The sequence below is a fragment of the Panthera pardus genome, unplaced genomic scaffold (genome assembly GCF_024362965.1).
Source record: "Panthera pardus isolate Hobbes unplaced genomic scaffold, ASM2436296v1 HiC_scaffold_6, whole genome shotgun sequence".
NCBI lineage: Eukaryota > Metazoa > Chordata > Mammalia > Carnivora > Felidae > Panthera > Panthera pardus.
Window position 1 is genome coordinate 122098418 of NW_026526991.1, and position 144179 is coordinate 122242596.

The 144179-nt window shown below is 40.4% G+C and overlaps 1 non-coding gene across 1 annotated transcript; it reads right to left on the reverse strand.

Annotated features, from left to right (window-relative positions):
- Positions 1 to 4289: 4289 nt before the first annotated feature.
- Positions 4290 to 4394, reverse strand: LOC128775163 (U6 spliceosomal RNA). Its single transcript, XR_008419812.1, has one exon. It is a non-coding gene; the product is annotated as a U6 spliceosomal RNA (small nuclear RNA).
- Positions 4395 to 144179: the final 139785 nt, after the last annotated feature.

Here is a 144179-nt window from a genome sequence, read left to right on the forward strand (position 1 = left end):
AGCCCTGCATGGGGCTCTCTGCTCTCAGCAGAGACTGCTTTGCATCCTCTGTTCTCCTCTCTGTGTGCCCTTCCCCCGCTCTCTCTCTTTCTTTCTCAGAAATAAACATTTAAAAAAAAGAAGAAGAAGGAAAAGCTGGATAGGATGCCCGTGAAGGGGAATGTCAAGGGGCTAGTGGGAGTTTGCAACTTTAAACAGGACGGTCAGTGTAGGCCTAATTGGGGGGACGGTTGAGCAAAACTTGAAAAAAGTGAAGGACTTCACTGATTTCTGGGGGTGGCTTCCAGCAGAGGGAATAGCCAGGGTGAAAACTCTAACACAGGAGCATGCCTGGATGCCTGGTGTGTTGGAGGAACACCACGCAGGTCAGTGTGGCTGGAGCAGAGTGAAGGCGTAGGTCGCGCATAGGAAATAAGACCAGAGAGGCACAATGGGAGTTCAGGTCATACGGCCGGTCATCATGATGGCTTAGACTTTTTGTTTTGTTTTGTTTTCTTCTAATTTTGAGAGTGGATTTGAACAAAAATCTATTCCGATCAGACAGCACAAACCCAGAAGTGGTTAGGAGGGCTCCCAACTTAGACTTTTTCTTTGAAAAGGATGATGAGCCATTTGAGAACATTGAGGACATAAATGATGTATTCCGACCTACGTTTTAAATACGTTCCTCTAGCTGCTCTGCTGACAGGAGACATTAGGGGAATGATGTCAGCTAGGGAGCACTGCAGTAGTCTAGGTGGCTTGGGCCACAGTGGTAGGTGGGGGGGATATGCCCAGAACCTGCTCATCCCTCAGCATTTCAGCTTGCTGGTGTACCTGGGTAGGGCAGCCTTTCCGTGGGTAGGATAAAGCCCTCGGGCCAAAGAACACAGATTGCGGTGCATGGAATGCAGGGGTAGAGGTAGGGCCTGAGGAATCTGCACAAGGCATAAAAGCAGCCTCAGCTACAGTGAGTACTCTGACATTGAGTGTGTTCTGGGAGAATGGCATGGCGGACGGACGAGGCAGTCTGGAATGACTGCTGGGCAACACTGAGGGCTACAGGAAGCTCATGGACATGAAGCTAAGGCCTGATGATGTGGTTACGGGCTGTGCCGCCATCAAGTTCACCTGTATGGGTGTGGCATGGAGTGGGTGGAGAATGATGGCATATGCAAGGGGAGGGGGGAAGTAGGACAAGTGACTGGGGAGCTTCACCTGAGTAAAATGAGGACAGGTTGCTGCAGGCAGATGAGGGAGAATGGAAGGTGACAGGACCAATGGGTAGGAAAGCCCTCAGAAGCTGCAGCACTGGCAGAGTTAAGGCAGCAAAAGGGGTGGACTGGGGAGACAGTGAGTGTTGGTCAGGGTGGGATGCATGAAACTGAGATTAGGAAGGAGGGGTGATTCCTGATGAAGTTCTAGGTTATGGCCATGAAAATGAGAAGCTGAGGCAAGGTGGAGGATTAGATCACTGGCAGAGAGGAGTTTCTGGAACTGAGAAGCCTGGTGTCAGAAGGATCCTGTTGGAGAGCACTGCAATTTCCAAGAATGAAGATATTCTGGTGTTGGGGAGAGTGGCAACAAGTCAGATGCTAAAATCACCAAGAAGCAAAAGGAAATATCCTGGGGTTCGCTGTAGAGTAGAGGGTGATATAATTTGTAGACTTGAGACTCAGAGCTAGCATATCTGTTGGCTTAATTTCTTACCATTCTTCTCCATCCAAACTACCACTACTAAAAAAAAAAATGAACATCTTTTGAGAGTTTACTATGTTACCACTACTGGGCAAAGTACTTTACATGAATGAACTCAATTTTCATAACAATCCCAGGCAACGTGGATTATGGTCATCTTGGTCTCACCCTAAAGGAAAGCGAAGGAAGAAGAAGTTAGGTAACGTCCCAGTGTCACACAATTGGTAAGTAGGCAAGTGAGGGTACAAATCCAGGCAGGGGTTCCACTGATACTTCTACTCTAGTCACTACACTCCAGTGTTTTTCTCAACCAAGACTAGGACCTTGGCAAGCAGTGCCCTCAGAGCAAGTCTTCGGCTGGATAATATGTGCCTAGTCAAAGTTTATGTCCTCTGGGGCGGTGCTGCTCAGAGCAGAGTCCAAGGATCAGCATCACTAGGAGTTCATTAGAAATGCAAATTCTCACACTCCACACCAGACCCCAAGAATTAGAATCTCAGGGATGGGACTCAGGAATCTGCTTTAACAAAGCCCTCCAGGTGATTTGTATGCGTTCTAAAATTTGAGAAGCCTTGAGAGAACCCTCTTGAGCCCCATATCTTGAGTATGGATATGAAATATAATATTAAATTCAAAGAATTGTAACATGACTTCCTTTGTCATTTTAACACTATCTTATGATCTAAACTGATCCAAATGTTTTTTTACAAATAAAACCTTTCACCCTTGTGTGCAGTAGAGTTTTTCATCCACCTTGTGCTATTGATGAGGACTGAACATAGGAAAGAAGATAATGTGTGAGGCAGGTGATGGGCTCAATCTTAGACCTGTTAAGTGGGAGACACATTCAGAGCTCCAGAGTTATTACTTAGGAATCAGTTGGCTAGAGGGGGCCCCAAGCTGGGAGTATAGTTGTCTCTGGGGAGACAGACTTGGGAACCATCAGCCCACGCTTGTTGAGGTTGTGATTGTAGATACGATCATCTATGGAGAAACTGGAGAGCAAGAAGAGAAAAAAGGTGAAAGACAACCAAGTAAGGAACATCAATATTTGAGAGGTGGGCCAAGAGGAAGGAGACTGTGAACATCAGAGACAAATGATATCAGATATAGGAGAAGGAGAAGAGAATGCTGTTCTAGAATGCGAGAGTTTAGTGAAAAAGGGTTGAATCACAGTATCGAGAATCACAGAAAGATCAAGTGGGATGAGAGCCGAAAATAGCAATTCAAAGGTCACTGTTGGTAAGTCTGACAGAAAATGAGGGTAGAAAAGCTCGTAAGAAGCTGAGAAGTTAGTGGGAGATAAGGCTCTACATCTCCAGCAGTACCTCAGGGACTTTGGTGTTGAAGGGATGAAGGTGGGCAGAGTGTTAGTTTGAGAAGGAGTAGGATGAAGGGAAAGATATGTTTTAATAAAAAAAAAAAAAGCTGTAAAATGCTTGTAGGTTGAACAGAAGACAGAGGAAAGGGATAATTAAAGGCGTAAGGAACAGAAGACTTATCCGATTAGGTGAAATTTTCTGAGACCTATGACATTTATAGCATCTTCTTTGGTGCTAGACCCGTAAGAAATGTTTGACAGGTATGTTTACTGAATGAATGCAATAATTATTGGGGTGCAGTACCTCCCAGAGTGAAGAGGGACAGCCCTCCATCGAGAAAGTTTCAAGTTCCCTCCAAGATCTACTCGCATCTCCCGCCATTCCCCACCGCTTCCCTCTTACCACCTCAGGCCAGGAACTCCTCCCCATTTCCAAAACCTGTCACACCCTCACTGTCGCTTTGCACAATGACTCAATGGTTTTGCACCGGGTTTACCTGGGTCTGAAGTACCCTTTCACCTACTCCACCTTCAAGAGTCCTCTCTAATATCAGCTTCACCATGAGGCCTCTTTTCTGTAAGCCAGAATTCATCGCTGCCTCCTGAGGGCCATTATAGCCTTGTGTTCTTAGGTCTTGTGGACGCTTCACAAATTCTCTGCCATCACGTTGTGTACCTGTCTGAATTTCCCTGCCTAGCCTGGAAACAGGCTTTGGACCTGTCTATAACCAGCTCCTCGGGCAGTGCTTAGCACACAGTGGGCATCAAAGACCGACGACTGAATGCGTGAGCGAGAGAATGTCGAATATTAGTTTTCCAAAACTATATGTGTTTTTCGATGAAGCGCAGTAAAAAACCAGCGCATTGGTTCATGTCAGGAAGTAAAGAGGCACTTTTGAAGACATTGAAACATCAAAGCCTAGAGCAATCAGAATTATGGTCACTCTGTTAAAGTTATAACGGGTTTTGATCGGCCCTGTTTAACATGAGGGCATTGACAGAGCAAAACCACAGTCCTATAGCTCTCAGAAACAGAAATGTGTGGCTTGGGTAATACACAGATAGAACAACTGGCATTTTTATCAATGTACTTACTCACCAAAAGACCCTTCAAGGGTGCTGGGCCCCTCCTCAGTTCTAGAGAATGACATTAGTCAGTCATGGTAAGTTCCACTATTCTTTCCGGTGGTTGGTTCATGAAAAGTCAGGCCACAGAGTTCTGGCCAATGAGGCGTGAGAGAAGCGTCTTGGGAGCCTCATGGAAAAAATTTTCTCATTCTTTTTCTCTGTTTTTCATAGAGAATGCTTCACAAATTTGGATGCCATCCTCCCTCAGGGTCCATGCTAATCTTCTCCGCATCGTTCCGGTTTTAGCATATGCATTGCGGAAGCAAGCACTAGTTTTTCTCACTCTTAACAAGGGTCCATGAAAGGGGCTTCTTTCTAATATTCTTAGATATGTGTCAAGCTGTGATGCCTGGAGCTATGATAGCCCTATTGTGACCAGGAGGTGACAAGCCTGAGGAGAATAGCCAACGTAGTGAAAATGGCAGAAGAGAAAGGTAGAAAGATCAGGATCCCTGGTGCCAATGTTAAGCCACTGAATTAAGTCACCCTACAAGGGCCCTATCTCTAGACTTCTTTTTTTTTTTTTGCTGCTTTTTTAATTTTTTATTTTATTTTTTTTTAAGTTTATTTATTTTTCACAGAGACAGAGTGCAAGCACGAGCTGGGGAGGTGCAGAGAGAGAGAGGGAGACACAGAATCGGAAGCAGGCTCCGAGCTGTCAGCACAGAGCCTGATGCGGGGCTCGAACTCACGAACCGTGAGATCATGACCTGGACCGAAGTCGGACGCTTAACCGACTGAGCCACCCAGGCGCCCCTACTCCTTTTTTTATATAAGACAACAGATGAAGTTCCTATCCTTATGTGTTTTATCCTCAACAACCTGCAGCTGAATGCATCCTGAGAGAAACAGCTGATGACCAGATTAAAAGACGAGCTTTTCTAGCATAACAGGTTACCCTGACCTCATACTTTACTGTGAGGCCACTGTTAAAATATGTTGTACATCTGCTACCGACTTTTAAAAATGAAAATGCCCAGACAAATAAGCAATCATAGCAAGTGCAGACTTCTTTATACAAGATAGGTTTATTTTTTTTAAATGAGCTCACTTGAATATTTGATTCCGTTTCTATTACCTCTCCAAAATGCCCACCAGCGTTTACAGCTTCCAGATTCCAGACTCCACCTACTCCCGTGACTGATGAAAGAGGATTTCTTAGCACTCTTGCTTTGTGCAGAACATGAGCTGAAGACATTTCCACGTCAACTTTCCTCTTGAAATATGTTCCAGGAAGAATGTGGCAAGTTTCTTGGGTTATTCTCATTTGCATAGACTTCAGACCAACTTCAGAAGAGTGCATTTAATAATCCAAACTTACTTATGACTGCAAGAATAACGGCAATGAGAATAATGACTCGGATTTTAGTGACCATGTACTGAAATCTTATAACGTGCGGGGGATTCCAGGACGGTAGTATAATGTAATGATTGAGAACAAGGGCTTTGGTCTCAAGCAGATGTGGTTTGTGGCCTTGAAAGGTATTTGGGCATTTTCTGGGCAAAATAGGAGTACATGTTCCTATTTTCATTCCAAGAGTCAACGTCAGAGTCCTCAGGAAGGCGAGCACCCGGGGGGCTCCTTTCCTTTCGCTTTGAGTTTCTACATGGAGGAACGTCTATCAGCGGAAAGCTTCTTGCCCCACACCCTATTTCTCTCTAGGTGAGTGATTTGCCTGAACTTGAGATAAAAAGTAGGTCATGGTTGACTCAGCCTCTTCCATCCTTCTTTTGGTTGGCGATCTGCCCCCCAAATTTAATGGGGCCCGTGGCAGACCGGCAGGACCTGTCACGGTGGATCAGCCTGTATGATTCAGCCTAGATTTTGTTAGTAATCAAGCTGACATCTTTATCTCCGCATATCTGACTTCTGGGTGGCTCTTGAAAGACGATCTGAACTCCTAGAAGCAGGGAGCTGCTATACCAGAGGCTCTGTGAAACACCATTTTGCCCTGCTGCTTTGTCCCACACTGCATGGCGGACGGAGGGGCATAAATCTTAACCGTGTACAAAATCCCTTGTTCCAGTCTCGTTCAGCCAAAAGCTCTCATACGTACTGACACCTAGAAGCCCTGCTTTTCTGTTCACTAGGCGAGCTCAGAAAAAGGAATGGCCACCGTCTCTGGCAACCTCTTCAAATGCCTACCAGGTAGGGAGCTTCTCACGCCTGTTCGAAATGCAGTGACATTGACCTGTGGAAGCCAGGCTGAGTTCTCCAAAGTCCTCATGGCACCAAGTGCAGCTGGTTCTGCCAGGTTTCCTAAAACAGGCGTAGGGTTGTTCCATGGAACCCTCCACAAGTGGCGACATCAGAGCACTGACCTCCGTAACTGTAACAGCAGGGACATTCCCAAGTGGGCAAAAAGGGGAAAATACATAAAAGGACGATTAATGAACGCATATGAAACATGCTAGTCATATCCGCAAACACTAGGGGCAGACATTTATCTGCTCTGCAGGTTAAGAACTAGAATCGGGGCAAGTTAGGTTATTGTTAATGTGAGCCCAGTTTGATTCATGGGGTGGTGAGGAGAGAGGAAAAATGGATCGTAGTAAAAATTGTCATGCTGAAGTTTTGGTGTCCTAATTCTGTGTATGCATTCGATTTGGGAACCTTATTATGAGTTTTTGTGCTTAGATTTGAACAACATGTTGATTTTCTTCCTATTACTGTAGTGTACTTCAAATGATAGCCCTAGAGCATCAGGGACTGTGCCTCTGGCCTGCGGCTGAGTCTTGTAGAAGGAATTGTTTGGATCCTGGGCCTTGAGGATGGTTCTGACCCAGTTCCTGGGGCTCAGGCCGCCATGCTTTTTGTACGGGAAGCCAGGTCTCCCAAGCATGCCTGTCATCACAGCCACCAAGACGGGTGCCATTATACCTGCCATCATGCGCCACCATCAGCAGGAGGGAGGGCGGTTATGAGCGAAGGTCCAAGAGACTTCCAACCTGGAGGAGGGAGACAAGCTTGAACCAGCATATCCAGCAACACGGTAGGTGTATGGGGGTACAAGCAGGAGGTCAGGTACGGTAAAGACGTGTCTCAGAAAAAAGAATGGGTCTATGGTCCCGGAATAACTGATACATGTACATCCGTTCACGTGTATGTATTTGGATGATAAATTGTAGGGCAACCCTAGTCTGGGAAAGGGTGATTTATTCCCCCTGAAACCTGGAAAAAAAACCCATCAGTGGCATCTTAGGGGTGAAGCTTATTAGTGTACAAGTAACTATTTGTGAGTTACCTGCAGTCTGGGCCTGTGGCTTGCCTTCTGCACCAGACATTGATGTGTGTGTGTGTGTGCGTGTGTGTGTGTGAGTGTGTGTGAGAGAGATGGAGAGACAGCATGAAAATTTAATGAATATGCAAATTGAATAAGGCCATCAATTAGCTCAATTGCTAAAATAACTAAAACTGTTACATAACTAAAGTAATTTTCTTTTTAAAAAAAAACATTCTGAATGGCAATAGGCTTTGTCAGGAGGTTTCAGGTACACTAACAGGAAAAAAAAAAAAGTGATTTTCCAAATAACCTTGAAAGACAATTGGTCTTTAAAAAAAGCCCTTGGGTCCTCAGTGTCCTCATTCACTACAGGATAATGACATGGGGATTCATTTGTTGAAAACCTCCAAGAAGCTTCTGGGAAAAAGATGCACTGTAAGCGCAAAGTCGTGGTGCTCTGACCCCAATACGGAAGGAACCCTGAGGGAGGAAGGAAGTGCAAGACTTATTTGTAGATTGCAGGTGGGTTGGGAGATGAGGCTTACAAGAGCAGAAAGCGGCCATGTTGGTAGCTTTCTGTGAGCTGATCTCTAATAATGAAAAACCCACACATTTGAGGGTTTTAAGTTCGTCATCGTGACAATGAGTTGATTCAGGCTCAGAGACAAGGAGATTGGTAACAAGGACGCTGTCCCCTTACCTGAAGCATCTACTGAGAGACTCTGACCTTCTTGCATAGGACAGGCCTTGGGCCCACGTGTGCAGGTGGACCGTTCATTTTGTGTGGTTTTAGCAGCGCCCGAAGACCGCTAAGTCTTTCAAGGAGTTCTTTCATGAGAGAAGAATTTCACACTATACAGGAGCAGGCGATTGAACCGAAACACAATTAGCTAGTCGATGAGCCAGCATTCTAATTCAGAGGATCGCAAATGATTGTAAAATGGGCACACCCAATTTTAAAGTGAATAGGTTTTAATTAGTTCAAAGCAGGAGAATGCAAAGGTACTGAAAAAAATCTAAGAAAGAGGAGCTTGACAAAAGGAAGTAGAAGTTTTACTTTACAATTTTGCTTAGAACTAGCTCTGTTTGTCGTTTTTCCAAAGTATTGCCTCCAACTATTCCGGAAAAGATAATGTGGCAAATGAAGACAGTCGTTCGTAACACTGTGTTTTATTGAGCGAAAGTGTTTTTAACTAAAGTATTAATGGCTTACTAAAGCATTGTGTCTTAAACTTTAAGGGGGGAGCTGGGTAGAAGTGCCTTGCGTGAACTGCTATAGATGATGTTTCTTTATTTGCTCTAAGGGGCTTCGGCTGCACTCAGCTTATATTACTACCAACTCACAAGGATACTGACAATTTCTTTTTCTTTTTTCTTAAAGTTTATTTATTTATTTTAAGAGAGACTGTGCATGAGTAGGGGAGGGGCAGAGAGAGAGGGAGAGAGAGAGAATCCCAGGCAGGCTCCATGCTGTCAGCACAGAGCCTAACTTGGGGCTCCGTCCCACGAATTGTGAGATCGTGACCTGAGCTGAAATCAAGAGTCAGTTGCTCAACCAACTGAACCACCCAGGCGCTCCTCTATTTCTTTGGAGTGTATAACTCTTTTTGACAAAGAGAGATATGTGACTCTGAATTCTGTATGAAAGAGCAGCATAGATTTAGGGAAATAATAGAAAATTTAAAAAATTAAAATCCAAATTTTGTTGAAAAGATGTCTAGCTTTATTAAGATGTGCGTTTTCTTTTTTAGAAAGAAACTATAACTAATAAAATATAAATGGATTTTTCTCAAGGGAAGGAGTTGCAAATTCTAAAAATCTTATTTCTGCAGTTAATTTCTTACCTCAAATTATTATTACACACTTGGCCATGGAGGCTTTGCATTCCCATCAATGAGGATTTACTTTCCTTTGAGAATAGCTGACACACTTCACTGCCCCAGTAACCTTCCCACGACATTCTCCTACACAAAATATTGTAGATAAAAAGAGCTTCAACTGAATGAAGCCCATCTGTAGCTCATTCACAACTAAAAATGGGGAGATTAACATGTTCCTTATTCATGAAACAAGGGAAAAGGCAAAACCAGAAACTTGTGTGTTCACTATAAGGTCCCTTTTCTTATTTTCAATTCCATTTCTTTAAAAAAATTTTTTTTTTTTTAGCATTTATTCATTTTTGAGAGACAGAGAGAAACAGAACATGAGTGGGGGAGGAGCAGAGAGAGAGGGAGACACAGAATCCAAAGCAGGCTTCCAGGCTCAGAGCCGTCAGCACAGAGCCCGACGCGGGGCTCGAACTCAAGAGCTGTGAGATCGTGACCTGAGCCAAAGTCAGACGCTCAACCGACTGAGCCACCCAGGTGCCCCCTCAATTCCATTTGTATAGGTAGAACACGTATAATTTCCTTACATATAGCTTTTAAAACAATCCACTATAAATATAAGTTAGCATATTTTTCTCTGTTTGTACTGGTAAGCCTGGAGAAAGACAGTAAAGATGACTTCTAGCTTTTGTATCTGAACAGAGTTTGCAAGACAATATAGGGAATACGCTTGACGTGCACCCAGAAATTTTTTCCCTGGCTTGCTAGCCCAGGCGGGGATGCCCACAGTTGGGGCAGAGCCTGGCTCACTGCTCACCAAACTCATTTCTTTTTCTTGGGAAAATAGGAATGTGCACAAGCCAATAAATGGTGGTTGCAACCCCCATGGGGTTATTTAAACTACTTGTAATTAAATAAAATTTAAAAATCAATTCTTTAGTTGTACTAGCCAGATTTCCAGTGCTCCAGAGCCACGCATGGCGGGTGTCCACCATTTTGAACGGTGCGGAAGCAGAATATTTGTATCATTGCGGAAACTACTGGGCAATACTGAACTAGATCCCATTTCAGTCTCCTTTCTAGTTATTGAGCTCTAGTCAATGAAATGTGAGAAGTGATGTGTACCTGACCTTCAAAACTCCTAATCGATTTATGCACTGTCTTTCCCCTCTATGGCAAATTCGGTGTCATGTATAGCAAACAGAAGAGCCACAATTATTAAGAGCCTTATTGAGTGACAAAGGTCAATAAGCCCTCACAGATGACCTTGGCTCAGTGTTCAGCAAACATTAGATTAAGGGAATGGTCTTTCACCTCTTATTTCAGATGGCCTCTAAGCAGGTGTCATGTTGAGAGAAACACGGGGTTGGGGGGACAAAGAAAAACAATCAGGAATATTACCTCCAGGAAGAAATTTGCGAATGTTTCTACTCAAAAATAGATGAAAAAGTCTAGTACATTTTTAGAAAACTGTATTGTCAAGAAATGAGCAGTCTGAGCTAAAAACTGAGTTTCACACACCCTTGAAATTTCCGACTTGCACCCGCAGAAAGTTATGTGTCCCCTGTTGGGGTCTTGTCCCAAATCCTAATTTCAGCTGTGACACTGGTGGATAAAGGACCAGGGGGACCCTCCCAGAGGGCAGGCCAGAGCCACAGGAAGCATCAGATGAGTGAGTTCCTTTCCGAAAATAAGAACAAGAGTCTAATCAAGAAACTTCCCCCACTGCGACCACAGGGCCATCTCACACTGCCTGGCTGACAGGATTCCATCTTTGCGACAGGCCAGCCACTGCTGTGCATCTCTCACGTTTTCCCTTTACAAACGGGACTGCCCTTCGCTGGTGTCCTAGCCTAGAGGCACTATTGAATGTTGAATGTTGCACGCGTGCTGGGGAGGAGGGGGATGCAGAGGCAGATAGTTTGCTTTCTAGGTCATAGGTCACCAGATAACAGAGAGTCACTTCCAGAGCCGATTGAAAGGACAAAGAGTTGCCTGGAAATCCTGGACTTTAAGCTGGACTGAGTAATTGCATGGGATTTGTATAGTCTCCCTGCAAAATTCCGGCTTCCTTTAGTCCGATGTCCTCATTTTTATCAGTGGGGAAAATAGAGCACGTGGAGGATGGATGTAAGACCACACGTCAGACTCAAAAACAGAGTCGAGGTTGCTAAATGAAGAGTCCAGTACCCTTTCTGCAATTCTCTGTGTGGCCTTGTTCTAACCTCACCAGCAAAAGTGTCCGGTGTATCTGTATGGTATTGGCACTAAAGAAAGTAACTTACAGACCGATGTGGTATTTTCCAAAAGCATTCATTCAAAAAAATAAAACATCTCCACCTTAAGAGAAATTAATTACAAGTTGATATTTTAAGCATACGGAGAATATTTCATGTCAGTACAAATTACAATCCTTGATCATTTTAAAACCACATGGAAGTGATTTAAGGAAGGTTTAATATCTGATTCTATAGTGTCAGGACCAATTCCTCCATTGGTCCTCTTCCAAGAAATACTTCCTATCATTTAGCTAAATCATCTTAATATTTGTGTTCTATATTTTTTCCCTTCTCTGACAACTTTCTTTGTACACAGTTAGGGTCTGTAGTTAGAGATACTGTTGGTAAACTCATCGGACTCTACTGCTCTTCTGTTCTGAGATACAGAAGATAAGAAATGACTCTATCAATTGACATTTTAGACAAAGATTCATAGAGTGAGAAGTCAGTTAGGAGTCATTTAGTCCATTCCACTCACTCTACAGATAAAGAAATTAGACAGTCACCAATAGAGCCTGCTACATAACCAGGGATCAATAAATGTTTGCTGAAAAATATGAATAAAGCTGCTTTTCACTCCACATCACCTAACCTATTAATAAAAATGTCGCAGGAATGGGACTCCCAAACTGACACTCTTCCTGATGTCATGTCCATCCATGTGATGTATTTGATCCATTAACTATAACAACTATTTTAACATATTTTTACTAGAGAAAGCTAGTCCGTTACTGCTGCTCGCCATGTCTCATTTTGAATAATCCCTCTCACAATATTGTTCTGGCCCCTAGAATGTATAATTGCAATTCTCTTCTTTCACCGGAGTCTCCTCTGTCTGTTTTGTTGTACTTAGGGGCCAATGGCAGTGTGGCTTCCTCAAGTGGAAAATCAGAATTGGATTTGTTACTCTCCTTCACCAAGTTCTGCATATTCTGTCATTCTTTCATTTTTGTCAGTGTTTTCATCTCTCCTTACCCACCATGGATAACCTGAACCCAGGCCAGAAAAGTCAGGCCCTGTGGACCGTGAGAACTTGCCCTGAGAAATAGGTTCTTGTTTATTTACTGGTGGATGGATTCTTCTTGGTATATAGCTCCTAGTTTATATTAGTAACTCGTGTCACGATAATACTCTATGATAATTTTTGTATGTTATCCCTTGAAATGCATTGTCCTAATTAATAATGCATTCTGAAGTTTCTCCCTGTGGAAAAAGATGAATCTTCCTTGTGTTTGGTCATTTCTCATGTGCATTTCTAACTAGCTCCTACTTCATATTGCCTTTCTTTATTAGGACTTGTATTATTCTCTCTCATCCAAATTAAATTCAGTTTATTTTATTCTCTGTGTTCTAGATCATCAGAGCCATATAAATCATGGAATTCTAAAGCACTTACAGAGTTTAGAATATTAACTGCTCTACTACCAGGGATTCCTTTTATGATTTCCCTATCTCCTGGGGGTTCCAGATTTTGAAAGATTTTTGTCTAAAAACAATCCATTTGTTTTAGCAATCTTTAAACTCTTTTCCATCTTTTACTACCAATGACATATATATCGCTGCTCAGAACTTCTCATCAGCACAAGACAACCAGTGTTCCTGCACCAAGGTGATAAAATTCTTGCCAATGGGGGGGGGGGGTGGGGAGAGGAAACCAACCAAACAATAAAACTTAGTGTTTCCATAACCCCCCACAGTGTTATCTTGAGTGAGTGCAGGTTTTCCATTAGGCTGTTTGAAATGTTGAAAATAGCTCACAGGATACTTCTTTAGATAACCCTTCAAAATCAGGAAACCGTAGGCTGCGATTTACAGGCTTCATCCAATCCTTTCGTTTCTCGAGTAAGCAAACGGAGACCAAAGTCGAACTTCCAGTAAGGGATGGGCCATATCCCAGTTTTCTTTTGATTCAAAATTCCTGTGGTTTCCGGTATGGTACCCTTCCTATCTTCGAGGAGGTATTGAATAAGGCCCCACCATATTTGTATGCCTGCCATCAAGTCCCTGAAAGTCAATATTGATGTATGGAAATTCTGCAAACCCTAGGGTACCAGATATCAGGGTAACTGTGGCTTACAAGGGTACCAAGTCAGAATACTCTTAGGTAGGCAGTCTCAAAGCACCAGATGACTTTTAGACTCTTTAGAAATATCCTGAAAAAGAATGATTAAGTCGAACTCTGTTAACTTACACTGATTTGAACATTTTCTGCATCTGACCCAGTTCCATCTAATACAACACAATATTCTGAAATGGGATATCATCGGCCTCAGAGGGCCTTTGCCTTGGGCGTCTATCCACTTGTTTGAATAAATACTTATAAAGGGGTCCGTCGCCATCTTGACATACTCATTTAATCCTCTGGACAACCTCATGAGGCAAGTACAATTATTATTTCTACTTTCATATGGGGAAACCGAGTCCTAGAGTAGTTAAGAGCATTGCTGGAAATCACGCAACTGCCTAGTGGCAGAGTTTGTAACGAGCCCAGGCAGTCTGGCCAGATTTCATACTCTCTAGCAGCATACCACAGTGCCTGGCTTCTGGCCGACTAAGTACTCCGTGGTTAGGGGCCGAGGCAAAAATGGGAGACCTCAGCACTGGCTTCGTCTTTGAGTTTAGGCCTTGAGGATTACAGAGGTCACGCCTGGGCAATGACACTGGTACTTGCTGCTTGGGGCCAATGCAATGTAAATGTTATTAGGAGGGCAATTCTGGGATCCTCTACAAGGATCTGAAACCATTGGGGGCACATCGGTACGGTGCATATTTGATAATTATTGTGTTGTTTTACTGATATCAGGGATCTTGATGGGTTTGGGGAGTTGTTCATACATTAGCCGTGGGCAAAGAGCTCGGCTCCCCACCCTTTCTCCTCCAGCAAGGTGTAATTACTATCCACTCATCTTAATTCTTGCCTGTCAATCACTATACATGGGAGGAAGTTTTAAAGTGTTGATCCATCATTTTTCCTATTCATCATGACAAATTGTGAAGAACATATGGCACTATTTTGCCTCCTTTGACAATAAATAACGGAAAAGTAACATTAGCATCCAAATCACTCCAGCACCAGAGTATGCAATCATCAAACTACAAAACACAGAATTCATCTTCCATGATGCAGCAGGACTGCTACGCTTTTGGTAAAATTATCCGTGATTAAAAAGAGGAGAGTTCAAACTGGAATAACCTGCCAAGGGTGGAAGTGTTGACCTCACTTTGGACTTTACTATTTGCAGAGAATTTTTATTTGCATTTGCTTTCCCCGGGCGCCTGCACGGTAGAGGGAAGCCAAATGTATTACTGATGCTTCGGCAGGGAAAGGAATGTATTCCTCTAAGGGTGTTCCTTTAAGTCAGAGTTTGTTACCTCCCTCTCCAGCAGCCTCCGGGGGCTGTAGATACATTTGCTCAGACACCATTCCAGCTGCCCAATCTTTAATAACACAACTGGTGGACAATTATTTCACTTACCCCCCCCCCACCCCCCACTACTGTGTGACATTGATTCCTGTGGCTTTCGGGCTCAAATGCACCAAATTGGAGGAGATTACGGCAGGGTGTAATGTGGTCACAAGGAAGTACATTGTTCGTTCTGTAAAGTGTATGGGGGATGATGGCTTCCTTTTGTTGGGATGTCTGTTTAGCTGCAGAACTAGTCAGGGTAAAGGAGAGGCTAGTTACCTTGGGCCTGTGTTTCAAGGAAGAAGAAGAAGAAGGAATAATTGAAAAACATTATGTGCAAATGTTCTCTTCTTTCTCTGCTGGTAGGTCTTTCAGGATCTGTTTGTAAATATCAGTCACCTTCTGAAATATTATATAAGTGATTTCTTACAGCTGTCTGTTAATTTATTTAAATACCAAAGGCAGTGCACTTTAAATTTAATAACAGTTGGGGGGCCCATAAGCAAAACATTCTCCATTTTTCTTCTGTTTAAGACCATCATAATTCCATCCGGAGTTCAGTCAATTTAGAGGATAAATTATACCCCTGTAAATTCCAGAAGGGCTCAACGAACCCGTTTGGTCATTATCATCCTGCAACATCTACCAAGCAGCACACGTTTCCCCACTGGGAAAAATGTCCCAACGATATGAAATGAGCGACTAGTAACTACCTGAGTAAGATTCTTCACTTTAGCAGTTTGAAGATTTTTGTATAATTAATGAATAATAATTATTATAATCAAGTTTTGTTTCTTTGAATAATAGCTTACCAAATTAATTAGTAAAAATTTACTCCAGCCTGCAAGCTGTAGAAAATTGTGTACAAATTATGCAAGTCTCTGAACATTTTCATCCATTTTATCATATACACAATTACTTAAAATTGCCTTAATCTTTGTTCTTTATTATCTTGGGAGTTATTTAACTCCCAAAGCTATTTCCCTGGTTAGAAAATGCAAGTCCTGCTCATTAAAAGGCAAAATAATTGTATTTTTCTTTGATAGTATAATTTCGTTTTGATGAATGAACACTTCAGTCATTATCTGGGCCAAGGTTAGTGCGAGAAAAAATACCACAGGAAATTATTCTTTCTGGAACCCTGCTTACCAAGACTCACCGGCAGCTTCCTCTGCTGTGTCTAATGTGTCACTTTGAATTTTAATGGCAAGTAGGAAATGGAGAGAAAAAAGGAAAATTGCCAGATTCTGTAACGATGATAACAACAGTGGGGTCTGGACTTCTAGTTCTCGTGGCTTAACTAGGGGAATGACTTTATAATCCACTTTGCCAAATCATGGGCTGGAAAAAAATTTAGATGGTTGTGGATATCGCTGTGCGGTCAAGAAACAACGGGGAGAATGATTTCAAATTCCGTGTGTATCAAAATCACTAAGGGAGTGGTTTGAGTTGGGATATTTTGGGTTCATTTTAAAAGACCCATCCCATAATAACTTGAGCCATAAGGAACACTGTGGTGTCTCACAGTCTGCAAGGCACAGTGGGCCTTCAGCATCTGGAATGGGAAGATCTCTGGGCATTTCTCTGGTCCTCTGCAATCTATTTCCTCTCTCCGTTTACATGCATTCTCTACTTCTTAGATCCCACGACCCCCTTACCCTCATTCTGCAGAGTTTCCTAGATCATCCCCAATTTTTTCCATGAGTACGTGGTGGGGTTCTGCTGATCTGGACGAAGAACTGTTCTTAAGGATCCGATGCTAGGGTCACTCAGAAAATTTGCGTTGGGAAAAACAAAGGAAGCACACCATCCGATTTGATGAGGGCTAATTTACTGATTCAGAGCTCTCTGGTACAAAGCATGGTGATGTACACAGAGGAAAGCACTGTTTGCTGTTTGTGTTAGGCTAAGAGCCACAATCTTCTGATAGGAGATGAGTACACAAAGTTGTGATTCACTAATCTTGGCAGTGCAATTACCATGTTTTTTTTTTTGTCATGCTGCTTCGTTGAGCGTAAGGAAGAATTTAAGAGAAGTGCTCTGGTCGAAGAGCATTTCCTCTGGCAATAGGCGTAAAAGTCAAAGTTACCCTTGGCCATTGGTATTGCTCCCGATTTTTATAGCAACAGATGTTCAAAGTAGGCATACTAGGTGTCTATAAATCATGAAGCAGAGAAGTGCATTTTGTTAGCATAATTTAAACAGGTCCTACCGTCATTTTTACCGTTGTGCAAAATTTAGTAATCGGTAGGGTGACCATGCATCTAAACTTCTCTGGGACAGTTCCAGTTTATGCTTATTGTCCTGTTATAATAATTAGTAGCTCCTCAACCAGCTGGAATGATGAATTGCACGACTGTGGGAGTTACCAGAGGAAGCTCCAACTGTAACTCACCAGCACACTTGTCCTAACTTTTAATTACAGTCCATTCATCTCTCCTAGACTGTGCCTCTCACACATGAGAATCTGTAGAGACTTTAATTAGACAAGTCCTTTTCCAATAAAAGAAATTAAAAATGACTCTAATTAATTGAAGGAAGGGACGTATTTCTCTGGCATAAATAATCTTTACCATTGGCGTCCCGAAAATAGAAAATCGCTGGTCTCGACCAGACTTGAAAAAGGGGTCTCCAACTTGGTTTTTAACCCTGCAGACATTCCTTAATAGGTGGACCCCCAGAACTGTTGAGGTCAATTGTATTCTTCTGGCTAATAATGTTAAGGTACACATCAAGAAACAAGGAAAGAAAGACCGTATGATGTATTATCAGCGGGCAGGGAGTAAACTCTCTCTCTTTAGAGTTCAAAGTAAAGGGTGAAGAGCCATTTTCAGCAATCTTTTGAACCATTTGTCTGGGAGGGATGATATAAGAAGGTTCTTTGAAGTTTGCTTTCAACCTTATAATTGTATGTCACATACTTTCAATGTGGATCAATGTTGAAAAACTTTCTCTGACAGTGACTGATGGTTTTTTCCTCAGAGATCTCCTCGACAGAAAATATGGAACATTCCTCGGAACTCCTTGTGCTTTAGCAAAAGATCTCCAAAAGGTCTTCCTTGGTGTCATCAGAAATCTCTGTGTCTTAACAGAAGACCATGGGGGAGGGGAAGGGGGAAAAAAAGTTACAGAGAAGGAAGGAGGCAAACCATAAGAGACTCTTAAAAACTGAGAATACATTGAGGGTTGATGGGGGGGGGGGTGGGAGGGAGGGGAAAGGGGGTGATGGGCATTGAGGAGGGCACCTGTTGGGATGAGCACTGGGTGTTGTATGGAAACCAGTTTCACGATAAATTTCATATATATATATATATATATATATGTATTTCATATATATATACACATTTCATATATATATACATTTCATATATATGTATACACACACATATATATAAATAAATTTCATATATATATTCACAATAGATTTAATATATATATTTCATATATATATGTTTCATATATATATGTATATGAAATCTGTGTCTCTAGGTCAATTTTATGATTTACACCTGAAGGTAAAGACCAAAAATGTTTCATTGCTTTTCTGTTTGAAATCTTTTATACTTGGATGTCAATTATTATTTATTCCTTAGCCTTTTCTTTTCAAGGCTGAGCTCTAAAAACCCCTTTATTTTCTCCCATGGTTTTTCTTGGTAAGACCAGATGTCCCTTGGACCCTGTTTTCTCTTGAGGAGTCACTGCTTAAGCTGGGCACAATATTAGAATTAGTAATTAAAAATGTTTCCCAAGTCTTTAGTTCATGGAAGGCCCTCAATGCCTACAATTCATTCTTGAACGAATGAATGTTAAGACTTTATAAGTGTTTGTCTTAAGGTAAGCATTATATGATTATGTACAGTAATTTATGTCTTAGTAAAATGTTGAATTCCTTTTTCCATGACTACAGTGCTGGCTGACAGTTAGCTCATGGTTAAATTAGGCCACATACAGCTTTTCCCACTTGTTCTTCCTTCCTGAACTTAAAGTTTGCCAGTTTCAAGAAAAACATAAACTTATTCTGACATCATCCCTGTAATGGGCAAATTATGCTTCCGTGCACAAAATGTAATTAACCTATGTTGTGAGTTTAATAGACTCCATTTATACCATAGCTCTCCCTTATTCAGTCTACAAATGACTCAAAGGAGAAGCAAATGTCTGCTGAGTGAATAAATGGATGAAAGAAATATCTAACAACATTTGGAGTTGCTCCATGGAGAGAAATTATACATGGGATGCGGAACTAAATAAAAATGCCTTTCTACAGATTCCACATCGTTCTGGAGGAAGAGTGGCCATACCCGGTAGACTTTTCACTTCGGAAGGGTAGAAAGGAGGTGTAGGGGAAGGGAAGCTGAATGGCAGCTACAATTGTTTTCATGTTGCTGTCCACATAAGTCTCCGACTACTCAGAGTGCCTCCATTACCTAAGGATTACCGTCCTCATTTTATTTTATTTATTTATTTAATGTTTATTTATTTTTGAGAGAGAGAGAGCATGCAAGCAGGGGAGGGGCAGAGAGAGAGGGGGGGAAAGAGGCATCTAAAGCGGGGTCCACCCTGACAGCAGTGAGCCCGATGCAGGACTCAAACTCATGAATGGTGAGATCGTGACCTGAGCCGAAGTCGGACACTTACCTGGCTGAGCCATCCAGGCACCCTGTTCTCATTTTATAGGTGAGCAAACAGAGGATTCGGAAGTGAATTAGACCCCCAAGCAGGTAAGGCTCTATATGAAGCTTAAGTTCTCTAACCACGCCCGGCTCAGAGAGCCCACAGTTGTCATAAAAGCAGAAGCACTTTGCTTCGTGACTTAGGTTTGAACTATGGACAAAAGCCCCTGGGACCAATAATGCACTGACAGAACAAAAACTTAAAGGGCATGATTAAGGAAGGAAGGGCAGGAATCAAGGCAGAAATGGTTTTTTGACAGACATTTCTCAATTTTCCACGCTAATGGAAGCCAGTCGTGGTGCATGAAATCCAAACAATACATTATCATGGTGCATAAATAATATGGGTTTAATTTAGGACTCTTTGATATCATAATCGAATATAGATTTTTTCCTAGGAGAACAGGAAGTGTCAATACCCTAAATAAGATGATGAAGGCAGCTTATAAATAAGTAACTCAGAAAAAGCTTCCCAGACAATTCCACCTGCCAGAGTCTTTTCTCTGGGTCCCATATGTAAGGAGAAGAACACGTCAGTCTGAACTGGACGAGTAACCTGACTCTAAAGTCATATATTTTCATTTGTATTTGTCAGTTGTGTCTTCTGTGGCTTGGGATATAGATGGAAAAGTTTTAGATGATTTCCTGCTGAGCAGCAAAAAGTGTGGGGCAGTAAAACTACACGACAAAAACGAATTTGTTGGACAAACAGATGATGATCGTTATGGCAGCAGAAACTTGGAAAAGAAGCTCTGAGTGCGTCAGCTACTCATTCACCAAATACAGTGTGCTCTGAGTTGAGAAAAACAGTGCAAGGCGAAAATCCTTTTGGACCTCTGATCATTGTCCTCCAAAAACTTAAATAAAAATTAGACAGCCGTTTGGATCAGCCTGTAAATGAGTGCTAAAGAGAGGAAGAGCTGAACACGAAAGAGGATGGAGCCAGAAGCGAACTCTCAGGCAGATGGAACCTCTCCAGACATTCACCGCTGGGGAGGGACGCTTGAGGCACACCTCACTCATTTGCAAAGAGCAGAACTGCTTATTAGAGGCCAGGGATCCACTCGAGCCTGTAGGCTTGTTTTCTTTGGCTCATCCAGCTTTGAAACATTTTTAATGTAGCTAGAAATATTTGAAACTTGGGAAATTTTACATCACATTTCCGGAGTTTTGGCTTCTCTTGAAAATCTGTAAGACCTGGTCACTCTGGCTCTTCATTTCCTCATGGGCTGGAGCTGTGGCATCCGACCTTGTCATCCTGGCACGGAAACAAGGGAGAAGCAGGCAGAATGACAGGCAGAAAGGCAATTAGCCAGGGGCCTTCAGATAAATCTAAGACAGAGGGTTCCCAGGGAGAAAACTTTGAAGAGACAAGTTGGGACCAAACTGAGGGCATGTTGAAGGTCGGGATAAGCAATTTGGACTTCGTCTGATAGCTTCCTAATGCCACACTCTCAAAGAACATTTTTATTTTGTGACTTGCACGGAGGTGTCCTGGGGTTAAACCAAATAATGCCGGACTTTCAATTTGTTAAAAATCGAATTAACGAGTAGAGATCTCCGCCCCCTCCCCCGAAAAATCTTTCTGCAGTTTTTCCATCCAAAATATTTTCTTTAAGTATTTCGTGCCCTCTGCTACGTCAACCTATGAAAAGAGAGCAAAGGATTATTTACCCCGAATGTTGAACTAGCTCATTGGGTTTAGTGTCATGGCTTTTTCTTTCTTGAGAACCTGTCCTCACAGTTTCCATGTTGCATTACATGGTCACATAGTCTGCTGCAAATGTTACTCAAGTTTGAATGATTAGTTCATGTTTTTTGGTAAAGAGCGTGCTGTTTCCCCGAGGAGAAGGGGGAGGAGTTAAGATTCTGAGCCCCTGCTGGATGCCAGGTGTTGTGCTAAATACGTCACCTGTAATATCTCATTGTACCCTTTCAATAAACGCTGCAGATTTGCGAAGCCAAAGGCTCAGAGAGTACATGTGTCCTTGCGAAGTGGAGAGGCGGAATTTAACCCCACATCTATCTGGGGCCAGAGTCCTTATTGTCTTCGTTCATGACTTTCCTGGAGCAGCATGACTCCCAGGTACTGTTCCACTTTAATAAGTTTGAGAATCATGACTGCAGGCAATTGGGAGCCATTGACTATTTTGTTCTTTTTTATTATAGTTTTTAATAAGCCAGTGTCCTGTATTTTAAAAGGGTGGATTTGGTATTGCAGTGGAGGATTTTAACAGAGGAGAGCAGCTGAAGCAAGGATACTGACACTGGAGGATAAATGGTGTCCAAAGGCAATGCAATGCTTTTGAGCCCTCTCTCCCTATCTGGGGCGCGTATTTGCCTAGAAATGAATAAATACAGAAGCAAAACTTGGGAACAGTTTTATATATTCCATGCACGACAAATATAAAGTTAGTAACTCAGTATGAAATTGGAATAAAAACATTCTCTGGCATCTTTTGGCACCCCCATCAGTTGATGCCTAGGGGATCTGTCCACTTCTCTCAATACCGTCTTTCGTTCACCTCTGAGCAGACAGGCCAATTAGGAGATGATTATAATGTATTAGAACCATAGGATAATGATCTGACTTAGGAAGGACTCTAGCAGTGATTTAACAATATAAGTAAAAGGATGGGAGGGTGCTAAACTGAATAATGACCCCTCAAATATGTCCAAGTTCTAATCTTTGGACCCTGTGAAGGTTACCTTATGTGACAAAAGGGGCATTACAGATGCGATTAAGTTAAGGGTCTTGAGATGAAAAAGAGTATCCTGGATCATCCAGGTAGATCCAGTGTAATCACAATGGTCCTTATATGAGGAAGATGTGAGGAGTCACAGGAGAAGGTAATATGACAATGGAGACAGAGATTGGAATATGGAGGAAGGAACCACAAACCGAGGAATACAGATTGCCCCAAGAAGCAAAAAGAGAAGAAAACGGATTCTCCCTTCAGAGCCTCCAGAAGGAAGTCATCCCTCTGGCACCTTCACTTTAGCCCAGGGAGACTGATGGCAGGTTTCTGAACTGTCAGAATTGTCAAAGGATAAATTTGTGTTGCTTTAGGCCACTAAATTAATGGTGATTTGTTATAGCAGCAACAGGAAACTAATACAGGGAGTGATATTTTTCAATGAAGATAAATGAGGAGGAAGAAAAAGATTTGTGAATGATCATCTTTGAGTGGTGAAGAGATGGTCAAGGATGATTTCAACATTTCAATATGTCGGCTCTGAGGAACATGCCCTACTAGCCAGCAATTGCACTCCAGGATAGGGGTGCAGCCACAGAGGGATGTGTACATGGAGGGGGTGTGCAAAATTCCTGGTATTGTCCTTCATCTTAAGCTGTGTGGCAGTTACATGAATATTGGCCATATATATGCAGGGGGCACCTACGTGGCTCAGTCAGTTAAGCATCTGACTCAGTACTAGCTCATGTATCTTGCGGTTGTGAGATCAAGGCCTGCTTGAGGTTCTCTCCCTCTCCCTCTGCTCCTCTCCTGCTCTCATGCACTCTCTCTCTCTCTCTCTCTCTCTCTGACCTCTCACTTTCAAAATAAATACATAAACAGTTTTTAAAAATCAAGTTTGGATGATGGAGAGAATGATGTTGCCAATAAGAGAAACGTAGAACTTTCTCTGGGGGAAAATTGGGAGATAGCCATCTAACAGCTTGAAGCACATGTTATTCATCAAATATGGAATACTTAGTAATCTCATTTATAGTGGAGATTTGATCATCCCTAGGAGTTTTGTGTGGAGGACAGTTAGAGATAATGGTTTTATGTACTTACTATGTGCCAAACACTAGGCTACATACCTGCCCAGCATTTTTTCATCTTACAATCTAGAGAAGTATATTGACAGAGGACCCAACAAAGCCACTAGAAGGCAGGGCACAGAAGCAGCCAACTTGGGTTCAAAGCTCTCTCTTCCACAAGCTAGGTAAGGCTGGGACCTCAGACAGGGTACCTAATGTCTCTGGATCCCTGTTTCTTCATCTAAGAAATGGGAATAGAAATAGTCTGACTATTATAGTAACTACTAGTTACTATAATACTAGTTAGTATAACAACTCTATAGAGTTGTTACAAGTAATTAATTAATTAACTCATTCAAAGCGCTTTGAATCCCGCACATTGTACAAATCGATTCATGATAATTACTATTATTAATAGTTGGAAAACCTGAGACTTAGATAATTAACTGAACCGAGGTGATACAGCTAAGAAAGAGTCAGTAGAACAGGCAGGTTGTGTGAACTGAGGAAGGTTGTGTGAACTCAGGCAGGTTGTGTGAACTCAGGCAGGTTGTGTGAACACCAGTGGATAGAACTAATTCGATTCAATAAGCAGTAAATTCTGTGTGAACGAATCAGTCAAATCAGGATTTTTTTAAACCCCTCTTGGGCTAAAATTATTCTTCTGGTTTGTTGACGTTAAAAATCTTTTTCTTTTTCTAAATGGTTGGGTTTGATCAATTAGAGAGAATCGTATCTTCTTGATTCTTTCAGAAGACTAGAATGATCCATAATTTGCTAAAAAATACAGCTGGGGCACTTCATTATTGCTAAATTACTTTCATTGCATTCCTCAACTGTTGAGGGAGGGATTGAGGGATCCTTAAATGCTTTTCTAAGGGACAAGAAAAAAGCTATGAGTTTATGCTATTTTGGCCTCTTCTTTACGACCCAGTTACAGTTACAAATAATATTGGGACCAAATGTTATTATTATTAAAAACAATATGTACTCCTGGGTTTCATCTGCTTTTTCCATACAGCATGAGGTACCAGCCAACGCCAAAATTAGCAGACCACATAGTATGTGCAAAAATTTTTTTTCAATCTTATTAATTTTCTAATAATTAAGACTGACATTAAAGGCTTAGTTAATAGTATAGTTTAAAATTTCAGATCGCTATGGGAATTTTAATTGAACCAGATTATGTTTCAGTAAAACTAGCTTTTCTATTTGGAAAAAAGTGACTCGAGTCCCAACTCACCGAGCCACTTTCCAGTTTGTAAAAATTTTCACTTATTTGAAGTAGATTCATATTGGAGGAATCCAGATACCATTTTAAACTCTCTTCAAATAACACAAATTAAATTATGTTTTTTCTTTAACAGATCAAAACAGCTTTTTGTCTTTCCCTTCCTATCACTCCTAACACCCACACACAAATATGCATATCAAACAAAGTGGTTAACTAGCTGTTGCCTGTTGTAGACTTGAGAAATAATATAGAGCCTGTAAGTTGAAATGAAAAATCATAGCTCTAAAGGTACTTTTTCCCACTGCGTCTTCAATCAACCGTAATTTGACAACTTTTTCTTGTTATGGTAGCTTCCAAGGCAATATAGTATCAGGTTTTTTTCATTCTTTAAAGCTCTCCAGATGATTTTTACCAAGTTGAGTTTGTGATTGGCAGCTTATAGAACACCCAAGGATTTACCACTGGAATGAGTCAAGCCCTCACCTTCTTGCCTCTGGTACCATAATGTGAAATTGATTCCGTAGCCTCTGCCCGTATCCTTATACACCTAATTTCCACTGGGTCGGATGTTGTTTCAACCTCAGGAACCAGCTGCCCTGAAGAAGGGGGAAACCAAAATAATAGCTCTTGATTTGGAGTTCGGAGGATTTTTGGATTCCTTTATATGTGAGAAACATTAGGGTAGTCTTGTGCTATTAAGAGAATCATCAGACATCATTGAGAACTAAAACAGTTCAGCAGGAGGGTGGAGGGCAGAGGGAGGACGAATGTGCTTTTATTCAGGAGTTTCATTTTGCTGCCAGTGTGTGGAACTTTCTAAGGATGCTTTATTTGCTCCCGCTTACACCACTGTCTCTCATCGGGGAGGGTATTGTACATACTCTTCATTAAGAGAAGTGACAGTGAAGAGTTTTTTATTGCTAAGGGAATGCTTCTTAAATGTAAGCGCTGAGTTTTCAATCGCTGATTATTGAAAGCAATGATAAGTTGAAGACTTTAATGTTTTTATTTAGCACTGTAGTAATGGAACCAGTGTTGTGGAAAGTGTCGCCAATAACCTCCCTCTTTCTCTTGAGCACCCCCCCACACCCAAAAAAAAGTCCCAAAGAACTTTGCTAACAAGCGTAAAACACACTGACATTTCAGATGAAGGGAGACATATTACTAATATGGCTTATTTGTGCTGAGCCCAATAGTTGCTAATAAAGTCAGTAATATGACTATCTAAAGAGATGTCCTATGTGAAATCTTTATTTCCATTTCTTTCCCATAATCCATCTGTCTCCCCATTTCACCTTTTTTATACCTGCCTGTGTTGAGGCCGGTGGCATTTCTCCATAGCATCTACATATCTGTGCAGGCATTTGCTCTGGACTATCTTTTGATGGCTGTTTGTATGGCAAGCAGTCCGAGAAGTTAGAGATAATGTCTTGCTCTGGGTCAGAGGGCAGATTTGTTTCAGGACTAGTGTAATTAAATCATGCCTCCCTCTGTAGCAAAGGTTGAGTAGGTTTGCTCATACATTCTATTTATGAGATTGGGGGTTTCCTAATCTTAGGGCTTCTCAGATGCGCTGTATGCACAGCATATACTTGAGGCTATCTCATTGTTTCTCCAAAACTTGGGGGACAAGGAGAACCAATGTCAACATGAAGCTCACGCTGCCTGTATGCTGAGAATGATAATGACCTTCATCTTTGACCTGGGCATCCCATATCTCCTGCTGGCATCTGTGAAACTATGGAAGCCCAACTTGTTAGCTTGAAAACAGGGTAAAATTACAGATCCTTCTCTAGTTTATTCTCTTTGTTCTCATTATATGTTATTCCTCCTTCCCTGATTTTGGAATGGAGGTCCCTAACGCTTTTCTCTGACCCAAGGTACGAGGACAATCTCTCGCTTGTGTTAATTCATCAATGGGGGGAATCCTTTTACAAAGTATACATATATCAAATCATCACATTTACACTTTGAGTTATTTGTCAATATCTCAATAAAGCTGGGGGAAAAAAGGACTGAAGACACTGGTAGGGCACTTAGAATGGAGGGCGACACCTGCAGGACAGTGGTGGTATCAGTGGAGAGCCTTGTACCTGTAGGACCAGATGAAACCGGCTGAAAAATCTCTCAAAAAGCCAGGGCAGTGGAGGAACCCACCCACCCTCCCCCGTTACAGTATATTATGGTGATTGTCTCTTATACACAAACTGTTGAAATGCTGTAACGCAATAACGAGAATTTAGTTTAAAAAAATTTCTTGGTCATAGAAGCAAAACCAATAATATTTGTTACTCACTTTGGAGGTTTGGGGACAGGGAAGGAGCTCTCACTCTCGAACCATGCGGCTATTGCATGTTATTCCTTTATCATTGGCATCACCTAGCAACTTGTTAGAAATGCGTAATCTGGGCCCCAGCCTATAGTTACTGAAGCCCACTCTGTTTTAACCGCATGCTTTCCCAGGTGATTCACATGAAAATCAAAGTCTGAAGGAGGAGTTCTGGAGGAGTTGGTCTGCCCATAGTTTGGCTAATCCAATATCCATTCCTAGTCCTCTTATGCCTTGCCCCTGGTGAAACCGAGGCTTAGTAAATGAGAATGTACGAAACTCTGAACTGAAGGATCCAGAAAATTATAAAATGGCAAGCAATCAGGGCCCCAGACCCAAGGAACAAAACATACCCTTCCCAGAGAACAGGCCAGAAGCAGCAGAAAAACTGCCCGATGGTAAATTTGTGACTCTGTGGGGTCTGTGACTCAGCTGTACCTTTGAGACTCAACTAAGCTAGAAGCTCAACTAAAAGTTCAAGCCCAGTTTGGACTCGGAGGCATTTTTTTTGGTTTTGGTTTTTAAAACCCCATACAAGCTCCTTTCTCCAAAACCCCATTCCACAGGGCTTAATGCATCTCAGCTAGATCATGTCTTTTTCTGCCTTGCCTTGCAGGAAACTCTGCTTAAACTTTACCATGTCTGAAAGTCTTTATTTTTCCTCCATCACCTGCTTATGCTCTAAAGACTGGAATAGGTCAAACGCCCACTTATCCAGCCTCTTTTGAGTCTTTGGGATGGCCACATTACACAGTTATGACCCAGAAGACACAAGTACACTCTGCTGGTGCTGCCTCTTCACAGCCATGTTTCTTCTGGACTAGAATGCAAGCTTCCTGGCCGGAGCATGAGCAGCCATCTTGTGACCAAGAAGCGATACTCGTGAAATAAATGTGAAGAGATCTGCAGAAGCATTTCAAAAAATAACCTACCTATGGTCTTTTTTGTTAGAGGAAGAGAAATTCCCATCTTTTAAACCAAGTCACCAGTAACTCTACTTGTCATGGCTAAATGCAATTCTAATTGATAGAGCCAGCATAACAAGTAGCTAGGAGCACAGGTCCTAGAGTGAAAGAATAATGACATTTCAACTCCTGATTTCAGCACTCAGCAACTGTATGATTCAGCCTCAACTTCCTCACCAATAAAGTTGAAATAATAGTAGTATTTGTCTCACAGGGTTGTGGTGCGTTTAAATAAGGCAAGATATATAAATCTCTTACTATTGACTGGCATAGAGAAAATGCCCCCAAATATTATCAGTACTGTAATTATTACACTTGATAATAATAACACTTGTGATATGCCTACCATTTGCTAGGTGCCATTGTAAACAGCTGAGAACACTAATCCAAGTCCTAATGGGTATGTGTTTATCCATTTTACTTTATTAAAAAATATTTGAGTACGGTTGACACACAACGTTCCATTAATTTTCCGTGTACAACATAGTGATTCAACCGTGCTATGTGCTATGCTCTGCTAACTAACCACAAGTGTAGCTATCATCGGTCGCCATACAATGCTACTACAATACCATTGACTGTATTCCCTGTGCCGTGCCTTTCATTCCCATGACTTATTTATTCTATCATCGGAAGCCCGTGTCTCCCACTACCCTTTACCCATTTGGTCCCTTCCCCATTCCCCTCCTCTCTGGGAACCATCAGTTTGTCCTCTGTACTTATAGGTCTGATTTTGTTTTCTGTTTTTCATTTGTTTCATTTTTTGGATTCCGCACATGAATGAAATCATACGGTATTTGTCTTTCTCCGTGTGACTTACCTCTAGATCCATCCGTGTTGTCACAAATGGCATGATTTCGTCCTTGGCTGTGGCTGCATAATATTTTGTGTATATTACATCTGTCTTATGTGTTTGTCTGTCAATGGACACTTAGGTAGCTTCCGTATCTTGGCTACTGTAATTAATGCTGTAATAAACATAGGTGTGTATCTTTCCAAATTAGTGTTTTAATTTTCATTGGGTAAATACCCAGTAGTGCGGTGACTAGATCGTATGTCATTTCTGTTTTTAATTTTTGAGGAACCTCCATACTGTTTTCCACAGCGGCTGAACCAATTGACATCCTGCCACAAGGGTTCCTTTCTCTCTCCACCCTCTCCGACTCTTGTGCTTCTTGTGTTCTCTACTTTAGCCATTCTGACAGGTGTGAGGTGGTATCTCATTGTGGTTTTGACTTGTATCTCCCTGTCGACGAGTGATGCTGAGCATCTTTTCATGTGTCTGTCGGCCGTGCGGATGTCTTTGTGTTTATCCATTTTAAACGAGTGAATTCGGACATTTCTGTTCTGGGTGTGCTAGGTTATGCACAGGTCAGTGTTCTGCCTCAGGACTTCATTTAGTCAGGGACTGAGTCTTCACGTATAACCAACGTGACCTGCACTTTCAGAAGGTCGCTGTACAAGGGCTCTCATTTGGTGAACTGGAAATTTTCCAGAAATGTAAAGCTGCTGTGTGTGATCAGTTTGGGCCCAGGATCAGGTCGGTTGCACAGAGGGTGGCCACGGACGATTGGTCTGCAGTGGGAAAAATAAAATCCTAAAGTATTTCTGAAACTTCAGTCGAACACGGAAGTTATTCCAGATGAAATCCTTTATTTTCTAATTTCCTCTTTCTCTGTGAGGGGGATGAAGGGCTAGCTGGTCACTGTCCTTTGTCTGTGACTCATATTTATGGGCCTTTAATAATCACTGTGGTTTTTCCCTGGGGTGATTTCAAAGTCTCCTGTTTTTTCTCTGCCTGAGAGCTCATCATGGAGCATTCGGTCTTCCGGAAGCCTGGGATTCTTTTCTCTAGGCTCTTCCCAGGCTTCACACATTCTCATCCTTCAAGGCTTAGCTTCAAGTTTACACCAAATTCCCCAGAGAAGCCATCTTGGCTTCTTCTCTGACAGACCCCCAGTCATTTAGGACCCCACAGGCTCTGCGCCCACAACTGCCGAGAGAGAGGGTCAAGCTCACCTAAGTGCTCACGCTGTGTCTGTTACGATCAAAGACTTGGGTGGCAGAACACAGGTCCCAGGCTGGCACCCCGTCAGCAAGGGAATCTCAGAGAATCCATTCATTCCTACTTTAGAGAGCAGAATTCATAATGCGTGCTAGTCTGTCAGAGAAGGGGCACCTCAAAATGTTTAGGAACTATGCACGCGATAATTATCCTCTCTAGATGGGTACAAAAAGGAGGGTGACCATTTCCAACAGAGCAATTAGCACGTGTAAAGTTTCAAATGACACAGTGTCTGAGGGATCGTGTAGCGAGCTCCCTGACTGAGCCCGTGTTGATGAAGGCAAAGTCATGAGGATAAATCTAGGCCGGATGACAAAAAATCTTGAATGATAATATTAACTGGATGCATGACTTCACACTTCACTTCTGAAATTTTAGGAGACCTTGCTAATAGAAGCAGGAAAAAAGAGTAATGGAAAACCTCTAAGACGCCTTCTCCATGCATGAGAGTTGACGTCATTCTGTGTGGGGGGCAGACAGACTTCCTTTAGCACGGAGAGACACGTCCGCTACCCTGGGATAGTGAGTTTGAGTTTCGTCCTGTAGGTGATAGTCGATCTCTGAAAGGAGTTGACCGGAGAAATGGCACCATTCACGACATGCTCCCTAAGATGAAACCCGGGAGACCGAGGACGCGTAAAAGTGCTTTAGGAGTTCCTCTGGCATATCTGTGTTTATGAAAAGCGTGTCGCAGTACAAGTTCTGGCAATCCTCTCCTGGTCAGTCCATCAGTTCACAGTGTTAATGATAAAGGAGTCGTTTCATTTATGCCAGAATGAAAGTCCTATGATTAAATCAGTGTAAAGAAACCTCGTCATGGTAGGGATCAAATGAGCGTGGAGTCTGACCCAAGAGCCAGGCTTCGTGTTTTTGGAAATGCGGCACCAAAGGACAGTCAGTGAAAGTTAAGAGTTAGTTTGTTCCTCTGGTCTAAACTTTCCCTGTTTAGTGTTTCGGGTCATGTTCTGTGAGGACTGATGGCGTTTTCTCCAAACTGTGTCAACATTCAGAGTTACCCTCCTGTTTGTTTGTCTCTGCCCTCACCATGGAGGAATGGAAAAGGCAGGGAACGGAGCAACAGAACTGAGTGATGAGATGCCAGGTCTGGTCCCCAATCCTGGCTCGACCTTCAACAATCTGTTTAATCCCTGTGGGCCTCGGTTTCCTCAGTGAAATCATCAACAAAACAACAATAGAAGCATCCTCACGAATCTGTGCCTGTGTCGGGCCCTGCCTAAGCACGTGTAAGGCACTGAGCTCAGGGCCAAACGCACAGAGGCACTCAACAGTGTTCCCATTATTTTGTTATGGGGCAAAGAGCAAAAGGAAAGCTCCACCCTAATTCCACCTTTCTGTTTTTTCACCTCAACTCTTGTCCGTAAAAATATTATTTCGGATTATGGCTGTCGACTGCCGTATCGTCTCAACTGCCAGGAAAGACATGGATTTTATTAATGTCTCTTATTTTTATATTTCCTCTTTTTGAAACTGTTTTACAAACCACATACTGTACCTCACTCAAAGGAGGTGAGACTCTAATAAGACAGGAGAGTACACCAACTCTTAACCATTACTCTTGTTGGACTTGCATGTAGTATCTCTCGGAGCCCAGGAAGCCAGGGTTTCTGGATGCGAAAGGGAAGGAAACTGTATTTCCTCTTCCATTCTATCTTAGGTTTGTATAGGAAGGGCAAAGATCCCTGGCCACAAAATACCTTTCTGCCTGTCTACCCAACTTTATTGGCCTTCTCATGGTACAACGGTAAAATTCTAGGCTGCGGCTCGTGGAGAGGATGTTAAAATGCAAGGACGATCTTCTCTACGTGGAATACTCTATGGTGAATTCTAAAAACTCTGGACGATTTGTAGACTGAGATGGAAAATTCACAGTTAATGCAACAGGAAGTAAACTCCCAAAGGTACAAATGTAACTGTCGCTCCTAATTTATTGAAATGCTGTAAAGGATGTTGAGTATCACCCACTGCCTTTAAAACAAAGCATCAAGAACCAAACCTCATGAAGATGTAGTTGTTGAGCAGTTGGCTAAGTTCCCTCACTAGCTAAGTGGGTGCTTTCTTTAAATGTGTGCTTCAGAAATTTTATATACTTACTGACGTCTGAGATCATATGTAAATGATCTGTACTGTAAATGCCAAGAAGGTGATATAATGATGGTCATTCTGAGAGAAGAAGACAAAGGGTTAAATGTAACAGAAGAAAAGTAGCCAAACCAGCTTGGACAAACAAAAAGAGGATATGGATATTAACTAATATATTTTCTCAACGATGTCTAATTAAAAATGTCCTCAATTTTGTAGTGAGAAGGAATTGAGCGTGACGGACAAAGCAGCTCTCTTTCTCTCTGTAAATATACTTGCCCACACCTACTCTACATATAGAGTGTGTGTTTATGTGTGTGTATGCATGAACGTATATGAATATATTTACATATCCATGCTTAAATTGGCTGCTACCCCAAAGATATGTTGTTCTTACTTTACAGAATATGTTTAAGTGGTCTCATTTTATTATCCCTATAAAGACAAAAGTCAAGGGACTCCATTAGGTATTGCTAGTATTATTCAAGTCTAGTCCCCAGTTGATAATTAGAGCAAAAATCCTTGTTACTAGATGCTCTGAGCAGGTAAACAACACCTCTTTATGAACCTATTCTTGTTTGAAACTCTCGAAATCTACTTCCCTACGAGCGCATGCTGTCTTTCTGTGTACAATCATGTCTATCCATACTGGAGAGAAGCCATGGGATTATGAGGTAGGTTATATCCAATTTATGTTTGCCTGTTCATGACACCTTTCACGGGAATATGTTGGGTATAATTCATGAGTTGAGCAATGATTGTTGATGGCTAGCCAAGAAGTTCCAATTTGAAATGATAAGAGACACTAGTTCTTTTACATAAAACACGCATAAGATACTGAAAGTTTTGAGCAGTAACAGTTTTCAGTCATTGCCAACATTATCACATTCACAATAGCAGCCAGATCATAATTGCTTTTAGTCTCCAATGAGACTAGCCTTTCTAGAGAAAAGACTGCCATGTTGAATTTTGATCTGGGAGACAGAGAGAAAGGCACACCAGGTCATGGAAAACCACGAGTGGGTGGAATGGAGACATTTTCATAGAGACTGCATTACCTGTAAGACTAGGACCTCAGTAGAAGGTTTTGCATCGTGATGATTGTGAAGCATTTGGCATCAAAACCATTGAGTTAGGCTCCTGGGCTCTTGAGTGCCTCCATTTTCATCCAGAGTCACCTGGCATTTCAATTTTCTGCCCTGGTGGTTGTGAAGGAGTTGGTGGAAGCTTCCTGTATCAGGGAAGAAGGGAACCAGGCTTTTTTTTTTTAAAAAAATTGCTCATTTGTGATCATACTTTATGCCTAGTTAGAACAGGGAAGAGACAACCAATCCTGGTTAACACAGATTAACACACACAAGAAAGCAGGCTTTAGTCATTGCCAAAACTATCAGAGTAAGACTGCTGACTACATCAAAATGACTTTTTGTGGAATATGGTCCAGAAAAATAGTCTAGGAAAGCAACTATAGGAATCCTACGCAATAACCAACACTTTCCCCAGTCCCAGCCTTAGAGATTTAGAACCTACAGGAGCAGGGGTACCCGGGTGGCTCAGTTGGTTAATTGTTCGACTTGGTTCCAGCTCAGGTCATGATCTCTTGGTTCATGGGTTGGAGTCCTACATTGGACTCTTCACTGATGGCATGGAGCCAGCCTGGGATTCTCTCTCTCTGTCTGTCTCTCTCTCTGTCCCTCCTCTTCTCTCTCTCTCTCTCAAAACAACTTTAAAATTTTTTTTTTAACGTTTATTTATTTTTGAGACAGAGAGAGACAGAGCATGAATGGGGGAGGGTCAGAGAGAGGGAGACACAGAATCTGAAACAGGCTCCGGGCTCTGAGCTGTCAGCACAGGGGCCCGATGCGGGGCTCGAACTCACGGACCGCGAGATCGTGACCTGAGCCGAAGTCGGCGCTCAACCCACTGAGCCACCCAGGCGCCCCACAAAACAACTTTTAAAAACAAAAAGCCCTACAGAAGGGGTGCCTGGGTGGCTCAGTTGGTTAAACGTCTGACTGTTGGTTTCGGCTCAGGTCATGATCTCATGATTCATGAGTTCAAGCCCTGCAACAGGCTCTGTGCTGACAGTGCAGGGCCTGCTTGGGATTCTCTGTCTTCCTTTCTTTCTGCCCCGCCCCTGCTCATGCTCTCTATGTCTCAAAAATAAACAAATAAACATTTAAACAAAACAAAACCCTACAGAAGCATATTAAGAATCTGAGATACCCTCTGGTAATAAAACCTGTTTAACTTTGTTGAAATAAACATTTCCAACAATTGTCTGACAACAAAATCCTTTCTATGTAATGCCTATTAACATCCTTCATGCTAGTTTTCTGGGATCTGTATTTTGGGAAAGGTTGTTCTGGTCAAAACAACTAACAGCAACAAAATTAGAAAGAAAGCTTGCAAAACTGGACAAACCAAAAGCCTTACTGTATATTTCCCTTAGATTTTGAGACACTCCATATTTTATGAAGTTGTATATTCTGCAAAATTCTTTAATTTTGCTGTAATAATGATTTTTTAGATCGCATTTCCAAAGGGATAAAATTTGCCCAATTTGAAAGTCTTCTGTTTTTTATTGTTATTTTTTTGTGTGTGGGGGGAGGGCTTTAAGTTTGAAATAGATTGAGAATATTAGAATTATAGGAAGATATTTAAAAGTTATATTTATTGGACTCTCAATTGAGTTGTGGAACAAGTTGGCTATGTATGCAACTTTCTTAGAAGGAGTTAGTGCCTTTTTCCATTTGATTCTTCTTTTTGTAAAAATTGTTTACTAAATATTGAACACATATAAATACATATTTCTAAAATATGTGAAAAACTCCAAGATTAAGAAGGAAACAAATATCTCGTATGTTTCTCCTCCAACTTAAGAGAGAACAATGGGAATCTCCTAGAAGCCCCCACGTGCTCTCCCCCAATGCTTCTTCCATCCCATCTCCCACACTGCCAAAGGCAGCATTGACCTGAACTTTGGACCTACCATTCCTTTCTCTTCTTCATAGTTTTCTGGTACATGCATCCATCAATCCAAGGACATTTTGGATTTTCCAAAAGAAACAGAAACATCTGTTCTAAATTAACCATCGTTTTTTTAAATTCACTATCCAAAAGCAAAGCTGATGGATTTTGTAAGCATCTTATAGAAGCCTCATGAAAAATTTATTATTAATCTACATCTAAATGAAACCTGATTAGAGAAACTAACATGAAACTATTGAGAATTAAAACCAAAAGAATATTATAATCAAAAGAGAGAAGATAAAGAAGCTCCAAAAAAAGAAAAATGAAATAGACATCTACATATATATACATATATATGTGTGTGTATATATACATGAGTGTGTATATATGTATATGTATGTATGTGTGTGTGTATATATATATATATATATATATATATATATGTATATGCCAAATATAAAATTTATATTGAAAATGTGACAAGATTCATAATTTTTTCTTCTTGCACATCACTGAGACTGTGTGGAGACTTTTGGAAAAAAAGAAGCCCAACTATGGAACAATTATGAAGATTTTTGCATAAGTGTCCTTAAGTTATTAAGTCAGCTAAATGAAGCACAAATAATGAAATAAAACATAGGCAATTAATGCTCTAAAAGAAGTGTGATCTGTTATAAATGAGGAGCAAGAAAGCATTAAAATCATTTTAATAAGAAAGCATGCTTCTTAGAAATGAAATTTAGAAAGCCGTTCTCTTTGAAAATAATTTAAAGTGTTTGCCTAAAATTGAAACCACCCTCACTCTGGTCTGCAAAAATCTCTAAGAGAACAGAAATACCCTTCTTAACTTGAAATTTCATTCTCGACAAGAGAAACTTGTGATTATTATGGAAATGAAATGCTGTACATTTTTCTAAAAGTGAATATATATTTATACCATATTCACTTCCCTTTGAAAATGTTGCTGTTTTTTTGACAACATGAAATTTTAAGTATTCAAATGTAATAATCTGAATGCAGTTGGAAGTTTCATTATGCAGCTGGCAAATGCTAGGCATTTATACTAGTTATGGGAGGGAGCAGTGCAATCATTTTATGAGCCCCTTGTCAATTATGTGTTTGTATAAGCAGCTGATCAGAAGGCATAGACCTGTATTTGGGATAGTTAATACAGGGCAGTGACTCAGGAATCATCGACTTATCTCATAGTTTACATCAATTGATATTCTATTTTGATATTAATATCCTTATTCAATGTTTGATCTATCACAGCACAGTTGGTATAATTTCAGTCATTGGGTTAGCATTTGCCCATTAATTTCTTTTTTCAATGTTTATTTATTTATTTTGAGAACAAGAGACTGAGTTTGCATGTGAGTAGGGGAGGGGCAGAGAGGGAGGAGAGAGCCCAGCAGGGAACTCCATCCCACAAACCTTGAGACCATGACCTGGGCTGAAATCAAGAGTCAGACACTTGCCCAATTGAGCCACCTGGCGCCCCTGCCCATTAATTTGAGATCAAAAAGGTTTTGTTTATTTTTCTATGTGTCATTAGAATATGCTGCTGGGTCTAAGGAGAACAAGATTGGGAGTTCTAAGCAGATTTAGGAGTAACTGCTCAGATCAAACGATCCCCTTTTGAGCCCAAGGGTTTTGCTCGTTTCTCTTTAGCAGAACAACCATGAAACCATGGCCCCTGGCCAGGACTCTTTCAGCTCCCTGTTGCTCGTGCCATTAGTTCCCTCTCCACGCCAGTCCATCTTCCTTTTTATTTCCAGAGTCACAAACCTCCAGACGAGTCAGATCATGTCGTATCTTTTCTTAAAAATTTCCCGATTCCCTGTTGCATGGAGGAAAAGGCCAAGACTCTTCCCAGTCTGAAACCAACACCACCACCCCAGCATCTCCACCCACACCACAGCACCCCTGAACCCCCTAGCTAGATGGGACATCTCACCTTCCCTGGCTGGGCCATGCACTTTGAGGCTCCATGCCATATGCCTTTTGTGACATATGTCCTCTGAGTTGTGGCCCCAGAATTCACCCAGAATTTCAGAATGCCAACTTCTTTGGAACATAGGTCTTTTTTTTTTTTTTAATTTACATCCAAGTTAGTTAGCATTATAGTGCATTAATGATTTCAAGAGTAGATTCCAGTGATTTATCCCCTATCTGTAACACCCAGTGCTCATCCCAACAAGTGTCTTCCTTAATGCCTCTTACCCTTTAGCCATCCCCCCACCCACAACCCCTCCAGAAACCCTCATTTTGTCCTCTATATTTAAGAATCTCTTATGTTTTGTCCCCCTCCCTCCCCCCCCTCCCCCTCCCCCCTCCCTGTTTTTATATTATTTTTGCTTCCCTTCCCTTATGTTCATCTGTGTTGTATCTTCAATTCCACATATGAGTGAAGTCATACGATATTTGTCTTTCTCTGACTAATTTCACTTAGCATAATACCCTCTAGTTCCATCCATGTAGTTGCAAATGGCAAGATTTCATTCTTTTTGATTGCCGAGTAATACTCCATTGTGTGTGCGTGTGTGTGTGTGTGTGTGTGTGTGTGTGTGTATATATACCACATCTTTATCCATTCATCCCTTGATGGACATTTGGGTTCTTTCCATACTTTGGTCATTGTTGATAGTGCTGCTATAAACATGGGGGTGCATGTGTCCCTTCTAAACAGCACACCTGTATCCCTTGGATAAATGCCTAGTAGTGCAATTGCTGGGTCGTAGGTCATTTTCAACTTTTTGAGGAACCTCCATACTGTTTTCCAGAGGCGCTCCACCAGTTTGCATTCCCACCAGCGGTGCGAAAGAGATCCTCTTTCTCCGCATCCTCGCCAACGTCTGTTGTTGCCCGAGTTATCAATTTTAGCCATCCTGACTCATGTGAGGTGGTCATTGTGGTTTCAATTTGTATTTCCCTGATGATGAGTGGTGTTGAGCATTTTTTCTCGTGTCTGTCAGCCACCTCGATGTTCTCTTTGGAAAAGTGTCTATTCATGTCTTTTGCCCATTTTGTCACTGGATTATTTGCTTTTTAGGTGTTGACTTTGATAAGTTCTTTGTAGATTTTGGATACTAACCCTTTAACTGTTATGTCATTTGCATGTATCTTCTCCCATTCCATTGGTTGCCTCTTAGTTTTGCTGACTGTTTCCTTCACTGTGCAGAAGCTTTTCATCTTGAGGTCCCAGTAGTTCATTTTTGCTTTTGTTTCCCTTGCCTCTGGACACATGTTGAGTAAGAAGTTGCTGTGAGTGAGGTCAAAGAGGTTTTTGCCTGCGGGACGTGAGTCTTTAAAGATGTAATTAAACTAAGGATCTTGAGGTCTTCTTACATTAAGATCAGCCCTAAATGCGTGGTGGGTATTCTATAAGAGACAGAAAGCACACAGATACACAGAAGCAGGAGGCAGGTGAAGACGGAGACAGAGATGGGAGCAATGCGTGTACAAACCAAGGAATGCCGAAGACTGCCCGTAGTCATCAGAAGCCAAGAGAGAGACAATGAATGCATTCTCTCTCAGAGCCTCCAGAAAGAACCAACCCGGTAAACATGTTGATTTTAGATTTCTGGTCTCTAGAGCTGTGGAAAAAATGAATCACCATTGGTTTTTTTTTTTAATATAGAATTTTATTTATTTATTTTTGAGAGAGAAAGAGAGAATGTGAGCAGAGAGAGGGGGACAGAGGATCCAAAGAGGGCGCTGCGTGGAGCTCGAACCCACGAACCGGGAAGATCATGACCTGAGCTGAAGGCAGACGCTCAACCGACGGAGCCACCTAGGCTCCCCTGAATCCCCATTGTTTTAAGCCACCACGTTTGCAGTAATGGGTTATGTATGGCAGCCCTAGAAGATCAATAAGTCCTCCCTCTGCTTGGGATGCCAGCTCTTTTTACCATGAGGCAAATGTCTTCCTCAGAATCCCGCTCAACTCTCTGAATTCATGTCCAGAGGAGTGAGGGGTAATGGTTAAAAGCTATGAGTTTCGGAACTCAAATCTTACTTCTGTCACTTATTGATTAAAAATGCTCTGGTCTTCGGCTTTCTGTGTGCAAAACGGGGGATAGACTTTTTAGTAAATATTCTGAAACACATAAAGCACTTGAAATTTCAGTTCTTGGCATGCAAAACTCCTTCAAAAGTGGTCAACTCTTATTTTTAATGTGCAAAGGTCCCTAATTTCTTCGGGAAAATATTTATCACCACCTCTAATGGGAAGAATAATACAACAGTAAGATACCTAATAAGTGAGCTAGTGCATATGAAAGGCTTAGATCTTGTGTGCGGTAAGCGGGCAGTAAAAGTTTGCTACTATTACATACAACCTTCTTTGAATTCTTCTGAATGCAATCGTTCCCTCCTCTGGACTCATTGTAATGGCTCTGTCCCCACTGGAATGAGCACTTTGCACCCATAGGATCTAGCACAGAACATGAAGTTTAGTATCTGGGCAATCAATGTTGAATCGACGAGTGCATGAACGCAGGTCATGGGTTTGCATGAATAAGTTGGTACTGCTCCCTCGTACCAGACTCCGCTTCTATTAACACGAAGCCCATTATTTTGATGTGCCATGATTCTTGCTGTGCTGACAGATGTCTGTGTGACGGGCAAACACCGGCTTGGCTGTGGTCACTTTTCACATTTGGATTGATTCCTTCTCTCACATCTTTGATTCCACTTATAGTGACAAGCTCAGAGACTCCTGTTATACACAGACATGTATAGTTTCTAGCCTTTCATCACATGAATCGATGATACAAGAAGGTTAGTATGCTTCCTTGATAAAAGCAGTTTTCTGGCCTGAATCCGTCCAAAGGCCAGTTTAGGGACGGCACCCCCAGCCACCTGCCGAGTCTCAACTCTTGTACAGGGGAAGATGCTTTTCTAGAGCCAGGGGCAGTCGGTCAGTGGTTTTTCTCAGTTCACACAGCGTTCAACTGACACTTATTGAGCACCTACTGTATTTTCTAGTCTTCTACAGGCTATCCCTGAGGTTAGCTAAGGGAGAGTAGGAAAAGAAAGCGCTGGGGAACTCGTACAAATTGTCTGCTACTCATGTGCCAGAAATGCGTGAGATGCTTTTAAAAGAACACAGTTGAAAAGGACTTTTGCATTTGAACTGTCAGATGGGGTTCTTCAGCTGTAAGTATCAGAAGCTTAAGTTCCTTATCTTAAACTTAACAAAGCAACAGGAAAGAAAGAGGAAAGAAACGTATTGGAAAAATAAAGGAAAATCTGAACAACCAATTCGATTTAGAAAAGAATAGGAACCAGGGCAGTTCCACGGGATTTTTGTAGTATTTATTTATTCATTCATACAATAAATATGCTTTTTATTAACTATGTGCTAAGCAAAAAGTTTCCTCAATAAATAAGACAGAAACTATCTGCCCTCTCCCACATGACAGAGAGAGAGGAAGAGAACAAGTAAACCAATAAACATACAAAGAAACTTCACATGGTGAAAACGGGAATGAATAAAAATAAAGAAAGGGGACAAGGCAGGGGCAGAGAGCTGTTTTAGATGAACCTCAGGGAGGTTCTCTCTGAGTGGGTGATGTAAGCAAACCCTAGGACAAGATGGGCGAGGACACCATCGAGGGTCTTGGGGAAGAACATTCTGGTTAGAAATACGGACAATAGCAAAGGCTTTGAATTTGAGGAGCCTCAGAAGTCAGTGTGGCTGGACTAGAGTGGGAACAGGTGGTTAGACCAGCTAGGTTAAAACTGTATGGCATTTGGCTCTGCTGAACATCCCCGGGAGGGCAACGCGAATTGACCTACCCGGGGCCATGTGTCCACACTGCGGCCAGAAGGGAGGAGGGCATTTGGAAGCACAGTCCTGACGACACCGCGTGCAAGGGAGCAGGCCAGCCTCTAGTAGAAGGCGTCAGTGCTATTATGAGAAAAAGACGAGTAGCCACAACACCAGCCTCCTTGGGAAAGTCAAATGTCTTCTGTTTTCTCTTCTCCAATTTAATACTGTAAATGTTCAGCGAGCACTTCTTTGTCCAAAGATTTGGGTCTGTGTTGGGGGAGTTTCAAAGGTAAAGGCCCAGGTCCTGGATGTTCAGGGAATCGTGAGGAGTCTCATAAGGCTGCAGAACCTTTTACGGGCGTGCAAAGAATATAGTGGGAGACAATGTTTGTCAAGGAGACTGGCCCTACTCCATGGAGGCTCTTTTAGACGTTTTCAAGTTGGGAGGCGTTGAATGTTCCATACACAGTGTCTTGCTTAATTAAGTACACCATTAAAATACCCGTCCATTTTATTTTAAAACAATGAGGATAGCTCGGGGTGCCTGGGTGGTTCAGTTGGTTAAGCGTCCGACTTCAGCTCAGGTCGTGATCTCACGGCTCGTGAGTTTGAGCCCCATGTCGCGCTCTGTGCTGACAGCTCAGGGCCTGGAGCCTGCTTCTGATTCTGTCTCTCCCTCTTTCTCTCTGCCCGACCCCCACTTGGGCTCTGTCTCTCAAGAATAAATAAATATAAAAATTTAAAAAAAATAAAATAAATAAAACAATGATGCAGAGATGCTTGCAATGCTAGGCTATAACATATAATGCTCAGCCAATACTCCCTAGAAACACATTAGAAAAAAACACATATAAAAATTCAGTAAAATTTCATAAAATGCCAGCATTGTGTCATTTCCTGGGGATGAAGAGAAGTCGAATTGCAGGAAGACCCAAACTGGTGAAAATTAACCAATAATCAAGAAGCATTTGTGTTGTACTAAATGTCTGTAGTAATGATATTGAATGCTGCAAATAATTTAATAAGACACTGGTTCAAACTTCTCTCCTCCTTGCAGACGTTTGGGGACCCTCCTTCAGCAGCATTTTTACCAGATCCCTGAACATTATAGCTGTATGTTTTCAAGATATTAAACTTGTCTATGCATCTTTTTCTTCGGGGCTCCTATAGAGAAGACTTATTACTTCAGCCCAAATTGCGAATATTTACTTAGAGCTTTCATAGCAACCACTGTCTTATCTGTTGAGGCCGGGTTCCCAGGAGAATTTCTCCAAAGCAAAGCGAAAATCAAGAAATTCAGTAGCAACTTTGTTGACAATGTAAGACCAGTACAGAGACTGGAAAGGAGGATGGTGTAGGTACTTTAGAATTCGATTCCAACAGGGTAAATGTGTTTAATTATAAGTTAGAAGACCCAGGGGATCGCACATTACAAGTTTACAGGAAGTAACTTTGTTAGGAGTACTAATATATGTCCAATGGAATGAAGAGACTGCATCCCTGGGTGGCTCTCTGACTCTTGATTTCTGCTCAGGTCACGATCTCACGGTCGTGGAATCAAGCCCCATATCAGGCTCTCCACTGAGTATGGAGCCTGCTTAAGATTTTCTCTCTCTCTTTCTCTCTCTCTCTCTCCCTCTGCCCCTCTCCCCAGCTCATGCTCTCTCTCTCTCTTTAGAATTAAAAAAAAATACAAAAAATAAAAAAGAAACAGAGAGACGATGATAAAGACAAGTGCTTTATCCTGAATAAATAAAAGCAGATGTGCATTCGTGAAAATATTCCAACATATACATTCCTCTTAAAAATTATTTCACCAGCTAACAAACATTATTTCATCAAATAGCAAACATTGTATGCTTGTCTTTAAATGTTCGTCATAAACGTTCTATTTTGACAACGCTTACTGCATCAAACTCAAGAGTACGCTATTAAGGTCCACCAAATTCAGTTAGCAATCAGCCCAAAGTGTGATTCGTGTTCAGTGAATTGATCTAATGCCAAGCGTCTTTTTTCAGACATGATCTTCAAAATTCCACGTTGGACTTTGGCATGTATCTTTTTTTCAATGCAGGTTCGTTAAGGAAGCTTCATTATTCTTCCATTTCACCAACTTTTTCTCCATCTGAGTCTGGTCTACGGATGAGCTCGGTTAGGCATTCTTCATTTCTGTTACAGTTTTTTTCAACGTCTAGCATTTCCTCCTGATTCTTCCTTAGAACTTGCATCTCTTTACTTAACCTCGCCGATCTTTTCTTGCCTTTTCCCCACGTTTGCCATCGGGGTCCTTAGCGTATTCATCACAGTTGCAGATTCTGATCTGATAATTCCAACCTCTGCCATATCGGAGTCGAGTTCTTTGCTTGTTCTGTCTTTTCAAACTGTGTTTTTTCTTTTAATGCACAGGTTTTTTGCTGCAAGCTGGACGTTTGTACTGAGGTATTTGGTCTGAGGTTTTGCATTTATTTGACGAGGCGTTAGCCTCTCCGTGTACTGCGTGCAGAAGCTGCGGGTGTCATAGGCTCACATTTCCTCTGCCTGCCGGGTTTTTGTCCCCCCTGTTTTCTTTAGGTTTCCCTAGAGACTTCCAAAGTAAAGGCTGAGCCACGTGGATATTTCTATTGTTCCCCTCCTTGTGCTGCTTCCAGTGGGAGTTTCTGCTCCTGGGTTTCTGCTTCCTTAAATTGAGATTCCCTGTATCTGTCTGCCTGTGTCTCCAACATTGGGAGCTGTGGTTTACCCTGTGACTTCGGTTCTCTAAGATCTAAGAAGAGGGCTTGATTTTCAGTTTGTTGAGCTTTTTTTCCTGTTGTGAGGACAGGACCTACAACTACATGCTGGACAGGAAACTAGAAGTCTGGGAAACCTCCCTTTGGACTTGGGAGAGCCTCGGAAAAAATGGAAAAGTAACTACCTAACCAGCAGCTCACCTGTCTGGGCCAGTCCTAAATCTTATCTGCTGAGAGATGGCATATTGATATGCCTTGAGTGCCTTATAAATCAATCTGCTTCTATCTATTTTTTGAATACAAACATTTCAGAACCCAGGATGGTATGATTTTCTGAACGCGTTCTATGCGAAAGTAACAGGAGTTACTTGCCTCAGCCTTGCCTCGGGGGGTTTACAGATAGTGCGTTGCTGTGAAAGCAGAGTGGCTGGCTGTTCCCTTCCGATCACCTTACCCTGTAATGTTAAGGTAGTGAAAATTCTTGGAAAATGACCATTTGTAATTTACCAGCCTAATCTGTGCCCGGTTTGTTTGCTATGGCATGCTTGCTTTATGTGCAATATGTCATTTACTTTCCCTCACTCTAGAAGGTGAATTCTTCATTTGCAGATGAGAGTAAGGCTCAGAGAGGTGAATTGGCTTTCCCAAGGTTCCATTGTCAGTCAGTGACTACCCCAGGGCTCAAAGTCACATCAGTCTCCAGAGACCTTACTCTTAACCAGGAAGCTATAATTCTCCCTCTCAAAGGAAGCATTCGGGGGACAGATGCTTTTAACATTTACTCATAAATTCTACATGTATTCAACAAATGTTTATTAACCATCTGTCTGTGCCAACATGTATTCTAGGCACTAGACATCCTTATCCTATAGAATCACATTCTAAACAGAGGAGGGGCAGACAATGAAACAAATAATGTAGTAAGTTTTGTAGTAGATTAAAAGATGATTTGTATGGTGGGGAAAAATTAAGCAAGGAAGGGGAGGAGGGATGGAAAATTAAAAAAATAAAAGTTTATTTATTTATTTTGAGAGAGATAGAGCAAGCGGGGGAGGGGCAGAAAGAGAGGGAGCGAAAGAATCCCAAGCAGGCTCTCCACTGCCATCACAGAGCCTGACACGGGACTGGATCTCACGCACTGTGAGATCATGACCCGAGCAGAAACCCGGAGTTGGCTGCTTAACCGACTGAGCCACCCAGGCGCCCCTAAAATGGCCTTTTGGATCAATTTTCCCCCCGAACTATCATTGTTTCTCTCCTGCATCCCCTCTCATACCCTTCAGGTGTCAGCTTCATAGTAAGAGTCAGAGCTCATATTTATGGAACAGTCCTTACACCTCAAGCACTGCTCTGAGACCATCGTGTAAGCGTATCGAATCACTTAATACTCAAGAACACCCTGAGAGGTATACACCGTCCCGATCATCTCTAGTTTATGGATGAGCAGCTGGACACCTAAAGATCATGGGCTTGCCCTGGCCCTCCAGGCATCAGGAGAGAGCAAGATCCTGGATAGCAGGAAGGCAGAGTGCGTTTGGGACTGCCAGGTCCTGGGTCAGGATCTGCTTGCGTGGATTGCTTCCACAAACCTCCTTGGTTTCTCGATCGGGTTCTGAAGCAGCGGTCTAATAGAAATATTATGTAAGCCACATATGTAACCTTACATTTTCTAGGAGCCGAATTAAAAAAAAAAAAAACTAACAGGTGAAATTAACGTTAAGAATATAGTTAACGTAACACATCCATGATGTCATCATGTAATCAGTATAAAAACTATCAATGACATGTTTACATTCTTTGTACTCAGTGTTTGAAAGCTCGTGTGTAATTTACACTAACAGCCGATCTTAGGCTGGACTCCCCCCATTTCAAGTGCTCACTAGCCACCATACTGTGGCTACCCCATTGGACAACACAGATCTAAAGAGTGTGCAGCTCAATTATCATCACTCTTGGGACACTTCATCAGTAACAGTTTTAAGTTGGAAAAAACAAATTTTGCCGTCCATTACAAAAATAAAATAAAATAAAAAAGGGGGTGCAACAAAGGGGACAAGAACCTGTATCAGCAACAAAATGCCATGTTTATGTTTCAGATATTTACACAGGAAGAACAAAAACGGACCCACACACGGAATTTGCTACATGCGGACCGTGTTCTAAGCACCTTGTTTGTCAGAAGTCATGAAGATTCATGACGATCCCGTGAGCAAGCTACTCTTACCATCCTCGTGTCGATGATAAGTAAACTGAACAATCAAGAAGTCGTAGAAATCATCCCCGGTCACGCAGCCGGGGACTCCAACGCAGATTCAGATGCAGACTTTTTGGCTGCAGGGTCTACTTTTCAGTCGCTTTGCTGTTCTCCTTATGTGATGATAGTTGGGCTGCAAAATTTTAACTGTGTCGTTTTTAGGTTACCAGCAGAATGTATGTACAACTGGCTGGAGTGAAGAAAGAGAAATTCATCCATTTGAAGCTGAAATCGCCAATTGTGTTTCTCTATCTGGATTTCTTTTACTCTCCCATCGATCCGTGCATTTAAATCAGGGGATAGAATTTTGGAGCGGCAGGGCGCACTGGTGAACCCCAGGGTGAAGTCTGGCGTCTATTTCAGCCACACCAACAAGAAGCCAAAATGCCCTTTGTGGGTAATTAGTGCCCTACCCTCTTTGTGTGTTCTCAATAAGTCCGGTTATCCCAGAGCTCGAACTACTTCCCGGAGATAATTAGGGGCTGCTGAAAGCAGCCGTAACCCTGCCAGGCCACAGGGGCATTGTAAATACTGCTTCTCAAAGAGACTCATCAGCTAGCAGCAACTCACAACACCTCAAGCCTAATCCCCAGAAGGGTGGAACACGGATTGCTTGGATTATTACATTCTCATTTGGAGGGTTTGAATCTCTTTGTACAGAGACCGATGTCATTTCCATGTTCCATAAAGGCAACTTTGGGGACATGAAGAGTTAATGCCACACATCTGGAAATGCCTGATTAAAAGATGAGTGCGTACTTTACGGCTTGGGAGAGAGTATTCATCGAGACTTTTGATTCATGACTGTTTTTATTAATTTTACAGCCAACTTTCTATCTTTCTCAGATTGTCAAGTCCAATTTGGGGCTTTGTTGGGGCTAAATAGCTATTGCTCATAAAATCTCCATTAAGTGCTGCACGTTGCTCATCTATTATTTCTAATCCTACAATAACTGTGTTGCAACAATCATAGCAGCAAACGCATTGGTGAAGGTTAAGAATGAATGCACCAGGCATGATTCTGAGCACCTTACATTTATTAACCCATTGGCGACTCCAAAAACCTATGAGGTAGGTACTGTCGTAATCCTCTTTCTACAGACTAGGGAAAGTCAAGAACAGAGACGGTAAGTGACGTCCCAATGTCACCCAGCTGGCAAGCAGTCAGCCCCATTTCAAATCCGGGTGTCTTTTCAGGGATTTGCACTCTTCACGATTACCTTACAAGGCTTTTATCTGAATTATAATGGTTACTATTCCTGTATAGTAGAACACAAGGCTGAGGTGCAGGGTGTTGAGGTAACTTGCCACAGGTCATCTAGCTAGCGAGTTCGGCGATAGAATTTGAAGCCATTTCTAATTTGTTCCCAAGATCCCATCATTTCTGCTAAACCACAACAGAAGGAACAATTTTTTTTTCATTGGGGGAAGAGCTTGGAATATACTGATCCCAGCAATATTTGGCTTGGGAATTTTGGGGTTTTTTTTTCCAATTAAGGAAAATTTATATTGTTCAAAAGTCGTTTTATTAAAGATGGTGACTTCCAGGGGCACCTGGGTGGCTCAGTCGGTTAAGCGTCCAACTCTTGATTTCAGCTCAGGTCGTGATCTCAGGGTCGTGGAATCGAACCCTGCATTAGGCTCCGCACTGAGTGTGGATCCTGCTTGAGATTCTCTCTCTCTGTCTCTCTCTCTCTCTGTCTGTCTCTCTGTCTCTCTGTCTCTCTCTCTCTGTCTCTCCCTCTCTCTCTCTTTCTCTCCCCTTCTGTCCCTCCCCTGCTTGCAAGCACACTCTCACTCTCTCTCTTTCCAAAGTTAATAGTAATAATAATAATAAAAGATGGTGACTTCCAGATTGTTGGGGTTTCTCTTACTTATTTGGTGAGTGTGTGTGTGTATGGGGGGAGGAAACTTGATATGAAGAAAATCCTCTGTTTAACACAGTTATTACACTTCCTAAATCATGGACTAATGTCCGAGAAAATAAATGTTTTACTTTATCACGATCTTTCCTCATTTTCCACTTACTCGGCAAATGTAATATCACGGAAAAACTTCTGTGCCTTCTGAAATTGTCTAGGACAAAAGTGCTTCTCAAACAAGTTCAGTGTTAATATATGAATGTAAAGAATAGAGGAAAAATAGAATGAAAAATCTTGGTGACCAGAATGTTCCTAAAACTCTATTTCCCAGACACCGTATTATAAATTTGTTCAAATCATATGTGGTACGCTAAAAGAAAACAAAAACAAAAACAAAAAACAAATAAACAAGCAAAATCTATATGCTTGATATCTTCCCAGAAATTTCTGGACTATTATTACCTAACATAAATTGAATATTCTTTTTCTCTTTCTAGGACTATCTTGATTTTGAGAAATAAAAAATACAGAGAAACCCAAAGAATAATTAATGAATGCTCATATAACCACTGCTCAGAATGACAAATATTAACATTTTACATATGTTTAAAGACTTTTTATATTATTTTTAATATGCCAGTTAAGCTCAAACTATCATTTGTCCCCAGAGACAATCCCACACAATTGGAAAAACCAAATCATGAATTTATATAAATGTATATACCTGTTGTACTTGTATGTATTTTACATTCACACAAATGATTTCATACTTTACATGTCATTCTTTACCTTTTTTTCATTTAACGTGGCTTTTGAGATCTATCCATCTTAATGTATGAGATCAGTTTCATTCTATTTAATATCCGTTCAGGATTCCATTGTTATCAATATACCACCTTTTATTTATTCCTTCTAGAGATGGTTATTGAGTTTGTTTCTAATATTTTATTTTATTGTATTTTCTTAATATGAAATTTATTGTCAAACTGGTTTCCATACAACACCCAGTGTTCATCCCAACAGGTGCCCTCCTCAATGCCCATCACCCCCTTTCCCCTCTCTCCCACCCCCCATCAACCCTCAGTGTATTCTCAGTTTTTAAAGGTCTCTTATGGTTTGCCTCCCTCCCTAACTTTTTTTTTCTCCTTCCCCTCCTTCATGGCCTTCTGTTAAGTTTCTCAGGATTCACATAAGAGTGAAAACATATGGTATTTGTCTTTCTCTGTATGACTTATTTCACTTAGCATTGACACTCTCCAGTATTTTTAAGTAATCTCTACACCTAAAGTGAGGCTCGAACTCATGACCCCAAGTTCAAGAGTTGCATGTGCTACCAGCTGAGCCAGCCAGACACCCCATGTTTATTTTTAATAGCTCATCATTACTAATCATGTGACTAGGTGTCTCTTTGTAAGTATCTGTATTAGTTGGCTGAGGCTACCAAAACAAAATACGATAGGTAGATGGCATAAATAACAGAAATTTACTTTCTCCCAGTTCTAGAGACTGGAAATCCAAGATCAAAGTGTCAGCAGGTTTCATTTCTTCTGAAGTCTCTCTCCTTGAGGATGGCTGCCTTCTCTGTGTCCTCATGTGGCCTCTTCTCTGTTCACGTGCATCCCTCGTGTCTCCTTTTTCTTAGAAGGATACCAGTGATATTGGATTGGTGCCTATTCATATGACATCATTTAACCTTAATTGTCTCTTTAAAGATCCTGTCTTGGGGCGCCTGGGTGGCTCAGTCGGTTGGGCATCCGACTTCAGCTCAGGTCACGATCTCACGGTCCGTGAGTTTGAGCCCCGCGTCAGGCTCTGGGCTGATGGCTCAGAGCCTGGAGCCTGCTTCTGATTCTGCGTCTCCCTCTCTCTCTGCCCCTCCCCCGTTCATGCTCTGTCTCTCTCTGTCTCAAAAATAAATAAACGTTAAAAAAAAAAAAAAAAGATCCTGTCTCTAAATACAGTCACATTGTGAGGTGTACCGGGGTTCAGATTTTAACATAGGAAATTTGGGGGTGAGCAGGGGGACCCAATTCAGTACCAGTAACAATACCATTGGAGGCAGTCTAGACTAGAGGTTCAGAGCAAGGACTGGAGTAAGCCTGCCTGGGTGGGATTCTGACTTCCCCCATGGGACTGTAGCCACTCATCTACAATAAAACCCATCTGTCATTTGTGTTGTTGTGGTTGATAAAAAGATCTACATGTAAAGCACTACAACTGTGCCTCACTCAGCATTAGTTAGTGTTAGGTCTACTTGCGTGTATTAAGAAGAGTTTATCTAGAAATGTGCCTGGTCATGGAATTTTCAAGGCACAGGAAACACGTATTCCATTTTTCTAGATACTGCTAAATTGCTCTCTGTGGTGAGTTCAATCAATGAACACTTCCATCAGCCAAGTAAGTACAAGAGTTCCTTTTTCCTCATTTCCTGGCCAACAATTGATTTTTCTGTACATAAACATTTCTTTCCATTTGACATTTGAAGAAAAGTATGTCATTTAGTACATTCTTTGGTATACATTTATTTCAGGTGGTCTCTAGACCATAGGGAAAAAGTATATAGGTGGTTCTATATGCTTCTCACAGCCATTCCCTTAGTATAGTCAAGAGCAAAGAAATGCACACTACAAATGAGAGCTCTCTTTGGCTATTGGATGAAAACAGAGCGTCAGTCAGGTGTCTCTCTTATCCTTCTCTGATCTTGGGTTCTCTTCCTGTGCCTTTAGGGAGTTTTATTTCTCCTTCAGGATGAAAAGAGTATCTTTCAACCAGACAGTCTCCAAAGTCTGTGAGAGCTAAGTACTTCTGTATCAGTTATGATTTTCTCTTGTCTGAAGCATTGACTGTCAAAACCGGGTGAAGTATTGAATTGTTGAATCGCCATATTGTATGCTTGATATTAATATAACACTGTATGTTAACTATACTGTAATTAAAAACTTTTAAAATTTCATTTTGAGCAAGAATTATTTGATGAGCATGTTAATAATGCTGATTCCTGGACTGTACCATCAGAGATTCTAATCTGACCCTACTGTGGAAATAAGAATCTGAATTTTTTTTTTTTTTAAATTTTTTTTCAACGTTTTTTATTTATTTTTGGGACAGAGAGAGACAGAGCATGAACGGGGGAGGGGCAGAGAGAGAGGGAGACACAGAATCGGAAACAGGCTCCAGGCTCCGAGCCATCAGCCCAGAGCCTGACGCGGGGCTCGAACTCACGGACCGCGAGATCGTGACCCGGCTGAAGTCGGACGCTTAACCGACTGCGCCACCCAGGCGCCCCAAGAATCTGAATTTTTAACAAGCACCTCTTTTGATCTGTTTCAGGTAAGATGTGGCCAACATTTTGAGGAACACAGCTTTAAAAATAACTATTATATGGATATGTTCCAAAGTATTACGCTATATTTAAACCCTTAGTTGTATCTTAATCTAAATATATAAGCAGACTGGGGCGCCTGGGTGGCTCAGTCGTTGAGTGTCTGACTTCGGCTCAGGTCATGATCTCACAGTTTGTGGCTTCGAGCCCCGCATCGGGCTCCGTGCTGACCGCTTGCTCGGAGCCTGGAGCCTGCTTCGGATTCTGTGTCTCCTTCTCTCTCTGCCCCTTCCCCGCTCACGCTTCGTCTCACTCTGTTTCTCAAAAATAAATCAATGTAAATATACAAGCAGACTGCATCATATATTGTCCTGGGCTTTGGAAATGTGTCTTCCTGAAACTTATGTTTAATGGCTGAGCTATTGACTAGAAAAATTCTAAGTTGCTTTCCAGTTCTGATGTTCTGTCTTTCAATTCTATTATGTGACTGTCACATTTATTACAGGGCTTTCTGTATGTACCATTGGTGTTCAGATCATTTAACAATAATAGTTGAATTTCTCTCAGAAACGTGAAACTCAAGGAAATAAGTCTACCAACTGAAAGTTAAGTATTTAATTTAAGCTTATAATTTAACGTAATGGATGAGATCATTTCATTGTAAATATCCTCTAGGAAAAGGTAGAAAATCTCCCAGGTAAAAAACTGGATGCATGAGATCCAAATGCAACTGATGTTTAAATTAATCAATATGATAGAAAGTTATAGCTATCAGTGTAATAACATATCTGGAGGCAATCACATGGGGACAGAAGATATTAGAAAACATACTAGATATCAAGAAAGTGAGTCGAAAGAACCGATATGCCTCTAGTCCTTGTCTGAGGGGAGATCGCCCCCAAATTTCAACTCTAATATAACCCTATAGCAAAGATGATGCATTAATCAAAAACAACAACAGTATGCTATGTTAACGCTAGTTTTGTTTTGTTTAAGCACCATTTCTAGTAATAGATTTGACAAGAAAAGAGATTATAGCTGGTGCTTGGGCATTTGTTCACCATCACATACAGTTAGCAGAACTGTAAATTGACAATCTTTCCAAGAAGCAAGTGGGCCATATTAGCAAAAGCCTCAAAAATGTACATCCTAAGGGATTTATTAATTTTGAACTTAAGAATGTATGTAAGGAAATAACTAACCTATGCAAATATATTCTTTTCCATAAGGATTTTACTGTAGTGTTTCTGTCACGTATACATACATAACAAAGGGGATAAACTGTATGCATTTTAGTATATGCCCCAAATAAAATCCTATTTATTCTTAAATAAGTATGAGAACTATAAATGTTATTTTCACATAGTAAGCTCAAGATAATATATTTCCAAGTAAACCCATCACTTCATAGAAGGGCGACATAGTATGACACATTTTTGTTTAAAAATACATATCCTCATCCATAGAAAAAGAGTTACTGCAATATGCATATATATTAAAAAATTCCATATGGTTATGTTTGCATAGTCAGATGATTGGTATGGGGTTTCTTTTTAAATCTTTTCAGTTATCTCTATTTTTTAATTTTCCATGGTGAATACATTTTTTTAAAATAATATGATAAAGTAAAAGTATTAGTAATTTTTTCAAGTTTATTTATTTATTTTGAGAGAGAGAGAGAGAGAGAGAGAGAGAGAGGGAGAGAGAGAATCCCAAGCATGGAGCTGTCAGCATGGAGCCCTATGCGGGGCTCGAACTCACGAACCATGAGATCATGACCTGAGTCGAAATCAAGAGTCAGATGCTTAACCAACTGAGCCACCCAGGAGCCCCGACATTAGTAATTTTTAACATCAGAATTTTGGTGTCTGCAGTTGGTGTTTGAGTTGAATTTAGGACAGTCATTCTCTCATCAAACATTGAATGCATCCTGTGCCTTGGAATACTTCAGTGAAAAATAGGCAGATCTCTATCCCCGTGAAGTTTACCTCCCAGCATACGTTCCAGCCAGTTCCTCTGAGAAAGAACCCCAGTATACGTTGACCTAGACTGGCATTCAGGGAGCTAGTACTGCCACCTGCCTCCCCAACCCTGTGACCACGCCCACCCCCCAAATCCTGAGACCCCAACGAGGCCCTGAAGCCCAGTCTTGTTTAGGTCACCCCAAACAGTCACTGTGATGGTTGTACCTTCCAATGAGTACGGGCCACTCTAGCTTCCTTTGTGCCCAAATCCAAGCTGCTAGGCTCCCTCCCCAGCTCATGGCTCGTGCCTTGTACTTTTCTGACAGAATCTGCGATATTATGATATAATAAGAAATATATATTTGGTCTTTGTCCTGGGTTTCTGGCATAGAGTTTCTAAAACGCTTGGAATTTCTTTCTTTTTTTTTTTTTTAATGTTTACGTATTTATTTTGAAAGAGAGAGGGAATCCCAAGCAGCCTCCTCTCCCTGTCAGTGTAGAGCCCAAACTCAAGAACCTTGAGATCATAACCTGAGTCAAAATCAAGAGTGGACGCTTCACCCACTGAACCACCCAGGTGCCCCTAAAACCCTTGGAATTTCTGAGCCATAGGGGTAAGAAGAACGTCTTTTGTTATTGATTATAAGCTCCTTTCAACCATACCTGAATTTATGCTAATGAAATGAGTTGTGATGGGTCTCTGGGTAGCTTCTGGATGGGGGGCTGGTTACCAGAAAGATCAAAATATGATTAGAGAGTTGGAACTTTCAGCCCAATCTTTGACTTACAGGGAGGAGAGAGGATTTGGAGATTGAGTAAGTCATCAACGCCAATGATTTCATCAATAACGCTTACATAATGGAACCTCGTAAATGATGGGGTTCAGGGAGCTTCCAGATTGGTGAGCATATCTAGGTGCTGGAAAGGTGGTGCACCCAGAGAGAGCAGGGAAAGTCCACGCCCCTCCCCCATACCTTGCTCTATGCATCTCTTCTATTTGATTGTTCTTGAGTTGTGTTCTTTATAATAAACCAGTAATAGTAAGCAAACTGTTTTCCTGAGTTCTGTGAGCATTCCAGCAAATTCTCAAACCTGAGGAGTGGGTCATGGAAATCCCTGACCTTATAACCAGTCAGTCAGCAGTACAGGAGACCCAGACTTGGGAAACTGGAGGGGCAGCCCTATGGGAGAGGGCCCTTTCACCTGAGGGATCTGATGCTAACACAGGGGGTAGTTAAGACCAGAATTGAATTGAATCGTGGAATACCCACGTGGTGCCTGGAGAGCTGGAGAATCGATTGTCGGTGTGGAAAAACCCCACACATTTGGTGTCAGAAGGCATCTGTTTCTGAGGGTGGAAACAGATCATAGTGGTAGAATTGCAGCCGGGGTCTGAGCCAACCCACGTGTGAGGGCCATGTGACCACACAGATCTGTGCCTATGCGTGGGTAAACAGTGATCCTTCACAACTTCAAAAATTCCATTTTAAGCTTACCCTACAAAACTGACAAGCTTATCAAGATGTTACTGGTTCAATACTGACCTCTCAGACGTGACTACTCTCTCTTTTCCTTTTGTCGCTCTCTTTCTGTCCTGCCCGCCTTCTCTCTCCTCAGTAAGTCTAAGGAGATGTCCCGGTGAAAATTTGCGATTATTTCTAGAATATAATAAAAAGGTTTTTTTTCCCTACTTGCTTCTGTTAGGTGCAAGAAGAAAGAATGAAGACGACTCAACCAGTTAAAACCCATTTTGATGCACTTCCTTGCTTGATTACTAGCTGGGATTGTGTTTTTCATAAAAAAGTTGATATTTTATCCAAAGGCTTAAGGGTGATAGATCTCTAATCTTTCAGTCATTATCCACACCGGTCAGCTTAAATAATCACTGTAGTAGTTCTGCTAACAGATGGCATTGTGTAATTTTCGTGGTGGTGGAAGGAGTAAGGAAATTGGAATAAATCTTGTATCCTAGTAACAGATTACATTCACCAAGCACCACAGAAACTAAAGTAGGTGAAAAAAAAAAAAAATCTCACAGAACGTTGTGCAAACAGCCAACTAAGAAAGCACCTCTTTCTCTGGTATCAAAGGTATATTTTTAGTCAAATATTTATATGCATGAATACTTATAAATATAAATTTTTCCCACAAATAGTAAGACAACTTTATTTTAATAAAAATGTCCATTTTTTTATTGAAATAATAAATTCTGGCCCTTTTCTCCAGCACTAGAAAACATCTGTATTGCTAAAAAGCCATCCATTTATTTAGACATACTCTTATTGGAAAGCTTACATATTTCCCATGGGGACCATGCATACTGCATTAACTGAGTTTTTCACTGTGTCTTGGGGTTCTAGATCATTTTATTCCATTCTTTCTCCATAGTTGCATTTCCCCAAACTTTTGCAAAGGACCTATATCGTTTTATAAGGGGAAAAAAAACAAAACAAAAAAAATATTATTAAGTACAAGAAGTTGTGTATTTTCAATATTCCACATATTTAAAAATCTGGTGAGCCTCCTTGAGTTCAAACTCCACTAATAGCAACTTTATTTTATTTATTTTTTTTAATTTTTTTAACGGTTTTTATTTATTTTTGAGACAGAGAGAGAGCATGAACGGGGGAGGGGCAGAGAGAGAGGGAGACACAGAATCGGAAGCAGGCTCCAGGCTCTGAGCCATCAGCCCAGAGCCCGACGCGGGGCTCGAACTCACCGACCGCGAGATCGTGACCTGAGCTGAAGTCAGGAATGAGTCCGCTGCTTAACCGACTAACCCAGCAGACACACACCCCTTCAGTGCTTCTTTAGCATTTACAAAGCCCCAGTGCTTGAGGAAGCATTTATTTCCACAGCTTTCTCTAGGTTCCCCCCGCCCCCTTTGCTTCTGAGTCCTGAGATTAGTTAATGGAATATTTTAATTAATGGTTGAGGCAATGGAGAATTTGGGGGAGAATTCATCTGTTTACACCTGTAGTCTAAAATGCCCTCATCGGGAATAAGTCTAGAGTTCCACTTCTGTTGTTTTATTCTTCCAGGAAATGTCCTCTGCCCTCACTGTCCCATTATTTTCTAGTTATAAATCTGAAACTTGGTCTTGTCTCCAGCTCTGTCACTGGTAGTTGACATCTTTCACCAGGTTGTCAAAATTACCAGACCCCAGGAATAATAAAGGTACCCAAACAAACTTGGATTTTAAAAATCCTGATTGAAAAATTAAAAAAAAAGAGAAAGATAGAAAAAAGGAAAAGTGGGGCACCGGGGTGGCTCAGTCAGTTGAGCATCTGACTTCAGCTCAGGTCATGATTTTGCGGTTCGTGAGTTCTGTGCTAACAGCTCAGAACCTGGAGCCTGCTTCAGTGGATCCTGTGTTTCCCTCTCCCTCTGCCCCTCCCCCACTCGTGCTCTGTCTCTCAGAAATAGATAAACATTTAAAAATTTAAAAAAAAGAGAGGGAGAGAGATAAAAACCCTGATTGATACTGACTGCTCACCTGAGACCCTTCTACTCTCCTCTCACATATAGGTCCCTATTTCTCCCAGACTAAGGAACATAGCATCTCCTTATTCTGATTTTATGGAAAAAGGAGCCCCAGAATTGATAACGATTAGGGGCAAGTTTTACTGGCCGGCTTCCTTTTAGCTCATGTTAATTTCTATCAGGCTTCTCTAACAATCTGCATTTTCTTACCCAATAATAATAATAAGTGTGTTAAAGTAATTTAACACATAGACTTAAAACAACTCATTCATGGAAATGGAGGAGCTTTCTAAGATTTTGAACTGCCTGGTTTTAATCCCAGAACGTGGGCTAATATGGATGAAAGGTACAGTGAGGTATTATGGGTAGGATTCTCCTAGAAACCTACTGAAGATACTAACGGATCTCAGAGATGTTAGGGTCCCCCTGAGAAGACGCCCGGTTTTCCTCACCAAGCTCTAGAATGTTATCTCAAGGTGTGGCGTGGGCAGGCAAGTTGTATTGTGCGTCATGTGCATATTGAGGAGTTCCAAAGCCATCCTGATTTCCGAGGGTTGACAAAGCTCACAAAGGACTTAAGATGATGGATGGTTCTACTGGGGCAAATTGAATTGCTGAAGGAGGCTTACGATGCTGACGGTGCTCTGAATAGTAAACTCCTACATTTCAGGGGTGGAAGTAGCAATACCCAATGTTTTCTTTAAGGACCTAACATTCTGAATACTTCACGCGTTAAACAACCCTGGAATGTTGATAGTAGCCAGTCTAGCCCCTTGATTTCAAGCGTGAGGATAATGAAGTCAAAGAAGTTGTATAACTTGGCTAAAAGTAGCCCAGGGATTTAGAGACAGAGGCTGAACCATACAACAGATTTCCTCACTTTGACTCCAGTGCTCTATTATGAAAACATGCCATGATTACATTTTGAGTCCCCTGTAACAGGGAGACATTTTGCAGTAAGTCCAGGTAAGTGACATTTTTTAGGCGCTTATTTTATTTGGGAGCTTATAATGGATTATGACATTTCCCAGAGGCAAGATGTACCCACACCTAATAAAAACAGGGGGAAAATAGAATGCACTGAGCTAGGCTGACTGCTCTGGGTTAATGCTTTTGAACATTTTTCTCCGATCACACTCATATCCCTCAGCTGAGCCAGACTAACTCTGCTTCTTTATGTTTCCCAGGCATGTTGGCTTGTTAATCAGACCATCCAAAGATTTTTGGCTGATCTATGTATTGCCTTTTTTTTTTTTAATCTCAGCTATATGGATTTTACAGCATAGCAATTTTTATGTTTGCTCTCATTTATCTCAAAAAACTTCTTGAAAGTCTTCAGACTGTAAACTGTACCTTGTGATAAATGTCTAAGAAAGTAGCACATCCAAGCGTATTTATTTTAGGCACACTGTCGTTGTTCTGCCTAATATATTGCTGAAAAGGAAATAACAGACTGTTTGGGTCTATTAGGGAGCATAGCTCCAAGAGAACACCATGTATGAAAGGTTTTATATATTCATGATATGGGACTTTTGTTATGATTTTAAATCTTACAAAGAGCATCTAGCAATCATGTAACTTTTTCTTTTTTTTTTTTTTTAACATTTATTTATTTTTGAGACAGAGAGAGAGCATGAATGGGGGAGGGTCAGAGTAAGAGGGAGACACAGAATCTGAAACAGGCTCCAGGCTCTGAGCTGTCAGCACAGAGCCTGACGCGGGGCTCGCACCCACGGACCGCGAGATCATGACCTGAGCCGAAGTCGGACGCTTAACCAACTGAGCCACCCAGGCGCCCCTGTAACTTTTTCATTTTTTTGTGCAAAATAGTAAGATAGCTTTTTGGAGAAAATGTCCGGACTGTACTTGTCACACATCTATTTGACAATTGCCTTTTATAATAGGTTTGCTTTTAAGTGAATGACTAATGTGGATTGAAGTCAGTTTCATAATAACATGACCAGGTAGATGACTTCTGGAACTTTTACTTGGTGGGGTTTGGAAGCAATGCTTAGAAAAATGAGGTAGCCACAAAAATTAAAATTATAATTCATACATATAAAAATGATATAAGAGGTATAAGGAGTTCCCCTGACAATATTGTCAAAAGAACCCACCTTCAACTAGTTAATGCAGAGCTAAAAAAAAAAAAGAGTAAATTCATGTGATACTAACATAAAAACAAGAGATAAGATTTAACATTATATAATATAGATACTAGATATCAGTGAGAAAGGAAAGGATTGTAAAACAAATAATACCTGGGCAATTAGTTAACTATTTAGATCTACTTTTTAGGGCATGCACTAAAACCACTAAAACAAACTTCTACATCATGAAAAAGTGAAATATATTAATAACAATCAGTATATAAAAACAAAGCATAATTTTTCATGGATGTCTTATGTCTCAATGGGCACTAGATAGGGACAACTTAAAGTTAAAAAAAAAAATCACAAGGAGGGGCATCTGGGTGGCTCAATCGATTAAACTTGAGACTTTGGCTCATGAGTTTGAACCTTGTGCCGGGCTCTATGCTGATAGCTCGGAGCCTGGAGCCTGCTTCAGATTCTGTGTCTCCCTCACTCTTTGCCCTTGCTGCACTCACGCTCCATCTCTCTCTCTCAAAAATAAATATTAGAAAAATATTTTAAAAGTCACAAGGAAAATAATAAAGATAATTTGATTTTACTATATAAAACATATAAACATTCCATATGATGATAAGAATGAGCTAATAATTACTGAGCACTTACTAAATATTCTGAGTGTATTACATGAATTAACTCTTAATTATCAGACCAACCCAATGAAATAGATACATTGTTATCCCATTTTACAGACCAGTCAACTGAGGCACAGAGAAATTAAACTTCTAGCTCAGAGTAACACGATTAGAACTTATTGAACAGAAGATCTTAATGTATTTAAATCTTAATGTATTCTTTCTTCATGAGTGTGTGATATCTAACTAATGCTTTTTGAGTCTTATTTGGACATTTTGCCCTCCCCTAAGTCAACAAGATATTTCCCCACAAGTCTAAAAGTTTCAAAATTTTATTCTTGTCACTTAAGTTTAAATCCCCTTGGAATTGATTTTTGTGTTTGGGAGGACATAGGATCTTATTTTATTTGGAATATGTGTATTATTTATCTCTCACCATTTATTGAAAAAGTTCTCATTTTCCCACTAATCTGCTCTATCATGAATCAAATTTCTACATGTTTATGGGTCTATTTTTAGGCGGCATGTTCTATTGGTAAATTTGTCTATCTCTGCACTACTCCCACATTGTCTTAATTACTTGAGCCTCAAAATAAGCACTGATACCAAATAAAATACGTTTCCTCTTTGTCATCCTTCTTCTTCTAAAATATGCAGATTCTTCTTTGCTCTTTACTTTGTATCTAAAGAGCAATTTTCAGAGAACAAATATATTTTGGATAGACATTCTTTTCACTCATCAGATTACCAAACATTTTTAAATATGAGATGATCCGATCTAAATGATGGAAAGTGAAATGTTTACTCTCGTATCCAGCTTGAGAGAGTTTTAATTGTAAGTATGGTTTTTTGAATAGCAATTTGATAAAATGTATGAGGAGCTTTAAAGATTATAACTTTAATCCAATAATTAAAATGTTGCATATCTGTGTATCGTAAGAAAGTATTTGAGAAATCTGTCATGGTTTTATATCTAAAGATATTTACTGAAGATTATTAATAATTGAAATTATAAGTAATCTAAATGTCCAACAATAGGAATGTAATTAATGAATTGTGTTGCATCCATTTATGGGATAACACGGAGTCTTTTTGAAGGATTTTTTTTTTTAACGATATTGGAAAACACATGATATAATGTTATGTGCAAGAAAGCATGATACAAAATTGTGTATGCTGTATGATCTTAACCTTTTAAAAATTCATAGGAGAAAGACTAGAAAAAATATACTTAAATGTCACCTGTGATTTTCTTTGGCTAATAAAATTATGGGCAATTATTTTTCTATTTCTTCTATTTTCCTGTATTTCTAAAAGTTACTTTTTGAAAAAGTATCACAGATGACTTTTCGTTCAAGCAAAAGCAAAGGAAAATTTTTTCTCAGTGGCCACTTTTATTTTGATAATATAAAATCCTAAACTGAATGAATGAAAACTTTGTTTCTCTAACAGTTCAGTTAATATCTGGTATCAGCCACTCTGAAAGAGTCATGGCTCAAAGTTGACCATGTCGATGGCAGGTGCCTGGACTTGCCTTTTGATGTGCCTCTGGAATATCTCAGAAGGAAGCTCATTTCTGTGAAGGTACCTTTTTATGCCTCATCAATATTCCACTGCCCCATTTCTTCCAAGATAAAATTCCTCAGGGTAAAAAAGTTCAAGGCTTTGAATGGCACCAGAGTGTCAGAAAGTGTTTCATTTAGAAATCAGACTTGTAGACCTCAGGTGGCAGGAGCTTACATATATGATGAATTTTTAAGCGATGAGGAGAACCCAAGAGAGAGGGTGTGTGCATCTTTGAAGTTTCTATGCCCGTGTCATTATGTGGATAATCAATGACGAATGCTCAGATGTTCATATTTGTTACCTAGTGAAGTGATCACTCCACACTGCCTTGTAATAAAGCCACTCTGTTGAGATGAGTTGGTCATATGGTGAATACTGGTTGGATAAAAATCCCGGAGAAGCTGCTTTAAGCACGACGCAAGCAACACCACTGACATCCGTCAGGCTCACTTCCGGGGACTTCCGGGGACTTCAGAGTGTAAAATGAGGTGTTGCAACGTCCAGCTGGTCATGGGTGAGCATGCTGACAGTGAAGGAAGGTCATAGGGGTTGAAATCCATGAAAAATTCAGTCTCCATGTGGCTGGACGAATGGCATAAAAGCAACAATTGCATTGGTTCTACCTCATTTAAAAAAATTTCCTTATTTAATGAACAAAGGGTGGGCTCACCTTTGTTTATTAGCAATCACGATGTGCTCTCTTAGCTTTATTGCCGCTCATGACAGTAACGCTGGGACTCTGCTGGTTTCCACGGTGTTTGTCATGTCAGGAAGTGGGGGCAAGTAAGGCAGTGGTGACACAGAGTTTCATTACACCTGACACACACCTAACTCCCCACCTCTTACTTTCTGTACTAAACAGTATAGGCATTTTAAAAGCCCAAAGTAAAACCGAAGGCAAAGGGACCTTGCAATACACAACAGGCTTCCTTCCTTTGAAAGAATATATTGAAAATAGTACTTTCAGTGGCAAAAGCGTATAGAGTTGCCAGGTTGTCTTGGTATCACCAGGATCCTTCCTTTGGCGGCGGTGAAGGCTCAAAGCTGGGACAGCTTTTACCTCTTCATGTTGCCCCTCTGGTGTTTTCTTCAGAGGAATGTTTACAACCCAGGTTGGATTGGATTCTCAAGTGTTTTATTGTTTCTGTGAAATGACTTCTGGGCTGTCTTATGAAATTTAGGTCAAATTTATCTACCAAAGGACCATGCAATCGTCCATAAATTGAATGTGTGATGGATGTGTCAGAACCATCTTTCATCTCAGAACTATATAACAAATCACACTCCTATTCTTTCTAGGATACCCATGTGAAAATCCAAGAGGAAAGTCAAAGGGAAAAAAAAATCACAGCGAGAAACAAGAGCATCCCCACAATGCTTCCTGGCATTCCGCGGCAGATAATTTTGCTATTTAGTTATGCCCTGTCTTATTCTGGAAAGAACTGAGGGAGAGGAGTTTTCTGCTCTTCCTTTCCGCTCTGCCACACCCTGTTTCATTTCTCAGTGAAACAGTACTACTGTCTTTCTACCGCAGCCAAAATCAGAGCTTCTGTCCCTATGTGAAAGAATAACTTCTGGACGTCCTCAAGGTCTACTGCAGGGAGCCGTCACACAAAAACGCACAGGGCGGATCTTAAGCACGACCATATAGGAGAGAACAGACATGTCAGATCGTTCATTCTATTTATTGCCCTTGTCTATTGGCACCTCCTCTCCAAGATGATTTCTTCTAGTGGAGGTGATAGACTATTGGCACTTTTCTCATTTCTACAAAAATGGAGAGTGTCAGAATTTCCTCAGTATTTTCTCAATAGGCGGGCAATGAGGATTAATCACTTTAGCAAATCACTGGATTTCAGTGCAGCAGAGAAGATTGCAAGACCTCTGGCATAATTCATTAGCAATTATGAGTGTCAAAGCCCAGCATCCGTGCATAGACTTTAACGATTGTTAATAAATTTGGCAATTCATCATTCTATTTTATTCTTTCTTATGGTTCAGACAAAGAACCCTAAGTTGACACGATAATTGAAGAGCCATGTAAAGTTAAACTAGTGAAGAAAGCATTGTCATCATCACCAGCACCAAAGTTACCGATCATTTTTGGGCACTGACGACAGGCACTGTTTGAAGACATATACATGTATTAATTCAATCCTTGCCACAGCCTTATGGGATGGGTGCTATTATTATCTGAATGTTATAAATGAGGCCTTTGTGGCACAGAGTGACCAAGTCATGAACTCAGGCTTCCACAACTAGACATGGTAGATCCACAGTCTACGCCCGTTCTCTTGAACACTTTACCATATTGCCACCGCAGAACCGAGCACGTCACGGCCACTGGAGGTGATCTCCAAGATCCCAGATTCTAGTCAAGCCTTCATGAGGCATAATCAACATAAAAGAAACTGTGCATATTTGGAGTTCATATTTTGATAAGTTTTGCATATGCATAAACCATCACCGTAACAAGATAGCGAATATATACCCCCCCAAAAGGGTATATGTTCTTGCCAGACTGGAGTCTTTCTCTTCTACGCGTTCCACTGCACTCACCTGTTTTCTGTCACTAGATTCCCCAGAATTTGATTTATTGAGAAAAATTTTTATTTCAGTATAGTTGGCACACAATGTTACATTAATTTTAGGTGTACAATAGAAGGATTCGACAAGTTTATACGTGATACGCCACACATGTAGCTACGTCTGTCCCCTACACACTATTGCAATACCATTGACAATACTCCCTATTCTGGGCCTTTCACCCCCATGACTTATTCATTACATAACTAGAAACTTGTATCTCCCGCCCCCGCTTCCCCCATCTTGCCCATCACCCGGCCACCTCCTCCTCTGGCGACCACCAGTCTCTTGTCTGTATTTATAGACCTGATTCTGCTTTTTGTTTTCTATTGCTGGATTGTATTCCATCGTTTGAATATACTACTGTTTGCTTCCCCACTCATCTGGTGATGGACATGTGGGCTTCGGACAGTTTTTGACTATTCAGATAGTTTTTGACATATTTTTGACACACAGACGCCGTAGTGATTTGTGTGTCAACTTTGTCTGGGCATATGCTTTCATTTCCCTTAAGCAAATACCTGAAAATGGAATCTCTGGATCACTGGGCTGGTTGGTGTATATATAACTTTTTAAGGAATTGCCAGACTGTTTTCCAAAGTAGTTGACTCTGGTTATATCCCTCTTCCCCTCACTTCCCCTGCCAAGCAGTGTCTGAAAATTCCAATTTCTCTATTCCCTCACCAACATTTGATATGGTCAGGTTTCTTAATATTAACTTTTCTAATACGTATGTAGTGGTACCTCATTGTGGTTTTATTTACTTTTCTCTGATGGGTAGTGATGTCGAGCATCTTTACATGTGCTTATTTGTTACCCATATCTTTTCCGAGGTAGTGTCTGTTCAAATATTTTGCTTATATTTTATGAAGTTGATTTCATACTGTTGAGTTTTGAGAGTTGTCTACATATTCTGGAAAGAATTCTTTTATCTGCTAAGCGATTTGAGGATATTTTCCCCAAATCTGTGGTTTGTCTTTTTATTCTTTTTTTTTTTTAATGTTTATTTATTATTGAGAGACAGAGACACAGAGCGTGAGCAGGGGAGGGGCAGAGAGAGGGGGAGACATAGAATCTGAAGCAGACTCCAGGCTCTGAGCTGTCAGCACAGAGCCTGACGCGGGGCTCGAACTCACAAACTGCGAGATCATGACCTGAGCCGAAGTCGGTCGCTTAAGCAACTGAGGCACCCAGGCGCCCTGTGTCTTTTTATTCTCTTTGATGGTCATTTTCAGAGTCTTTTAAAAAGTAGAAGTTTTAAATTCAGATGACATCCAATTTTTTGTTTTCTTTAATGAATCATGTTTTGGGTCTTGTATCCAGGTGATTTTTATCTAACTCATGGTCACAAGAATTTTCTCCTATGTTTTCTTCAGAAGCTGTATAGTTTCAGATTTTATGTTTAGTCTATGATTTATTTAAGCAAATTTTTGTATATGGCTTAAGATATAGATTGAAGTTCATTATTTGGTATTTGAATATCCAATTTTTTCTACCACCATTTTTAAAAATGATGTTGTATTTGCAAATCTGTAAAAAAAAATCAGTTGTCTATGTGTGTGGACCTATTTCTGGATTCCCTATTTTTTCCCATTGATCTATTTGTTTACCTTGACATTAATACTGCAGTTTTGATTATTATAGCTTTATAATAAGTCTTGCAGTCAAGTAGCTTAATCCTCCAACTTTGTTCCTCTTGTTCAAAGTTTTTTTTTCTTTTTGGGGGGTGTGTATGGTAGTCCAGGCCCTTTGAATTCCACATATGTTTTAGAATCATCTGAAAATTTCTACAAACATTTTTACAAAAAAGTAAAATTCTTACTGGGATTTTGATTGGATTGCTTTTATTCTATACATCAATTTCAGAGAATTGTATCTTACAATAGTGAGCCTTCTAATCAATGAACATTCTATATCACTATTTTTTTTTTCATTTTTCAGAGACAGAGAGAGACAAAGTGTGAGTGGGGGAGGGGCAAAGAGAGAGGGAGACACAGAATCTGAAGCAGGCTTCAGGCTCTGAGCTGTCAGCACAGAGCCTGACACGGGGCTCGAACTCATGAAATGTGAGATCATGACCTGAGCTAGAATTGGAGGCTCAACCAACTGAGCCACCCAGGCATCCCTAAGTCTAAGATATTCTTATATTACACACTTTTCTGGAAGAAATTGTGTAGAATTAATAAGATTTCTTCCCTAGATTTTTAAAAAAAAATTTTTTTTAACGTTTATTCATTTTTGAGACAGAGACAGAGCATGAATGGGGGAAGGTCAGAGAGAGAGAGAGGGAGACACAGAATCTGAAACAGGCTCCAGGCTCTGAGCAGTCAGCACAGAGCCCGACGCAGGGCTCGAACTCACGGACCGCGAATCATGACCTGAGCCGAAGTCAGATGCCCAACCGACTGAGCCACCCAGGTGCCCCTCTTCCCTAAATTTTGATAGAATTCACTAGTGAAGCCATCTGACCCTAGAGCGTTCTTTGGACAAAGGTTTAACACATCCTTGCTGTCTATTTCTTCTATCAATTATTGAGAAATGAATATTGATATCCCTGACTATAATCATGGGTAATCCCTGACTATAACCATTACATTTTGCTTTATGTATTTAGAGATTCTATTACTAGATACATAAACATTTAGAATAGTTACATCTTCTTAGTTATTTGACCCCTTTATCATTATGCAATGACTGTCTTTAACTTTGGTAATCTTGTTTGCTCTAATTCTACTTTGATATTAATATAGTCAGTCCAAATTTCTTTTGAATAATATTACCATGGTTTATCTTTTTCCATTATATTCTTTTAATCTGTGAATTCTTTATATTAAAAGTCCTTTTTTTTTGCATGCAGTATGTATGTGTATTCCAATCTTAGCCTTTTAGTTGGGATGTTTACATCATTATTCTTTAAAGTGATTATTGACATGGTTAGATTTACATCTCCTTTTTTGTTATTTGTTTTTAGCTTGTTCCATTTGTTGTTCATTCCTTTTTTCTTCTCTTTCTTTGTGAATTGAGGCTTTGGGGATTTTTTTTTTGTAATGGCATTTTGTCTCCATTTAGCTTATTAATTACCATTCTTATTTTGTTTTGTTAATTGTTGCTCTAAGGCTATACTATATATGTTTAATTTTTAATTTATCACAGTTCTACTGTTAAGTGATATTTTACAACTTTACCTTTATTATAAGAAACTTACAAGAATATACTTTTATTTCAACCTTTTAAGTCTTTGTGCTATTGTTGACATATATTTTACTTCATATGTAAACACCCACATTTAATAAATACACTATTATTATTTGCTTTAGTCTACTGTATTTAAAAAACTTGAACATTATAAACATATCATATTTTTACCTATGTAGCTAACATTTCTAGTAATTTTTATTTCCATTTATAGATCCATATATGCATCTAGTACCATTTTCTTTTACTTATAGGACTTTCTTTAACTTCTCTTATTGTACTGGTGATAAATTTCTTCAGTTCTTATATGTCTGATAAAGTCTTAATTTCACTTCTGTTTATTAAAGACATTTCACTTGGAATAGTTGACAGTTTTTATCTTTCAGTTCTTTAAAGGTTTTGCTCTGTTTGTTCTCACTTGCTTTATTTCCAATAAGAAATCTATTATCCTTATCTTTGTTTCTCTGTACGTTATATGTGCATTTTCTCTGGCTGCCTTTAAGATTCTGTCTTCATCATTGATTTTGAGCAACTTGATTATGACATACCTTGGCATAGTTTCTTGTTTTTTCATGTTTCTTGTACTTAGGGTTCCTTGACCTCCCTAGATCTACGTGTTTATAGTTTTCATAAAATTTGGAAAATTTTCAGCTATTACTTGCTCAAATGGTTTTTCTAGTGGGTTTTTTTTTTCTCAGAATAACATCCTGAATAGATAATTTTGGTAGTAGCAATACAGTTCAACTCTATACAGTCTAAATTATATACAATCACACACACACACACACACACACACCGTTGAGCCTAAATGTCCATCAATTGATGAAATGGATAAAGAAATTATGGTTTATACACACAATGGAATACTATGTGGCAATGAGAAAGAATGAAATATGGCCTTTTGTAGCAATGTGGATGGAACTGGAGAGTGTTATGCTAAGTGAAATAAGTCATACAGAGAAAGACAGATACCAAATGGTTTCACTTTTATGTGGATCCTGAGAAACTTAACAGAAGTCCATGGGGGAGGGGAAGAAAAAAAACGAGGTTAGAGAGGGAGAGATCCAAAGCATAAGAGACTCTTAAAAACTGAGAACAAACTGAGGGTTGATGGGGGGTGGGAGGGAGGGGAGGGTGGGGGATGGGTATTGAGGAGGGCACCTTTTGGGATGAGCACTGGGTGTTGTATGGAAACCAATTTGACAATAAATTTCATATTTAAAAAAAGATTCTTGTGGCAGTAGGGTTTATAATAGCTAAGAAATTAAGTAGATCTATTTCCAATTCTGGCTTTGTTATTTGCTGACTTGTTCTAGGGCAAAGTCTTCACCATTTCTCAACTTCAACGTCTTTTTCTGTAAAATGATGATTATCATGATACCTATTTCATAGAATTCCTGTGAAAATTAAATACGTAGCTTAATAGCTACTATATAAATTATGGGTGCTGTTATAAATAATATCATTTGAGAAGTCTACCGTCTTTAAAAATATGCTTTTACCCCATTAGGAACCTGGGAAATTTATACAGGCAATGACTAAATAACATTCAACAAATGACTAGGAGTCTTGATGCTAGTGTGGTGAATGATACAAAATAAGCATAAGACATAGTCACACAGAACGAGACCAGGGTAGATATGACTTCTGAAAGAGACCTCAGTTTCTAGCTGTCACCTCACCTCAAGGAGTGGTTGGAGGGCCATTTAAATTTATGCAAATCATTGACTCTCTGTGTTCTGTTAATGCTTTCAAGTTTTTATATTGTGGGATGTTGGATTTTATGACTGATAGAACAGCTAGTTGCCTTTTCTTGGAACCATGCAAACATGTTCCAGTTCAGTGATACAGCAAGCCACCGTTATTAAAAAGAGAAGATTCACAAAAAAATGATACCATGGATTACTTAAAAGCCTCAGGATAAGGAAGTTTATGAGTAAGAGTTAAAATGCATGAGACAAGAAGGCAAGAAGAAACATCATGAGTTAAAAGAAAGTAACAGGAAGTCACAGGTTTTCTTTGAGTTCTTTCTTCTCTAAAGCAAAGAAATTCTACGTGTCAGGATGTATTTTGAGTTAACGATGTCAGGATGTATTTTGAGTTAACGAGTCTCGCTATTAGAACTCTACCACTCTCAGAAATATCCCACACATGGAGTCAGGCAAAGAGGATTATTTTCCTCCTAACATGAATTAAGTTATTTTCTTGAGACATCTTGTTTGAACTCTTGACAGTTATATTCCACAGAACACATTTCCTATTTCAGACAGTCCAGTGGAATTCTCCCAGTGCTATGTCATTTGGGAAATCTCATTCGAATGAGACATTTCTCACATCAGTTTCTACAGCCTGGTTTTGGGCTATTTTCCTGCTGGCCTTTGTGAGGATCCCAGTGATGAGTCTTTGCTTTGGATGCTGCAGGAGAGAAGGAATTTCAAGGGGTCATGGAATCACAGTAAGGCGCTAGTAAGGATTCATTGTCCTAGAGTAAAACAAAACAAAACAAAAAACAAAACAAACAGAAAACCTTAGACATTCAGGATATAGAGAACATTCCAAGACTTGAAAAACTGTATTTGTCCACATAAGAAAAGATTTCAGTAAATATCCTCTTGACTCTTCCCATGATTAGTTGTGGGAAAATGAACACATTTAAAATATAATCATTTTCTTTCTTTAGTCTACTGTTTATGTGGTGTTGTTCCATGAAGAATAATGAGAATGCAGTTTGTGATGCTAATGTAATAATTCTGCCTTTAATTTTTTTATTGTCCCATGTAGGATTCAGGTGGGGTTGGAATAAAATGTTATACAAATGATGTACTCAATCACCTAATATTTGCTTTACAAGATTCTTGCTTAAGTCATATTTCTAGAAAGAAGTCTTCAACAATTTATATCACTGTATCCCTCTTTAAAACAAAGCTATAAAGACTTTTTCTTACTCTATTCATAGTGTAGTGTTGTATCAGGGTAACTAAATATACTTGGACAGTTAAGTTACAAGGCTCAGCCCCACTCCTATCTGGGGTTTTTCAAAATGGTACCACTATATGTCTATGATGCTTTCATTTGGTGTTGGCACATGAAGAATATTAACGAAACGAACTTTAGCAGGCTTCCACAGTGGTCATGACCTCCCCAAATTCCCAAGTATTCCTTTATCCCCTTTGACCTTACTTCTCTACATTACTTTACTAAGACTTTTCTATCTCAAATTATTAAAAGAAACCATCACATGGAAAATATTGGTGAAACAACAATTCCCCTCTATTAGATCTTGTCATCAAAATCTATGAATTAATCATATTTAATGTTTGGTCATTGGCCATGAGCAACGGCATCCTAATGTTGGTCACAACTTATGGAACATTCCTTTATTAATCTGCATTATGTTTTGAAATTCCTCAATGTTTAATTCCTTCTCAGTTTTACATAATGACTTTATATCCATTGGGAAGACACTGCATCTCAGTCAAGTGGATGAAATTGAATAAGGATGTAAATGTCTTAGCATCATAGCATCACATATCCTTGGCATTGACAAATAACTCTATTTTCTTCTCCAGGGAAAGAGAAGTTTTATAGGCTGCTAGTCACAAAATGAAGAGGCGAACATTTGTAAACCAGGATCACAAGCACATCAGTCTTGGATAAGCATCTATGTCTTTTAAATTTCTCATCCTACATTTTCCAGCTACAATTAACAGTGGTTGCTATTAAAGGAACAAGTAGCTTCTGCTTCCGACTTTGCTACTGTTTCTAAGTTTTGAAACTCAGGGGAGTTTCACCCTAAGTCTTGGCTTGCTCTTGTTTAAATTTGAGTTATTTTGAACATGCACAGTAGTCCACGGCCAGAGAGAATATATTTAGTGCATTCCACTATTGTACTTTAATTCAGCAAGCTTTTAGAGCAATTGATTGTACTCAACAAACGTGGTGGCATCTTTGCAATGACAATAATAATAGAAAGAGACAGAAAAAGAAAGAAAGAAAGAAAGAAAGAAAGAAAGAAAGAAAGAAAGAAAGAAAGAAAGAAATGTGTCTGTGTGAGGCCAGTACATTTTAAGCAAAATGTCCCTGATATATCCTCTTTTTAGAATGCTTTTCCCTGCAAGTCTTGGTCTCACTACTGTGACCTTAGCAACAGGCAACTTGAATGCTCCAGACTGTAACTTGACAATGAGCTTCCATAGGCATTGTGATCCTTTTGTGCACTGGATTTCTTTCTCTATTATTTAGTGAATCCACAGGAATGCAGAGAGAAACACGGAGCCTTGCTTCTCGTTGGTGGGTTACAAATGGGGCTGAGTGACCTCTAGTACTTGGTCTTAAAATTTTCACAGCAGGCATTTTGGGAGCACGTATATTGGGGGCTGGGTGGGAGGCAGCAGGTCACATGTGGAGATTTTCAATCCAGAATTGCTGCTAATTAGAGTGGCTTCCAAAAATGGGCATTACTGTGAAAGGTTTTTTTCCAGGGTTGTGTGGGCTTTGTTTGGGATGAAGAGGTGAGAATGGGAGAGTATATAGGGGGGAGAAATATAGGGAGAGAAAAAGGGGAAATGCTTCCAACCTAATCTTTTGCTTCCAACCTGGAAGCAACAGTCAGATGCAACACGTCTCACTAGATAATTCCCAAATGCCATGGTAAGGCTGATGCTTCCCATGTGGAGCATATGGCCTTACAAAAGAATGCAGGCTGCTTAGGAATCAAAACAGGGGCTTATTTCTTATCAACTGTTCTGATTTTCAGTGAATTTCAGCAGTTTGATGGGTCTTGGGTAGCAAAGATCGGACTTCAATTTTAGCACCTTGCAATGATTAGTGGGGGATGTTCAACTGGGAACGGTGTTCTGTTTATTTTTCTATGCACCTTTGAACTGAAAAATGAATGGATTTCTAAAAATTTTAATACATTTATTGTCTTTTGTCAACATGTGTTACAGTAAAACCCAAAACGGTGGTGTAATAAAACAGGCAGGTTAGTGTTTATTATTAAGAATATAAACGTTCTCATCAATGACATCAAAGCCCACAAAGTATTTTCAGATATAGGCCTATGAGTGAGTTACAAGAATATCATAAAACCAATAAAAGATATTGTAACATGCTTTCTAAATCTCTATAGAACTACAAAGAGCACCATCTGGAAAAGAAGATGTTTCCCCAGAAAGTCAGTGTGAGGCTTTCTGTGCAGGAAGTAGAATATAGCAGTTTAAATAGTAAGCTGAGGGTTGATTAACTTGACCTACACACTCGCTTATCCCGGACCCCAGGTAATGTATTTGCATGCACCTGGTTTCCTTTCTCTGACTGCACATAAAGTGCAATATGAACTTGACCCTGTAGCAGTAACTGTGTATATCGGGAACTGGCCAGGTGTCTTTTAAGCAAGAAAAAGGTAGTTTTCCTGGAAAGGTACACATCTTGAACAAGAGACAGTGCCGGGACCGTTTCATCACCTCCTTTTAAGTTACTCCTCCTTACGTGGGTATCGCTCTGAAGTCCAGAAATAGTTAAAAGAGAATGAGGGTATTTTCTTCCCAACTTCCTGCAGCAAATCTCGTGTCTGTGAGCACCTGCAAATAACAAAGTGTGACTATTCCAAAAGTTAGAGGCTGTTTGAAATAGACTGAAATAATTCTATGTCTTTTGTTGAAAATGGTAGCGGAGAAAATGTGTTAGATTTGAATTAATCAGTAGACTTATTTGGCTATTAATTGTATCTATACTCTAGCATAAGCTCAGTGAATTCTTTCTGCTTGAAGGTAATTGTACATTTACAAACATTAGGTGTATGCTATTATAGGAATAAGTTGTTTGGAAGAAATTCTTCCCGTGGTCTTCATGTATTGGATCGAAGAAAAAGATCCGTTCTACACAAATTCTGGGAGGCAAAGTTCCTGGCTCTTGTAAAAACCTAGTAATCAGTTGACCGACTGAATAAATGAATGCATGAATAAAACTGTATCTGCTGAGACTATATGCAATTTAACACTATGCTATTATCTAGATAATTTGGTCAGTGTTGGATGCTGTACGGAGTAATTTGGAGCTAATCTCTTTCATTACGTTAATAATTAGCTGGCATTACCTGGGAAATTACCACAACTTTGTAATTCTCCTGGCCAGCATAGACACCCTTGAAATGAAATGATCTTGATGGTTGCTGCAGTGGCCCCCAAAGCTTGCCATCCCGCATCATTGCCAGTTACGCACACAGTTTATGGTTGTAGGCACTGTATGCATGGCCCACTTTAATGTTTATTGTCTAGACCTGCTGTTGCCGTATTTGGACTGAATGCATTTTCGCTCTGTGGGGCAGCTAGGGGTGGGAGTGGAAAAATTGGTTTCTTGGTTTAGTGAAGCAGGTAACCAGGGAATTTGGGAGAAATGCACATTCCATTCCACACCCAGTCAATACAGATGGAGAAAAACAGAACCTGTTTGTGTTTTCTTTATCACAGTTTCCTATATTATCATTTTATGGAAATAATTACCATCTTGGCCAACAACTTTGCTTGATTACGTCTGAGTCTGTTTTTCATTTTCCTTAAAGTAAGACATTATCGTTACAAGCAGCCAAATCCCTCAGAACTCCTCAAGATGTTATGCCTTTCTCAATCATTTTTAAGGCAGAATCCCAACACCTAAATTTTTAAGTATTTTAAGAATTCATGCATCAAAGATTTTTATTTTCAGAAACAAACGTGTATAGCACCAAAATACCTAGCTTACCATTATTTCTGTTAACATCCCTGAAATAGCAAAAACAGTGTCCCTCAATTATAAGATAAGAAGTGTGGAATCTATAGTTAAAAGGAATAACATTTTTTAACAGATCATTTAAAAAATTTCTTTAAGAAGTTCTTGAACTCAGTATATCCAGAACCCAGTATATTCAGCTACTCAGATTCTAAACATCTCTATAGAGAATATTGGATTGTGGTGATGACTAGACAATTCTAGAAACTTATTAAAATTTTTTGAATTGTACACTTAATCTTTTAAAAAAATTTAATGTCTATTTTTGACAGACGGAGACAGAGCATGCGCGGGAGAGGGGGAGAGAGAGAGGGAGACCCAGAATCCGAAGCAGGCTCCAGTCTCTGAGCTGTCAGCCCAGAGCCCAGCGCGGGGCTCAAACCCACAAACAGTGAGATCATGACCTGAGCCGAAGTTGGACGCTTAACCGAGTAAGCCGCCCAGGTGCCCCCGAATTGTACGCTTAACCTTAATGAATACGTAAATTGTACCTCAGTAAACACGTTAAAAAATATGATAAGGTTATCAATGTCCAAGTGCTACATGTGTGCAAATGTTCTTTGCACATTTAACTGAATTGATAATTAATGCCATTTTGGATTTGAAATGATTCATTCGGTGCAGAGGCTTCCAAGGCAGTATTTCCACCGCTGCAGTGATTAAAACAAAGGTTCAGCTCCACCCTGCCCCGTCCACCCACATTTTGGTATTCTGTAATGATTCATTAACAGAACTTTTAGTAAAAATATCCGTGCTGGCAATGGTTGAGGGCTGTGATCCATTCTGCTTCATTACATTGACATCTGATAATGAGGACCATTGCCTTTGGTAGATAAAAAGAAAATCAGATTTGCTATAGTTTAGCAGCCTTTCCAGAAAAAAGTTTAAAAGAGTGGGTAGGACTGAACAGGTTTTTCTGATCATGTTTCTTGTTTGTTTGTGAATTCCACAAGGAATAAAATCTAAAACATTCCCTGCAGTGTCGGGAAAAAAAAACTGTGTTGTACAGTATGTCAAAGATTTCCATTTATTTATGCTTGTTTTAAAAAAGAAGAAGGAAGCAACTTGACTTGTTCTGAAGGAAAAATAAGTTGAAGTCGGCTTTCAAGGTGAGCATTCCGACATCGCTCTTACCTCAATAAATTATTTCAAAGAAAACTAGGGAGTGAAATAAATATTTTCAAGCTAAAGATTGCATATTCCTCTATACTCGTGCCTTGTGAAAATAAAGACTTTGTACCCAAGATCTTATACACCATACGATTTTATGGTGACAGACCTGGTCCATACCACGATCATGGACTTGCTATGATCATGGACTTGCTGGTGTCCTTTGTACATTGGTAACCTCACCCTATTTCAAAAGTTCTATTGAGGTGCTATTTATATACCATAACATTCATGTATCTCACAGGTATGATTCAGTAATTTTTACTCAATTTATAGGCTTATGCAATCACCACCACAATCTAAGTTAGAATATTTTCATCACCATAAACCCCTTAGCAGCCACTCCCCATTTGCCCCCTTCTCCCCAGCCTCCCTCCCCAGGAGAAACCACGAATCTGCTCTCTGCCTCTGTAACATTCTCCTATTCTGGACATTTCATATAAATGTGTTCATACCATATATGGTCTTCTGTGACTGGCTTTGCTCCTTTGGCACAGTGTTCCATAGTCCCCGTGTTGCAGCAGGTATAGTATTTAATTCCTTTTGATTCTATCGTAAGGACGTGCGATAATATATTTATCCATCCACAAGTTGATGAAAGTTTAGGTTGTTTTCCCCTTTTGGCTGTTATGAGTAATGCTGCTGTGAACATTCATGGACAAGTTTTTGTGTGGACATATGTTTTCATTTCTCTCGGGTGTTCAGCTTGGAGAGCAGTTGCTGGGTCATGTGGTCAAAATCTATGTTTAGCACTTTAATAAACTGCCAAACTGTTCTCCAAAAGTCCAAAAGTGATTGCACCATTTACGGTCCCACCCGCCATATATGAAGTTTCCAGTTCTTCATATCCTGGCCAAGTAAGTCTTCGTCTGTTGAGTTATATCTATGCCAGTAGGTGTGAAGTGACGCTTTATTGTCACTTTAATTTGCATCTCCCTATTCATGACTTTGGCATATTTTAAATATTCTTGTATATATGAATGAATATACATGATGCCCCCGAAACAATCCAGAAGCACTTTTCAAATCAAGAGAAGAGTGAAATATATACCCCACAGCTCTTTGCAAATAAACTAGCCCAGTCCATCAAACTGTAATCAAAATAAGGAGATCTATTTAAATAATAGTATTTTTCCACTATCAGGGAGGCCACATCAGGAGTAAAATGTATATAAGCTGTCACCTAAGTAAAGTCATCTTTAAAATATATTGAGATACATTTCAACTGCTGAAATTTGGTGTAGCAAAGCCATAAACAATTGCAGGGTAATAAACTCCAGGATTAGGTACCATATTTCTTCTTTCCCATTGAGAAGTCACATAAAAAGTTAGAAAATATTAATAAATTTTGCCCTGACTTTCTAGAGGCAAAGCTTATCCCTAATGGATAAATGAAGGAGGAAAGCAATTATGCTGTGTTCTCTCGGGTCCAGAGGGTTCCCACTCTTCATACAGCTGCTACTGTCTCGAATGCTATCAGCTGACCCAGGTGCCAGGACTGGGGGAAGCCTATAAGAACTAGGACTATAGGAATTGGGACAATGACTTTCTAATGTGACTATTGCATAACCTCTAACTATGTGAAGTTCTATACACTTCCACACTGGGGATCCCTGAATGCCCACATTATTTGACTGCTGTTGGCCTCCACCAGACCGATCCATAAGAAATACAGGGACTTGGAAGGCAGCAGGTCAGGGCAGATTATAGATATATTGGGTATACCTTCGCATTTTTTGTACATAAATGTGTGTGTGTGTGTAAGATGTGTATGTGTGTATATGTGTGTATGTGTGTGTTCTATATTAAATTAATAAGCCAATACTAAAGAGTACACTGAACAACTAGCTTTTTAAATTTCACTTATTTTAGCTAACATTTCACATCAAAACATCTTTTTTAAAAATAGTTGCATAGGGGCTCCTGGGGGGTTCAGTCGGTTGAGTGTCTGACTCTTGATTTTGGCTCAGGTCATGATCTCACGGTGAGCTTTAGCCCCACGTCGGGCTCTGAACTCACAGGGCAGAGCCTGCTTGCGACTCTTTCTCCCTCTCTTTCTGCCCCTCCCCGGCGCTCACACTCTCTAAATAAATCAATACATACATAAATAAACAAATGAACAAACTTAAAAAATAACTGTATAAAAAACAAAAAATCAAAAACAAACAAAAAATCAAAAACAAACAAAAAATGATGTATACTATCCATCATTTGAATGTTGTACCTTTTAAAAATTATCCCCCATTGTTGGACATTTAGCACTTGTGTCACACGTACATACACATTATACTTAACAGGACAGAATTTCAGAAGTGGAGAGTCAAAAGGTAAATGAGTTTTTCATTTTATTTATCTATTTTTAAAGTTTTTATTTATTTGTTTTGAAAGAGAGACAGAGCAGAAGAGGGGCAGAGAGAGCGAGGGAGACAGAGAATCCCAAGCAAGCTGTCAGTGCAGAGCCCAACAGGGGGTTTGAACTCACAAACCACGGTATCATGACCTGAGCCAAAATCAAGAGTCAGACACTCAACCGACTGAGCCACCCAGGCACCCCTGAATTTTTCATTTAAAAATATTTTTTTAATGTTTATTTATTTTTGAGAGAGAGAGAAAGCACGAATCGGGGATCCTCTTGGAAGGCAAGACTGTCTTTATATTGGTCTCATGGCTGGGTCTACTGCTCAGCCTCCCTACCATCAGCTTAACTTCCCAGGAGGCAGTGACCCAATGAGATTAAGGTAAGAGCTTCTTTAGCTTCTCCATGGAGAGGAGAAGAACATGACGTGAGCCTTTTCTGTGAGAATGCTCAGCTCACTGACCGCCACGTGTTTACATTGGTGAGCATGTTATTCAGTCAGTTCCCGAGTTTACCATGTCAAAGGTGGCCTTGTCTCGAATATGGGGTTTTCTTCCACGTGCCGTTCTCTGAGAAAAGGTGAGCTCATACAACAAACGGATCTTGCTCTTTTGGGGAGGAACCCTGAGCTCAGCTCCGTGGGTTCAGATACACTAGACTCTTGGATGTGTGTCCCACTGGCTATGTGACCTGGGCAAGTGACTCTAGCTCTCGGAGCCTCTGAATTGTGCTTTATCAAATAGGCATGACCACACCTCCTACTCAGAGCCCTGTGTGTGCTAAAGAGGTAACGTGTACAGAGAACTTGGCCCAGACCATGTGAAACACACAACAAAACCTTCACCATTCTCTGCTCTCTTCTCTTCCTGCCTCTTGCGGAGGGGAGCCCCAGATTCAGAGGACAAAAATCAATGCCACTTAGGTGACTCAAGGGAACTGGCAAGGATTTCTAGATGCTGTTTTAGGAATTATTTGGCAATAATGGTGGTTTGGTTGGTGAAAATAGACGTGGAGTGTGTGTGTATGTAGGTGACAGATTTCAGATAAAAAGACAGAAGATAGATTTTAAAGTGATCTTTGAGAACAGATGGAGAAAAAAAAATTTTTAGTTTGCTTTAGGGAATAGAAGCTTTCAGGTTCCAGAAAACATAAACCCAGAATTGATCCCCTGTGAGAGAAAGTGTAGCAGATATCCAAGGTTTAAAGATGATAAGGAAACATGAATTTCCAGTCTCTGGAAATAGAGCATAAATTAAATTCAGGCCAGGTAAGGGTCAGCCAGCGGAGTTAGACAAGCCCCTCTATTTCACTCTGACCATCACTCTGAAACACCATCCCGATGGCGATCAGTTTGGACTGGGGAGCTCTGGCTGACTAGTCAGGCACTGATGTGCTGTCGTCCCCAGGCTGGGTGTTAGCAGGCCAGGCAGGTCAGAACACACCAGGGGAACGAGTGAGCTAATCTGATGGGCTCAGACATCAGATGTACAGCCAGGAAAGACCAGGATGTCAGGAAATCCAAGAACAAAGAGCAAGGATGCCTGAACCCAAGCAGAGATTTGGAGTTAGAAAAGACAAGGTAGGCGTGGGCTTTAAGTAACAAACCCAGTGCACTGTCAGCAAGAAAGGAGCTTGATAATACACCACAGGCTTCCTCAGGGCCAGAGAAGATCACATTAGTTCAAAAAATGTGTGTTCAAACAGAGTGTACAAACTGGGGGTAGAGAGTATAAACGGAGTAAGAAGAAACCTTCTCTATCTATCTATCTTTCTATCTATCTATCTAAAAATATTGCCCCAAAATCAGAGAGAAAAGAGTAAAGTGATAATGAAAAACATCATGGGATACGTCATAGAATTTTCTGGAAGGATTTGACTCTTGAAATGTGTGTCCTAAGGGGAATGTGAGGGAGAATGGGGGAGGGATGGGTAGAACTCGTTGTTTTGGAGAGGATGAGCCATGCTCACCGGTGCAGGAGGGCACGGGAGGTGTTGTGGGGACAAGTGTTGTGATGTGAGACTGCAGTAACATTCAGAACAGATCCCACAGATCAGGGAGGCCTGGCCTATGGGCGAATATCCAAGGACAGAGGTAGGTACCTAATACGGCACGTGTTCTGATGGGACTTGGGCTCCAACCAAAGCTGAGGCCACTGTCACCTTCTTCTTAGAAGAGCTCAGCCCGAGGGGCGCCTGGCTGGCGCAGTCGGTTAAGCGTCCGACTTCAGCCAGGTCACGATCTCACGGTCCGTGAGTTCGAGCCCCGCGTCAGGCTCTGGGCTGATGGCTCAGAGCCTGGAGCCTGTTTCCGATTCTGTGTCTCCCTCTCTCTCTGTCCCTCCCCCGTTCATGCTCTGTCTCTCTCTGTCCCAAAAATAAATAAACGTTGAAAAAAAAAAAAAAAAAAAAAAGAAGAGCTCAGCCCGAGAGGGTCATTCCTGCCTGCTTACGTCAGCAGTGTCCAACCTTCCAACAACATTTTATTTCCCTGGGTGCTTACTTCAGGATATTTTTGAGGGCCTACACATAAGGGCTTAGATGGATGTGGAGTCCTCTGACACCCCAGAAGCTTTTCTTTTTCTATTTGTCCCCCGGGGCTCTGCCTCTTTGACCAGTGTGAGTTCCCCGGGTGGTTGGAAATTTGCCAAGTATTGGCTGAGAGCTGTTCAGAGCAGTCACACATCAGAGTGTCCTTTCTCTGAGGAGTTTTCTGTCAGAGTAGTTATGTCTGATAATATGCATTGTCGGTGGTACCACAACTATCGCCAAAGACAGCAGCTCTGAAATGCACCGGGACTTTGTTTCCTTATCCATAAGAGGATGACTTGAGCCTGCTGATCAACAGGTAAGTTTCAACTCGAACATTATTCGCTTTGACACAGTTCACACAGAGGCTGGAAAAGTAGCCGTTGGGCATCTCAAAATTGAGCGAGGCCTCACTGCTCGAGACTCAGGGCCAAGATACTTGTCAGTGGCCAGAGACGCTCTAGAAGGAGGTGGGGACTTCTGTTCAGTGGGGGAAGCGAACTGCTTGGCTTTCGAGACCCTCATTTCTTTAGCGTTGATGCTCAATTTCTGAGGCTTTAGGAAAGAATGTCAATTAACAAGAATCTTGAGAAAATTTCAGAAACAGAGATGGGCTATTTCATTAACCCACGCGTCCCTAGAACCCAGGCCAAAGTCTCCGCTGGTTGGACAAATGCATCGTTTGTTGGTACCATTGATGTATACTTCATTTCTTACCCATCAGGATGCCTATATATGCTGAAATCATCCTACATTTGTCCCCTTTTTTGTTGCTGTTAAATCTCCCTAAATAGGAAGCCTTTAAATCATTTAAAACCTATGATTTGTGCTGGCCAAACTACACTGAGTTGTTTCCTTAAAGGTATGGCAACAGACTTCTCAAAGCCTATATATTTGAAAATAAAAGATATAGAATATAGATGAGAGGGTGTACGTGTGTCTGTGTGTGTGAGATAAAATATTACAAAAATCTTCATATACAGAGTGGGTCTTATTATCTGTGTTCCTCAAGTCCTTGCCAACTTGAAGTTACGTAGCAAAACAAAAGTCATCAAAGTGTTATTAACTAATGAGTGAAACAATTATAAAATTGAAATCACTGAAAATTTCCTCCATACCTAACACTTAAGCATCCAACTAGTCAATGCATATAGAGATTGCAAAATCAAACTGGAAATCCTGTTAAAAACCACAGGATTTATGAATCTGATGAAAAGGAAGGTTGGTGAACTGTTTCAACTACATGCCAAATCATTGCCAAGTAAGAATCTGGCATAACTCACCAATTAAATTGAGGAAGAGAAAAAAAAAGACACAAAGATGACTACAAAATCGTTATTTCAAAAGGGAATAATTTGATTACATGTGGATTAGGCAAAACTGGGAAAACTGACGGAGCCTTCAAATATTTTTGTAAACATGACCCTCTCTATAATTATGCCGCAAAAAACAAACACAAAGTGAAGGATCTCATCAAGTAATCATACACATTTTTTCTGAGAAGAAAAAAATCATCACTACTTTTATTTTCTAGAATCTCCTAAGAACAGAATTGTAACAAGGTAGTTACACTTGCCGCATAAATTTAGCAAGAACGATCTATGAAATAAATTAATTTTATAATTTATGTCCTACTTTTTAAGATGAAGACTCAGCCCAAACTGGAGTTTTTAAAAAACTATTTGTTATGAAATTTTGGTTCCCATCCAGGTACCAACTATTGTTATATAAGAAAAACCTCCTATATATGATTCTTGCAGCAAAGTTATAACAAATAAACAATGGCCAAACAGAAAGAGAATGACCACTCAGATAACATACTATTTTGGCTTAGAAACTCTCACATTTTTCTTCCACGCAAATGTGTACGTATAAATGTATAGGCTCCATTCCATTATCAGTGCTATTAATCTTTCTAGGTGATAGAAACTAATTTGTTTCCCTAAATATTTTCCCTATGAAATATTTTTTAGCCCTTCATATTTCGCAATAACTGTATTTGTGCTCATTTTCTGATGTTCTCCAGAGGAAGCAAACGATCCTGGGATTAGAAAATTTACTTATTCCAACATTGGTTATGCCCCCCCATTTATGAGACAGAAAAGCTTGCTTGCTACCTGTCAGACCAATGTTCCTCATTGGTTTTTTATTTGTTGGTTTTTGTTTTTAAGTTTTTATTTATTTACTTTGAGAGAGAGAAAGGGAGAGAGGTGAATTTGGGAGGGGCAGAGAGAGGGAGGGATGGAGAGAGAGAGAGAGAGAGAGAGAGAGAGAATCCCAAGCAGGCTCCACACTGTACGCACGGAGCCTGTTGCTGGGCTCAAACCCACAAACCATGAGATCATGACCTGAGCCAAAATCCAAGTCAGACACTTAACCAACTGAGCCACCCAGGCGCCTTTGTTTGTTTTTTCATTATTGCCCTGGTAAGGCACCTTTTCAGATATTTCTTTTCTCCTAATTTCCCACCAATGACTTTTAATACTTCAGATACATCATACATCTGTTTACACACATAGCCCTTGGGAGGGTGTATTAGTTTTACACTGCTGCTATAACAAATTACCACAGATTTAGCAAATTGAACACATAGAAGTTTTATCATACAGTTCTATAGGAATAGAGGTCTGACTTGGGTCTCACTTTGTTACAGTAACAGGGTTGGTGGGGCCCTGTTCTTCTATGGAAATCTACGGGAGAATCTGTTTTAGCTTTTGGAGGCCACCCCCATTCCTTTGCCTTCCTCCACCTTCCAAGCAAACTTGGCATCTCTCTGTGCTTTTCTTCCATAGCCACATCTTCCCCTTCCACTCTGAAGGACTCTAGTGACTACATTGGACTCACCCAGATAATCCAGGAGTATCTATCTCCCCCTTTTGAGGTCAGCTAATTAGCCACCTCATTTCTACTATAACTTTCATTCCCCTTTGCCATGTCACATAACACAGTCAGAGGTTCTAGGGATTAGGGCATGGGCTTCTTTGATGGGAGGGTGTCCGGGGTGGGGGAAACATTATTCTGCCAACCACAGAAGATCACAAAACATTGCGGTATCTCAAGTTTTCGTGTCCCCCCCCCCCCCCAAAATCACTTTTCACCCACTTGGGGGCAGTGTTACCCCCACTGAGAACACATGCCCTAGGGATCAGCCCTCCCACCATCCTCCCTTCTCTCTCCACCTTTGGGCTTTCAGGCCAGTGTTCAGTATGCCTCCAGACAAGAAATTCCAGGTACACATGTGCATCTAATGCACAGTTTTCAAACTAAAATTAACAACACCCATATTTTTTTCAACATGGAAAAAACTCACCGTTGACCTAATTCATCATTAGGCCACACCCTTCTTAAAAGTCTTGTATTTATCCAGTTAGCCTAATAATAAATATTCCTTTGTGCATCATTAGAAATACTATAAACCAAAATTTAGATTGGGACCAAAAAAAAAAAATGAAACAAAATAGTTTTTCCTAGATCATTTAGTGTTCCTATCTTCTAAATGTACTTTTGTTATATATCCGCTATCTCTGGGACTTTTGAAACGAGGACTCTAGAAATAGCAGTTTAAAATGTATAGTCTTGAGGGAAATGATCAATCATAGTGTTTTCTTTTCTTTGCCTTTCCTTTCTTTCTTCTGTTTTGTTGTTGTTATTGTTGTTGCAGGTATCGCTGTTGAAACAGCAAAAAAGCTGACGTTTTAAGCCTGCAGGCTTTTCCCCCTTGACATCTTTTCCTTTCAAAAGGGGACCTTGACTCAAATCATCAGGTTTCTGTTCTCTGTTACATCAATTAAGGCTACCTGAAAATTCAATTGAACTTAATGTTCTTGAAATGGAAACCTAGGGAAAACTCCTTCTCTTTTTCAAAGGAAACCTCCCTGAAAACTGTCCCGGCTCTCAAAGCTGATTGCACTGGGCTTCAGGATGCAAGAAACAGACTCACTCACCGGTAATGGCATCTGGAGAATAAGACAATCTTAAAGCACATTTGTATCTATTCAGATAGTTACTTGGCAAGTTAGGCACTGATTCTGGGTATTAAAAATAAAATTACTTCTATTAGTCTGAGAGTTCTCTCAGTGATAAAGCTTCTCAGGCATTTAGAAGTCAAAGGGTTTGATGAGTCCACACCCCCACCTCTAAGGGGATATTATGGGAAAGTCATGACTTCTGCAAGTAAGGATCAAATTCTTAATTAAATTGCACAATAGATCATGTGGGTTTTCAATAAATTTGGCTTGCCAACCCCCTTAAGCCCAATCTAGTTCGTATGGAGCCCCACCCAGGTGGTCCTGATGCAGGAGGTACCAGGAAATTCCTTCTTTTACTCTGATTTGGTGCACAGACCACCCTGAAAATCAACAGCCCTTTGCTCATCCCCTAAAGAATAATCTGATTTCTGAGACTAGTAAGTAAACAGACGACCCATTAAACCCTCTTACTGGTTCAAATAGAAACAGTCTCCAGGTCCAAAATATCCAACCACTTCTCTCTACCTCCATCACAAACTCCTACTGCTAGTCAGTCACTGCTCATTGGGACTTTTTCTATAGACTTCCAACTCCAATGCCAGCTGCCACCAGTCTTCCCTTTGTAGTTCTCCATGGCACCCAGAGGCATCCTTTTGAAGTGAGATTATGCCCCTCCCTTTAAATGCTTCTCATCTCACTCAGAGTAAAATCCAAAATTCTCATCCTGCCTGCCACTTGCCTCCTGGTCTGCCCACCAAACTTCTCTCTGACATCACCTCCAATCACTCTTGGCTCCCTCCTGGGATCACAACCACCCAGGTATCCTCTCCTTCTCTCAAACACTCTACGTATGGTCCTTCCTGCCTCTGGGCCTTTGCACTTGCTATTTCTTCTGCCTGGAACTCTGTTCCAGGTCTGTGTACTGCTCATTTCCTCTGCTCTTCCGCAGATATCTGAATGGCTCATTCTTCCACTCTGCTGGGGCCTCTGTTTAACGCCGCCATTTTGGACAAGCTTTGTCTAATTGCAATAGCATGTTTTTTATCCCTCTCTCCCTTTGCTCACTTTTATTTTTCTAACAGGTTCTTCTCACTCTCTAATATACAATTATGTGTTTGGAAGCTTCCTGTCTTCACTCACTATAATGGAAAGTCCATGAGATTAGGGGTTTGCTTTGTTCACTCCTGTATGTCAAGTGCCTGACCCATGCCTAGCACTGCAGTTCAGTATTTGTTCTTTATAGAGCAGACATTTAACGAGTGTCTCCTATGTGAATGACACAAAGATGGCTCTGCCATGAGGGAGTCACCATACAGATAGTGACATCTGAAGGAATGAATGGATAAAGAGGGTGGAAGATGGTGGGAGAATGCTGACTGAGCCAGAAATCAGCCCACCTGGCTTCCAGTCCAGTTATGCTACCTAAGAGCTTTGGAACTTTATGCAATGATTTTACTGTCAACCTCAGTGGAGTCGCCTGTAAAAATGGAATTAATAATCTTCGTCACATCAAATCATTGCAATTATGAAATGAGATCACGCATACAAAAGTGCTTGTCCTGCTGCCTCGCAAACAAAATGTGTCTGCTTAGCCAAAGGGCAAGCCATGAACCAACATGGAAATACCATGGCTTTGCTTACAAGATACCCTTAATGTCCCTCTATTGCGGGGCCATCCTTAAAGTATTCTCATGGGGTGGAGTATGGAATATACTTGGGGCTGAATTACATTTTCTTTGCTCAATTTGTTTTTTTCCCACTGTAGGGGAAGGAAGAGATCCCAAATATTTTATGGACTCTGGATGAATTCTTCATTGGGAGTTCCACTGTAGCATATTTAGAAATGGGCGGTGGGGGGAGGATTCTGTAAAGGAGTAACTGAATCGATCTTAATTTTTATTTTTAAGGCATAGCATTATATTAGTTTCAGATGTACAACGTGATGATTCAGTATTCGTATACACTGCGAAAGGATTAACACAGTAAGTCGAGTTTCCCCATTACTATATAAGGTTACAAAATGTGGAATACAATATTATCTACTATAGTCACCATGCTGTGCATTACCTCCCCTGAGTTGGCCTTTACTGACATAAGGGAAATGATTCAATGATATCAAAAATTTCCATAGCAGGGCTTCAGTTCTCCTTGATGAAGCTTAAACAATACAATGAAAATTTGGTCAGATTTAAGGAAATCTGAATTCTTTCTTACAAATACATTATTCTCCTTTCATTATATACAGATAGAACCTAAGTCACCCTAAAGAATCAAATTTAGCACCAAAATCATAAGAATTTGAGAATTGAGTAATGTATTCGTTCAGACTACTATAACAAAATAGCATAGACAACATGGTGGTTTAGACAACATACGTTTATTTCTCACTTGGATTTCTTTGTTCTGGAAGCTGGAAGTCCAAGACTAGGGTATAGGCATGGTTGGGTTCTTGGTGAGGGCACTCTGCCTGGTGTATAGATGGCAGGCCTCTTGCTGTGTCTTCACATGGTGGAGAAAAAGATCATCTCTCTGTGTTTCTTCTCATTAAGGCACTAATCCCAGTCATGAGGGTTCTGCCTTCATGACTTAATTACCTCCTAAAGGCCCCCACCTCCAAATGCCATTGCACTGGGAATTAGGACCTTGACCTATGAATCCTGGGGGGCCCCAAACATTCCGCCCATAGCAAGTAACTGTCAAGGAATCCTTGCTCTATTCAGAGACTCTGTGACTTCCTGAGTTGGTAGTCGTGATGTGCTAAAGGCATTCAGTGCCTGACCATTTAAAACACACTCAAGTGATGAAGCTTCCTAGAAAACCCTCAAGCTAGCAAGAGGTAGCATCTTCTGGATCTGAACCCACAACTTGGGGCTCTAAATCCAGAGCTTTTATGACTTCTGCAGGTGTTTGGGAGAATCAGACAACTAAGTCAGCTGAGAAATGGTTGAGTCCAAAGCCCACTTATACTTCACATGGTGATCTCTGTTGTTGACCTGAGTCAACATTTCATTCATTCACATAGCATTTCATTCACAGCATCGCCTTGGCTAACGTCCCACCACCGTCACTACCTGCCATAACATGTTATTTCAGTCATGATTATGGGTTAAGTACAAGGCACATTCCACTGCATTCCTGATCTCAACTCGTTCATGTCTTTACTATGAAGTCTTTACTATCACCTCTCTGTTGCCTTTTGTAGCTCAGAATATAAGGGTTTCAAAGTTCATGCCTTCGATGCGAATTTAACAATTAACACCTTGAGGTAATAACTGTTGTAGATTCTCTTTTTGTATTAGGAACTTTGTCTTTTAGAGTATGCAAATTCCAGTAAGTGTCATTCTGAAAGATCTAGCTGTCAGATCATGACTAAAAATGGAGGGTTCATATTAAGTGGACATTTTAATTTTTTCCTGAAAATAATTTGAAAATAGCCTTAGAAAGTCTTTATGTAAACTGAATGAAATGTCTTATTAGAAAAGATGGCATGCACCCATTTATTTTCTGTCTTCATGCACATAACTGATTGATGATTTCTTACCTCTGTGTGTGTGTGTGTGTGTGTGTGTGTGTATGCGTGTGTGTGCGTTGAGATAGCAATTCCTGCTAAGAATGTAATTCTTTCTTTATTATTTTCTGACACTGGCAATCAGATAAGACTTACAGAATCTGTACTATGTAAGTAATATATATTACTTGGTGAAAATTTAATTTCTGATTTTAATACATTCATATGAAAGGGTTTTATACACTTAGGGTTTTGAAGTTACCTTACTTCTTGAAATGTTCTCAGGCTTTTTGCTAGGTTATAGTAACAAATATTAGCTACATTTGCATTTTAAAATGTACCAATTAAACTACTGTGCTACAGGGGCGCCTGGGTGGCGCAGTCGGTTAAGCGTCCGACTTCAGCCAGGTCACGATCTCGCGGTCCGTGAGTTCGAGCCCCGCGTCAGGCTCTGGGCTGATGGCTCGGAGCCTGGAGCCTGTTTCCGATTCTGTGTCTCCCTCTCTCTGACCCTCCCCCGTTCATGCTCTGTCTCTCTCTGTCCCAAAAATAAATAAAAAATAAAAAAATAAAAAAATAAAAAAAATAAATAAACTATTGTGCTACAAATGAATTTTTCTGAATAGAATGATTTAAAATACATCACATCTAATTTTCATATGAGCTGTTAGAAGTATCCAAACTTGTTAATATTAACAAATGGCTAGTTTCTTTTTTTGAAACAAAATAAAACATAACAGGATAAATCAAGAATATCAATTATGTTTAATGCTATCATAAAAATATAAGCTTTGTTTTGAGCTATAATATCTGTTTACAGAAGAAAAACAATACCATGACTGGTTTGTAGAACAAACAGCTCTTATTTATAATTTATTGCCATAATTAATCCTTTTTGTTATATACGCATAAAATAATGAATGGTTCTTTCAACAGCGTGGAAAGAGTGATTATGTAAAATTATTCCAGAAAATTTCAAAGCATAGCTCAGTGTCCTGAGTTTGGAATGGTACATGATTCTAAATAAATTGCATTCATTTTACATTTGTGTCTGTGGTTATAAGGGACGAGAAGGACTCTTAAATTTCTTCCTGCTTTCTCTTTTCTTTCAGACAAGTCTAGTCATTTCAAAATTGTCAGACTGTCACCAAGCATGTATCTAAAACCCTTACGAGTCAGTAATAAGTGCTTATGCGTTATCAGCAGTCTAATCTCAAATGTCTGTGCCTGGTTTTCCCCAGAGTTTTAGCTGAAAGAAATACCAAAAAGCAAGCAAACAAACAAACAAACAAAAACCTTAGACACTTTAGATGGCATCACCAGTCTCGGCGGTGTCTCTTCAGGTCAACATCCGTATCACTACATTCCCATTTCCTTTGAAATGTGTTCTGAATAGTTCTGAGTACACTTTCCCTTTGGGAAATATAAAGTGCATTCACACCGGGAAAGGGGGAAGAAGTCTAGTGAAATGTTCAGGGTTTTGAATCTGTTCCAAGACTGAAGCAACTCATTTTTTATCATTTTTGGGATGCCCTTTATTGCCCTCAAGTCCATTTTAAAACTATACTTTATCTTGGTAATGCCCTGTGGGCAGTTCTTAGAGGAATTAGGGTAATGTGCAATAATACAATTGAGAGAATTGTCCTTTCAGCCCATCATATTCTCTCTCATCTAATTCAATTTTTTTTCAATTAGATGTCAGAGTGGAAAATTCTAGAATTCAAATTAGTTTGGCTGAAGCTGCAATTTTATTGGTTACAAATTGCCTCGAAACGCTAAATAATAATATAATGGAAAGATTTTTTGTGTCAATTTACTGCCACAATTTCACATAGCATTTTGGGGTCCCAGGAATCTTGAAACTAGTTTTTGGAATCATTAGCCTGAATCTTTTAACCCCTTTGCTCCTGCTGTGTTTGGGTTGGTGTTATTCTGGCTTTAGAGGTGGTAGTAAGTGGAGGCTAAAATCTATTATTTAATATTTTTAATTATGATATTCCTCCCATAGAATGATGTGAAATGAAGAAATAGGCAAATAACCTATAAAGAAAAGGCTAAAAAAAGGTATGTAATAAAATAGCCACAATTTTTCACTAGAGCAAGGGAATGATTTTTCCCTATCTTCTATTATTCTGTGCTTTCTAAATTTTCTATGAAAAGAAGAAATATTATAACAGTAAAAAAATTATGTAAAAATCATACTGTGTTACATAAGGGAACATCTTTACTCTTTAAAGATACACACCTATATATCCATAATCTCTGCGTATTCCTCTGAGTAGTATTTAGAAAACAAGAATAAGAATTTCAAACTGGTGAGCCATTTTAGGTTAAAGTAGATGAGAAGATGACAGCTAAATTCAATGTATGGTCCTTTATTAAATCCTTGATTTAAAAATGTTAGGACGTCAACTGGGAAAATTTGGGAAATTGGAATATGGCTGAATATCAGAAGGTAGAATTGTTTCAATGTTAAATTTCTTGAATGGGATTAATTGAGTTATGGTTATGTAGGAAAATATCTTTGTTCTTAGGTGATAAAGGCTGAAGTATTTTGAGGGGAAGTGTCAAGATATCAACTGAGTCTTAAAAAGGGCATGACACGGGCACCTGGGTGGCTCAGTAGGTTGAACATCTGACTTTGGCTCAGGTCATGATCTCACAGTTTGTGAGTTCGAGCCCCGTGTCTGGCTCTGTGCCGACAGCTCGGAGCCTGGAGCCTGCTTTGGATTCTGTGTCTCCCTCTCTCTCTGCCCCTCCCCCACTCATGCTCTATCTCTTTCTGTCTCAAAAAAAAATAGAAATAAAAATAAACATTTAAAAAAAAAGAGCATGACAATTAGGAGAGAGAGAGAAGGAAATCCAATGTGGCAAAATGTTAATAATTGATGAATCTGGGTGAGGGGCATAGGGATGTTCATTGTTTTATTTTTTACAATTTTCCTATAGGTTGAGAACTTCTCAAAATAGAACGTTGGCAGGCGGGGGCAGGAGGGTGGTGAAGATGTGTTTTTAATTTTAAATATCTTTGTTACCAAGAAGAAAAAATAATAGCTTGTTTTGCTTAAATTTGTAAGGTTGCCTTTCTGTTTGAATCAAGATGGATTAATCCATTAATCTATATTAATCCAGGTGGAGGTAGTTCATTACCTCTACTTATTAGCCTTATTACTTTCAATTTCTTCCCCTGACAGAACAGTCAAATAGCGCTATATTAGTTCAAATCACTGGGTTTGAATATTTAGAAAGGGTTGCTCTTTGAGCACTTTCAATTAAACAGAATAGTTTTGGGAGTGCAAGATCTGAGTTTTGCTAATGGACAGGTAATTTCGGATGCTTTAGATTCAAATTACATGCCCCCTACAATGTAGTTTAAATGTATATCTTCTGAAGCAGTGTTTCACTTTTTAAGTGCCTAGAGGAAGATCAAGAAAAGAGAAATGAAAATGGGGGAATATTGTTTTAAAACCCTCCATTTAAGGTAATGTGATTGTGTGAAACTTGAGAAACTTCACAGAAGACCATGGGGGAAGGGAAGGGGAAAAAATCGTTTCAAACAGAGAGGGAGGCAAACTCATAAAAGGCTCTTAAATACAGAGAACAAACTGAAGGTTGGTGGGGGGGGGGGGTGGCGGGAGAGAGGGGAAAATGGGTGATGGGCATTGAGGAGGGCACCTGTTGGGATGAGCACTGGGTGTCGTATGTAAGTGATGAATCACGGGAATCTACCCCCAAAACCAAGAGCGCACTGTATACGCTGTATGTTAAGTAACTTGACAACAAGTCATATTTAAAAAAAATAATGTGCTTGTTTCTTCGTTCAGCTCAAATTTTGGATTCTGATGCAGGGTCCCAGAAATCCCTGAGCTATGCATTACAGCTCCAAGAGTTGGCACACAGCAATTCCAAAGCTCAGTGGGATCCTCTTCTTAGTTATACACTAGTGTGGTTGGGATTTTTCACATTATAAATCACATACCACATGATAAAAGTACTCCATAAAACTGGTAAGCAGGTTTTAAAAAGTGCTGATGGGAAAGGAAGCTTCTGAAACTTTGAAAACCTGTGCAATGCTCAGAACAAGGGAGAGGAAAACGACGTGCAGCCTTCAGTCCCCAGGCTCCCAGAGGGCAGAGGTGGGGGCTCTGCTGAAAGGAAAGTAGCCCTTGTCTCTCTTTGTTCCTACGTAGTTCTCTGAACTCCCAAGTCACTCAACAACTTCCCTGACCGCTGCAGGGGAATCTGGGTGGCTCACCCAAAGTTCTCTTGCTTCTGGTGTCAAAATTTGCCATGCCCCTGGGGAGGCCGAAGTGGTGCCATCTTGGTTTTCATTGTGACATCCCTCCCGATGCTCACAGTTGGGGCTATGGGGGCTCGGATCAGTGACTACTCACGTTAACGTCCCTCACAGGCTGGCTGTGTGGTCACCATTATGTGGCCCTGTTGTCTTTGTCCTTCCTTGGTTGTTCACAGTGATGGACTTCAGCCCCCATGCCCAGTGTCACAAACAGTTTAGTGCATTTCTCAACATGGCGGCCTTACCTCACTAGGTTTTTGGGGTTTTTTTTAATGTTGCTATAGCTTTTATTATCTTATCATATCTTCAGGTGAATCCTTTCCAGATATTATGGCGAGGGCCATAGACACCTGAGTGGGGAGGGGGCGCTCAGCGTGATCTCTCAAAGCACTTCTTCCCTGCCAAGGCTGAATCTGCAGTCTAGAATCTAGGCTCAAATATTTAACTCCCTCTTTCCTCAGAATGAGTCATTTTCCCACCCCTACTTACAAAAATTTTATTCTTGGGGCTCAGTAATTATTTCCTTTATTCTCTTATTTTTCTAAAGAGACTTATCAGGAACTCTATGAGCAAAGAGCTCCAGGAAGTCTAATAGTTGCATTTATGAAATGGATAACCTTTTCAGAACTCTCAAGAGCAGCCTAGCAAAATTGCTACGATAATTGTTCTTTTGAAAGGACAGAACTCTCAGGTATATATAAAATAATGGACTTAACAAGGTGAATGTTTTTAAGAGATAAGAAAATGTCTTTGTTGGGAATGCTGTCTGCAGTGAACCAGAAGTTGAACTTGGTTGCTCAGTTTCTTTTTTGTGACTTTAGGAAAATACATACATTTTTATATTTCCATGAGTTTTTCTTTCTTTTGTCCACCAGTTTGGGGGTTGATATTATGATGATAGTGAAGATTCTGTCATATAGAAGCACGGTTTTCCCTAAGAGGAAAGAATTGGCTATCAGAATGAGAATTACCTTGGAATTGGAATTTTAAAACAATTTTTAATGTTTATTTATTTTTGACAGAGAGAGAGAGACAGAGCATGAGCAGGGAAGGGGCAGAGAGAGAGGGAGACACAGAATCAGAAGCAGGATCCAGGCTCTGAGCTGTCAGCACAGAGCCCAATGCAGGACTCCAACTCACGAACTGTGAGATCATGGTCTGAGCTGAAGTCGGATGTTCAACTGACCGAGCCACTCAGGCGCCCCTTGGAATTGGACTTTGAAAAACGTTGATAACCATTAAAATATAATAAAATTCAACATGAAACTTCAGTGGCAATGTGGCCAGTCTGCTGAATCATGACTGGAAAATTAAGATTTTTATTTCACTGTTTTCTCTTTTCTAATCAGAAAAATCTGTTCTAGGATTTTACTAAAATCTTCAGTTGGAGATCCCCAAACATGCAAAATTGGCTCTGTGTTGTGAATTTAAATCTCCTGGCTCCAAAGCCTATATTTTCCACCACCTTATTTTTATTTCTTTTAGCAGACAAGGAAAATTCCCACTCCACCCCCACCTTGAATGTCTCACATTTTGAATGTACTATGTCCATGAATACAAACAGAATAAAAGAAGGCTAAATGAACTCGCTTTTGTGTTCATGTCCTTTTCCCATTTTTCCTTTGGACTGTTTTTCTTTTTCTTGATATATAAGCATACATGTATTCTATATCTGTGCTGTCCACTCTAGTAGTTGAGTGGCACTTGAAATGTGGCCCGGCCAAATTGGGATGCCTTTAAAATGTAAAATAAAGACAGAATTTTAAAAACAGTATGAAAACAATGTAGACTACTTCATTACTAATTTTTATATGGATGACCTATTGAGCTTCTGATATTTTTGTTACATCGAGGTAAGTAAAATACATCATTACTGTTACTTTTATGGGTTTCTTTTGATCTTTTTGAATGTGACTTTTAGAAAATTTAAACTTTCATATGTGGTTTGCATTATATTTCTATTGGACACTACTGTTCTGGCATTATACCAATCTTTGGAAGCAAATCTGTGTGTGTACACGTGTGTGTGTGTGTGTGTGTGTGTGTGTGGTTGGTGTTTCACTTTTCTATGGTTTCGATGAAAAGAGATGACTGTGGCTACAGAGACTGTAGTGATCCAAGGAGGGAAATCAATGAATTCCAGGAAAATCTTTGGAAAAACTGCCGATGGATCAGATGTGGTCAGCAACACATAGAATTTTCAGGGATGACTTCCCTGGTTTCTCCCTGGATCGTGGTGCCACTTACTGTAATAGGGAGACAAAGGAAAGAATAGGTTTAAAGGGAAAAACCAAGTGTTTGATTTTTGACCTGGTAAGTTGGATGCATTCAAGTGGAGTTATAAATTGGGTGAATGAATCCGGAGTGCTCATATTCTCGATTCCGTGTGAGCGAGGGAATGAGGCTTGTCTCTATTAGCTCTCGAGGTATAAATAACAACCATAAAAATCTCCACTGGAGATAACCATAAGCATTTATTTCCCTTGCATTTGCGAAACGGTTGCGGTTCAGCTGAATTGGGCTGGGCGGGGCTTCTCAAGACTGCGCTCTGGTAGATTTCACGTGCTTGTTGTAAGCTTCAGTCTGAAGATACAGCAACGACAGATGACCCTCTTTGTCTAGTCATCATGAATGCTCACGAAGTAACTACATGCTTGTGTCAAAACATGCATTGCCTCATTAACCTCACGGGGGAATTGGCACATAGTTGCCATTCCGAGCAACTCAGTGGCCAAATCCAGTGTCAGTGGAACTGGGCACTAAACTCTGCTCACTTGAGTATTGATATTAAAAAGTGAAGTGGAGGGGTGCCTGGGAGGCTCAGTGGTTAAGTGTCTGACTTCGGCTCAGGTCACGATCTCACAGTTGGTGAGTTCAAGCCCCGCGTCAGGCTCTGTGCTGACAGCTCCGAGCCCGGAGCCTGCTTCAGATTCTGGGTCTCCTTCTTTCTCTGTCCCCCGCCCCCCTGCTCATGCACTGTCTCTCTTTCTCTCTCTCTCTCTCTCAAAAATAAATAAATGTTAAAAAAAAAAAGTGAAACGGCAAAGGTTGTAGATACATAAGACATCAAGGGATAGGGTGGGGGTGAATAAAGAATTGTGAACAATGATTCAATTTACCACAAGCCTTATCATTGTAATATAAAAACATAAAGGCTCTAAAATGCCTTGTTTAAAAAAGATTATCAAGAGTTAGTAGATATTCCAAATAACTATTGTCATCTGACAGCATATAAAGGTAAGTCTAGATGCGAAGAAGCAGAAGAACGAGATTGAGAATATATTAATAATCAATAGAGAGAGTGCTAACAAAATGATTGACGCTTCTGGGTCTGTGTTTTTCTTACCTCTGTATAATTACCCTGATGGAAGGAACAAAGCAGAACCAGTCTCTGGAATGCTACTCGACAGACAAGAGCAGCTACAGTTTTGCCATCAGGAGGGGATCTTGGTTCGGGTTTCTATTGTGTTACATATTAGCTTTTCTGACATTTTTATAAAGTTCCGTAACTTTCCTGAGTGCTGTATTTCTCATTTGTGAAGTAGAGATAGAAATACCTGGTTTACAGTGTTGTTGTGCAGACTGAAATGAAACAATGTATGTAAATCACCTAAACATGTGCTAATAATGTCTTTCCTTCCTTCATTCCTCCCTCTGGATCCTATAAAACCTCTTTTCCAGGAAGACAGCTATTATATTTATTTATTTACATCTTTCTCCTCACCCCTCCCAAACTATAACCTCCTTGAGGATAAATACCTCACATTTGTAATTGTAATATCGAGCAGAATACCTGACACATAGTAGGCATTTAGCAAAATTCTCTTTAACAAATGGAATGAATTATTCACTTTCATGTTGCGGGAACTTGAAGACAAAAGGGGGCATATTTTGAATTTGCTGAACTTCCCTTCAACTGCATTATGAATTATTTTGCTATGTAATAAAATACCTCATAAAGTACCTGGTACATATTATAAGCTTTGTAATTCTTTGCTTTCTTTCTTTTTTATCTACAGATTTTTAGAAAGAGCAAGAATATGTGACCATGAGCTACGGGGCCATCAGACACAATAATACTATGACATCCTTAATAATTAAGTTTAATAATTTAATTATTTTGCTTTAAAGATAGTTTAAACAACCTGAAACTTCCCTTTTGTAAAGCTAATTCTCTAGAAAAATCCAGCTAGTGCTTCAGAAGTTGGAATGGCCAGAGAAGTTTTATTGCTCTAGTGAATTCTCAGAAAGGTGACTGAAAAATGACTATACCAGATAGTTACATATGAGCTGTTCCAAAAATTTTTTTCTACAGTGAATTTATTCTGAGAAATATTTCTCATTTTTAACCGAAATTGTCACACTAAGTAAACTCATCAATTTATTGATCATTAGATGGCACAGGCACGATGCCTGTTGGGATGTTATATGTTTCTCTTAACGATAAAGACAAATTCTTTTTTTTTTTTAAGGCAAATTCTTACAATAAAGAAAACGAATGGACTTCATCAAAATTGAGGACTTCAGTGCTGCAAACTATACCGTTAGGAATGTGAAAAGGCAACCAACAGAAAGGGAGGAAATATTGGCAATTAATAAATCTAATAAGGAAATTATATCTTAAATGTATAAAAAGTCATAAACTCAATAATTAAAAAGACAAATAACCCAAATAAAACGGGCAAAGGATCCGAAGAGACCTTGCTCCCAGAAGATATAAAAATGGCTAATAAACACATGGAAAGATACTCAACATCCTTAGTCATTAAAACATGCAAATCAAAGCCATGATATGCTAGCAAAACAGATAGACGATAACAAGTATGGCCAAAAATGTGGAGAAATTGAAACTCTCAGATATTGTTGGTGGCCACGTAGGACGGTGCAGGATCTTTAGAAACAGAGTTTAGCAGCTCTTCAAAGTGTCAAACACAGAGTTACCACGTGACTCAACAATTCCACTTTTAGGTATATACCCAAGAGAAATGAAAACATACGACCACACAAAAAGCTGTAAATACATGTAACAGTATTATTCATAATAACCCAAACTGGGAAGAACCCAAATGTCCATCAACTGATGAACAGATAAACAAAATATGGTACATGCATACTATGGAATATTATTCAGCAGTTAAAAGGAATAAAGGATTGGGGCACCTGGGTGGCTCAGTCGGTTAAGCGTCCGACTTCAGCTCAGGTCACGATCTCGCGGTCCGTGAGTTTGAGCCCCGCGTCGGGCTCTGGGCTGATGGCCCAGAGCCTGGAGCCTGCTTCCGATTCTGTGTCTCCCTCTCTCTCTGCCCCTCCCCCGTTCCTGCTCTGTCTCAAAAATAAATAAACATTAAAAAAAAAAAGGAATAAAAGATTGAAACATACTTTGACGTGGATGGACCTTGAAGATATGTTAAATGAAAGGAGCCAGTTGCAAAACAACACATGTATGAATCCATTTGTACGAAATGTCCAGAATAGACAACGTCTATAGAGGCAGAAAACAGATTCGTGGTTTTCTAGAGGAAGAAGACCGAGGAGTGACTGCTGCTATATAGAGAGGGGTTTTTCGTGGGTGATGAAAATGTGCTAAATTTGTGGCAATGGCTGTTCAACTCTAAATATACTACCAAACACTGAACTGTATACTTCAAATGCGTCAGTTGTACGATATGTGAATCGCCTCTCAATAAAGTTGAGGAACTAAGTACAGTGAAAACACATGTAGTGTGGGGTTGAGAAAACCTCAGGTAATTATCTGCGGAAAAGGTCAGGTTGGTCTTGAACTTGTATTCCATTGGTAACATAGCAATATTGCTTCCGCGTGCATTGCTGAGTTCCCATCACGTACCCAGCTCTGCTCTAGTTTTGGGTAGACAGTGGTGAATAAGAGAGAGGAGGTGTATGTGTTTACCCAACTTGCATTCTTATGGTAGCAGGAGGAGTAACAGACGACAAAAATGTCAACACTGATAATAATTTCAGATGGTTGTAAATGATGTGAAAGAAAGGGAACAGGACAGTTGAACACAGTGTGACTAGGGGCTGGAACCGGGCGGAAGGGGGCTGGCCTCTCTGGCACCTGAGCCGAGACACAGGGGCTAAATCATGGGAAGAACGGGGGAAGGGCCCTCCAGACCGAGGAAGTACTGTGAAGGATGTGTGGTGAGGAACATTCCAGCAGCGTGTCTGCAGCAGTGAGCGAGAGGAAGAGACAGGACGGGAGCTGGGGTTGCGTGAGACATCGTAGGAAGTTTGGATTTTATTTTCAAGGCAATGGGAAAACATTGAGGAATGTGAAAGAGAGGAGTAGGATGAGAAACCTGTTAAGCTTTTTTCTAAGTTTATTTATTTTGAGAGAGGGGGAGAGGCAGAGAGAGAGAATCCCAAGCAGACTCCATACTGTCAGCACAGAACCCAATGTGGGGCTCAACCTCCAGAACCGTGAGCTTATGACCTGAGCCTAAACCAAGAGTCAGACGCTTAACGGCCTGAGCTACTCAGGCACGCCAGAAACCTGTTAAGTTTTGTTGGCCAATCTGTACCCAGGGGCCTCTTCTACTTCTGGGTCTGATTTAAATATGAAATTCTGAACTTTGATACTGAGTCTGATACTATAATGGATTCAAACTTTGGAAGGAAACAGAGAGCATAGTTTGCACGTGAGAAAAATGTACTTGTGAACACAGGACAAAGTATAATGACTGAAAGACATGACAACAATATTTTGAAGGTTCTTGCCTTAATCCAGTGGGGACACTGCCCAAAGGGAGCCATGCCAAGGGGAACCCTAGGGTGAAAGACAGAGTGGACAGAGTGGTCCCAGCATCCTACCCACCCCAGGGGAGTCCTGGCCCAGCCGTCCTGCCCACTGAATGCAGCCCCATGAGTGAGACCAGACAAGACCTACAGAAGAACAACCCAATCAACCTACAGAATCATGAAAAATAATGAATTGCTGCTGTTTTAAGCCAGTAAGTTTAGACTTATTTTTTTTAATGTAGTAATAGACAACTGACACATTATCTTTCTAATGGCTTCAATCTCTTTCTCCCCCACCCCTATCTCTGTGTTTTTAGTAATTTGTCCTAATCTCCAGCCTCTTGGGTCTTCCTTTTACTCCTAGAACTTATGATCCATTAGTTCATAAATTCATCAATGGATTTACTGTTTATTTTGCTCAAAGTGACTTTTTCTAACATGTTCCTATACCCGCTCCTTCTTACCATTGATGGTCTCACCCAGTCGTCACCTCCTCAAAGAAGACTTTCTTAAGAACCCTGTCATAAAGCCTCCTCCCTATGCCCAATTCACTTTCTGCGGCAATATCTGGTTTGATTTGCTTCATAACAACACTACCTATAGTAACTTTTTTTTTTTACTTTCATTTTGCCCATATCCCTCCATAGAAACATAAGACTTATGAGAACAAAGACTTTGTGAGGTACAACATTGTATTATCAGTACTCGTATTATTAACTGACTTTTACTTAGTAAATAAATGAATGGTGGCTGCACAAATGGATAAAGAGAATATTTCTTATAATTTTTATGTCCAAGAAATTCTGAATTAAATAGGTGCTCAGTGATCCCCTATATACTAGCTATTACGCTTGCCATTTTACAGGTGATGGACCTGAAGTGCAGTGAGATTAAATATTGTCTATGATAGAAATTGGAAGAGTAAAATGTAAAGCCAGATCTTTCATACATCAAAGACCATTTGATACATTAAGGTGCTCTTATATTTAAAGTAGAATGTCAAAAGATGCAGACAGCTGTGGCCATTCCTAGATTTTAGTGCTTGGATTGTGAAGAATGCATTTTGTTCCAAGGGTCCCTACTTCTCTCAAAATTTTCACTCCAGGGACACCTGGGTGGCTCAGTCGGTTAAGCGTCCACCTTTGGCTCAGGTCATGATCTCATGGTTGGTGGGTTTGAGCCCCATGTCAGGCTCTGTGCTGACAACTCAGAGCCTGAAGCCTACTTTGGATTCTGTGTCTTCCTCTCTCTCTCCCCCCCTCCTCAAAAATAAATACACATTAAATTTTTTTTTTTCACTCCATGTCATTGAGTATCAGCTATTTTCTGGAATCTTGGTAGAGGTTGGTACCTATGAACTGATGTGTATTGATGTATGAAAGATACCACAAACTGGGACACAGACAAATCAGAGTGATATCAAAGGGGATTCTAAAATTTATATGGAAAAAAACAAGGACCTAGGTTAGTTGACACAATTTGGTAAAACAAAAAACAGAGTGTAGGACTTTCACAACCTGTTTAAAAACTCACCATAAAGCTAAAGTATCAAGATAGTGTGATATTGATGTAAGGACAGAAATACAGATCAACGGAACTAACCGGAGACTACAGAAATAAATCTATACAGGTATGGCCAATTGATTTTTAATGAAGATGCCAAAGTAATTCAATGATGAAAGGATAGTGATTTCAACAAATGGTGCTCTCATGACTAGTTTTCCATATGTAAAAAGATGACTCTAGAATTGCCTAGGTAGCTCAGTCAGTTAAGCATCTTACTCTTGATCTCAGCTCAGGTCTTGATCTCAGGGTCTTGAGTTCAGGGTCATGAGTTCAGCACATTGGGCTTTGTGCTGGAGGTGGAAGCTACTTAAAAAAACAAAAACAAGAGGAATATAGACCACACACAAAACCCCAAGTGGATCATAAATTGCAATGAAAAAGATGTCTATTACACGTCTAGAAGAAAACATAACAGAAGATATCTGTGACCTCGAATTGGCAAAAATTTCATAGATCTGACACCAAAGTATGATACATCAAAGAAAAAAAAAATGGTAGCTAGGAATGGAGGTTTATTTAAAAAATCTGTTTCAATAGGCACCCACAGACCAGAAGAAAAATATTTGCAATTACATTCAAAATGTGTAAATTATTCTTACATTCAATAATAAAAAGACCCACTTGCCAATAAGAAAGTCAAAGATAAAAAATAAGTACATGAAAGATTTCTAACATCACTAGTCCTTAGGGAAATGAAATACCATTACACATCCTTACTATAGCTAAAATAAAATCTACTGACTATATCAAGTGTTGACAATGATGTGGAAAGATTATGACTCTCCTACATAGTTACCGGGGAATGTAAAAATGGTACGATCATTTTGGAAAACAGTCTGGCCATATTTTTTAAGTTAAATGAGCACTTACTATATGACTTAGCAATATTCTTAAATGTCTACCTGTGTTAGATTATTAGCGCTGCCATAACAAACTACCACAAACTTTGTGGCTTAAAATAATAAAAATTTATTCTCTTACAATTTTGAAATCCAGAAGTCCAAAATCTAGGTGTTGGTAGGGGAATGCTCCCGCTAAGGGGTCTGGGAAAACTTTCTTCCTTGCTTCTTCCAGCTACTGATGCCTCCTTCTATCTCTGGCTCTGTCTTCACATGGCCTTCTCCTTGTTGTCTGTCTTCTCTTCTTTGTCTTAGAAGGAGAGTTATCAGTTTAAGGCCTACCTTGCTAATCCAAGAGGATCTTACCTCAAGCTCAAGTTAATTATATCTGCAAACGACCTTTTCCCCAATAAGATCATATTCACAGGTTCTGAGTAGACATATCTTTTGGGGGGGGGGTTACCATTCAACCCACTATACTACACAACAGAAATAAAAACATATATCTCCATAAGATTTATATGCACCATTATTTATAATATTCCCAAATGGATAAAACATATGGAGTGAAACCTTGGATTGCAAGTAACTTGTTTTGCAAGTGTAAGAGAAGCAAACATTTCTAAAATTCTTTTTAATGTTTATTTATTTTTGACAGAGAGAGAGAGACAGAGCATGAGCGGGGGAGGGGCAGAGAGAGAGGGAGACACAGAATCGAAAGCAGGCTCCAGGCTCTGAGCTGTCAGCACAGAGCCCGTCGCGGGGCTCGAAGCCACAGACCGCGCGAGATCATGGCCTGGGCCAAAGTCGGACGCTCAACCGACTGAGCCACCCAGGTGCCCCAGAGAAGCAAACATTCCTAATAAATTTTAACTTGATAAACAAGCAATGCCTTGGAATATGAGTAGTACGTGACATTGAGCATCACATGATCACAACTAAGCAAATGCTTTTTCTCTCTCTCCCTTGCTACGGGATTGTGGGTGATCATCTCCCATGCTACAATGCTTGGTCTCAGGCCGCGGTGTTTGGCAGAAACCAGTGACTTTTCAGAACATTGGAAGGTGCCCACAACTGGCACGAGTGTGTTTTTTGTCCCTTCAAACACCTATGTACCGTCCTTTGCTTTTCCATACAAGAGGAAGCTTAGGAATCATTTGCTTGATTCTAGGTCATTGGATAGGTTCCTTGTTAAAGTTGCACAAAAAGAAAAAAATTGAGCCAATAGAGAGCTGTGATTCCATTAGCGATAGTGAAAGTTGTCCTATGTCTCCCTCACACCAGCCATGAAGGTTTTCAAAGGTAGGTGCAGGTTAATTTGTTTATATATATATATATATATATATATATATATATACACACACATATATATATATATGTATGTATACATGTATATGTATGTATATATATGTATGTATATATATGTATGTATGTATGTATATGTATACATGTATGTATGTATATATGTATGTATGTATATATATATGTATGTATGTACATATATGTATGTATATATATACATGTATATATGTGTGTATATATATTTATATTTATTTATACGTTATGTATATATTTATATTTTATATTTATGATTTTGTATTATAATACAGTATTATAATCATTTTTAAATGAATATTTTTGGGTTGTGGAATGAATCATGAGTTTCCATTATTTCTTATGGGGAAATTCACTTAGATATACAAGTGCTTTGGGTTACAAGCATGTTTCTGGAATGAATTATGCCCTCAAAGCAAGGTTTTACTGTATGTTCCTTTGCAGATGAATAAGTAAACAATGGAGTACATCCATAGAGTGAACTCACATTAAGAAAGAATGAACTATGGATACACACAAAGCCATGGATGAAATCTTGAAACATTACATTATGTGGTTCCATACACATGAAATTTCTAGAAAAGCCAAAACTATAGGGACAGAAACATATCCATGGTTTTCCTCGGGCTAGTGGTGAAAGCAGAGATGACTGCAAATGGCACACAGTGCTCACTGGGGTGATGGAAGTGTTGCAAAACTGGACTGTGGTCATAGTCGCACCACTTGTAAATTTACTAAAACTCTTTGAACTATTTACCGATAGTGGGTTAATTTATGACTTGTCCTTATAAAGTTGTTAAAATAAACTGACAAGAGGTTGTGAGCTAACACACCAGTACCCATTCTCTTTCATAGCCATGGCTCCTGGTCCTGGGATCACATAAAACAAGACAGATACTTGACTGAGTCTTGGGACAGTTGATTGCACACATACATATGTCACCCCAGGGCAATTGCTAATGTGCACTCTCGTATGTGGGACCATAATTTTACCACCCACTATTCAATCCCATCAGTGTTTGGGTCTCCTTGCTTCCTGTCTTCGATCCTTATGTTTATACTCACAACCATTACACAAATAATATATACTTATATAATTTTTCTTAACATACGACATACTACAGCCAAATAAAGCCCTTCTTGACTGTAAATCTGGTCCTGCTTTCTTCTCCTGTTCCTTGAAATCACGAGTCTAGTGTGTTAAACTTTATATTTATATATAAATGTAAGTATATTTATATATGAATATTTATATTATTTTATTATATTAAATATAATATAATAAATATACAAATTATATAAAATACAAATACACATTAATATAAATATATATTCATTAAGTATTAAATAATCGATACATAACTAATTGATTAATAATTAATATATTGTCTATAATATGAATATATTTATGTAAATATAAAGTATACCTTTCATGTTTTTTAATTTTTTTTTTTTTTTTTTTTGAGAGACAGAGAGAGACAAAGCATGAGTAGGGGAGGGGCAGAGAAAGAGGGAGACACAGGATCCAGAGCAGGCTCCAGGCTCCAAGCTGTCAGCACAGAGGCAGATGCGGGGCTGGAACTCACAAACCGTGAGATCATGACCTGAGCCGAAGTCAGATGTTCAACCGACTGAGCCGCCTAGGCGCCCCTACCCTTCATGTTTTTACATTCACATTTAGTAAACTATAAACACTTTCTTTTGTGTACGTTTGTGTTTTTAACAAATGGTATCGTAGTTAACTATCCTTTTTTGCGACTTGCTATTTTTTCCCACAAAAGCTCAAGGTTTGGTGCTCTATTCAAGATAGTACATAATTATTTCAAAGTGCAATATATACTGTTGACCACTTTTAAACTGCTGTCTGCTATTCCATCATATGAAACGTTATGTTTTCTTTATTCATCCTCATTACAACCAACACGTAGGTGGTCCTAATATTTTGCTGCTGCAAACAAGGCTGCAGTGGGCAAGATCTCGAGTGTGGCACCGATGTTGTCCAGGAAGCATCCAGATGTGAAATTACTGGATGGCAGCATATGTCTACTTTCAGTTTTTCTCGATCTGGGCACGTTGTTCTCTACAGTACCTGTTAGGTTGGTAGACTAACCTGATTAGATCCAAAGACAAGAGTCCATCCCTTCCTGATCCGTGGTTCACTCTTGTTTCTGACCTGTGCTTCACTCTTCTTTATGCAGTAAATCAGAAATCTCAATTCTTGGGGTATGTGGGTGGCTCAGTCTGCTTAGTGTCCAACTCTTAATTTTGGTTCAGGTCATGATCTCACGGTCCTGGAATCCAGCCCTGCATCGGACTCCCTGCTGAGCGTGAAGTCTGCTTAAGATTCCCTCTGCCCCCACCCCAAAAGAAAAAAGAAATCTCGACTCTTGACAACTTGTGGGTCTGCTACCATTGCATCCAGCTAGTGGAATGGGAACTGAGAGTGCAGGAGGCACACCTGTTTCTGAAAGGTTTTGTCTTCGAAGTAGTACTTTCTGACTTCAGCTGTGAGAACAGTTCTGAGGGCCACCCTCAGCGGCTAGAAAGGCTGGAAATGCAGTCAATGGCTCATTGACCAACGACTTCCATGCTAAACCAGTGTATTCTGGGGGAGGGCAAGGAGTTTGGTCAACAGCTAGCCACATCTCTCACGGTTTTGTGCCAACTCTTAATCCCATCAACGTCCTCACTAACACCGGGTATTGGGAAAATATGTTTGCCAATTCTATAGTAAATCAGTGCATCTCATTGGTGTTTTCCTTGGTATTTCACTGATTTTTACCGAGTCAGGGAAGAAACATATTTTTCCTCAAATACTGGAAGACAAAGAGCGCAGATGAAGATGATATTAAGAACTGAATGTTGGCGTCCCCCTGAAATTCTTATGTCAAAATCTAATCTCCATTGTGATAGTATTTTGAGGTGGGGTCTTTGGGAGGTGACTAGGATGTGAGGGTGGAGCCCTCGTGATGAGATTGTCGCCCTTATAAAAGAGGTTAGAGAGCTAGCTAGCAATCTTGTCACGTGCCGTGAGCGGATAAAGATGTCCACACCAAATGGCATTGATTATTTAGTGAAACTATGACAGAATGTCTGTGTCTTATGGACGCCAGCACATGGTGCCATTTTATTTTTTCTCTGTCATGGTAGAAAGAAAGTTCCTCAGGTGTGTGAAATCCTAGAAGGAAAATGGCTGCCATCACGTACCCTGGAGTTTGCTGCTGTGGCTACTGCCTTTTGAAACACAAAGTATATCTGGTTCCAGAGATGGAGGGCAAATTCGAAACTACAATTGTACTTGAGAGTCAATATGTATCATCCACATTTTCACTTGAAAAATTAATCCATCTTAACACGCAAAAAAGACTTCGTCATAAATAATAATCAAGCAACACTCGGGCCTCTAAAACAGACTTTAGGGGAGCCTGGGTGGTTTAGTCAGTTAAGCGTCTGACTTCAGCTCAGGTCACGATCTCATAGTTGATAGTTTCAAACCCCCGTGTTGGGCTCCGTGCTGACAGCTCAGAGCCTGGAACCTGCTTCAGATACTGTGTCTACCTCTCTCTCTGCCTCCCTTCGCTCGTGCTGTCTCTCAAAAAATAAAGAAAAATGTTTAAAAAAAATTAAAAAGAAATAACAGAGACTTTAATTGCCAAAAACTAATTCTACCCTAAATCATAACAACAAATGCCCAACAAGGCTTCCAAAAACAAAACAGTAACTACGGCACTTCTTGGCATTCAGAGTCAACCCAATTTGCCTCTTGGTGTTGTACTCACTCAAGGGGGCATATTTGACTGCTTAAATACTATGCCACTTGCCAATATCTATAAATAGCTATTTATTATTGAGTCTTCAGATCACTATCCACACTTCTACCTCATTTCCCCTTTTTTACTTCGCAGTGTGCCATGTAGCAGAAAAATAAACGTTTCTTCAAATTTCTCGAAGATGTTAGGAATCATTACAACCTGGAATTGGGATTCTGTTGTTTCACTTTTGCAGCATACAGCACATCAAATATTAATTCATGATAATGATCCTCTGAGAAACTTTAATTAAATTAGATTGGCCCGTCTCCTAGATGGCTAATTACTATAATATCAACTATAGTCGAATACGAACACTGCATATGCCAACATAGACAAAGGAATTTTTGGAATACAGAGCATCTCAGGTTTACTGTTCCTGTTTCTATATTTAAATCATAGTTCTATTCCATGACACTTAAGTTCTATTGACAATTTTTACTTCATGCTTAGTTTCTTGCCCTGCTATTCTTTTAAAGGGTAGACTTTCACTTCTACTTTTCATTTCGTGTGTGTGTGTGTGTGTGTGTGTGTGTGTTTATGTGATTTTTATTTCAGGAATAGGTTTGCTCTCGCTCTTTTTTTGAAAAAAAAAATACACTTTATGTTTCAGTTTTAGGTTTACAGAAAAATTGAGTAGATTGCTGGGAGTTCCCATCATACCTCCTCCCTCCTGCCAGGCTGTCTTCCAAAGTGGCTATACCAGTTTGCATTCCTTCCAGCAATGAACGGGAGTTCCTGTTCTCACCAATATTTGGTTCTGTTACTGTTTTAAATTTTGACCATTCTAATGGGATCTCAGTGTTGCTTTAATTCACAAATCCCTAATGACATATGATGTTGAGCAACGTTTCGTATGCTTATTTGCCAACTGTAGGTCTTCTTTGGTAGAGCTGTCTCTTTAGATCTTTAGCTGATTTTAAATTAGGTTTTTTGTTTTTCTGTTGTTAACTCTCGGAGCTCTTTGCATATTTCAGCTACAAGGTCTTTATTGGATATGAATTTTGCAAATACTTTCTCCAAGTCTGTGGCTTGTCTTCTCATTCTCTTGACAGTGTCTTTCGTGAGGCAGGAGTGTTCAATCCTAATGAAGTTCTACTTATCAGTTGTTTCTTTTATGGATCTTACTTTTGGTATTATATCTAAACACTCATCACTAAACCCAAGATCACCTAGATTTTCTCGTGTGTTTTTTTAGACTTGTATAGTTTTGCATTTTATGTGTATGTCTGTGGTCCATTTTGAGCTAATCTTTATGAAGGGTATAGAGTCTGCCCATAAAGTCTGAAAAGATTCACTCTTTTTGCTTGTGGATTTCTAGTAGCACCATTTGTTGAGGAGACTATCTTTTTTCTCCATCGAATTGCCTTTGCTCCTTTGTCAAAGCCCAGTTGACTATATTTGTGTGACTCTATTTCCGGGCAGTCTATCTGTTCCATTGATCTGTTTGTCTATTCTTTTGTCGATACCTCACTGTCTTGATTACTGTAGCTGTATAGTAAGGCTTGACATTAGGTAGTGTCAGCCCTATAATTTTGTTCTCCTCAAGTATTGTGTTGGCTACTCTAAAGCTGTTGCCTTCTACAAACTGTAGAATCAGTTTATTGCCATCCCCAAAATAACTTGCTAGAATTCTGATTCGGTTTCTTTTTATTTTCTAGTCCTTGCAATTTAAATCTCCTCTTCCATTCACTCCTGTCATGATAAGTAAGTCCCCAACTTTTTTCTCTTTTGTTACTCCATTGGAACAGAAAATTAGCACACATACCCTTTTCTAAGATATTTACAGTTCATTTGGGAGAGGCTTGAGCTTTTCAGAGTTCTACAAATGAATTTGAAAGCTACCCTTACCTTGCTCAAACAGACCATGAGCTCTTTTCAGGCTTACTGTTCACTCTCTATCAATGATTCATTTATTCCAAATAGCTAAGGAATCTGTAAACTTGGCAGGAGTCAAAAGTCGTTGCTTATCAATGTGCCAAAATATTGACAAATTTCCCTTATAATGTTATCTCATCAAACCATTTCTGTTGAAAACTCTCACACACAGAGATAGCTCTTTGCCTATTACCTAAGTCCCCACATGGAACATGGTCATAGGCCTCCATAAACATAACTAAAGGCAGAGGTTTGGAGTCCCCACCCCCCCAGGCATAGTTGAAATTACAGGTCACCTTTTCCAGAGTATCCTGTTTGCCTGTATAATCAGGTGCAAGTAGAACGGTAATCAGGAAAGTATTTTAAATTGGAAATACAAGGCTTATATGGAGCCTGACGTTAGGGGCACGTTCACAACATAGCCTGACGTTAGGGGCACGTTCACAACATAGCATGAAGCGGCATTCTCAAGCCTTGTCAGCTGTGTGTGTGATGGTGAAATCAAATACGTCCTTTAAAAATGAAACTCTTATTAAGTCAGTACCTGTACAACCTCTGTGCATGTGTTTGTGTGTGTGTGCGCGCGTGTGTGTGTGTGCATGTGCGTGTGCGTGTGTGTGTGCATGTGCGTGTGCACGCATGCACTCCCATGGGCATGCAGGCACATGTGAGCAGTGTTTCCTCAGCATCTAGCTCCCGAGGGCAGAAAATGTATATTTCCTGTTCGCATACATGAATGAATGAATGAGTGAGTGAATGAATGAATGAACAGCTCACGTATGAATGATACAACTGCATGAATGATGAGTTCTATTCACTGTTCTATTTTAACGCTAGTCCTCAGGGTCTTGTTGGGAAAATACTGGTTTTTCTCTTGTTATTCTGTGAATCTCCTGAGGGCAAAGACTGTGTTATTTCAACCTGGATGCCCACAGTCTCTAGTACAGTGCCTGGAACACAGCACTCAATGAATCTTTTAAAAATGAATAAATAAGGGTGGCATCAAAGGGAAATTCATTTATCTCCTACTACTTACAACTAGTTAGCACCTAAAAATTGAAAGCCTCAAGCAGAACAGAAATAAAGAAATGTTTCTAGAGAGTCATATGCCTCTGTGTGTGTATGTGTGAATGTGTGGGTGTGTGTGTGTGCACATATCTTGCTTTACCCACCCTCCGTGTGGATAAAATGTTGGGAAAGCCCTCTCTTACATTTTACGTTTTATGAAACTGAAGCGGGAGAAGCAGAGGCAGAGATATTTGGGGTAAAGGGGAAGCCAACGGAGGGAGAAAGGAAACAATGTGAGACAAGAGAATGGAACCAACAAGAAGATACCTTTATTAAGGTATGAATATTGAAATCTTACCTCAGTAAAGTCCTTTTTAGGGTGTTTTGTTTTCAAAACGGACCTGATTCTAAACAAAGCCCAGAGGAGTCAGGAATCATTGCCCAGTTAACCTAAACACACCCAAATCAGGTTAGGCCTGCTTGCCATGGTCAGTGGCTCTGAGGAAGAGAAAGGTGACAGCTGATAATGCCACCTGGTTGAAAAGACAAAACAGTTCTTTCAAGGTGACTACTTAATAGAGTCCTCTGCAAACACTTTCAGTGCTTTGTTTGTTGAATTTCATTATAGAGCTTTGAAAACTCTTGTTAACTTCGGTAAGATCATCATTAGTTAGATAAATCCTTGCCCTGGCAATAGTTATAGCGGTAAGAGTAATCTTAAATTTTCACTAAATGGAATCTTGGCATAACAAAGGAAATCTTTTCCTGCGTTAAACCACCAGCCAAGGCCCAAACAACCAAAAATAAGCTCTGTGAACATTTGGAGAAATACATCTTGAAGTACGGAACACAACATCACCAATCACCTGCTATCTAATAGGACTATCGTTTCAATTTTTACAGTGAGAGACACCTTTTTAAAGAGTCACTGTGTTAAGGCTATTTCCTTCGTACATCATTGCCAAGTGTAATTAGAAGTAAGCCTCCCCTGGGAGATGTAAGCCACGAGTCACTGTAGATATTTACACCCAGGTCATAATCTCTTTGGGATTAATTCCATCATGCTTATTACCATCTTTAATCCTTTCTATTATTGCCCAAATTATAATTTTTCTCTTATCATTCCTCTCCCCATTATACGTTCAGCAGTATCATTATGTTGAGAGAGCAGTTTCTCTAGCCACAGAAAGCATTTATTTTAACTTTAAAAATCTAGTTTTTAAATAGTTTTTAAGTAGAGAATGTTGGGGTATTTTTCCATTATTTCAAAATTTCTCTGCTACTGAATATTATTTGTCACTATCGCTCACTAAATTCATTCACCTAAATTGTTCGGTATGAACAGAACATCATGTGCATGAGCATGAACATCATGCTATTTGCCTTACAAACTAATACGCCAACTCAATAAAATTAAAATAACTGTACCATAAAGTTATACAAATTAATGTTTTTCTCCTTATAGAAGCACTTTATTCTAAGTACAGATAGTTTAATACCTACAGTTACTACATTTGTTTCCAACCTTGAATAGATTCTGTGAAGCCAGTATAACACATATAACGCCATAAATATATATATATATATACACATAAAAGAGTTGTGTTAGTTGTGTTATATGTGTCACACATATAAGTCACACGTATAACACAACTATTTTGGCTTTGTCTATCAATTTCTATCTTTCTGTAGTCTATTCATGAAGTATGGAATTTTGGAATTTTAATATAAAAAATCATATCCATGGAATTTGGGAATCATAGCCCTATCTCATTTGACCATGAGAGAAGATATGAGGTTTCTTTCAATATTTAACCCACTTGAATCTTTGCATGTTATGCCTGGTGATGTTCACCTACATTTCTTTAATTCTCAATGACCTATTTCCTATATATTTCCTGTATATTTTTTACTTAAAATTTATTTGATTCGAATTTCAGTGATGGGGCCCTTGGGTGGCTCAGTCGGTTGAGAGTCCAGTCTTGATTTCGGCTCAGCTCATGAACTCACGGTTGTGGGACTGAGCCCCACGGTGGAACTGGGAAATACCACGGGCTCCTCGCCGAGCATGAAGCCTGTTTAAGATTCTCTCCTTCTGCCCCTCTTCCCTCTCGCACTCTCTTTCTTTCTCAAATTAAAAAGAAATTTAATGAACATGTATCTTGTCTTGAGAAAGCTGTAATTTACTTTAGTGTAGCAACTTGCTTCATTTATTAAACTATTTATATTTTCAATTTACTTTGTTATTACATTCTCTTATATATTATGTTCTGTATCATTATCTTTGCTTCTCAAGGATTTGTCTGGACCCTTTTATGGACTATGGCAATGTCCTTAACCAGCTAGACAGCATTTCACAGACTTTTCCAACTAGAAACTTACCTGTGAATAACTGCGATGCTTCAGATAAATCTTTGCAACAGTAAATATTTCATTTCAAAGTCCGAGTGGCTCAACACTCCACAGAAAAAGTGATGAAACCCTTCAGCTGTAGAAACCCAAGGCAAAATCCCTTGACCTTTTAAAAGTGTAGGCAGTGTCATTCTATTTCATGAGAAGTTTCTGAAAGTAGAAAACAACTTTCACTCTTCATATGGAAGAGTGGTCCTCAGACTGCCAGCATCGGCCTATGTTGGGAGTTTGTCAGAAATGCAGATGCTCAAGGCCAAGGCTAGAGCTACTGAGTTAGAATTTACTTTGTACCAACATCCTCAGGTTGTTTACATGCACGTTACATCTTGAGAAGCACTGGCCTAATCATGAAAATTCAGGCAAATCAAATGATGGACTTTGCGGAGGGTTAGAAACAGGCAGTTAGAAAAAAATTAACGAAAGCTCAAATTTGTTAGTGACACCAGGCCAGTTTACATACATGTCGGAGAAAATGGGGAAGTTTGATCTTAAGAAACATTCCCAAGCGAGGGCAATTTAAGACCCATGTGGGTCTGTCCGATGCCAGGACATGCAGATGAAAAAGGAAAGACTGACAAGTCCTGCGGATGTGCTCAATTCTAGACATCTGGTCTACTTCCGGGACATCCTGGTGACTTGATTTTAAAATAATGTATTTTCATCAAAAATGTTGACGTCCTATTGATGCAGCCTAAACTAGGTCCATAGCTCCCTTCCAGAATTCCCCAGATGACACAACATTTACATATCAACTGCTACATGTGCAGGGGGTGGGGGTGGGCGGGGCTGTTTTCCTGAGTCATTGTACATTTCCTGACGCTTTGGCATTTGACCTCTGAGCAGAGAGTGTCCCCGTGCGATCCAGGTGTTAAGCTACTGAATAGTGGATGTTGCAGTGGTGCTTTCTGATATAGCACTTCACCTGAAGCATATTTTGCATTTTTCACCGTTGCATTATTTCCAGAAGAACTAGTTGAAAGTTGCACCTCGAGAAGAGACACATTGATTTTACTTTTAAATTTTCGTACTGGAGGGAAGAATAAGTCCTGATCCCGGTTACATAATTGGAAGGACCTAGTGCATCTGTTCCGAAGCAGATAAAGAGCAAGAGTTTCTGAATCGAATTAAGTCAACCATTATTTTATCACTAAATTACTGGAGTCATCTGTTTATTCTTCTAGCTCCAGCTGGAACATTTTAGGATTAGAGGTGACTTCCTGATAAAGTAAAGAATTATCTTCATTTTACTGATCTAATTTGTTTGTTGTTCCAATAAAACCCTGGCTTATTTGCCCTGCTTTAGATACAGTTATTGGAACTTTCATGAAACCAGGTGAATCCTGATCCAAATTATGTATGAACTGAGCTCTGTTTCTGTGAAAGACAAAGATCACTACCAATTAACCTATTTTCACTGAGACCACATTTCTTCGACTCAGATTTAGCTTCCATTTTGAACCAAGAACTTAGAAATGGTGAGAGGGACAGTCCATCTCATTTCCCAGGGAAGCAAAGTTATTAAAGGATTATATAAATGTTGGGATTGTAACAATGATACTCTCAAAATAAATCCGAATTGTTAAGACTCATTAATAATTTTCTTGGAGGAGAAAAAGTACTCTTGGAAATATTTTTTTCCTCACAACTTTGAGAGTGTGACGATGTCACATATGTATGTTTTCAGAATTTGTATGGTTTCAGAAACCTCTCCCCACTGTTTCTTTAAGATGCACAGATTTTCTCACGTCTTCTGTGAGCTAATGATTAAGGAGAATGTACTTCAGCAGCTTTGTGCATAGTCACTCAGAATCCTTTGTCAGGCATGGCGCTAGGCTCTTGGAGAGAAAGTAGTGCCCTTTTAGAGTATGCGTTCTGCTTAATTTCTTCTGGGACTGCACTCAGGTCTCCCCTCTAAGAGCTTGCCTACATGTAAGAACATAAGAATCAGAAGAGTGGATGGGACTTACTGTCCACCTCCAGCCCAGCATTCTAAGATATGGACCCCAAGAGACGTGTTTCTGGAAAATGGATGCTCTTGGCTCCAAGAGCAGCCCCTATAAAGGCAAGAAAAACCCTGTGATCGACTAATTGCCCTCTTATATGATGAACTTGTTAATTCCTGAGTTTACTTAAATCATTTCATTTTCCTCTTCCGGTTAGACTCTACGATGCTAGCTCACATTGAAGAGTTTTCACTATGAAGAGTTATATCTCTAATATCAACTGAAAGCTTTCCTCTCTGAAGATGGAAGAGATTTCCTCTTTGCTTTAATATCCCAGGATATGATGAACTAGCTGTTATTCTCCCCTATCTTTGTTTTTTGCAATTTTTAACATCAAAAATAGCCTCACTCAATCTTTACCTTGCCAGTATGGTTCTAAACTTTTTCATTTGTCTTCATTGACAGCTCTGATCATTTTACTTGTCTCCCCTGGACCTTTTTCCAGGTCGATTTTATTTTACCCATTACAAACCAATATATTAAATTTTGTGTTAGTGAGCAGAAAAAAAAGGGGGGGAGATCTTGGCATGTAATAAGTCCCATGGTTAATTTAGGTCAATGATGATTACATTTGGTAAACTTTTAATGTTCGGCTTTTTTTTTTTTTTTTTTGTATTCTGACACATTTAAAAAAATATTTTTACATTTATTTATTTTTGAGAAACAGAGTGAGACAAAGTGTGAGCGGGTGAGGGCCAGAGAGAGAAGGAGACACAGAATCGGAAGCAGGCTCCAGGCTCTGAGCAAGCATTCAGCACAGAGCCTGATGCAGGGCTCGAACTCACGAACTGTGAGATCATGACCTGAGCCGAAGCCGGGCGTTCAACCGACTGAGCCACCCAGGCGCCCCAACTCTGACACATTTTAAATTCCCTTTTAGTTTAACAGTGTTTTTATATTATTTTATAGAACTATTCCTACAATTAGGTATCTTAAACTTCACCTGGTGATAAGTTATAAGTTGTTAACACTGAACATAACATTCACTAACAGTTAAACATTTATTTCTGATCTCCTACTAATTTTGATGTGTTTTTCCGATTTTTCATATGAAAATTTTTACGCGTATTTTCACCAAAATGTTTTAAGAGTTCATACTACAGTATTGTTCATGTTCTAGCCTAAAATATGAATAAAGGGATTTTCTTTTTAAAAAACCATTTCTGATGCTTTTGTTATTTTTTTTAATATTTATTTATCGCGAGAGAGCGCGATCAGGAGAGGGGCAGAGGGAGAGAGAGAGAAAGAGAGACAATCTCACATTGGCTCCGTACTCACTGTGGAGACTGACGTGACGCTCGATGCCATGATGGTGAGATCGTGACCTGAGCTGAAATCAAAAGTCAGATGCTTAACTGACTGACTCACTCAGATGCCTCTTATGATGCTTCTAGCAGTGAGATTTTTATTACTTTCAAAAAGTTGTTTTCCACTGAAATGGACTTTATGAGATGGCAGGATCATGTACATCCCGTAGTTCCATATTTCAAGCATTTAATTACAGGACTAGGTATGACTGCTCCAAAATTATGGTTAGGTCACCAGATCTTTTCTGGCATGTTCGCAAATAGACTTCCTATTATTATTTATACTACTGTCTTTTTTTAAAAAAAAATTATGTGTCTAATATAATAAATCAGGTGTGGGGAAAACATATTTAGTCACTTATCCTGGGTCATATTTGATAAAGTACAACCGACACATTAAAAACCATTTTTTTAGGATGGATTTTTATTCATTACTAGTTCATTAGCTTTGTCAATACTCGGTTGGAATCTATTAGTCATTTTTGTTGTTGTTGTCCATCCACAAAGCGTGGATCCAAGTGTGGTTTCCTTCCTGGAAGAAGTGATTGGCATATGCAAACTTGGGGATTTCCTCATATACGTTCTCTATCGCTTTATGTAAAATATATTTAAAATAGGACTGACCTTAGATCTGATTTTCTAAAGAATTCCATTCTTTACACTCTTTTTTTTCTTATAAAAGTGTTCCCTTTATGCCCTACACAATTTATTTTATTCTTTGGGCTTCTTTTCCCGTGTGGATTTGGGGGAATATATCTTACTTTGTATTTTCCATAGTTCTTAACTAAGCATGTAATAAATATTCATCGAATTAAATGTCAATTTTCTATAACGGTAAAACAGTTTGCTCCTATTTCCAGCGCTATGGTGATTTAATTAAAACATAATAGCCTTGGTGTAAAACTTGCTCCAAGACATTTTCAAAGTTTAAACAAGTCATATTTGCAGTGCCTGTTTTTCCACATAAATATGTATCACCTCAAGAAGTCTATTGGATTAGTCAGGCATGATTTATGTTTAGGGGAACCACATTACCTTTTTCCAAATAGATTATGTTAGGGAAAGGGTTCAGTGATTCTGCCCTTATTTTGTATATATGCAATTCATTCCAACCAATCTTCATTGACCCTGGGAGGCCCATCCTGGGATGCCTGGTTTTAGAGAATTTGCAATTGCAGGGGACTCATTCTGTATGTGCTGCTGATTGCAAAGAGTCTCTGGCCACATGGTCCACCTCCCTCCCCCCTTGAAATGTCGTTCAATTGACTTTTGTCAATCGAACACAATAACCAAAAGGTCCAACGACCCCAAGTGCCTATCACTGGATTAATGGATAAACAAATGTCATATACACATACAATGGAATGTTATTCAGCCATAAAAGGAATGAAGCTCTGACAGATTCTACGATACAGATGAACCTGAAATACGTTATGCTGAATGAAATCATCCGTACAGAAAAGGGCAAATATTGTCTGATTCCAGTTACGTGAGCTATCTAGAACAGGCAAGTTCATAGAATATAGAAAGTGGATGGAGGGTTACCCAGGGTTTGTGAGAGAAGGGAATGGGCAAGTTTTGCTTAATGGCCACAGAGTTTCCGTTCAGGGGTAATGAAATTGTTCGGGGTGAATAGATAGCAGTGATGTTTGCACAACGTTGGGAATGTAATTAATGGCACTGAATAGCACATTTTAAAATAGTAACAATGGCAAATATGTTTATATGTATCTTACCACAACTTAAAGAAATTAATAATTTAATAAAAACCATGACTGCACACTTTAAATGGGTGAATTATATGGCATATGAATTATACCTCAATAAAGCTCTTTTTTTTAAGTCAATGAGAGATTATAGGTGGAAGCATAGGGGCATTTAGTGTCCTTATTATATTTTCCTTAAAAGAAGATGGGATGTAATCATAATAATGATTACAAAATGGCAAGAAAAGTGTCTACCTCACTATGAAATCCACGGAGTCTGGGCTGATTCTGACAAATGTGTGGGAATCGATACATGAATGACATTCGTTAATGTCCAATCATCATTTATGCATCTTAAAACTTCCAAAATAAGTTTTCCATTGGAAAGTTTTGTTAAATGCATTCTGTTTCCCGCTCTATCTTGGCAGAATTGGTCATATTTCCAAAATGCCTTTAGGTGCCTGTGATACATCATTTCTTTTTCTTTCTTTTCTCCCCCTCCCCCCACACCCCACACCCCCCCCCCCATCCAGGAACTTTGCAAAGTGTGAGAATTGCTTTGTAGTCTGAAGGGCCCCGGAGTCCGTGAGCCGCCTGGCTTTGCCAAGATTGCCAGCCTGCCAAATTCTCAGCTGCCAAAAGACTAGCCAGGGCTTCCTTGTATAATGAAAGTACAAAAAAGGCCATGTGCTTGGCGGACTTGCCCAATTCCCTCTGCTTCCTAGAGAAAATAAATCTCGGAAGAACTCCAAGAGACAGCTACCATCTGGTCAGACTCCCGGCTTTCTCAACGTGGCTCCCACCACCCATGGCCAAGTGTCAGGAGGGCTTCCTGTGTTGGATGCAGGAGGCCTGCCACGTTTGGGGCCAATATTCGAAAATCAGATGGGAGCTCAATGAGGGTGGGGGGGGACTTGGCAGACTGGTTTCAACCTGCAGTCGCATCGTTGCTTCTGGCACATTCACAGAAGGGTCAACATTTCAGCGATAAAAATGGACGCATTTTAAGACCTGGCCCAGTAGTTGCTGACTATCCGTTAATTTCTTGAAGAAGCTGCAACACATCCAAGGAAAAACCGACCCGACAACCACAACGCCGTTCATCCCGATTGACTCGAAGGCTACAGCGTTGGAAAACGCTGCGGAACCGTTTTTACAGGGCCGACCCTTTGCAGCTAGTTTGGCCCACTTTCCGCACGCTTAGATCTTCAGGTCTAAATGCCAAAGCTGACTTTTCGTTCATACAGCTCAGTTCACCCTACAAAAGTTCATGTCTTGTAAGAGACCTTTCTTTTATAGTAAATGATCATATGAAACTTGTGCATTTATTGTATCATTACACTGGCCTTGGTCATCTGCTTGGCTTAAATAATAATCATGTTTATTCATTGAATTTGTGCTTTTCACATCCCAAGTCGATGGTAATTCATAAAGTCAAGATATTAAACGGTATTCGTATTTCAGATTTTTTATGATTAGAAGTCACTGATGGGGTGTGCAAAGTTTGAGCCACAAAGAGGATCAGTATCACTTTTAGGGTCTTCATGAGAGAAAGGAATATTTTTTTATTATCGTCTTTTAAGCTTATAAGCAAAGCCTTATAATATTTTTCTTCTCCAATGGAAGGCTCTTCTATAAGTTCTCTCTCTCATATTCCTGCTATTCCTCACATATCTTCAAAATCTGGGAGCCCTCTAAGACACTTTCCTGTCCTCTACCTTCTCTGTCTAGTCAGGCATCAGGTTCTATCGGGCTTGCCCCTGTCCTTCAGAACATACCAACTGGTGCCACTTTGGCGTATTGGTTATTTTGAGCAGAAGGTACTTGAGAAACCACAAGTGCAAGAAGGGCTTTCTGTCCTCCTGTTTTCTACATAAAAGTGGGTCAAGAGATTTCCCACGAGAGATGTACCCTCCCTGCACCAGGAAGAGGAGAACGTTCGTATCACCGGAGACTCAGAGCTGACGCAAAATATACAAACCAACCTGCTAAAACAACCTTTAACTTTAATTAGTTTCCCCATGTATTTCTTAGTCACCGGGACTTGCCCCAGCCCAAGCCCCTTTGTCTTATCAGATACCCAACAATTTATCATTCTTTGTTTAACAAGTATATAAGTTCTCAGCCTTCCCTGCTTCTTTGGATCTTCATTTTCCTTATGAAGATTCATGCGTGCACATAAACACATTAAATAAGGTCTGCATGCTTTTTTCTTGTCATGCTACGTCAGTTTAATTGTCAGGCCCCGTCACAGAACCTAAGAGAGTAAAAGGGAGTTCTTCCTCCCTCATGCCATTAGTGTGACCCTCATTATGTCATGTGAATGACTACAAAAATTTATCCTTTCCCTTTATACTTGTTACTTCTACATATTGTCATGTTGAATGTTCCCAGAGGTTGCTTTTACTACATCTGGTTAAAAAGAGAGAGAGAGAGAGAGAGAGAGAGAGAGAGACAGAGAAAATGCCCCATTGCCACTGGTATCCTATAGAATAAAATGAAAATGTATGGACGTGTTTCCAGAATCAGTTATGCACGAGCCTCTTCGCCTTGGCTCACACCATCTCTCCTGCCAAGGGGACTCCCTCTCCGCTTAGCTAAGTTGCTCCATTTCTCTGGTTGTCACCTTTGTTTACCAAACCTTGCTTGGCCATCCCAAGCCACAGCCCTCGCTCCCTTAAGTCCTTGTAGACTTCACTGGAAATACAGATTTTAAAAATGTATTGCACCTTTGGTTATTCTTTATTTCAGTGTTGTTTGTACTTATATTTATTTGTCCTGCATGCCCCAATAACCAATGAGAGCCCGCAGATGGCTTCTAGAGCTTGGGGTCCTCAGTGCGGAGTGCACAGCCCTGCCTTTATTCACATTTGTCAAAATGTTTATTGGATCTGTGATGCACTGGCTACTTATTGGCTGGGCCTGAGGATGGGGCTGGTGACCAAAGTACCCTCTACCCTTCCAGAGGTTATAGTTTCTTGAGGAACAAAGAAATAGGTCATTGAAATGGCAGAATGTGGATGAAAAGTTTACAGCACCGTGTATGTGTGTATTACCCGGTGACCCAATGTGGGCAGCGTTGCCCGGGAAAGATTTACGGAAAGTGACGTTTAAGCTGAGACCTGAAGGGTGAGCAGTAAGGGCTTAACAACCAATAATAATTCTCTAATAACGAAACCACAGAACCCACTTTACTGTGAAGAGCAGACAAGAGGTCATGGGGGATTTAGAGAGTCAACCGATTGTTATGACAACTTCAGTACAGGTGCTGGACAACTAGGGGAAGAAATGGCATTTTATTTGATTCCTAGTTTCTCTAAAATCTTCCTCAAGAAGACAAAGAACTTCATGTTGGTTTTTTGGGTCTAGATTTGTTTTCTTTTCTTTTCTTTTCTTTTTTAAAGTTTATTTTTTGAGAGAGAGAGAGAGAAAGAGAGAGACAGAGTGCAAGTGGGGGAGGGACAGAGAGAGAGAGAGAGACAGAATGCGAAGCAGGCTCCAGGCTCCGAGCTGTCAGCACAGAGCCCGACGTGGGGCTTGAACTCGTGAACCGTGAGATCATGACCCGAGCTGAAGTCAGACGTGTAACTGACTGAGCCACCCAGGCACCCCTGGTTTAGATTTTTTTTTTAATACATTATTCTCTACCCTGAATGAACAACTTTAATTCAAGCTAGAATTGGAAACAGGACAGGAATCCTGAGTAAAGCAAAGAAATGAAGTTGAGGTAACTGGATGCGGAAGTTAAAGGAGAAGGCCAAGCAAAGACCGGGGGAAGAGAAATCCGAGTCAACAGACAAATGGCAGAAGAATCCCATGGCCAAGCTCTCAGTCAGGGCACTTGGAACCAGGCTGGCCTGCAATGCTAACTAAAACCAATTGATGGTCAAAAGAACAGATGCTTCTTGGAGTTGACTTCTCTCAAAACAAATTCTTTTTAGTGTAACCGTGTCTGTTCCTTAATAGCATCTACTTTCATACCAAAGTGTTTGTGAATTTTGTGTGAATTGACCAACACAAAAGCTCTTTGAGACTTTGCTGTCTCCAAGGATAAAAGGTGCTTTCACTTATGATCTTCCTTTGCGTGCCGCACAGAGGGAGTCTTCTCTTTACAGAGTATATCCTAAAGAGTAATGATTAAGCATGTCCTCAAATAACATCATTGTGCACAAATAAATAACTACTAAAATTGCATGGGGGCTCATGAAGGTATTAGTAAGGGAAAGAAATCTTCAGAATCTTTCCCTATGGCCATGTGAGACGCCCCTGCCCCTTGGAGGTAATGTTGCTTTCCTGGTCTTTACCAAAAGGGCACAGAAAGCAAGGAGAGAGTCTATGGATACTAGTATCTAACAGATGCTAATGCAAGATGAAATGGTGTGATCTCCCCAATAACAAGTTTGCCCCCTGCAAAACGTCTGCAATTAATTAATTAGAGTCGAGAGAAACACAAACTTAGTGACTGCAGTAACTGCTTTGACGATTACAGCTAGAGTTAAAAATGGAAGAGCGCGGGTGAATGTCCACAGATGGATCTAGAAAGTGAGCCATCCAAGGACTCCATGAAAAGCACATCAGGGAATGTTGTCATTGCCTCCTGTTTTGTGAGCTGATTATAAGGCAGCACTTTTCAAAAGGAATCCAAGAATAGGGGAACTCCATCTTGAAATGAGAGAGTAAATGGAACTCTCATGTAAACAGAGATAAAAATAAATATGCTCTGATTGAAGCTGGCGATTAAAGGCAAAAACTGGCTCTCTCCCTGGCCAGTCTCCATGATGATGTCATTGCTCTTAGAGTCTCCCTCTCGGCAAACATGGGCCTTCCTTGGGCGGCTAAACTCAGGTCTGCCTCTATCTTCTGCAAAGCCTGGAGTTACATACCCATGGTCTGTGATGGATAAACTGGGCAAGTACAAAAGGAAACATGTCTCAGAGGGACAAAATTGGACTAGTGGCCTGATCACATCTGTGGATCCAAAGGGGTCAAAACAGGCAGACAACAGGATTGAGTTTGGTTGACAGGGGACAGTGCCAGGTGGAGCTGGGTGTGACGTCAGCTCAAACCAGCAAACAGCGTTTTTGAACCTGGAGTCAACTTGAATTATAATGTATTGAGATGTATCAGGGTATCTGGATTTCCGTGTTCTCTTTTCAGACATCCGAAAATCTTCATTTTGTATTTCAGGTTTTGGTTCGCGTCATAATGTTCCCAGACACAGGGTGCGTATTTAGAGTTTGGTAAAAAGACATTAAAAGGTATCAGAATTCAAAATCAGACATTGCAGCAATATTTAGGCAGCGACTGTTAAGAACTCAATGTGGAAGAAGAGAAGATAAAACTTTCATGTGTTCGGGATTTATTTTTAATGAAGAGCATTTTCTGTCTACTTAAATGAAGTACTGTAAATCAGTGGATCATAAATTATGGATGCTGATATTTGAAACGTGCAAATGTAAACTTAGTCCACGAGAGCGGTTGCTATCCTCTCATTATGCAAAACAAAACATAATCACAGCGGAGCATTTCAGTGTGGAACAAAATCCCTAAGATTCATTTTTTTGTCTCTGTCGTTCCAATCAGTTTGGAAATAGGGTTCCAAGTTGACAATATTTTATTCATTAAAGTTTCCTATCTGCTGTATGTGGCTCAGATGCTCATGACTTCCTCTATGTAAATTAAAATTTTAGGGCAAAAAAGGAGAGGGTAGTCCTTTGCTCTCTGTTTTGGTATTTGTCATAGGTGTGAGTTCAGCTCCGGGTTTGGTATAACTGTGTAGATAGATAGATAGATAGATAGATAGATATAGATATAGATATAATGCCTTATCCCCCAAACCTATGTGTTATTTAGCCACGTGCTGTGTAGCGATCCCATTCCATAGTCCAGAAGTCTGCCTTAGCTTGAAGATGGTGAGAAGAGAATCTCCTGGCTCTGGGATGTTTCGTTCCCCCTCAAGTTCCCCAGTCCTGCCCAACAGAAGGTTGGTGTGGTTTAGGCACTGTTAGGTAATTTTATCTTAATTGGTTTATGACCCCTCACAACCTTGCTGAAGGAACCCAAGCCTTTGGAGAATCCTTGAGGACCTAGCCTGGAAAACATGGCTTGACTGCTATCTAGAGGGCCTTCTGATCTTGGGGATTGGCTCTAGAGTCAACCTACGTGGTATAGACCTGAACCTAACCCTTCAAGACTGACCCAGTACCAAGACTGGCCAAGCCATAGCTTGAGGCAGAGCTGCTCAGCTGAGTTCACCCTGGATCAACAGAACCACAGCCAACCTGCAGACTTATGAGCATGGGAATAAAAGTATGTAGCCTTAAGCCGCTTTGTTTTGTAGTGACTGGTTTCCAGCATTTATTGTGGCAGGGGCTGATCGACATAGACCTTTAACCCATCCTACTCCATTTCTTCCTTTAAAGCAGGGTCTGAAGGAGAAAGTATTCAATCAAAAAGTACTTGGGTTCAAACATGTAGAAAAAAATAGGTGGCGGCTATGTCATTGAAGAGTGCTTCTATCATCCTGATGGTTGTACTTAAAGCTAAAAAGGAATTCGTCACAGGCATCTAAACATGTGGGCTTTGTTGCTCATAACATATAGGATAAAGATTTCCACAGAAAATCCATAGATGAAGTAACTAATGGAATCTACACTTAGACTAAGATACAAATCTAACTCTATGGTGATCTGAGTTGGCATATTTTGTCCCTTTAGAGGGACAGGTTAATCCCATGTCCTGGCAGGATTATTAACATCCTGACTACATTCCGCATGGCTCATTATTCTTCACGTTCAGTTGGTAGAAAATACATAGCTTTCGCTACCACACAAAGACATTTCACCGACGGAAGAAGAAATTGCAGACAACGTGTGATGGACCAAAAGGGGGAAAAGAAAGGCAGCAATCCTAGGTTCATGCCTCATCTCCACTGTTCTCTAGGTCCATGGCCTTGGGTATGGCATTCCTTCTCTCCGCTCATGGATGGGCTAGAAGTGCTCGCTCCTCCATCTACCTCATGGTGCTGGTGTGAGAAGCCGGGGAGGATGCTCTGAAGCTGGGAAGAGCCAGACCTATGTTACTATGTGACACAGATGTTGAGAGGCAACATATCACAACATTGCAAGGCACTGGCCGTGCAATCACACAGACCTGGGTTCGGACTTCAACTCTGCCATTTCCTAGATGTGTGATCTTGAACAAGTGACTGTTCCACCCGGAGCCGCAGGTACCTCTGAAAAAGTTGGGTAGTAACATTTGAGAGTTCTGAGTACTCAGTGAGATAGGGAATGTGAGACGTTTAACTCATGGGTTGGCATAGAGTAAGGGCTCAAAAGTATGGCAGGTGGCTTAATTACCATGCATTGTTTTTTTAACACTTGTTGATGCAGTGGCAGTGGGAACAGGCATTGAATTTCTGCTGTCACACCATCCTCTGAGCCAGGAAGAAAGGCCAGAAATCTGCTGATGTCCTGGGCCTTCCATAGCAGTGTCGCTGAAGACTTGTCCCCTTTTCCCGGGCGTCTGCTATTGATGATGAACTCTGTTTCCCAGACTGGAGTTTCTACCACCTGCCCTTCGGCCATGTTTCCTCCACCAGTTCTAATCTCCAATGGTTCACCTACATGGTAACCTCTGGGCTAGCCTGAGTCTAGGAGGATTGGCCTTGCCTCTCCCCTGACGACCGTACCAGATCCTGCCCTCCGTAATTCATTACCCCACAGTTTGGTGTCTCTACATGTGGCAGCTGGAATGTGCCAGAACATAGCTACGGTTGATTCATATTAAGGAAAACGAATCACTAATTCTGGACCATGTTTTCAGCTTGTGCGGTAAAGAAAAGAAATTATATTATTGATTGTAGCATGAAAACAGAGAAAACTCAGACTCCACCAATATTGGAGATCAGAGGGGCCTAGGTTTTCTTGTTCTCTATCAATAAATAAACATTTCAAGGAGGATCAGAGAATTTAGAAATTCACTTATAAATTTTAGCCACTTCCTAAGCTAACGTGTTCACTTTAGTAAGGAGCCAACATCTTGTTAGATGTGAGGTAACATTCAATTAGAATGTTTAAATTTTAAACATTTTTAAATATTTTAAACATTTTAAAAATATTTAGTTTTATCTCAATTCAACACCACTCACTTGTTTCATTCCCACTGTAGAAAATTTAGGGAAAAAAAGAGAAGTTGAAGAAGAAATAAAAGTCACACATAGTTCTACCTACAAATGGCAACTGTTTATGTCTTGATGCATTTTCTTCTGATCACTTTTGGGGGGCAGTTTTACCTAGATCTTTTCTGGGTGGAACATTTTTATCCTCCTCTTGTGGAAGGCTGGATTTCGGTAAAGAGGATCTGTGCCAATGTCACAAAGCTAGGCCTTTTTCAGAGTCATGCTGGGTATTTAACGTCTTTTGCTTTGGGTTTTTCCAAGCCCAAAATATCTGGGCTGGCTTTCCAAGGCATCGAGAAAGATTGCTTAAACGTGGTGCTGACAAACACTTGTTGCCTTAAAAATTTGTGTCCAAACCTCAACTATTTAGCTAAAAGATCAACAGACAGGTTTCAGCCCATGGAATTGTGTAGTGTTATTCTCGGTCCTGCTGAAAGGGGAATAATAAATTGGAATTGACCATAGCAAAGGCCCCTTGTTTGGATTTGTTTTTCTGAGATTCTTCCGTTTGGGATTTACAAAATCTACACAAGCCCCGAAAAAGCTGCAATTTCCTGTCTAATAAGGCCCAAATGGAAAAATAACAAATACAATGAAAAACAGTAACCTAGTGGACAGACTCATATATATTAATCCCATCACCATGGTTGAGAGATGGAAAATTATTATTGAATAAGACTCTTTCATCAAACCAAATATTTCCTAATGCTCCAAAGTACATATCTGGCATTGCTTCTCCTTTACACATCTGCTTGTCTCTTTGATCTCTGCTTTTAAGCTGCAGGTTGCATGCAGCTGCACAGGTCTAAGAGAATTAGTTCTTTCCATTATATCTTACGATTGACGGGGCAGACCTTAAAAACATTCAGAACTTGGATTTGCATAAACTCTGGGCAGTTCGAAGTCTTTCCCAAAATTCAGATCAATCCCCTGGAAAAACTTGTACAGTTTCCCAGTGCCTTCCTGGAATCTTTTCCATATCATCTCTCGCTGAATATTTGCCTTTTAGCCCGTTTCGCCTTACTTTTCTATGTAATTACCAGCAGGACTTCAAGATCCTCCTTGGAATAGTTCTGAGACAACCAATCTACCGGAGGTGACCCCCGGCCTGACAAGTGTGGCAGGGAAGCTTTGGGCTGGCTTTTCATATTAAACATGGTGGATTGCAGTGGCCTTGCCTCTAGAGCTTTGGGAATTTGAAAACACCCGTATAAAAGCTGTTTTATAGTTCTCTCCCCCCAGCAAGAGGTGAAACCCACCATCCAAGGATGCTGACAAAGCCGTGCATGTCATGTATTCCAATTTCCTTCCACGGCAGGGCAATCATCCGTAGAGAGGGTTCCAGGGCCTCTCAAGAAACAGACTCTAGATGTTCTTGTCTTATATCCAATGCTTTTTTGTGCACTGAAGGAGAGAGGGGAAGCTAGAAAAAAAGGTGAAATGAATCCTGACATCCTGAGTGGGCAGGAACCGGACTGAGGGCCAAGAAGGCATACTAGTGTGGAAGCATATTTTAACCAAATTGCAGTGTTCGCTTCCAATAAATGCCAGTCAGCTTGTACTTGTCCAGGAATACCACCCAGGTGGCATCATTTACAAAACCGACTTTCGCGAACATCGTTTGAGGAGGAAATTTCTCCTTGTCAGCAGCATTCTTACTTGATTTATGCTTAGCGGAAATATATCCTATGTCTGGGTTATGAATTTTCCCTGAAGATTGTCCTTCTCCTTAAAAACGAGGAGGTGAATGGCAAAATGTCAGTTTGCTGTTGGTTTTCGGCTCTTCTTCCTGTTTCTTGCGTGTTGCTCCTGTTAGGAATCTGCTCTGCTCGGTCTGTGAGTGTCATGGCTATCAAGTTCATTGCGTTTTTAATTTTTTCCTCTGGAGATTCACATTATTTAAATATTTCCTTTCTTTTACAAAAACAAATTTCACAGCCTGGCCAAAACCCCGCTGGTAATTTTAACCCAGTAGGAAAGTATGCTGTTTTTTATTTGTTCTAGATGGGCTGGCAGGAAGCCTGATGGGGAAGAGCCCTCGTGGCACTTGACCGCTCTTTCTCACTTGCTCTCTTCTTTGACTTTCATAACACCACACTGGCCTGGCTTTCTTCTTGTCTTTGCGAACACTCTTTGTCTGCCTACATTGTCAGCTGTTCTACCTGAATTGGACTTTTTCAAGCATTCGTGTTGAGATTTCTTCTCCTCTATTCTTCTACTCTCTTTCCAGATCATAGAATGCATTTTCATGGCTCCTAGATTTTTTTCTCCCCAGCTCAGAGCTCTCGTTCGGGGTCCAGAGTCATACCAAATGCCAATGTGAAATACTAAACTTGCGTCTCTCGATTTTGGTATGAACTTCTAACTTCAAACCTGCTGCCCCATCGTGCTTATGTCTGGTAGAGTAATGAGGCCTCCAATTTATTTGACACCACTTCTATCAAGAAGTGGCATATCTACGTGCCCTTCCTTTCAATCGGGGGAAGGTTGAGCAGTGAAGTTTCTAGGTCCAGGCTTTAAGAGACTGGCAGCTCCCTGGGCAATCTCTTGGAGTTCTTGCAAGGTTTCTGGAACATCACTTGCTACCTGGAAGCCTGAGGCTGCCATAACCAGATAGCTAAACATGTAGCATCAGCTTCAGGATCAGGTAGCAGGTGGAAGCTGCAAGTGAGGTAATTGGTGAGGATGTGAAGGATGGTGAGAAAAACGCTGGAGATAAGATAACCTGTATTATGTAGTGATAAAAATATAGCAAAGCTGTCACCTGTAGAATTTTCCATGAAGAACAGAAAATGTATCTCATGGGCTTGCAGATCTGGATAAGGAGATTTTCAGGTAGATTTTCAGATAGAATGTCAAAAGGGTCAACTATTCCTTTGATCTGTATACGACAAACTATGAAAAGAGAGAAATGAGCTTTAAAACAAATCCTGTTACGTTTCAACCTGAGTGTAGAGAGACTGTGGGAGTATAGCCAGGAATTTCTGGGTTCAGAAAGAAACTATTTCCCACCTCCATTTTCATCCAGGAAAAAATTCTCAGGGTAAGAAATGGATTTTGGCCAAGACCAAATCCAAGGCTGTACCAGGAAAAACAAAAACAAAAACAAAAAACAAAAAACACAGTCTCAGGGCAAAGTCTCAAGATTGTGTCTTTAAGATCCTTTGTTAAGATTTTGGAAAGATTTAAGAATATGTCTAGTAGGACTTCTTAGAATCAAAAGGTCTGTGCTTTAGAATCATGGATATTTTACTTTATGGATATCAACACTTTTAGTGTTAAGGGAAATAATTCTATACCTGCCTCACCAGCTACCCAAGATACTGAAGGGTCTGTGTTGGAAAGAAATGTGGGTATGACTTGTGTAATGGAATTGATCGTAAATTGATAAATGCGAAACCTACGATTTTTAAAAAGATTGCATCAATTTCGTTGGAAAGGGACAAACAGTACACAATAAAAAGAGGTATTTGGACCCCCAACCTTTCATAGGAGGGAAGCAGGCTAAGAAAGTACTCAGCCGCCAGTATGGGTTATTTCTTATGGAAGGAAGAGGAAGGAAGACCCAGAAGGTAAAACTAATTGCTCAGAGAGCAGAGCCAATCGCTTTGCAAAGGAATTCCCAGGGAGGGGGGGTTACCCTAATCAAGAAATCATCAATGTGTGCTGGAGTTAATTGTCAAGGTCAAAATTACCAGTTACTGCTATGGGACTGCATTCTGCTTCTTTTTAATGGGACTACTGCTGTTATCCGATGCCTAGTCCACCATTGGGTGTAGGTCTGTTGAGTGGCAGAGGTCTTCAGACTGAGAAGAACCCCACCCAACTAGCTTCATCTACACCTGAACCGATGATGATGAGATCCTGGAATTTGAGTCAGTGCAATAAAGGCACTGGATTTTTGTGGGCCTTGGAAAGGGATGAGTGTTTTTTTTCACATGGCAGGAATGTAAATCATTTACAGCCAAGGGATAGACTCTGATGGTCAGATTCTTTCATTCCATTGCATCTGATTTAGCCTGATAATTAGAATATGGCATGAGTAATCCTGGGCCAAGTTCCAGGTCCAGATCTCAGGAGACTGAAGCTTCCATTTCCTGTTCCTTGGAGTACTAAGTTTTGCAACCTCGCTGCCATTTTGTAAGGACTCCCCGGTCACATGAAAAGACCCACATGTAACGAGATTGAGGTTCTTGACCAACAAAACCTAGCTTGCTTTGGCTAACTGCCAGAACCAACTTGCCAGCCATGTAAGGGAGCCATCTTAGAGGTAGATTACCTGACCCAGCCATTGCACGTGGGGTAGAAATGAGCCTTCAAGCTCAAACTGCAAAACTTGTGAGCAAAATAAGTGACTGTTGTTGTCTTAAGCCGCTAAATGTGGGGGTGTTGTGCTATGGAGCAATAGATTATCAACAACATCACAATAATTGGTGCCACAACCAACCCTGTTACTCAAGACATTGGCTATTTTCTTTGAGTCACTAACAGGCACTCCCTTCTTGGTCTGCACAACTGTGGACAATAAACCAGAAAATGTAAAGGCTGGGTTTTATAGATTTCAGACTCAACCATGTAACAGATGTGTAACATTGGGCACAGCTCTGAACTTCAGTTTCCTCACCTATGAAATGGAGTAAACAATATTGAACTTGCAGAAATGTGGTAGACATTAAATGACTTGATGTATGTCGAATGCTTAAAACACTGACTTGAGTATACTAAGAACCTCATATCCAGGAGCTTAAGCAGAAAGACCCCAATCCACCTGGGTGGCTCAGGCAGGTAAGTGTCCTACTCTTGATTTCAGCTCAGGTCTTGATCTCAGGGCTTTGAGCTTCACGTTGGGGTCCAGATTAGTCTCCATGCTGAGCATGAAGCCTACTTTAAAAAAAAAGAAGAAGAAAAAAAAAAGAAGAAAGAAAAAAAGACCCCAGCCCCATCCCAGGAGGAGACCAATCTGCCCATAAAACCAGCTGCCCTTTCAGTCAGCAAACTTCATCCTTATCTGAGCCCCAGGTCACCTTCCAGCATCCAGTGCTCTTGTGTCCCATGCTGGGCTCAGTTCATGTGGCCCTCTTGTCTCCAACACATTATTGGCTTTCCTGCTTCATTATTAGCCTCTGTACTCCTGCCTTTCCTTTGCTTGGCTGACTATCTGATGTTTGGCCTGTCTCCTGTGCTAACCCCACTGGAGGACTAAATGATTACAGTCCAGTCCTTCCAGAGCTTGCCCAACTTCCTGTGCATGACCCTGAAATATCTAGTGTTGGATCAAAGTAGAAACTCATTCATTGCTCTAAGGGGATTTTTTGGAACTCCATTAAAGGGTTATATGATGGAGGTGTATATTGTAGATTTTCCAAAATGATGGAATATGTCCCTTTATGGTAAGTATCTTGGCCACTTGAAATAGCTCACTAGAGTCTGAGATAGCTCAGTGACAGTCTCCTAACATCATCATGTCCTCTAACAGATTTGAACACTAGCTGAATCCAGGGGACCAACCGTGGATTTGATAAAGTGAAGGAAATTGCTTCTTATCAAAAGACATCTGTATGATATCATATTAATAGACCATGCTGATAGATATAAATGGATCAAGATCATCTTTGGGGGAATAAAAACAACCTTTCCTGAGCCCACATGCTCCTTTTTCAATCTCTCCATTTCTCTGCTCCCCTTTTCCGCCAACTCTGGGACCAAGTTATCTATAACACACTGTGTTCACTGTCTCTCTCCGCATCCTCTCCTGAACCCCCTCTAGTCAGGCTCACATTTCCTAATTTTATCCAAAATGCTCTTGTCAAGGTCTCTAAGGACCTTCTTGTTGCCAAATCCAAAGGCCAGTTCCTGGTCTTCATCATATTTATCTTTCACTCCCTCTTCTCTTGAAAACACCTGTTTCGCTTGGCGTCCTCATGGCCATTCTCCCCTGACTGCCCTCTACTTCGCTGGCCACGAGCCAGCAGTCAGCCTCCTTGTCTGGTTTCGCATCCTTCCCACAGCCTTTAAACATCAGCGTTCCCCAAGACTGCGTTCTGCTCTTCTTTTTCTCTGTTCGTATTCCCTCTCTGGGTCATCTCATCCTGTGTCATGTCTTTACGTGACATCCATGCTGATAATCCCCCAATTTTTATCTCCAGCTCAAAGCTCTTTTCTCAACTCCAGACTGATTTATCCCACTGCTTACCTGATGCCTCTACCTGGATGTCTAATAGACATCAAAAACCTAACAAGCCCAAAATCAAATTCCTGAAACTCCCCTGCTGCACCTTTTAAATGTGGTTTTTGTAATCTTTCCCATCTCAGCAAATGACAACTTCACTATTCCAACTGCTCCGGTAAACAATATTGGAAAAATTCACGATGGCCTTTTTTCCCTCTCTCGTCTCACCTCCAATCTATGAGCTAATTCTATTGGATTTATTTTCAAAATCAATCTGGTATCTCACCACTTCTTACTTCCTGTACTATGACCATGCTATAAGCCACCAACATTTCTTGCCTGGTTAAGTGCAATAGTTTTCCAGCTGGTTTGTCTACGCCTGTCCTTCTTATCATAGTCTAACATTCTTCCATGGCTTTCTCTCCAGTTTCACTTGATTCTGCTCTCTCCTTCACTCTGACCACTCTAATCACACTGGCCTCTTTGTTGTTCCTCAAACAAGCTGAGCTCATTTCTACCCCAGGACCTTTGCACTTACTCTTCTGTTTTCCTGGAATGTTTCTTTTCCAGATTATTAACATGGCTCCCTCCCTCAGTGTATTCAGGTTTCTGCTTAAATATCACCTTATTGATAAAAAGTCCATTCCTTATGCAAGATAAAATAGCTAGCTTCCAACTCTGAGCTCTCATACTCCCTTTCCCTGTCTTATTTCGCTCAATAATTACCTGGCATAATGTGTAATTGTTGTTCATCTGTTTATTGTCTAGAATGAAAGCCCCATGAGAGTAAGGATTTGGACTTTATTTGGTGTTGTATCCCCAGTCCCAAGAACAGTATCTGGCTTCTGGTAGTTGTTCAATATAGAAATGAAGGAAGAAATTAATGAATGAAGATAGACTCAGGGACCATTGGGGAAATTCATTTGGTCCAGAGCTGTCAGGAGCCATTTTGAGATGGTTGAGATGGGAAGAGAAGAGAGTTTTCCTTGTTTTAAGAGAGCATCCTTGGAGATCGGACAGAAAACAGAATTCATCATAAGAAATTGTATGTGAAACCGACCAACGAACAAACAAATAATATTGACCCATCTTTCTCCTCCTGATATGAAATGGGAATGAAGGTAGGTGGGGAGGAGGCTGCTGGCTGTTCACAACAGGAGGAACGATAGCCGACAGCAAGGGAGGGGACGGCAGGTTGAGCAGCTGCCATTTATCACCCTAAGTCGCCATCATCAACAATAAATCACTTTTTGCCACCTTTTGTGTCTGACCAGGATATATTTGTAAGATATAGCCTCTGATCTTAAGGAACTGCTAATCTAATGACAGAACCATGGCTTGATGATAACAGTGTTTTGAAGACATTACTGAACCATTTTTCCTCTTGTTGCTTTGGTACCCAGTCGCCCCCAGGCAATAACAAACAAACAAAACAAGTCTGTTGCAGTAAGACTGGATGTGCTTTTCAATGTTTCTTGCAGTTAGCTTACTTTGATGGCTTTAAATTTTTAATGGAGATCCCTGCCTTGAGCCCCGTTTTTATTTTTAGGGGCATTACCATGGGTGATATTTTAGGGTTACTAGCTTCATAATTGGATTAGCAGTGCCTTTCTTAGATTAACAGTTTCAAAATTGAATTCTTGTCTCCTGAAATGGTAGGAGGTCCCCCTCCTTCCTCAGTGTCCTCAGATTCAGCCAACAGGACACCCAGATTACTTTTTTTTTCACTACTGTTTAAAACCAAATTAATAAGTTAATCCTCATTTTCATTTCTATGCTTTGACCTTCCTTTTTCTCCCAGGCCACTCCACGCTGAGGGCCTTTAAGCTGCTGCTTGTTGATGGGGCCTCTGAGACCCCTTCAGGTCAACACAGAATTTTCCTTCTCCTAGCACATTTTGACCTTATAGTTACCTCCAACCGGTTAGCACTTGCTTGTCCTCAGTGTCACGGGAGTTAACGTCTGTAGGGTCCTTGAGGATGACATCTTTTATGATCCACAGGGCCAGGCAGAAGGGAACACATTACGTGCGGAATAACTTGGTTGAATGCAGTGTGGCAGAAACAGAGTGGCAAACTGTATAAATGTTCATACCTGGCAACATGAAGGAATTACATTGGAAATGAGAGGGTTTCTTTTGAGGGACAGAGGGAGAGAAAGAAAACACTCGGGTGGGGGAGGGGCAGAGAGGGAGGGAGACACAGAATCCCAAGCAGGCTCCAGGCTCCGAGCTGTCAGCGCAGAGCCCAGTGTGGGGCTCGAACCCATGAACCGTGAGATCATGACCCGAGCCAAAAATCAATAGTCACGCTTCACCGACTGAGCCACCCAGGCGCCCCTGAGAGAGTTCCTTTAAATGTTAGTAATTCTGTCTTAGGACTTGACTGCCAGAAGTGAGCATGAGTGGAAAACGGAAGGTGTGCTCCCTTTTGAATGGGGGGCAGTACCAATGGAAAATATCTTCAAGGATGAAGAGTGGGACTGATGGTAGCAATAAGGGGTGAGGCAGACTCTGGGCAGCAATCACTACACTTCACAGGAAGTTAAAGTTAATTTAACCTCTATCTTCCTCGAGGCCCAGCACAGCTCTCAGGAGCACACAGCTCGGCCGTCTTACATGCCTCCTAGCTTGCCTGGTACTGGCGTCACGGAGCCTCTCCTGGGCCACCAACTGCACCCTACACAACAAGCCTGTCGTCCCTGAGGAGATTTGGGAGCAAAACCCCAAGGCAACATAAGTGACAACCACGTGATATTCGTGCGTGAGGCCCCATTTCTTCCCGGGTCCTTGAAATTCCCGGCTCCCCCGTGGCTTGTCTAGCGTGAACGTCACACTGCAGTGCCACCCTAACTGGAGCTTTCTGGGGTCGTTGTGGTTTTACTACGGATTTGAGTCATTGAAAAAAAAAAAAAAGATTTAGAAGAGACAACCCGGAAAAACAAAATACTCCAGAATGACATCAATTCAATTTGCAGCTTTTAAACTGTCATGGAAATGAATGAAATATGGCCAGCAAAAGAGAAAGAAGAGAAAGAAAGAAAGAAAGAAAGAAAGAAAGAAAGAAGAAGGAGAAATGAAAGAAAGAAAGAGAAAAGAAAGAAAGAAAGAGAAAGAGAAAAAGAGAAAGGAAATGAAAGAAAGAAAAAGGAAAGAAAGAAAGAAAGAAAGAGGAAAGAAGGAGAAAGGAAAGAAAGAAAAAGGAAATAAAGAGAAGGAAAGAAAGAGAAAAAGGAAAAGAGAAAGGAAAGAAAGAAAGAAAGAAAGAAAGAGAAAGGGAAGAAAGAAAAAGGAAAGAAGGAGAAAGGAAAGAAAGAGAAAGGAAAGAAGGAGAAAGGAAAGAAAGAAAGAAAAAGAGAAAAGGAGAAAGGAAAGGAAAGAAAGAAAAAGGAAAGAAAGAAAGAAAGAGGAAAGAAAGAGAAAGGAAAGAAAGAAAAAGGAAATAAAGAGAAGGAAAGAAAGAAAGAGAAAAAGGAAAAGAGAAAGGAAAGGAAAGAAAGAAAGAAAGAAAGAAAGAGAAAAAGGAAAAGAGAAAGGAAAGGAAAGAAAGAAAGAAAGAAAGAAAGAGAAAAGAAAAGAAAGAAAAAGGAAAGAAGGAGAAAGGAAAGAAAGAAAGAGAAAGGAAAGAAAGAAAAAGGAAATAAAGAGAAGGAAAGAAAGAGAAAAAGGAAAAGAGAAAGGAAAGGAAAGAAAGAAAGAAAGAGAAACGAAAGAAAGAGAAAGGAAAGAAAGAAAAAGGAAAGAAAGAAAAAGAAAAAGAGAAAGGAAAGGAAAGAAAGAAAGAAAGAAAGAGAAAGAAAGAAAGAAAGAAAGAAAGAAAGAAAGAAAGAAAGAAAGAAAAGAAAGGAAGGAGTGCCATTCAGTTGATGAATTAGATGATTGTTCTTCCCCACACTGGTATGTTGGCGAGATCAGAGTAAGTTCTTAATGAGTAATTTTAAGTATGCTTGAAGTGAATATACCCAACGAAAAACACTTGAAAATACATTATCTTCAGAAGAAGCAAATGTGTCTGAGTAGTTTCTACACAAATCAACCGCAAGTTAACAACTTGCCTCAGGTTCCTGCTCTCTCTCTCTCTCTCTCTCTCTCTCTCTCTCACACACACACACACACACACACACACACGTGCACACACACACACACTCTAGAGTGCCTGTATTACTCAGGGCCCCTCAGGTTTCAAAGGTCAGGCACACATCAGTTTCCTCAGATTATGAGGATTTACCAAAGGCTGCAAGTTTAAAAAGGGAACAAGATATCAACAATTAAACTTAATTAAACCTAAGATCCCTTTCTACAGAAACTGGCTTCCTCAGAGACCAAGGTTAGAAGTCTTTGACCCTTACTTACCCTCACCCGTCATTTCCAATCCCATGTTCCTATCAAATTTCCTCGGATTGCAATGATTTCTTAACCCATATCCCTGGCTCCAGTCTTTCTACGTTCTGATCATGTGTGAAGCCACTAGATTAATATTTCTCAAGTACTACCTTAGTTATTAATGCAAAAATTTCTGAGTGCCTGTTATGTGTGGTATTTAAACTTGATACTAAAGAGACAATAGGATCAAGACAAACATTCTGCATTTCAGGAGCTCCCTGTGCAGTGGGCAAAGATAAATGCGCCAACAACAATTACAATAAAATGTATTATAAATAGAGGTAATAATAGAGACTACGAAACGTTTGAATCTATGCCAGGGGGCTTAAGCACTTTATTTAAACTTTTCAAGAAGCCTATGAAGTAAGTACCGTTACCAGACTAAAATAAAACATTATTTTATTATCTTAATAGAAAATATATTATTATACACACCAGGTAACTGAATCTCAAAGGGCTTTGGTAACATAGCAAGCACGTGGAAAAACCAGAATGTGAACCTAAGTCGCTTTAATGACGAACAGTAACTGTGACGCTTTCCAGCTTGTCACTCATAAAGTGCTCCTGTCTTCATGGGAGGCTCCCGAGACTATAACCATCAGTAGTCCAAGGATGAAAGCGGGGACCCCAAGCCCCTCCTTCAGATCACATGCCCCTGGAATGCTGTTTCCATCACTGACTTTGGAATTCTGGAGCATTTCCCAGACATTACTTGGCTCAGGTGGGGCGGGCTCCGTTTTCCTTCCTCGGAGACCCTGCCTTCTGTGTCCACGCGTCTATGAGAAGAGGAAACCTTTCACACTCATGCTTTGGGACGTGTGTCCTGTCTTTGTAAACCTGGAGTCCACACCGCTTATCCATTTACATTAATTGTGGAGCTCATGATGGAATCTGAAAGAATGGGGACTTAGCTTCTATTTGTTTGTATGATGTGCACCGGGATTGTGAACATTTCAACACCCTACGAATGATGCACCAAAGAAAGAATGTGTAGCACTGATCCTCAGGAAAAAGGAAGTTCAGTACTCTGCTGTGTACGTGTGTGTGCGTGTGTGTGTGTTTATGGAGTTAAAGAGGCCAAAAAAAAAAATTCCATTAGGTTTCTGACAAATAAATAAGTGAATCAGTGCAGACCACCACCTCCAATAAGTATATTGGAATGCTAGATAAATACAATAAATAACAATAAAACTTAAAACCTGAGCTGAATAAAGAAATCTCTAGATGACAGAAACAGGGAATTAGGAGGCAGAATTGTGAACTAGATCTGATACAGAGGTAGGCTGACAGTGGTAGAGTTGGGGGGGAAGATATCGGGGTAAAATTCAGTGATTCTAGGGACAAAATGGTGGGGCTGGGATGGGGTATCAGCCTGGGTATGTTAATCTCAACATTAGCAAGTTTTCTGACATTTTGTAAATTCTATTAATGATAGCTGCTTCGGCAGCAAATGGTAAGCATTTGTTACTTCCTTCCCAGTGACCTTACTCTGTATTTATTTCTCTTGCCTTTTATCACTGCCTGGGCTTTCTAGAACAATTTTGAATAGAAAAGGTGATGTAACTGTTCTTGTTTCTGCTATTAAAGAAATGGTTTAAAATATTTCATTATTGAGAATGATGTTTCAGGTATGTTTTTAACAATATTCTTTATAAGCCTTAAGATTTTGTATGGAGTGATAAATTTTACCTTTTTTTTCATTTTTTCATTTTTGAGACAATCTTATTTATTTTTCTCCTCTTATGGTTAACATGTTAAGATAAATCAATATATTTTTAATACTCAATTTAATACTCACATTAATGTAATAAATCTAGCTCAACTATTTTATATGTATTTTATATGTATGTATATAGAATACTATGACCTCCAGATAGAGGAAGATTTCTTTTTTTTTTTTTTTTTACATTTATTCATTTTTGAGAGACAGAGTGTGAGCAGGGGAGGGGCAGAGAGAGAGGGAGACACAGAATCTGAACCAGGCTCCAGGCTCTGAACTGTCAGCACAGAGCCCGACACGGGGCTCGAACTCACAAACGGCGAGATCATGACCTGAGCCGAAGTTGGACGTTCAACCGACCGCGCCACCCAGGCTCCCCAGAAGAGGAAAATTTCTTAAGACCAAATAAACCCCATAAAGCAAGCAATATAAGATTGATAATTTGGCTTCATTAATATTTAATTATTTATTTAAAGATTTTGACTATTAATTTTTTTACGTTTATTTGTTTTTGAGAGAGAAACAGAAGTGAGCGGGAGAGGGGCAGAGAGAGACAGAGACACAGAATCTGAAGCAGGCTCCAGGCTCTGAACTGTCAGCACAGAGCCCGACGCGGGGCTGGAACTCACGAACCATAAGATCGTGACCTGAGCCAAAGTCGGACACTTGACTGACTGAGCCACCCAGGCGCCCCTGGCTTCATTAAAATTAAGAACTTTGTTACTCAAAGGAGAATATAAAGAGTGCTACAAAAAACCACAAGCCACGTATTTAGAAAAGACACCTGTAACACATACAAGTAGAAATATCAGTACCCAACACATTAGGAATTCTTACGCTTAAGAAGAAAAAGGAAAATAATCCAATTTTATTTTTTCTTTTATTTTTTGAGTTTTAAAATTCCAGTTAGTATACAATATTTGCAATATCTGTTTCAGGTGTACAATATAGTGATTCAACACTTCCATACAGCACCTGGTGCTCATCAAAAGTACCCTCCTTAATCCCCATCACCTGTTTCACCCATCCCCACAGTCACCTCCCTCCGGTAACCAGCAGTTTGTTCTATATAGTCTATCTCTTAGTTTGCCTCTCTTTCTTTCTTTCTGATTTTCTCCTTTCCTCATTTTTATTGTTGTTGTTGTTCCTTAAAATCCCACCTGGTATTTGTCTTTCTCTGACTGAGTTATTTCACTTAGCATAATATTCTCTAGCTCCATCCATGTCATTGCAAATGGCAAGATTCCATTCTTTTTCACCGCTGAGTAATATTCTGTCACATACATGCACCCGTGTTTATACCAGCATTATTTGCAATAGCCAAATTATGGAAACAGCCCAAGTGTCTACTGCCTGATGAATGGATAAAAAAGATGTAGTGTGTATGTATATATATACACAATGTATACATATACATAATGGAAAACATTCCAATTTTAGATGTGGGCAATTACATAAATAAATGTTTAAGAGAAAAAGAAACCCAAATCCCCAAGAAACATCTAAAAATGATCAATTTCATTAATAATCTGGATAATAGAAAGGAACATGACAATAAGATAACATTATGTAGCAAGCAGATTGACCAAAAAAGTGTAAAAGTCAAACGACACTACCTAACGGGCAGTATGTTTAAAAATGGAAGTCCCATACATGGCTGCTGAGAGTCTAAGTTAATATAACTGATTTGGAAACTATTTAGCATTCTATAAAGTTGGTTCGATTTGAAACAATTTTGCATTGAATAGTAACTTTGTAGGTGTTTATATCTTTTGCCCATTGTATCTCTTCCATGTGTAATTCCAAAGACCCTCCTTACATAAGTATTAGACATGACTGAGCAGTTCTCTATTTCTCTATGCCTCTCAATATTTTTCACTAAGAATCTATTAAGGTAATAAACTGCATTAACAGTTTAAAAGGCAAAATTAGTGTCATTATCTATACCAAAAAAAAGCACTTGAAAAACCCAATACTAATACACAATTAGAAATAAAAGAGAGAAAATAAAGAACTTTTAGTCAACTAAGAAATGAAAGGAAGCGTCCTTCATCTGATAAAGGATATTTACCAAAAATTTATAGTATACATCACATTAAATAGTGAACTACTAGAAGTTATTTAGTTAGTTAGTTAGATTTTAGACAGAGACAGAGAATGCGGGAGATGGACGGGGGCAGAGGGAGAGAGAGAATCCCAAGCAGACGCCATGCTTAGCGCAAAGACTGACGTGGGGCTCGAACCCATGACCTGACCTGAGCCGAAATCAAGAGTCAGACATTCAACCAACTGAGTCACCCAGACGCCCCTAGAAAAGCCAAACCAGAATGAGAAAGGAACGCTGTCACATTTTGACTCACATTTCCCCCCATCGTCTTAGCTAGTATGAAAAAGAAGGAGAGAAAAAGAAAGAAAAGTAGGGAGGGAGAGAGAGAGAGGAAAGAGGAACGTAGAGATGAATTTTATTTTACTGAAAATAGAATTCACAACGCAAGGTCAGTATGGAAATATCAAAAGTACCATTTTTCCTCTAAAAATATAATAGATAAAATAATCACTTCACAAATGCAACAAAAATGCTTCGGTACATAGGAATAAATATAACAAAGAAGTACTATAAGTGAATAGATAAAAATATTCAATGTTAGATAGGTGTCTGTGGCTTCTAATACAAAAAGATGTCGTTTCAATCAATGGCCAAATTCCATCCCCTCTCCCCTTCTGGGATGTGAACAACTTATTCTAAAATTAATACAAAAGAGTAAATTAATATGAAGAATAAAGTAACTGGAGAATACTCCAGATATTTTGAAGAAGAATATGGGAGGATTTGCTCTACAGGAAATTAAGGTTTAATGTAATCCAAAATGTTAACAAGACAGTGATATTGACAATAAACAAAAGACAAAGAATTGAATGAAAAATAGACCCTAATATATGGAAAATTAACATACGACAGAGTTGGTATTACAAATCAGCAACAATAGGGGTGCCTGGGTGGCTCAGTTGGTTAAGCATCCAACTTTGGCTCAGGTCATGATCTCACAGTTCATGGGTTCAAGCCCCACATTGGGCTCTGTGCTGGCAGCTCAGAGCCTGGAGCCTGCTTTGGATTCTGGGTCTCTCTTTCTCTCTGTTCCCCCACCCCCACTCATGCTCTGTCTCTCTCTGTTTCTCTCTGTCTCTCAAAAATAAATAACCATTAAAAAAATTTTTTTAAATCAGCAAGAATATAATGGGTTATTCATAAAATCACTTGGGACAACACGTAATCCTTACTAGAAGAAAATAAACATATCCATGCCTCCCAGGAATATATAAAATTAAGCCCAAGTATATAAAAGACCTAAGTTTGGAAAGCAAATGTTTAAATAATTGGAAAAACAATATTAGAAAACAATATAGGAAAGGTTTCTGGGTGGCTCAGTCGGTTAAGCATCTGACTCTTGATTTTGGCTCAGGTCATGATCTCACAGTCATGAGATCGAGCTCTTCAACAGGCTACTCGCTGATCGTGGAGCCTGTTTGGGATTCTCTCTCTCCCTCTGTCTCTGACCCTCAATCGCACTCTCTCTCTGTCTCAAAATAGATAAATAAACATTTTTTTAAAAAAATAAGAAAACAATATAGGGAATATAGCCATGACCTCAGTGTAGGAAGGGATTCCTAAACCCACACATACACACACACATGCTGGTAAATTTAATGCAATAAAAATTTAAATCTCTACATACCAAATGACACCATAACAAAATTTCAGGATTAGAGATAATACCTGCAATGAAGATAACCAACTGTGGCATTCTGATGACCCCAGAATGTGCTCCAATTCCCTAGGTCCCAGGACATGATTGCCCTGCCAGGGACTACATTTTCTAGTCCGTCTTGCAGCATAGAGGGTCATATAAATCGTCTTCGTCGGTGCCGTGCAAGAGAGAAGTGAAATATGTAACAACTTCAAGGCTGAAATGGTTTTGAGGTGGCTCTGCCTTCTCTATATTCTCTTTCCGCATTCCCTGTGAGTGGCGGGGAGCTCTAGGAGGAAAGAATCACAGGATGGAAAGCACAGGACAGGGGTCCTTGGCTGGATGGAGCAGAAGGTTGCCTCCCACCCGGCTCTTAAAGGACACCAATTCCTGAAATGCAGATTTGTAAGCAGGTGGATTTTCTAGGCAGGGCATCTGGAACAGCCCTCATGGGGATACGGGGGAAGCCGGACTGGACACAGGGAGAACAAGAGAGAGGCCTCTCCCGATCCCAGACATCCTAGACATCCTCAGGTTGGGAGACTCTTCAGAATTATCCCCAGTGGAGACACAGGAGGCACAGGCCAGGCCTTGGTACTCTTATATCAGCAGATCTTTGGAAGCAGGATGCTCCTGGGAAGCATCCCTGCTGGTGTGGACCATTCCGGGACAGGGACCCAGCTGGAGCAGGACAGGGACCCAGCTGGAGCTGCCAGCAGGCAACCCAGGCAGCAGCTGGGGATGTAAGCGCCTGGATCCTGAAGGCGTGATCTAGGTGGCACCCCACACCGTGCTGTTTCTTTTTTAATGCCGTGAGTAACTGCAAAATAGTCGAAGCCCTGCATCATGACTTGCCTATTTGGCATTGCCATCCACGAGGAACCCCGAGAACCATTCCTGCTGTGTATTCACGGGAATGAGAATTCACCCCATTAGCAGAATGACCCCACCTTAACATAGTATGTCACAGTTTGCAAAGACTCTCTAATTTCCATTATTTCATTGGAGACCCAAAACAAGCCTCTGAGGGACTCTAGTTTCATAGGATAGGACACCGAGACTGAAGACCATAAGTGCCCAAGCCGCAGAAGGTTTTTTGCCTAATTCCCCGGCCAGTTCTCCGTTCATTTGGCCCCAGTCACCTGGTGTTTTCCAGCTTTGTGTCCAGAATACCAGGGTGCTAATAGAGCCTCGACTTCCCTCCATCTCCAATTTCTGACAACCTCTGAAGCTTCCCTACAAAGTACAAGCCCAGAACATCCAATGACTTTACATGTTGAAAAAAACCCACCAAAACTGTGCATCACTGCATAAATGTCTGCTTTATAAGTCACCCTTAATAAGGGAGCCTATTAAATTATGCATTTTAGCACAAAATAAACCGATTAGTGTTGACAACCACTACATCTTACTTACCCACACGTTGTACTGAAAACGGATGAAATGTCATAGATATGAATGAACATGTCTGAGGAAAGTTTTTATGCTTAGTATCTCAAGATAAAGTGTAACAGGTCACTTTAAGGTAATACAGCGGGTTGATGGGGAAAAACTATAGGGAAAAACACCCCAACTTTGGTCGTTACTATTTTCTTCTTCCCGTGCACATTTTTCTTACAATATGAAGACTCTGCGTTGAATTGGCACTAGGAACTTTCCAGAAAAAAAAAATGGTGGTTATTGGGAGAATCACAAGCAAGCCAATATGTAAGGTATTTTGTAGGTAGACACAGTATCTCTTGGGCCTTCATTCTGGAAAGATGAATTCTTTGTAACATCGAGCCTATTTCTTTACCTTAGTAGCAGGAACACTAGTCAAGTAATAATTTCCTAGGAGGAAATGCTGAGACATAGCTCTGTTTTCCGAGGTAGGTTACGGGGTATGGCTGTTCTGCGTCAATATTTATCCTTGGCAAAATTCAAGAAAGATAGTTTGATTCTAGCAGTTGTATGTTCTACCTTGAAAAGTCCTCACTTTGGAGATTTGGGGGGCATTCAGAAAGAAGCCACATAATTCATATTGGAAGAGGCCACGTGATTCTATGGGAAAGGTCACGATGGGTGAGAAGTCTGTGAGGAGGGGCCCCAAGAGGCACCATCTGGGTCAGGACAGTTTCTTACATGGGTTTCCAGCTGCCAACATCTGCAGTCCTGAATGCACCTGAAGGCCAGAAAGGGGATTTCCAGGCTTTACTAGGGCTGGAAAGACGAGGATATTGTGAGCCAAAGTCAGGAGAAAGAGGCCTAGAGGCAAGGTCTTGTGGAAGTAGTCCACGACCCGGATGCTTGACCTTTTCTGAGGACATCAGGAATTATTGACAAAGAACCCTCACTGTAAGAACCAACAAATTTTGAGCCTCAGTTAAAAGTTAGAAAGAAAGGGTTTGGGGCCTGGGTGGCTCAGTCGGGTGAGCGTCCAACTTTGGCTAGGTCATGATCTCAAGGTGCGTGAGTCAGCCCCACAATGGACTGTGTGCTAACAGCTCAGATCCTGGAGCCTCCCTCAGATTCTGTGTCTCCCTCTCTCTCTCTGCCCCTCCTCCACTTGCTCTGGTGTCTCTCTCTCAAAAATAAACCTTAATTTTTTTTTAATGAAAAAAATTAGAAAGAAAGAGGTGCCTGGGTGGCTCAGTTGGTTTTGCCTCTGACTCTTGATTTTGGCTCAGGTCATGAGCTCACGGTTTGTGAGTTTGAGTCCCACATCAGGCTCCATGCTGATGAGAGAGAGCCTGCTTGGGATTCTCATTCTCCCTCTCTCTCTCTCTCTCTCTCTGCCCCTCCCCTGCTTGTGCACTCTCTCTTTCAATAAATAAAGAAACAAACAAACAAACTTTTAAAAAATTAGAAAGCAAAACTTTAAAACCAGAGCCTGGAAGATGTGGGAGGATGTGTGGAGAGTGGATTCTACTATTCAGTAGGCTATGGAGTGGGGACAGAAAGTGCGGGGGGTGGAGGGAGGAAAAGCACTGTGTGAGAAAGAAAGTGTGGTTCTCTGCAGGACAGGAGGAATAGAGGCCAAGTCCCTGGGGATTACTCATGGAAGAAAGGAAGACTGAGTTGGTCTGGCTCTTGGCTCTGAGCCAAAGGAAACCCCACATGTGGATCGGTAACTCCCGAACCTCTGTCTCGGCCTCGTATGTCACCCCCTTCTCACCTCCCGTCTCCTCCAGGTTTATGTCCCACGTGTCTGCTAGACCTATTTCCATGTATGACTCACCACAACCTCCAACACGGTGTCTGTAAAACAGACCGTCTCCTCCTGACTTACGATGATGGCGTCACCATTTTCTTCCCTCTTGCCGCGTTCACCATTTCTCATCTGTATCGCCTCCTCTCTTCTCACCTGGATTGCTGAAATAGCCCGCGCTGATACTGTTTCACTGCACTCTTAGGTAATGTCCCTCCTCATGAAACTTCGAGTGAGTCTCCATTGTCAACCTAACAGTTTGTACAGGTTTATGGCGACCTCTAATCCTTCCCATTGGCATCTTTATCTGCACATACTGTTCCGGCCACACGAGACCGTGCCTCCTCCTTAAAGGACCGCCTGTCCAGTCCTGCTTAGTGCACGTTCTTCTATTGCTACCTCTTTTCTGGAAGGTCGTTCCATCTCGGCCTGTCCACATGTAACCTCTCTCCGGGGAACCTCAAATAGTTTATTTGCTGGGGAGTCTCTCCCCAGGCCTCTCCTTCTAACCCTCGTGGAACTTTAAAAAAAAAATTAAACTGACAACGTATTTATTTATTTTTAATTTTTTTGATGTTTATTTATTTTTGAGAGAGAGACAGAATGTGAGCAGGGGAGGGGCAGAGAGAGAGGGAGACACAGAATCGAAAGCAGGCTCCAGACTCTGAGCTGTCAGCACAGAGCCTGATGTGGGGCTCGAACTCACGAACCATGAGATCATGACCTGAACCAAAGTTGTATGCTTAACCAATGGAACCGCCCAGGTGCCCCTAAACTGACAATTTATTGATAGCCAAAGCACAACCCCTACCTTACAGGAACAAATATGCATAGATTTACTATCCAAGGACATTGCTTTCCCAAGACTGTGGTACAGAGAAAGCTGAATTAGAAATCACGATGTGAGGGGCGCCTGAGTGGCTCAGTTGGTTAAACCTCCGACCGGCTCAGGTCATGATCTCACAGTTTGTGAGTTCGAGCCCCGAGTCAGGCTCTGTGCTGATAGCTCAGATCCTGGAGCCTGCTTCGGATTCTGTGTCTCCCTCTCTCTCTGCCTCTCCCCTGCTCTCTCTCTCTCTTTCCCTCTCTCTCTCTCTCTCTCAAAAACAAATAAATATTAAAAGAAAGAGAAATCCTGATGCTGTTTGTGCAGACA